At 41.1% G+C, this 121657-nt stretch overlaps 1 protein-coding gene across 1 annotated transcript; it reads right to left on the bottom strand.

The window, feature by feature from the left end:
* Positions 1 to 45617: 45617 nt before the first annotated feature.
* LOC105916972 (aryl hydrocarbon receptor nuclear translocator-like protein 2) lies at positions 45618 to 97220 on the bottom strand. Its single transcript, XM_021310092.2, has 18 exons — positions 97048 to 97220; positions 96539 to 96650; positions 61329 to 61425; positions 61133 to 61171; positions 61011 to 61052; positions 60741 to 60898; positions 60555 to 60637; positions 58713 to 58805; positions 55150 to 55267; positions 54907 to 55056; positions 51486 to 51723; positions 50957 to 51063; positions 50684 to 50834; positions 50549 to 50604; positions 50217 to 50328; positions 49288 to 49366; positions 49058 to 49157; positions 45618 to 46315 (listed from the first exon to the last, which is right to left on the bottom strand). The coding sequence occupies exons 2-18, from the start codon at positions 96579 to 96581 to the stop codon at positions 46167 to 46169; spliced, it is 1815 nt and encodes a 604-aa protein (XP_021165767.2). The 5' UTR covers positions 96582 to 96650; positions 97048 to 97220; the 3' UTR covers positions 45618 to 46166.
* Positions 97221 to 121657: the final 24437 nt, after the last annotated feature.

Genomic DNA, 121657 nt, shown 5'->3' with positions numbered 1-121657 from the left:
GATTACCCCGTATGTTCCTAACAGAGCACTTCGCTCTCAGACTGCAGGTCTGCTGGTGGTTCCTAGAGTCTCTAAAAGTAGAATGGGAGGCAGATCATTTAGCTATCAGGCTCCTCTCCTGTGGAAGCAACTCCCAGTTTTGGTCCGTGAGGCAGACACCCTGTCTACTTTTAAGACTAGGCTTAAAACTTTTCTTTTTGACAAAAATTATAACTAATGGCTCATGTTACTCTCAGCTACCTTTATAGTTTTACTGCTATAGGCTTAGGCTACTGGAGTATATCAGGATCTAATTTTCTCACTCTATTGAGTTCTACTGTTCTTCAATTATGCATTATGTGTTGTCATTTCTGCTTTAACTTTCTGTTCTCTCTCTTTTCTCTTCATAGTAGGTACACCTGGTCTGGCGTTCTGTTAACTGTGACATCATCCAGAGAAGACGGCTCACCCGCTACTACCATCTAATGTAGAACAGATTACTAGATCAATGTGTGCTTCTGTGCTTTTTTGTCTCTCTTGTTGTGTCTCTGTTCTGTCTTCTGTAACCCCCAGTCGGTCGAGGCAGATGACCGTTCATACTAAGCCCGGTTCTGCCGGAGGTTTTTCCTTCCCGCTAATGGGTGGTTTTTCTTCCCACTGTTGCTTCATGCTTGCTCAGTATGAGGGATTGCAGCAAAGCCATGTACAATGCAGATGACTCTTCCTGTGGCTCTACGCTTCCCCAGGAGTGAATGCTGCTTGTCGGGACTTTGATGCAATCAACTGGTTTCCTTATATAGGAAATTTTTGACCAATCTGTATAATCTGACCCAATCTGTATAATATGATTGAACTTGACTTTGTAAAGTGCCTTGAGATGACATGTTTCATGATTTGGCGCTATATAAATAAAATTGAATTGAATTGAATTGAAATTCTCAAAAATTATGTGTGATAGCATGTAGAATACTAGACATTTCCTTAATCCAGTAAACTATCATATTTTACATTACATAGGGATGTACTGGGAAGTCTACACTCTTGTGTTTTCAGGAAGTCTTAGGCTATTTCTAAATTCACGAGAACGCGCTCGCGTTCTCGTGAATTAAGAAACAGCCATTATGTTTGTGTCCTGCTATCAACCATCCCATCCTCCTCTACCAGCAATGTAAAATCATAAATACACACTACGTGCTGGAATAGTGTTTTATGGCTTACTTTTATTTGTCAGGTTAAAGTGACAAAAGTTGGAAAAAGACCGTTTATCTTGCCATTTAAAATAACACAAAACAGCGTAAGAACCCTCGTTTATTTATTTTTATTTTACAATTTTGTAAACAGCTGCCGATTAAACTGACTGTTACAACCTTGACATGATTATATGAGTTGTTTTACCGAGAAATCAACTAGAATCGCCGGGAAAACGGCTGCAAACCGCGTTCCCAACACAGGGGAAACAGATTTTCACGGGGGAACAGAATTGTGCACAACACCGGATAGGGCTGCTCACCGAGTACCCTGAACTGGCAACACGCGCAGTCAAGAAATTAATGCCATTCGCCACTACATATTTATGTGAGAGAGGATTTTCATGTCTGACCAGCCTGAAAACTAAATACCAACACAGACATGTGTGGAAGACGATTTAAGACTGAAACTGTCGCCGATTCGGCCAGACATACAGGGGTTATGCACGTCCTCTCAAGCACACCCCTCACATTAGAGTCACAAGGACTCCGTCACGCTCCGCAGTTTTGGCTGTATTCTGAACATTTTTCAGAATATAGTCTTTGTTCTTGTTTGTTACATGTTATTATGTTATGCCCTTTTATAATGCAGATGTATTTAGTATCTGCAGTCGAGTTAATAAAACTCTGATCCCTATATTGAATGTTTCTTTTTTTTGGGGGGTGGGGGGTACGCGGATGGAGATGAAATGCTCCAAGGGGTACGCGATGCAAAAAGTTTGGGAAGCACTGGTCTAAATCATTACAGTAAGTTCTGGCCATTACCAGACCCATCGCCAGACAAGTACGTTGTTTTTTTTTGTCCTCTCCTCTTTTTCTTCTTTTTTTTCCCACCATGAACCCGACACCGAGTTTGCGATCTGGACTTGAGATTATGATGTACACTTGGGCTTTGTCTGGGACAGAAGAGGATGTCAGGCGCTTACCTAAGGTCGTCTTGGGAGCCTCGTTTGAGGGTTCCAGGCTGGCAATTTGTCCCCCTGGTGTTGGTCCCAGACGCCACATCCAAGGGAGGAGCGCTCTGCCGCAGCCGTCCCTCCGCCGCAAACGCCGGCGAGCGGTTGCTCTGGCTGACGCCTCGGCTCCTGTCCCTGAGGGGTCGCCGCCAGCGAGCGACGTGAAGACTCAGGAGGGTCCACCCCCACTCGGCGACGAGGAGGGAGATTCGGAGGGTCCGCCTCCGCTCGAGTCCCGTGAGGGGGTCCTGGAGGACCCGCCCTCAATCTCAGTTCCGGTGCCTGCTCCCCGCAGCTCAAAGACTCAGTGTCCGGTGCCTGCTCCCCGCAGCTCAAAGACTCAGTGTCCGGTGCCTGCTCCTCGTAGCGTTAAAGCACTGTCTCCAGTGCCAGCTCCTCGTAGCTTTAGCGCACTGTCTCCAGTGCCAGCTCCTCGTAGCTTTAGCGCACTGTCTCCAGTGCCAGCTCTTCGTAGCTTTAGCGCACTGTCTCCAGTGCTAGCTCCTTGTAGCGTTAAAGCACTGTCTCCAGTGCTAGCTCCTCGTAGCTTTAGCGCACTGTCTCCAGTGCCAGCTCCTCGTAGCTTTAGCGCACTGTCTCCAGTGCTAGCTCCTCGTAGCGTTAAAGCACTGTCTCCAGTGCTAGCTCCTCGTAGCTTCAAAGCACTGTCGCCTGTAGCCTGTAGCCAGGCCCTGCCCGTAGCCTGTAGCCAGGCCCTGCCCGAAGCCTGTAGCCAGGCCCTGCCCGAAGCCTGTAGCCAGGCGCCGCCGGCCGTAGCCATTAGCCAGGCGCCGCCGCCCGTAGCCATTAGCCAGGCGCCGCCGCCCGTAGCCATTAGCCAGGCGCCGCCGCCCGTAGCTATTAGCCAGGCTCCCCCTTTAGTCGCCTGTAGCCAGGCTCCCCCCTCAGCCTTTAGTCCGGCGCCAGTTTCCGTTCTCTCTCTCTCCAGGCGTTGGCCTCCGAGGTGTAGTGATAAGTTAAAGAGTTGCAGTTTTACCTCCTGCCACCAGATGGCTACAGATGTGATGTACCCTCAGGATGTGTGTCTGTGTGTTGCAAGTCATCAGCAGAAGAAGAATATATGACGGTGTACCTGTAGCCTCCTGACTCGTTATACTAATAAATAAGTTCAGTTACGAACCCAAGTTTCTTCATTTGGATAAGAAACATCACATGGTACCAGGAGTGGTCCAACAGATGTCATGGAAAGTGTGAAACCGCCTGAACCTCTGAATTGGACGGGAAATGTGGACTGTGAATGGCGAACGTTCAAGCAACGTTTCAACTTGTACCTGCAAGCACTGGGACTGGACACAAAGCCAGATGCGCGGAAAATAGCACTTCTTCTCACCGTCGTGGGACCTCAGGCTGTGGAGGTATTTAATACGTTTGTGTTTGCTGAAAGGGATCACAAGGATCAGTTTGACAAAGTAGTGGAAAAGTTTGATGACCACTGTTCACCAAAGAGGAACGAGACCTTCGAACGGTATGTGTTTCGATCCCGCATGCAATCGCAATCGCCGTGCTTTTGTGACGGACTTGAAATTGAAAGCAAGAACATGTAACTTCGGAGAACTGAAAGACTCAATGATTCGTGACCAAATAGTGTTTGGAGTGCACGATAAAAAAGTGAGAGAGAGGTTACTGAGAGAGCCTGAATTAAAGTTGGCTGAGGCTATTAAAATTGGCAACGCCAGTGAGCTGGCTAAGCTGCATGCAAAAACATTTAGTGCACAGAAGGAACAGGAGAGTGCAACGGTGCCCGTGGCAGCAGTAAAGCAAATGCAGAAATCAAGAAAAACGAATAAACAACAAAATGTCACGGGGACATTTTCATGTAAAAGATGTGGCAATCAGCATGCACCAAAACAATGCCCTGCATTTGGAAAAACGTGTAGCAAATGTAAAGGGAAGAATCACTTTGCTAAGCAATGCTTTTCCAAAGGGAAACAGAGTGGCAGTGATCAAGTCCACACAGTGGAGGAAACGGAGCTTGCTGATTCGTTCTTTGTCGGGATGGTAGCACAAGCTGAAGATAGCATAGCAGCACAGCCAAAAGACATTGAACAGTGCACAAATGCAGCCTGTGCTAAAAAGGACAAGTGGATTGTGCCACTGGAGATAAACGGTGCAGTCATTCCGCTGAAGTTAGACACAGGGGCAAAGGCAAACTTAATCAGTGAGTGTGACATCAGAGCAATGAAGGTGAAACCACGCATCCACCCCAGCTCAGTGAAGCTTAAAGCCTACAATGGACATAACATTGACATAAAAGGCGCATGCAAACTGAAAGTGCAAGTTAAAGGAAAAGAGCACCACCTGATGTTTGTAGTTGTTCCGGATGGACATGACTCATTATTAGGTGACACTGCATGTGAAAATTTAGGCTTAGTGAAGAGGGTTTACTGTATTAACAATGTTAATAGCCAGACCAGCGTTGAGTCAATAGTGAACCAGTACCCAGACATCTTTAAGGGGTTTGGAGTTTTACCATTCACCTACAAGATACAGTTGAAGGATGATGCACAGCAAGTCGTCCATGCTCCCAGGCGCGTTCCAGCTCCCCTACGAGAAAAGCTGAAACAAGAACTGGATAGAATGATGTCACTGGGTGTGATAAAGAAAGTGGAAGAGCCCACTGAATGGGTCAATTCGATGGTGTGTGTCAGAAAATCGAATGGAGAATTACGTGTGTGCATGGACCCAAAAGATCTGAATAACAACATAAAAAGAGAACATTATCAAATACCTACCAGAGATGAGATAACAAGCGAGATGGCCGGTGCCAAATACTTCAGTAAATTGGACGCCTCTCTCGTTAAACTGCACGAGGACAGCACAAAGTACTGCACTTTCAATACACCGTATGGGCGCTACTGCTTCCAGAGAATGCCTTTTGGCATATGCTCCGCTCCAGAAGTATTCCACAGAACGATGGAGCACATCATAGAGGGCATTGAAGGTGTACGTGTATATGTTGATGTTCTGATTTTATGGGGATCCACACTTGAGCAACACAATGAAAGGCTCATCAAAGTACTCCAAAGAGTCCAAAAGTACCAGCTGAAGCTGAACAGATCCAAGTGTCAGTTTGGAGTGAAGGAAATCACCTTTCTGGGTGACAAGCTGTCACCAGCCGGTGTTGAACCAGACAAAAGCAAAATTAAAGCAATACTGGAAATGCCAAGACCTGAAGACAAAAAAGGTGTGCTGCGTGCATTAGGCATGATAAATTTCATTGGTAAATTCATTACAAATTTATCCTCCAAGACTGTGCACTTAAGAGAGCTACTGCGTGACAGGTGTGAGTTCGAGTGGACAGCTGAACATGAGGCAGAATGGTCCCGTCTGAAAACAACTCTCACAACAGAGCCAGTGTTGACGTTTTTTGATCCATCAAAAAGGATAAAGATATCCACCGACTCATCAAAGGATGGCATTGGAGCTGTTCTACTACAGGCATGTGGAGAAGACTGGAAGCCTGTCGCCTATGCGTCGAGAACGATGACAAGTGCAGAGTGCCGCTACGCTCAAATTGAAAAAGAGTGTTTGGGGCTGGTGTACGGGTTCCAGAAGTTCCATGGCTATGTGTATGGCCTGCCAAAGTTTGTAGCAGAGACAGACCACAAACCGCTAATAGCCATCATCAAGAAAAACCTCAGTGAAATGTCACCACACATTCAAAGGCTCATGAAGCTACAGCGCTATGATTTCGACCTGATTTATACACCTGGAAAGCACATAGTGGTAGCTGATGCTCTGTCTAGGGCAACCACACAGAGGGTGGAGCAGGCCGAGGTTTCCACGGAAAACGAAGTGAATCTTCACGTGAACCTGATCACTGAGACACTGCCCATGTCCGACATGAAATCCAAGCTCATCGCTGAGGAAACCAAGAAGGATGTCGTCCTGCAGAGAGTCATCCAGCTGATAAAAGAAGATTGGCCACGAGGTGAGTGTCAACAATACTACAACATTAGAGGAGAGCTGAGCTTTGTTAATGGACTGCTGCTGCGAAAGAACAGAGTAGTCATTCCTCAGTCTCTGAGACCAGACATGCTGAAAAGATTACATGAAGGACATCTAGGCATGGAAAAGTGCAAGAGAAGGGCTAGAACTGCAATCTATTGGCCAAGCATAAATGCGGATATAGACAAAATGGTGTCAAGATGTGCCACATGTCTAAGACATCAAGCAAAGCAGCCAAAAGAGCCCATGGTAATCACAGAAATACCAGACGAGCCCTGGCAAAAAGTTGGGACTGATTTGTTCTACTTGGATGGAAAGAATTACCTGCTTGTAATCGACTATCTATCCAACTATCCAGAGATTGCGTTGCTCCACAACATGTCAGCGGCCTGTGTGATTAAGCACATGAAATCTATCTTTGCCAGGCATGGGATTCCTCAAGTTGTGTACAGTGACAATGGCCCATCCTATGGCTGCAAAGAGTTTCAGGATTTTGCAAAAGAATATGACTTTCATCATGTGACTTCTAGTCCCCTGTGTGCTCAATCAAACGGAAAGGCAGAGAAAGGTGTGCACATAGTCAAGCAGCTGCTCAAGAAAGCACAAGAAAGTCATTCAGATCCATACTTAGCTCTGCTGAGTTATCGAGCTTCGCCTCTTGAGCATGGCCTGTCCCCTGCAGAAATTCTTATGGGACGCAAACTACGCACCACACTTCCATACACCTCTGAACAGAAACAGAAGGAAGTGAAACAAAAACAAAAACTTCTACAAAAGAGACAAAAAGCAAATTATGACAAGTCAACAAAGAGCTTAGTACCACTGGCTAGGCATGACACAGTAAGAGTACATGATTCCAACACCTGGAGCAAGAAAGCAACCGTTCTTGAGGAAGTGAGTCCAAGATCTTACAACGTTGAAACAGAAGATGGTCAAGTCCTCAGGAGAAATCGAAGGAGTCTACTCAAAACTCAAGACACCTGGCAAGAACAGGCTGATGAAGAGCCGCTGCGAGATCCAGGCTCCACCGCATCAGATGATCCACCGCTGGATGATCATCAGAGAGCTGTAGAGACTGACTTGCCAGTGTTGAGAAGGTCATCGCGAACTGTCAAAGCACCTGACAGGCTGAATCTATAAGGACTATGCGCTGTATCCTTTTCATTGGAATTTGAGTTAATGTTTATGTTGTTTAGGAGGTAAAGTTAAGTTGAAAAGAAGAGAAAAAAATAGTTCATAGTCATATATGAGTGCTAAAAGAAAATAATAATACACCGATACAAACTGCTCATAATAAGTATAAAGATTGCTAGATAAAATTGCTAGTTATATGATTGACGGCAAAATAGTGTCTGTGCAATGTTTTCATCTCTAGAAAAAGGGGGATGTAGTGATAAGTTAAAGAGTTGCAGTTTTACCTCCTGCCACCAGATGGCTACAGATGTGATGTACCCTCAGGATGTGTGTCTGTGTGTTGCAAGTCATCAGCAGAAGAAGAATATATGACGGTGTACCTGTAGCCTCCTGACTCGTTATACTAATAAATAAGTTCAGTTACGAACCCAAGTTTCTTCATTTGGATAAGAAACATCACACGAGGGTCTCGTTTCGCCGCCGATCTTCTGAAGTCCTGCGCCACCACCGGTCTCCTGTCTACTGTCTCCTGTCTCTGTTTTAGAGACTGATTTTGAAGTATTTCAGTTAGTAGTTAGTTCACCCTGTCTGGGTTGTTTTGTTTTAGGTTTTGGTAGAACTGTTTTCTTTCGCTCGCCCTGTCAGGGTTGTTTTGTTTTTGTAATATGTCTGTCCCTCCATCCTGGTACCCCCATCCACCCACCCGGTCTAGTCTGTCTTGTTTAGGCCGTCTGGAATCCGGCCTTAAGGAGGGGTTCTGTCATGATTTTAGGTTCTGTCTTACTTTTGGACTATGGAATAGTTTGGGTTTGATTTTGGTCTTTGTTTTATATTATTCTGTCAGGGTTCTGCAAGTTTAGTTCTGTCCTGTTCCCTGCCACTATTCCTGTCAGTCTTTCAGCCACTCCTTCTCCTTCTGATTACTTCCACCTGGTCTCTTTAATTGGCTCTCCCTCTCTCCTTTGTTCTCCTGCCTTTTTAAGTCTGTCTCTTTTGCTGCTTCCCTGCCAGAATGCCACATCTCTTGTCCCCATTTCTCATGCCGCACATGTTTACTCACCCGTTCTCCAGCCCCTGGGTAAGAGCTCTCCAGCATTCTGTATTTTTGTATCTGACCTGTTTGCTTTTTTGACTCTGCACAGTTCCTGTTAGTTTTTTGCTTGGATGTTCTGCTCTGTACCCAGCCTGGATTGTTTTTTGCCTGCCGGATCCACCCCCTCATCACTTCGAATTCAAATTTTGCCATCTTTTGTTCTCCAGGTTTTGCTGAGGCTCTTTTACATTTTTTACACACCCTTTTACACACACTTGCTAATTATTTTCCTGATAGCAGAATTTGCTTGTGGAATCCAAAACCTCTCAGCGTGTAATTTCTCCCACTGTGTCTTGTGGTATGGTACATGTACATAATGACCAATGTAGTTACATGATGATCTTTAGGAAGGATCATAGGATGTTTGCAATCTGATGACAGAGTGGACAGTTGCAGCCTACCTCCAACTCTCAAAATCCCTTCCTGCACAATGGGATCAAGTTTGACGATGTGACTTCTTTTCAGCTTTTCACCTTTCTCAAGTTCATCACTGAACCTTTGTCTTTCACAGAATTTGATAACTTCATTTTCTGCCGTTGCAACATCTGCTGGAGTGAGCAAGGTTCCCGTAATAGCTGATCTGAACTGAATCATTTGTTTTTTTTTCACCATTTCAGTTTGCTTTTCTTCACTCCAGTTCTCATTTGTGTGCAACAGCAGAAAGCGATGATGCTTGTTGAGCTTGAGCAGCAGAAACATGTTGCTTGACTTCAACATCATCTTTTGGCACCTGTTTTATATCTAGGAAAACTGGCCGGTGCTTCCAGTCCTGTGTCAAATATTCTGGTCCAGCAATCCAGTTTTGACTCTTGAGGGACACTTCTCAAGAGTCATTCTTCTTGACTTGTGGTCTGCAGGATTCGACTCTGATTTTACATACATCCACTGACTTGGATTTGTGTTGTCTCTGATTAATGACACTCTGTTTGCCGCAAATGTTTTGAGTCTGAGTTCTCACTGGTAATGTACAGTAGTACTGTCCGTCCAAAACACAGATTCTTCCAGAGTCATCTGTAGCTCCCTTCTCATAAGTCGATCCATTTTGACAGCCACTGCAGCTACTGTCAATTCCAAGTGTGAAATCGTTATTTGCTTTAGTGGTGCAACTCTAGACTTGCTGATAATTAAATAAACACAAGTTTCTTGGTTGTCATGCAGAGATAAGATACTAGTCCGTAGCCTCTCTCACTCGCATCAGAGAAGTGATGCAACTGTGCTGAGTTAACTTTTCCAAATCCATCAGGTTTCAAGCAGTCACTCACCCTGAAACCATCAAGTCTTTTGAAAGCCGAGAGCCACTTTTGGCAACTTTGCAACAGCTCTGAAGGAATGTCTTCATCCCAGAAAAGTTTCATCTTACACTGCTCTTGGAGGATATTTTTTCCAGGAAGAATAACAGGAGACAAAAACCCTAAAGGATTATATATTGCACTTACAACTGATAGGACACCACATCTAGTGTGTGGCGTAGGTTTTTCATTCAATCTGATCTTAAATGCATCCATTTCTGCACACCAGTTGACTCCTAAAACCTTTTCATCAGGCAATACATCTCTTTAACTTCCTTAGCTCTTTCTGCCTCAGAGATTGCAGCGTGAACAGCTGTGCTGTTGCTCATCCATTTGGTCAGACAAAATCCTCCACTGTTTCTTCAGATCTGTTACCACTGCACATGCCTGGGTTTCATCTGGCACAGACGTGAGACAATCATCTATGTAAAAATTGTTCAGAACTGCATTAACTGCAACTGGTGTCACTTCATCTTTTGCATCTTCAGCTGTCTTTCTCAGTGCAAAGTTTGCACAGCTAGGGGATGATGCTGCACCAAACAAATGTACAACCATCTTGTAGTCTTGCAAGTTTCCATCTGATCACCAGAGGAATTGCAGGAGGTTACTGTCCTCAGGAGGCAACCTCACATAGCCTCTATGTCTGACATCAAGGCGATCTGATCGTGTCTGAATTGTGTCAAGACACCAACCAAAGTATTTGTCAGATCAGAGTCTTTTAAAAGTTGTGAGTTTCGCGACACACCCTGATACGTTGATGCACAGTCGAACATAAATCTTGGCTTTCTCTTTTGTGGATGATATGTCGAATGATGAGGTATATACCAAACTCTGGCTGTGGAGCTTACAATCTTCAGTGGTCCCTTTTACTGCATAGCCTTTAGTTAACAGATCAGATATGAAGGCTTTGTACTTAGAAGGCTTAGCTGTTCTGCCCTTTGGCAAGGCAAGGCAAATTTATTTATATAGCACAATTCAGTACACAGATAATGCAAAGTGCTTTACATGATTAAAATACAGGAAATAAAGCAGAAACAAAGCAAGTAGGAAAAAGCAGTTGGATTATATATATAAATAAAAAATTAAAAATTGCATTTGACTAACTAGTGCAGTCAAATGCAATCCTAAACAAATGTGTTTTTAGTCTTGATTTAAAGGAACTTAGGCTTTCAGCATTTTTACAGTTTTCTGGAAGTTTGTTCCAGATAATTGGAGCATAGGAACTAAATGCTGCTTCTCCTTGTTTAGTTCTGGTTCTAGGTATGCAGAGCAGGCTGGAGCCAGAAGACCTTAGTGGTCTGGAGGGTTGATACACTGATAACAAGTCTGTGATGTATTTAGGTGCTAAGCCATTCAGGGATTTATAGACAAACAGAAGTATTTTAAAGTCTATTCTCTGAGATGCAGGGAGCCAGTGTAAGGACTTTAGAACTGGGGTGATGTGCTCTACTTTCTTAGTCTTAGTGAGGACGCAGGCAGCAGGTTCTGGATCAGCTGCAGCTGTCTGATCCACTTTTTAGGCAGACCTGTGAAAACACCGTTGCAGTAATCAATTCTACTAAAGATAAACGCATGGATTAGTTTTTCCAGATCCTTTTGAGACATTAGTCCTTTAATCCTGGAAATGTTCCTCAGGTGATAGAAAGCCGACCTTGTAACTGTCTTTAGATGCTTTTGAAGGTTCAGGTCTGAGTCCATCACTACACCCAGGTTTCGGGCCTGATCAGTGGTTTCTAGCTGAAGCGACTGAAGCTGTGTGCTAACTTTTGATCTCTCCTCTATTGGTCCAAATATTATTACTTCAGTTTTGTTTTTGTTCAATTGTAGAAAATTTTGGCACATCCATGCATTGATTTCTTCTAGGCATTTACTCAGTGCCTGAACTGGTCCATAGTCACCTGGTGACATGGTGATGTAGAGCTGTGTGTCGTCTGCATAGTTATGGTAGCTGATGTTGTTGTTTTTTATTATCTGAGCTAGAGGGAGCATGTAGATATTGAAAAGGAGGGGACCCAGGATGGACCCTTGGGGAACCCCACATGTGATTTTTGTCATCTCTGATGTAAAGTTACCTACTGATACAAAAAAGTCCCTGTCCTTTAAGTAGGATTTAAACCAGTGGAGAGCTGTACCAGAGAGGCCGACCCAGTTCTCCAGGCGTTCTAACAGGATGGAGTGATCGACAGTATCAAATGCTGCACTGAGGTCCAATAGAACCAGCACGGTGGTTCTTCCACAGTCTGTATTTATATGGATGTCATTAAACACCTTGATCAGGGTGGTCTCTGTACTGTGGTGAGCACGGAAGCCAGACTGGAAAACGTCAAAGCGGCTGGTCGTTGTTAAGAAGGTGTTTAATTGTTGAAACACAGCTTTTTCAATAATCTTACTGATAAAAGGGAGGTTTGAGATGGGCCTGTAGTTCTGGAGTAGAAGTTTGTCTAAATTGTTCTTTTTCAGCAGTGGTTTGATATTTGCTGTTTTTAGGGACTGGGGGAAAACACCTGACAGAAGGGACGTGTTTATTATCTGAGTCAAATCAGCCGCTATGACAGGTAAAACTTTTTTAAAGAAAACTGTGGGGAGAACATCAAGGCAGCTGGAGGAGGAACTTAGCTGCTGAATGATCTCCTCTAAGCTTTTGTGGTTTATTTGGCTGAATTGGGACATTTGGTCAGGATCAATTCTAGTTGAAGACAACTTTGGTACTGAACTTGGTATGGATGTACAAACTGATCCCCTAATCTTTTGGATTTTCTCAGTTAAGAAGTTAGCAAATTCATTGCAGGCCCTGGTGGAGTGGAGTTTGGAAGTCACGGACACAGGAGGCTTTGTTAACCTGTCGACTGTGGCAAATAAAACACGAGCATTATTAATGTTCTTGTTTATGATCTCAGAGAAGAAAGATTCTCTTGCATTTTTCAGTTGTAAGTTATATCTGTAAAGTCTCTCTATATAGATGTCATAAGTGAACCTGGAGTCTGTTCTTTCTCCACCTGGGTTCAGCTTTTCCACACTCCCTTTTTTCACTTCTAGCTGCTGGAGCATTTCTCCAAGGAGATTTTTTCTTCCCGGAAAAAAACTTCACTTTGACTGGAGCAATGCAGTTAATGATGTCTGAGACTTTAGAATGAAAGTTATCTACTAGCTCATCTACTGAGTTGCAGCCCAAGGTTGAAGTAGCAGAGTAAGCTTGAATAAAGGTTTCTGTGGCATTGTCCTTAAAGGTGCGTTTTCTTACGATGTCCCTTTGGCTAAATGAGTCACTGGTAATTATGCTTTCAAAGGTAACAGAAAAGTGATCAGATAGGGCAACATCAGTTACATTCACTTTGCTCAACTACGCAGCAGTAATTCGGCATCTGGAAGTCTTTGTTTCTCAAAGTAAGGCAAAAGACCTGACTTCCGGTAGTGAGAGTATGGTGGTGCGTTTTAGCTGCCGCTTCTTACTTCATGCAAAAAGTCAGATAAAACCAAACTACTCACTATTTCTGGACTGTGCTCTGCTTTGGTCGCCTCCTTATTATTTGTCTGTTGTCGCAGTGTTTCATTATCCTGCTGTGACTAATATCAAGCTAGCTTGCTGTGTTGCTGTCAGGTCAAGTTGCAGACTACAGTCTGGTTACTGGCTGACGTGTGCCCTGTAGTCCGTGGGCCAGAATCTGTAGGACGTCTTCTTAAGAAGTCTCGTATGAACTGTCAGGGGACAACTTTCTTGCACTTGGATAAGTTGCTACACAGCAGTGATCTCAAAACACCAATGTTCCCACGTTTTCACTTGCACATTAATAAGTTATAGCCAATAAAAAATCTAAACTGTGGCGCTCCGATCCAAGAGGTCACGTGATTCGATTTTTGCTGCTCAGCCAATCAGATCGCTGTATTGTCAGTTGAGCGAGTTCAACCACTTCATCATGGCTGCGCCCGTAAACATTTGTTTCCAGACAAAGAAAGCCCAATAATAGCATTTTCTGGCGCCAGTTGGCAAAGATCTTGATGGCAAGGAAAAAGAAATAGCCCAGTCCATCTATCATTCATTTTCTAACACGCTTATCCCCGCTGGGTTCGTGAGGGGTGCCGGTGTCTATCTCCAGCTGTCAATGGGCGAGAGGCGGGGTACAACCTGCTTATTAAGTAGTTTGGCCCAATTTACTATGATATCATCATAGTTTGGCCCAGTCGACAGGTGTTGTTGTGCCAAAGTCTGGGCTATTTCTGCCCTGCGATGGACTGGCGACCAGTCCTGGTTGGACCCCATTTCTCGCCCATTGACAGCTGGAGATCGGCACCGGCACCCCTCGCGAACCCAGCAGGGATAAGCGTGTTAGAAAATGAATGATGGATGATCTGGGCTATTTCTTTTTCCTCGCCATCAAGATCTTTGCCAACTGGCGCCAGAAAATGCTATTATTGGGCTTTCTTCGTCTGGAAACAGATGCATACAAACATCTTACAGGCGCAGCCATGATGAAGTGCTGAACTCGCACAGCTGACAATACAGCGATCTGATTGGCTGAGCAGCAAAAATTGAATCACGTGACCTCTTGGACCAGAGCGCCACAGTTTAGATTTTTTATCGGCTATAACTTATTAAAGTGAAAACGTGGGAACATTGGTGTTTTGAGATCACTGCCATGTGTAGCAACTTATCCAAGTGCAAGAAGGTTGCCCCCTGACAGTTCATACGAAAAGTCATCCTACAGATTCTGGCCCACGGCCTACTGAGACAGCCTGGCAGTAATGTGGCCGCTATCCGTGGCTTCTCGGATCACCTCTCTGCAGCCACTATCATCTCCGGCCCCAACCATGGCTCTTCTATACACCTCTGAAAAGTTCCTGGATCTCAACCACCATGTACTTCCCTCAGTGGACATCACAACAACTCTGAAACAGCTCTCTCTACTCCGTCGATGCCCCTACATCCACCGTGGCTCTGGACGTAAATTTCTCCACTGAAAACTCCTTTCTGTCATTCTGGACTGAACACAGCTCTCTCTCTTGGACACCGGCACAACAACATCTGCATGTGTCATCTGCGTACTCGTCACATGACTCAATCTAACCTCCTCTCTGTCATCACTTCGGCCACACTGACTTCACAACAAAAGCCCCTCAAGTCAGCACTCTTCAATACAAGGTCACTAAATAACAAAAGCAAAAGAAGGTGTGGTTTATTGTATCAAAAGCGGTGGAGTCGAGTCATTGAGTAGCAAGCAAAACCTTTTTTAGTTGGAAAGCGTCTTTGATTGTTCAAAAAAGTGCTATATAAGTTTGATGTATTATTATTATTATTATTAAATAGTATAACGCCCATCGATCTTTTTACATGTTTACATTCACAGAATAGACCCTTTTCACCGTGACGTCATGCAACTTCCATTCTGCGGTGAAGCAGGGTATTTTTATTTCCGCTTTCTCCGCGAGCAGTGTTTTTACATAGGGAATTCACACAGTCCCTCACCAATCTACCCAAATTTCGTGTGGGAGAAGTGCACAGACTGGCACAAAAGCTTTCGGCCCCACCAGCCTCCAAACTCGACAAAGACTACAGAAAACGTAATAATACTCTTTGAAAACAGACAAAAAATTCAATTGACAAACGTGAAGGACACAAGACATGTATTTATATTAGGGCTGTCAAATGATTAAAAATTTGAATTTGAATCAATTGATCACATAATGTCGATAGTTAACTCGAGATTAATTGCAAATTAATTGCATGTTTTATCCTTTTATTTCTGAAAGTGTAATAGCCTGTTTGGGCATTTTAATATGCAATTTTGCAATAAATGACACTAATAAAATACATGCTTGTACAAAAAATATTTTTATTTTGTTATTTTTCAAGCACTTTTGAGAATTGGAATGAAAACATCCTAGTGCCAAATGTTAAACTCTGGACTATGATGGCTAAATGACTAATCATGACGCCCTGATGTTTACACAATGTGTAAATAAATTTGTAAATAAATACCTATTTTCATGCCGATACATTTTTTTGCCTCTTAAACAAAGATAGACATGGTATTAGGCATATACATATAAATTAATAAAAATGTTACATTTCAATAAAGTAATAAGTTTTATTGTTCGTTTTTTCACTCTCTCTCTCACACATATAATTCTGAGCTTTCACACCAACAACAATAATTTCTTTGAATATTTTTGCTTGCTGTTTATATCCATATTCATACAGTTTAAGCCTGGAAAAAGGTTTTAAATTTCCAGGTCATTCCAGTCTTACACTTTGCTTGCAACTGGGCAGGAGCTTAATACCCTGAATGAGACAAATTAATAAGCATTAAAGTACAGTTTATGGGTTGGGTTTCTGCAATGTTCTCAGCATGTTAAAAACTCATCTTCAGAACCAATGTCTGCTCAAAATGGTGATCTGCACCAAGTAATCTACTTTCAGCAGTTATCACCGGTTATTGCACCGTAAACTGCAGAAAATACGTGCAGAGTTGCTCTGTCTGCCTTTACTACCGTCGGCGGAGGGATATTTCAGCTGGATACACTCAGTGTCTAGTGCAGGCAGGTCGCTTTTTCGTCACTTATTTAAGAGCCCAAATAAGCGATTTAACTTTCAGAAACGTGCCCAAAAAAACCGCAACCCGTGACTCAAGAATATTTACAAGCGCCTTTAGAAAAAAAAACAAGCCCAAAGTCGCATGAAATAAACAGTCTGTGCAACAGTGAGCGCAGGTCTGTGTTGCTACAGTCTCTAGCGCTCTTGAAACTACGGAAAGCGCCGAGGGTAAAAGAAACACAGTGCGGAGAGCACAGCGGGGGAAAACATTAGGGAACGGTGTGTGTGTTTTGACGCGCAATTAACGGCGACAAAAAAAATGTCGGCGTTGTGGTCTAACGTGTTAAAACTGACAGCCCTAATTTATATACATTTTCAAATTCAGACCAGAGGGGGGGGAATGTAACCCCCCCCAGGGATAAAACACAAATGATCAGAGGGGGGGGACGTCACAAGCAGAGGGGGGGTAAATCCCCCCCCCATCCCTCCCGGCAAATCCAGAAATCCATCATAACTCATAAACTGTTACCAATCAAATGACAAATAATTTAGTTGGGTTTTTTTTCATCAGAGAATCAATATTTTTCCATGTATCTTGGTGAATTGATTTGGCTCAATCAGTCTCCTTCAGCACTTTGCAATGACTCTACTCAGTGTATATATTTGTAAATCTGACTCTGATGACGTCAGTGTCTCACCAGCTATGAACCCTACCGCACGTCACTGACTTTGACCTATCTAGGCCGTCAAGTTGGTCAAGGTCAAGTTCGTCCAGTTTAGGCAAAAGTAGAAGCTATTACTTCAAGTCCAGTTCCAACCACTCGTAAAGCGTTGCACTCATTTCTCGGTCTGGCAGGTTACTACAGAGCTTTTTGTAGGAACTTCTCGTCTGTGGTCGAACCGTTAACCAGGTTGCTTAGCCCTAAAAGCGACTTTGTGTGGACCCCGGAATGTCAAATCGCATTCGATAGTGCTAAGTCTCTCCTCTGTCACGCTCCTGTCCTGGCTGCCCAAGACCTTTCCAATCCCTTTAAGCTGGAGGTGGATGCCAGTGCCGTAGGAGCTGGTGCCGTTCTTTTGCAGGAAGATGTAGAGGGTATAGACCATCCTGTATGTTACTTCTCAAAGAAGTATAACCGCCATCAGCTTAGCTATTTAACCATCGAAAAAGAAACCCTTGCGCTGTTGTTGGCCTTACAGCATTTTGAGGTCTATGTTGGTTCCAGTTCCTTGCCAGTGGTAGTTTACAGAGATCACAACCCACTTGTGTTTTTATCTCGAATGTATAACCATAATCAGAGGCTCATGAGGTGGGCGTTAATTGTACAAGAATACAATCTGCAGATGCATCGTAAGAAAGGTTCAGAAAACGTTATTGCAGATGCCTTATCTAGACTGCACTCATGAATAAAAAAAAAAGGGGTGGTTAAGTCTAGACTTTTCAATTTACGAACTGGGGAGTTTGTGTTTATGGGGGGAATGTCACGGATGTTGCCGTCATATTTTGTATCCCCTTTTTTATTTCTCACTTCTAAGTAGGCTGCATGTTCCTGTGGAAAGACCCGTCTACTTCCTGCTTTCTGGGGTGCTGACCTCAATCCCATCAATTGGTTCCCTCGGTTCCACCTCAACCAAGGGCTCGTCACCACCTACAATCACCTCCTGCTCATAAGGAGAGCCAACCCATTGATTGAGGCAGCTTGTCACAGCCAGTTGACTTGTGTGCCTCGTGTGAACCAGACATTGTTAGTTAGCAGCTGCATTCGTGCTTAGTGGAGTGGCTCGTTTCAGTTTATGGTTACCCATTTTGGTTTGTGTTTAGTAGCCTGTGCTAGTATCTTTTGTTGTGTTTGGTTGATGTGCATTTATTACCTTGAGGCCAAGAAGAGGGTGGAATTAGGGCCAGAGTCCTCACTGACTGCCACACTGAGTTTTCCTATGTTAGTTTCATTAAGTGTAGTGGGTGCTGTGCTCTCTGTGTTTTTTAGTAAGAATCACCTCTGTTTAAGTGTATAGTTAGGCACAATCCTCCTTTTGAGGATCTCTTTTATTTAACTTGGTTTGTTATTTTCACAGCACCCTCGCCCACCCTCCTTTTGTTTGTTTTTTGCTTGCACCTCTTGTTACCAAATAAATTATCATTTTATAAGAACTTACTGGTTTCTGCCTATATGTTTATGACCCCACTTCCCTAGACCAACAGGGGATCATAACACCTTGTTGAGGATTCATGTGCTGGCAACTTCTAACCAAGTCTTTGGGTCCACCTCTGGTATATTGCCCAAGATAAAAAACCCTATCACTGTCATTGTCTGTTTTGTTGAAGTCAGGCGCCCTTATGAAAGGTTTAAACTCAAGCGGATCCCGACCAAACACAGGAACATCTCTCTGAGGCAAATGTAATAGTCTTTGCTGCTTGACCAGCATGTCAGTGAGATTATTTTGTTTCAACATGACTTCACACAAATTCAGAGTGTAACGCTAATTGAGGCTAGGCGCCTGACTACGGCCAATTTTGTTAGTATGGCAATCAGAAAGGTTCGGCCGAGGAGCCCGTGTGTGAATAAACACCATGACAAAAAGTAAAGTTGAGTTATTGTATTTTAATGTATATTTATATATATATATATTTAGGAAAGTATTGAATAATAATAATAATATTTTCTTATAAATATAAACAATAAACACAACAAGGAACCAACAATAACAGACAAACAAATAAACCCGGATGAGACACAAGAGGTTTTCTTTCTCTCATTCAAGTCCGTGTTTTTCTCTTTTTTTCTTTTAAGGTGATTAATGAGTCACCAACAATAGTCCAACTGGTGTTAGTCCGTGATCCAAGGGGAAAGAAAAAAATAATTAAAGGTCCGGGAAGAAAAAAACTAAGTTGGTTCTACATCCTACCGCAAAGCTGCGGTGATCCGGTGGTAGCTCGCCATCCTGACTTGAAACCGTGGGGGGGGGGGGGGGGAAACCTGACCTAAACGAGGTCATAGATTAAATAACAATTAGCATTTAACCAGGGTTAAACTGCTATTCAAAAACATACATAACTAACCAAATAATATTAGTCAGGAATCATTTAAGTAAGTTTCCAAGTTAATCGCGTTAATATTACAGATCAAATAAAGTCAGACAAGATATCAAAATAAAGTCAGACAAGGTATCAAAGTAAAGTCAGACAAGGTATCAAAGTAAAGTGCACTTTTAAATTCTATGCAATTTTAATTGACAATAACATCAATTAAAATTAATTCACTTAAATACTGCTTCAATAAGCATCTAATTGGTCTCTAGTTTTGTTGCGCAACTTCGGAAACCAACCAGTACAAAGTTCCATTGGCCGTTCACAAATCAAATGAAAAATAATAAAAAGTGTCCCTAAAGAACGAAATCAAAAGGCTTATATAATATTTTAACGGCATATGGTTCAATCGGCCACATAATTAACAAAAGAAAATGGTTTATTTTATTTATTTATTTTTATCACAAAACCATTTAAAACGCCAATACACAACTCATAAGTGGGCGTGTCACCATAGAGTTTCTACTTTTCCAAAAAAACAAAAATGACAGGGAATTAGCAACTCACCGTCGAGTAGTGGTCACAACATGCTCAAAGTAATCCTTCGGCTACTTTAAGTTGAGTTGATGCTGCAATATGATTCAGCGATTTAGGGAAACGCCAACAGAAGCAGCTAGCCACAGTAACAGCAGCAACAGCAATGGAGGCCTTTGACCCGCCAAAATAAAATACAGGTAATTATTTTATGCGGGTTACAAGAGCAGTAATGGTAACATCATGTTGCTGTGTTTCTTTTTCACTATTCTCCAGCTGATTCCTGACTTCTGGCTGATGAACGTATTCATGTCTTACCTGTGACTCATCACGCCTATGCTCCTCATTTTCACGCTCTTCAAGAACCTTTATTTTGGCTGTGGAGGCAGCAATGGCTGTTTCCATTTGAAGTTGTTCCTTTTTTACTTTCAGTTTGCATTCCTCAATGTCCAAGGCTTGCCTCTTTTTCAATGAAGCTCCACGTGCAGGTAATGCTGCATGTTCTGCTTGTTCCTTTTTGCCGTAAAGATGAATAGATGAAGCTCTGAATGAAGTTCTTGATGATCGGCTGCTGACAGCAGTATTGCTGATTCAGGAAGCAGATTTTTTTTTTGCAGAAGCATTGGTGACAGAAATGCTATCAACTTGACTCACATCTTTGTTAACTTATTTTCTTGCAATAATCCAGTCTTCAGCTTCAGCCATTAATCTACAAATCTGATCCTTTTTTGGCTTGAACAACATTGTTTGATCCATTTCTGTTTCGTTTTGAGGCAGCCGCTCTAGAACTACTTCATTTGAGCCAATAAACTCACTTAATGATTTTGAGCAGTCTTTCAAATGTTCTTCAGCAATTTCTGGACTTTCATTTTTCTGCATTAACATAGAAATCGTATTTGTTTTTGCTATTAACTGTAATAACATTGATCTTCCAGCATTTATACATCTGGTAAGCTGTTCTTCCAGTCCTTTCTCTGTGGATCGTTGCACCCTCTTGTGGCCGTTCTTGCTACTGCAGCTCTGTGACCTCTGCCTGGAAACACTACACCCATCCCCATCCGTCATCTTGCTGTCTCAGTTATGAGTTTTGACCCACTACCTGCTCAACAAGTGCTCATGAAACGTCTTCTTTGACACAAAGCACAGCGTGCCTTCTCAATAAATGCCATCTTCAAACGATCAATTTACACTTGTGCTCTGAAAGTATTATTCTGAAGTTACTATGGCCTCACGCCACTCGGACATTTGAGCAAGGGCCTGCTGATTGCAAGACCAAATGGTGTGTAGCTACTGTGCAGGATAATGATTGTGTAGGATAGACTGTCTTTGTTTTGTCTCATGCCTAGGCCACTGTTGAGTATTAGGGAGAGCCGAAAGCGAGGAGGGGCAGAAACAGGGCAGACGCAGACTGCAGCGGGACCGTTGGGTGCAATTACTTTCCATCTATATGAACTCTGCTCTGTTTTCTCAATAAAAGTGCTGGAACTTCATCACTCCACCATTTCCTTATTCAATAACTCTAGGAAGCCATTTATTGTTTAGAATTCTTTCCACAACCTGTCATCTAATTGTTACAGGAAGTGGAGTTGTTACTGTCTTTTCTTATAAATTCATCAGGCAGCTTAACACAATGCAGTCTGAGGGCAAACAGGTACGGCCAATGATTAACACACATCAGGTGATGTCATCTTTGGAGCAGAATGTTGTTTTACTTAATGTTTGTACTATTTACCTTCATTCTCAATTTTTTCAAATGATAAGACGATGTCTTAAGTGTTGAAGAATGGCAGCGTTACAAAGGTGAAACAACCATGTGGCCCCGCTTCTTTATTAAAGGAACTTCCACCGTTGCATCACTTTCTTTCTGAACTATTGAAGCCACATTGGCTGCCAAAATAAAAGTCCTGCACAAAATACAGCATATACCTAAACTAAATCTTAACTAAACCAATATGAAATGGCCCTTACAATCTATATTTACGGACCTCCGCCAGAAGGAGCTCATTCGCTATGTTTTTTCACTCAGGACTGTTCGCATTGTTAGGAATTTTCCTAGGTACGTGAAGTGGAAACTTTTAGACATGTGGAGGGGCGTGGTAACCAAAATGATATAATATGGTCCCATGGACCTCACGGATGTGTCAAGCATAAACCAGGCTTTAAGATGACCTAAAATAAAGAGTGAAAATCCGTTTTTCTGATACTCATCATCTACCTGCATTGAACTTATAGAAAGCTCCTGTCAGGTACCGCTGGCCAACCACAAAAAAGGGTATAATTTTCATTAATATAATCCTCATTAGCTTATACAGCTAATGATTGTAGTAATCATCAACAGCCTTGCCACTTTATTATGTCACTCTTTACCTTATATTGGAAATATCCTCTACAGCAGGGGTGTCAAACTCATTTCTATATAGGGCCACTTTGGCGTCATGAAGTCATTACAAGGGCCGGTTGCACGTGTGTAGACGATACTTTTCATTTCATAATTTCATTCCAGTTCACATAGAAGTATAAAAAATGCACAGTAACATAAAAGTAGCAACCTTAGGCCGTTTATACAGTTGATCTGCAAAAAACGTTGATATTGGGGTGAGTTACACTTACAGGAGGCACAGATTTAGCCATTTTATACACTTTCAAAGGATATATGCCTCTACTTTATTATTTTTGGCTCTTGAGGGCCGGATTATTTACCTTGACGGGCCGGATTTGGCCCGCGGGCCTTGAGTTTGACACCTGTGCTCTACAGTTATATTTCGCTAGCTGTATGTGTGCGAGTGTTGCATCTGCAGAGAGATAAACAAGTAGAAGATCTTTGCATTTCAGTGTGAAGATCAATAGTAAACACCTGCTCATTTGTTTTGTGTCTGCTCAGTTCAAATGTGTTTGCATGCCATCAAGGCAGAACATTTTGCAGGAGTGCGAGCTGGCTGGTTAAATAGTGAGAAACCTTTTGGAGGTAAGAGATCTTTTATATGTAGTACTATTTTGGTTTTAACTTTACCAGCAAATAGAGTTGCATAGACACATATGGGTGCGATTTGCCGGGGGGGATGGGGGGGATTTACCCCCCTCTGGTCATTCATCTTTTATCCCTTGGGGGGGAGGGGGAGGGGGGACATCCGCCCCCCTCTGGTCTGAATTTAAAAATGTATATAAATTAGGGCTGTCAGTTTTAACGCGTAAGACCACTACGCCGACGTCTTTCTTTTACCCTCGGCGCTTTCCGTAGTTTCAAGAGAGCTAGAGACTGTAGCAACACAGACCCGCGCTTATTTCATGCGACTTTGGGCTTGTTTTTTTGTTCTAAAGGCGCTTGTAAATTTCATAAGTCACGGGTTGCGTTTTTTTTGGGCACGTTTTTTGGGCACGTTTGGGCAAGTTAAATCGCTTATTTGGGCTCTAAAATAAGTGACAAAACAACGGTTATTAAGAGACCTGCCTTCACTAGACACTTTGTATCCAGCTGAAATATCCCTCTGCCATAGGAGCCGACGGTAGTAAAGGCAGAGAGAGCAACTCTGCACGTATTTTCTGCAGTTTACGGTGCAATAACCGGTGATAACTGCTGAAAGTAGATTACTTGGTGCAGATCACCATTTTGAGCAGACATTGGTTCTGAAGATGAGTTTTTAACATGCTGATAACATTGCAGAAATCCAACCCATAAACCATACTTTAATGCTTATTAATTTGTCTCATTCAGGGTATTAAGCTCCTGTCCAGTTGCAAGCAAAGTGTAAGACTGGAATGACCTGGAAATTTAAAACCTTTTTCCAGGCTTAAACTGTATGAATATGGATATAAACAGCATACAAAAATATTCAAAGAAATTATTGTTGTTGGTGTGAAAGCTCAGAATTAGATGTGTGAGAGAGAGTGAAAAAAATGAACAATAAAACTTGTGACTTTATTGAAATGTAAAATGTTTATTAATTTATATGTATATGCCTAATACCATGTCTATCTTTGTTTAAGAGGCAAAAAAATATATCGGCATGAAAATAGGTATTTATTTACACATTTATTTACACATTGTGTAAACATCAGGGCGTCATGATTAGTCATTTAACCATTATAGTCCAGAGTTTAACATTTGGCACTAGGATGTCTTCATTCCAATTCTCAAAAGTGCTTGAAAAATAACAAAATAAAAATATTTTTTGTACAAGCATGTATTTTATTAGTGTCATTTATTGCAAAATTGCATATTAAAATGCCCAAACAGGCTATTACACTTTCAGAAAAAAAAGGATAAAACATGCAATTAATCTCGAGTTAACTTTCAACATTATGTGATTATATATATATATATATATATATATATATATATATATATATATACACATACATACATACATGTATGTATGTAAAATACTTCTGTTAGTCTATAAATCCCTAAATGGTTAAATTGGGTCATTTGTTTTTTTTCCCTAAATGGCTTAGCACCTGAATACATCACAGACTTGTTATCAGGGCATCAACCCTCCAGACCACTCAGGTCTCCCGGCTCCAGCCTGCTCTGCATACCAAGAACACGAACCAAACACGGAGAAGCAGCATTTAGTTCCTATGCTCCACTTATCTGGAACAAACTTCCAGAAAACTGTAAAAGTGCGGAAAGCCTGAGTTCTTTTAAATCAAGATTAAAAACACATTTGTTTAAAATTGCCTTTGAATGTTCAAGTTAAACTGTTTTACTGTTTTTAAATGTTCTTTTTTGTTTCTACATTCTATCCCTACTTGCTTTTATTCCTATATTTTAATCATGTAAAGCACTTTGCATTGTCTCTGTACTGAATTGTGCTATATAAACAAATTTGCCTTGCCTTGCCTTACCTAAAATTAAACTCTATGTCGGGCATAGACCCAGCACATCCCATCATCCCAAGCATACCATTCCTACAGTGAAACATGGTGGTGGCAGCATCATGCTGTGGGGAAGTTTTTCAACAGCAGGTACTGGGAAACTGGTCCGAGCTGAGTGAAAGATGGAATATCGGCAAAATTAGAAACATTCTGTCCAGGAGTGATGCTGAAAAACTAGTCCATGCATTTGTTACTTCAAGGCTGGACTATTGTAATTCTTTACTATCAGGAAGTCCACAAAATGTAGTTCAAAGTCTTTAGCTGATCCAAAATGCTGCAGCAAGAGTTCTGATGAAAATCAACAAGAGGGATCATATTTCTCCAATTTTAGCTTCCCTTCACTGGCTTCCTGTTAAATCAAGAATATAATTTAAAATTCTTCTTCTCACGTATAAAGCCCTTAATAATCAAGCTCCATCATATATCAGAGCTCTGATTACCCCGTATGTTCCTAACAGAGCACTTCGCTCTCAGACTGCAGGTCTGCTGGTGGTTCCTAGAGTCTCTAAAAGTAGAATGGGAGGCAGATCCTTTAGCTATCAGGCTCCTCTCCTGTGGAACCAACTCCCAGTTTTGGTCCGTGAGGCAGACACCCTGTCTACTTTTAAGAATAATCTTAAAACTTTCCCTTTTAATAAAGCTTATAGTTAGAGTGGCTCATGTTACAATAGTCCAGCCTTGAAGTAACAAATGCATGGACTAGTTTTTCAGCATCACCCCTGGACAGAATATTTCTAATTTTGGCGATATTCCAGAGGTGAAAAAAGGAAACTCTGGAAACCTGTAATGATTTGTGTAGAGATGAACCAAGACTTCCACCAGACGCAGTTGTTATCCTTTTTGTGGAGTTTATTAAAGGAATGAGTTTAACAGGCAAACAGACAGGTTCCAGGCTACTGATGCTTCCCATACCAAAAGCTGGGCAGATAAAAAAAACAAAGAACAGGTCAGACCAGAATTCAGGAGGGCTCTTACCATTAAAGTGGTCATGATGATAATGAAGTCCCGGCAACAAACAGAAAACAAAGAGGGGTTTAAATAGGCGGGCAGACACAGTAACAGGGAGGGACTAATTAACCAAAACCAGGTGGAAATAATTAAGGGAGCAAAACAGGACAAGTCTAAGGATAAAAATAAACCTTAACAGAACAAACTAAAAACAGAAGAACAGGCTAAGACTAAAAGTGATAACAACAACAGGGTAAACCAAAACATTACACCGACAAAACGAGGATCCAGACAAGACAGAAATCAAAACAGCAAGATAATCAAAGACAAGAGAAGAACAAAAACCAGAACTATAATCCGAATATTACAGAAACCTGTTTAATATGGGATTTAAATGACATGACCAAGTACTTTCTCAAGAATTTTAGAAAGAAAGATAATTTAAGATATACTTCTGAAATGTATTAAGTCGTCTTGATCAAGAGATGGTTTCTTAAGTAAAGGTTTAATAACAGCTACTTTAAAAGCCTGTGGTACATATCCATTTACTAAGGATAGATTAATCATATCTAAAATAGGGCCACTGATCAAAGGGAATACCTCCTTAAACAACTTGGTTGGGATTGGGTCTAACATACAGGTAGAAGGTTTAGATGAAGCTAAAATTTTAGATAGCTCAGAAAGCTCCACTGCTTTTAAACAGTTCAGACACTGCGCAGGTTCTAAGGATTCCTCCAATGCTGCCTCACTTACTGAGGATGAGGTAATCATGTTTGGGAGTGTTGAGGAAAATATCTTAGTCAGGCAGTCTGGTATGTCTCCTCTCTGTTGCTGGGTAGAATAACACATTAAGTTTTTATTGCAGGAGGGCGTAGGTCAGAAAAGGACAGTTTCTTTGTTCGAACAGATTCCCCCTCCTAAAAACATGGGAGGGGACTCAGCCTTTTAAAATGTGTTCAGACTTGTGAAAAAGCAGACAGAATCCTGCATCACCATGATTGCAGCTTATAATGAATACTACAAATGGTAATGTAATACTCTGTTTCCATATTTAATTCCTAATAAATTAAATATGCATATTACAATGTTTTACCTCTGATCAATGTATTCCTCATTTACTGCCAAATCTGGAACCAGGGTAAGATGGGCCTTCAATAGATAGGCAGGAGCAGGCCATGTTCTTATATCTAACAGGAGGATGCCAATTATTTTATTTTTAATGGAATCAATTTTATTTATGAAGAATCCTATAAAGTCATTACTTTATAGGATATAAAGTCAGGACTTTATATAGACTGTTTTTCCAGATTAGGATTCATCTAGATGTCTAGACCACCATTTTCTCTCCAATTTCCTAACATTGTGCTTCAAAGAACGCAGCGCTAAATTAAACCAGGGAGCCAGCTTCCTGTGAATAATCACCTATTTTTACAAGGGGGCTACATTGTCTAACAGCACGATGCTAGTTCTCCAGTTTATGCGGTACAATGCGATCAAAAATCTGTCAAAATGTGTAGGTGCGACTTCGATTAGCAGCAAAGCCACTCCACTCAGTTGATATATGGAGCATTACGGTACACTGTGTCACTACCTGATCAGCCCACTGATCTTTATTATACACTGGAGTGCTAATCACCCGCTGTGAAGCCACCAGCCGCCATATTGATACTCCCTATTTTCCCCTAGTAACTAGGGAATATCTGCGCTACAGCATCGAATAACAAGAATTTTCTCATGTTCAGAGGGGGCTTAAAACTTTTAAAATGTCAAATGCCATATACTTTTATGTTATGTTCTAAAACTGTCAAGTACTGAGAAAGTCATGTGCTGAAATATATTGCATTTTATATATATATATATATATATATATATATATATATATATATATATATATATATATATATATATATATATATATATATATATATATATATAATATATTTATTTAATATGAATAACACGTAAAATATTTCAGCACCTAATTTCCTAGTAGTTGATAGTGTTAGTACATCCACCGACTGTAGAATTACCTATTAAATGTTTTCATACAGCCAGAAAACTGCTTGTTGTTGCAACCAAATCCTATGAGATTCTGTGAGAGTAGGGAGTAGCAAGATGGCGTCCAGTGACTTCAGTTTTTTGGGCAAATTCAGCACTCCAGTGTATAATATAGCCCCATAGACATCATATACGCAGACGAGTCGTTGGGCGCAGGTTTGCACGTCAACGTCACCGCCATATTGTATGTGGCAGAAAAAAGTTAAGTTCTGTTGTAGTGAACGTGGATCAGAGACTATGCCTCATCCCTGTGCTGCATGGAAATGTATTCAGGCTGATTCACTACTTTTATCTGCCTTCTATAAATTAAGGCTGCACCATGTTGCAAAACTGGACACTCTAAAGCTGCAGAGTGGCAACACTAGAAAAAAGCTGTGCAAGACCATTCTTTTTCAAGGTTTTTAGCTTGCATACAGTACAGACTATTGTATTTAGACATAGATGTGCATATATGGATTTTCAAGTATTATAAGCCAAATAAATAGCTGTGTGATTTTATATATATATATATATATATATATATATATATATATATATATATATATATATATATATATTAGGGCTGGGCAACGATTAAAATATTTAATCGCGATTAATCGCATAATTTGCCTGATTAATCGCGATTAATCGCATTGTATTTACAAACTCCAAGAATGAATTCAAAAGTAGTGTAAAGAGCACTTTTATTTTAATGTTCTGCTGCCATATAAACAAAAGTGTTGTAACATTTGTAGCACTTATCAGTAACACATATTTAGTGTAAAGCTCAACTTAAATATGTAAAACAAAAAATAGCAATAATAATAAATTAAAGCTTATTGCCACTGACAGGGAATTCTCATTATGGGGAAAAAATCTACCAAAAACAGGCAATTTCTGAGGTAACAGCAGGGAGCAGCATTACCATTTTATGTTCAATACCAAAGTTTAACTTGGCAGTGGTTCCAACTAACTTGTTTCAGTCATATTCGATGCTGGAAGAACTTTAAACTGAAATGCTTGCTAACTCGATATGCTTGCGTTGCTTGCGTTTATTTGACGTTAACACGCGTTTTTTTGTTGTTGCTTTCTCGCGTGCATATAGTGAATGGCAGGCAAAAACAGGCAAAAACACATGGATACTTTGAAACGAGAAGCGACTTCACCGACGGCGTCGATGCAGACCTCACTCTGCACAAAACTTGTTCCGTTCGCCAACTCACCGCCTCGCCTAAGCAAATTCCTGCGGGAAACACCGCCTTCCGCATGTCGGCTTTGTTTTTTTCCGGCCAGCACCTTTCTTCCTCTTTGAATTCGAGGCTTGGCTGACAGCGAGGTGTGTGTGTGTGTGTGTGTGTGTGTGTGTGTGTGTGTGTGTGTGTGTGTGTGTGTGTGTGTGTGTGTGTGTGTGTGTGTGTGTGTGTGTGTTATGAATATAAGGATCAATTTGTTAAATCTAAACATTGTGGTCTTCATTATTTCATAAAACCGTGTCACATGTGAAACTTTAGGAACAGAAAGAAGAGAAAAAAGTCCTAGCACAATAAAGTAAAAAAAAAAGTAAAAAGTAAAAAACACAAAAGTGGTAATGTTATGAGAAAAACATCATATTATGAGAATTAAGAGGGAACATTTCCAGAATAGTCACAGTTTGCAGAATTATTTCACTCCTGGAGTAATAGGGCCAGGTTAGATTATTTTAAATATTTTTATTCTTTAGGAGAATAAATTCAGGAGAATGAAGCTAAAGGGATACGAAAATAAACTTGTAATATTACAAAAATAAAAATATTACGAATACAAAGTATATTCTGAGATTAAAATCCCTCTGATACTGTTTAAGTGACTGAGTAACTGCAGATTTGCCACATTTAAGATGGCGGACGCTCTGACGCATCGCAGCATAGGCAGAACCCGCCCAACGACGCGTCTACGTATATGTCTATGATCAGCCCCATAACAGGATCCCTGAGCAGTCTACAAGACTGCCTGACTGTAATGTCTTAATTGGAAGTGCATTCAAGTTAGACAACCCACACCCAGAGTATGTGCTAGCCACAATAAACCTAGTAAGTTAATTCAATATAAAAGTTAAGATTATTTTGCCCTAATGTTAGAAACAGGGCAGTGTAATCCAACTACTTTCTCCTCCTGGAAGAGACGGATAGCTCTCCCACTGAGATAGTATGTGTGTACACGGAGTGATATTACACACTTGGGTAGAATATTTAATACTCCTTATAGTCAGGTGCTCCTCATGGTCCGAAAAATACAGTAATAAAAATCTGGTGGGCTCTGCAAGAATTTTTCTTTCTGCAGAATAATAATGTGGTCAACACACCTCAGAAAGTATTCACAAGACTTAAAATCACCCATCTCAGTCCATAGACCTAAATCCCTTAGAAAACAGTGAGGTGAGGTACAAGATATGGTTAAAATGATGGTGCCTGTCTCTATCATCATATTCTGTCTCTTCCTCCTAATGCTTGCCTCCCTCAGGGGTGTGGTCTGATCACTATGGCAACAGAGTCCTACCCTAACCTCGTATGCAAAGCAAACCCCCATATGTCCCCCTTGAAGAGACGGGCAGTGGGTAACGTGCTGGCTGTGGTGGTGCCGTCGGTGATGTCTTACCTCCCTGTCCTGGTGATGTTTCCAGTTGTCCTCTATGCATATTACTGGAATAAAACAATGAATGATGTGATGTGTACTCTTTTTGAACTATCAAGCCTATTCCCCAAGTTTGGACTCCTCATAGGTCTTCTGTTCCATCTGTCCAAGGCAAGACAAATGTATGTCCTTTGTAGAAAGGAAGATAAGTTAGGTGAATGAACTGCCCCACCGTCAAGGATGAAGTGAGAACGTTTATATTGCTGTCTTTTTTTAGCAAATGCTAGATAAACTATCCCACAGTTTAGAAATGTCCTTTTGTTTTCATCATGTTGACCCAATCAACAGTTGGGTCACATTTACTGTTCTTTCTCCGTGCTGTTTCGCCTTGTTGCTAGAACACTAGAACACTTTATATGTTGCTAGAATAAACTTTATGCAAAGACTGAGATCCCTCTCACCGCCTTGGTGGGTTTTTCTGAAAGGACTCTTGTTGTTTCAGAAGCCTCTGAAACAACAATTAGGGTTAAAAAAAGGTTTAATGTAGCGATGATAATTTCTTGACAATTTGATCCTGCTGAGTTCCACCCCACTCTAGGTTCTAGGATGTCAGCTTCATGTTTGAAAGCCCATTGGTTCAACACATACTTGCATATCCTGGTTAGGGTATGGTGCAGAAAGCTTGTGTATTTGTATACCCTGGTTAGGGTATACAAGGAGTGAGTAGTGGGCTTCCTGACAAATCTAGATCCCAGCCCAGGAGAAGTATGGACACACCTCTAGACTGGGAAACCAAAAGATGATATTTATTTGAGAGGCTGTCAAAGCGAAGGTCTTAATAGTTTTTTAAACTTTAGACTTCAGAGCCTTAGTAAGATCAGCTCACAGTGAATAATTAAAAACAGATATTTGATTTTAAGTGCATGATTAATGCTGATTGCACTCTTTCAGATAGTATACTTAGACAGAACTGTAGCAAGTCAAACCTATTGCACAACATGGCACTTTTGGATGTGTGCAGTTTTCAGTAGACAAATATCCTCTCACCTGCATTCACTCAAGCTGGTGAAAAGCTGAAGTAAAAACTACTGGTGATTTCTTCTCCACAGTAAGGCAGAAACTAATGGTGCAGAAAGCTCATGTATTTGTTAAGTTTAGGCAAGGAGTGCAGCAACAACATAATTACCTTTAGACTGAGAGGTTTTTCATTTTCTTTCATCTAGCGAATTTTGAGTGGTCATGGAAGATAAATGGACAGACAGCAATCTTAGACTTATTTAAAAGGGCCTTAGCTACTGTATGGCCCTTTTATTCTAGTCACTCATTGGATCAATTAATAGAAAATAAGGGTTATAAAAAATACAATATCATAATTAATGGTGCTTTATTGATTTATTTAAAAAAATTTCTCCAATATTGTTATGTTGGGCAGAAAACACAAAAAAGCTGACAATTATTTTATTATTCCACAATGTCACTTGCATGTGGCAGCAAAGAGGATATCAAGCCAAATGAAGAAAAATGGCATATAGCTCTATATTTTCTAATAAATAATTCCCTTTTCCTCCAAGTCACACTTAATGCATTTTGTAAATTAATCACACAATGGATTTGTAGAATGTTTCATACTACTGGCTTAGAATGTATTTGCACTGCATAAAATGTATTTAAATATAATTGTTATGCAATGTAACAATTTTATTGAATTTTATTAATTTAATTAGTTTGACTTCAAGTGTCATCAAATAATATTTGGTGTGAAGATAAAACTGGAGTGAGTGAATCAAATAATTTGAAGAATACTCTTTTACTGCCCAAGTGTTCATTGTTACAACAGACAACAAATGTTTGAATATAAAGAATTTCATTCTTATTGACTTACAAGACAAGCGACTTCTTCAAGGCAAAGCAATAACATCCCTATTTACAACATTTGACCATCCAGTGCGTCATGATTGCCGTTTCTAGGCTGGATACAAGGTTTGACAAAAATACAAATTACACCATGCTCAAAAATGAGAAGTCCATATTACAGTCCAAGGATAATTTTGGAAATGTGGCCCGAAACGCCATATTATGTAAATAAGAACACTATTCAAGACACATAGAAACAGGCTGGGTTGTTGAAACTTGACATTTGTCTTTAAAAAACTGTTGAAACTACTCCAAACATAAGACTTATCAGTTGTATTGTGCCAAACTTTATGATAAAGCAATCCTTCAAAGTCCTATCATTAAATTTATTTGGCAAAGTGAACATGGTGCTCATTATGTTTTCTTTGTTTTAAAGCATCTGGTGCAGAGGTGAGGTAGTCCAGACTCCAAAAGTAAAAATAGAATAGTTCCAACCATTTGCACTTTCAGCTCCACAGCATAGACGGGAACTAATCACCTGGTTAAGCTAATAGGATGTAGGAAAACTAGGCAGGGTTTTTACTTTCTGATGCCTGGTTTACCCACCTCTGTCTGGATGTTTGAGCTCAATACTACCTGGGGAAAAACAAAAATGTTTTCTTTGTATGACAAGCTCTATGTAAACCTGTCAAATTTGTGAGCTATCATGGTTTACAGTCAATAGGGTGTTTTCACTGACGTCACTGGCCAGCTTCCGGTCCGCCATATTGGGTGGCACACTTCCTTATCTCTAGTTGTCTTACACGTATTATCGTATCGCGAATGGATAAGTACGCCAGCACGCTAGAGCGACCAGATAAGGACGTATATCTGAGGAAATGTTCCGTGATCGACCATATGGACCCGTATGCCCTCCACGGTGCCTTGTTTAGCCGTAATCCAGATGATTGGCCAAATGTAGAGCACGGCGACATAGTGCATTACCTGGTGTTCAGTGAAAACCCTCTGCACACTCTTGAGGAAATGAGAGCTTACAAGGATCTAGAGGCTCACAACCAGTTCACATCTGGTTATGTACATCAAGGAAATCGCCATCATACGTGGACGGGTGAGTTTTAATAAGATGGTAAAAATGTAAACAATCCGACGCAAATGTGTTGCACCGCCCGCCGGCGGCGGGCGGTGCGCGAAGGCGCTTGGCTGCAAGGCCGATCGACGCCGCTCGCGGCTTTAATTATTTAAGCAGAACAATGACCAGTGCAAAATTAAGTTGTATTTACCGTATTGGCGCCGGTAGGAGCTGCAGATCATAAAGCCAGCAAACAGTGGGAACACAGCAACTCGTTCAACGGTAAGCTGTGCTCAGACGGGCTGGCACATGCTAGTTTAGTAGCTGCTAACCGCCAGTGCTAACAACCACTCGCGCATGTAATGTACTTTTAACTTGCTGCTATGTGTTTCAAACGTTTAGAACACACTCTCATTGACATCGGGATACTGTGGAAAGTTATGTTCGGTCTTACAGCCGCGATCCAAGTGAGCCGACGATCTCTTTATCTCTGTAACTCGTTCAAAGGTAAGCTGCGCTCAGCCGGGCTCTGGCTCATGCTAACCGTTAGCGCTAACAACCACTCGCGCATGTAATGTACTTTTAACTTGCTGCTATGTGTTTCAAACGTTTAGAACACACTCTCATTGACATCGGGATACTGTGGAAAGTTATGTTCGGTCTTACAGCCGCGATCCAAGCGAGCCGACGATCTCTTTATCTCTGTAACTCGTTCAAAGGTAAGCTGCGCTCAGCCGGGCTCTGGCTCATGCTAACCGTTAGCGCTAACAACCACTCGCGCATGTAATGTACTTTTAACCTGCTGCTATGTGTTTCAAACGTTTAGAACACACTCTCATTGACATCGGGATACTGTGGAAAGTTATGATCGGTCGACTTACAGCCGCGATCCAAGCGAGCCGACGACTCTTTGTTATCGCTAACAGTTGTTCTCCGTGGTTGCGCCTCCAGGCAGGAAAGCGGTGGAAAATTAATCTGTTTCTATGTTTTTCCCATGGCGATCATGTGTTGCGCTGTTACAGCCCACAATACAGCAACGGTTTACCATGGTTGAAATCAAGTTAAGGTGAAATTAATCAAATTAAAACACGGCTGAGAGAGGGAGTACAGTATGCGGTAGTAATAGGCAGTAGAGGCGGCGGAGGCAGTCAACACGGCAGCCGCGGAAAGTAATAAGTCATAACGCCCAAGCCCTATTATTAATATATTCTTCTTATATGTTTTAAATACTTAACAGTTAATTACCTGTGACAAAGTGAGCACCGCAGACTCTGGCGTATTCCAGCTTAACACCGTCCAAATCGGACCTGGATATCCGTGTCAGCCATAGGTGACGGCGTTGTTCAGACAGCTGTTTTTTTTTTTTTTCACACTGATTCACTATTACGGCTGGTAGGCGATAGAAAGAGCGTTGATCTCCACCTCCACGGGCCGTGCAACCAACCATTAAACACGTTTTCCCCATTGTTCACTTCCAATACTGCCTAAGGCGTCATACAATGCAGGTCAACGGTGCGAAACGACTGCCACCCAATATGGCGGACGCGCTGAGTAGTCACGTGAGCGTGACGTCAGCTGAAAACCCCCTATTGGTATGTCATAGACCACGGTTTGTTGCGGCCGGCACAAATGTGCAGTTGGTAGCACTGTTGACTTGCAAGAAGGTCCAGGGTTTGAACCCCAAGGTCGACTTGCGGTTGTTCTGCATGGAGTTTGCATGTTCTCCCTAAGCATGCATGGGTTCTCTCCCGGTGCCCCGGCGTCCTCCCAATGTCCAAACTGATTGTCCAACAATAGGACTGTTAAGTGTCCTTAGGTGATTTTGTAACTCTGCACAGATACGGGGGTATAGAAAATGGATCGATGGAAAAGAAGAAAAATGAAAATATCATGAACATGTTAATTTCAAAATGTACCTTTATATAGTAGCTCAAAGCTAGAGGACAGATCTTAAATAAGGCAAACTTGGGAATAAAGCCTTGCAAAAAGAATAGGGTGAGGTTGTTTGCTCCATCCAAAAAAGAATGATTCAAAACACCTCACTCCAGGTGCCTTAAGTGCTACACACACACCTCAGTATGATAAGATGTGGGATGCAGTGACAAGCTCCATCCCAGCAGAAAATAGGAGTGCCTTGCAGTGGTAACTCCACCCCAATATAAAGTAGGAGGGGCCGTCAGTGACTAATTCCATCCCAGCAGAATGTAGCAGTGGCCTGACATGACAAACTCCACCCCAGCAAAAAGATGGGTGAACTGCAGTAAGTAACGCCACCTAAGTAAAGAAGCGTGGGTTAATCCTTAATTTAAAATTAAGGATTGGTGATTTCTCAGCTGACGCTGACGTGTGTGTCGCCGCTTCTCGCATCAGACCTTTTTATCTCTCCTTTTTATCTTTCCTGGCTGTTCAAACTACTAACATCATATTGGAATTCCTCTATTGTGGATGCTCCAACGTGGATGACCTGGTCCCATCTTGGCTGGCTGCTGTACCGCTTGGATAAAGTACAAACATCTCGCCGAAGGGCTACAGCCGCGGCTCGTTCCCGGCTTGTCAACTCGCCTGGAGCTAGTACCACGCCAAGCTAGGCTGCTAACAACCGAACATCTCACCACGTCTCGTTTCACTTACTTCGCAATGGAACTCAGGAACATCATCCCACACGCGCTCCCGGACTGCCTCGAGGTGATAAAATCTCTTCAGCTCCTGCGCCGTCCACCCTACGTGCATCGGGCTACCAGGCATAAGTTTGTTTACCTGGCTTCAACTACGGCTGTGCCGGCCATCAGGGCAAACTCACTTCGGCGACGTCATCGACCTGGGCCACGCCCACCACCTGTCCTTCTGAGCCCCCCGGTTAGTGTGGCTGCCAATACTGTGTCTGCTGTCATAGTGCCTTCATTTGCCTTTTTTATGATACTGAATGTTCGCTCACTCAATAACAAGGCCTTACTTCTCCACGAAATAATTCTGGATAAAACTTTGGACTTTCTCTACCTGACTGAAACATGGCAGAATCCCCATGAATTTATCACACTTAATCAAGCTACTCCCTCTGGATATTCCTACATCCATAAGCCTCGCAGCTGCGGTCGTGGCGGCGGCCTGGCTGTTATACACCGCACTGACATCCTGTTAAAAGAAATCCCAGTCACAACATCATCATTTGAGTGCCTCCACTTCACGCTGTCTGGTGCCACGCAGCTCCAGGTGGTTCTCGTCTATCGCCCCCCGAAAGCCTCCTCCTGCTTTCTACAGGAGTTCTCGGACCTGCTGGCCTCGGTCTGCCCCATGTCCCCAGCTACTATCATACTGGGTGACTTTAACATCCATGTAGACTCCAGCAGCTGTTCCTTTGCTGCGAATTTCCTCTCACTGTTGGACTGCTTTGACATTAAACAACATGTACAGGGCCCTACACAAGCCAAGGGGCACAACCTGGACCTGGTGTGCTGTGTTAGCTTAAGCCCCTCTCATCTCTGCTGCACGGACCTGGCTGTCTCCGACCACCAAGCCATCCTGTTCTCTGTCCCACTGTCCCTCCCAAAGCAGCCTACAAAAAGGTTTATCACATACAGGAACACAAAGCGTGTGTGTATACCTACGCTGGCTAACACCCTAGCTGCCAACCTTGCCATCCACCCCTCTAACCGCACTGCTGACGGCTTGGTGGAACACTATAACAGCGCCCTCGCCCTCAGCCTGGACTCTGTTGCTCCACTCGTCACCAAACTGGTTTCCTACAATCGCCCCGCTCCCTGGTTTACCCCAGAGCTGCAGAGGCTTAAGTCCATGGGGCGCCGGCTTGAGAGGCTTCACAAAAGATCCGGCCTCACTGTCCACCTCAAAGCCTACAGAGACCACATCAAGTGCTACAAAGAGGCTCTCACCCAGGCAAAAACACTCCATTACTCCACACTTATAAACAGCCAACAAAAGCACCCAAAAATGCTTTTCTCCATCATCAACCGCCTTCTTGACCCTCCCGACACTCCGCAACCCTCTGATGCCGCTGATCTCTGCTCCAGGTTCCTGGACTTTTTCCACCAGAAAGTGGCCACCATCCACCAGCAGCTCCAGGCATCTACACCCTCCCCGCCGGCCACAATACCTCGGCAGGACATGTACTATCCTTCTGCCTGCCCACCACAGCGCCGCCTCTCCACCTTCACCCTATTGAATGCTGATCAAGTCCTCGCCCTCTTGACCAAAGCCGGGACCTCATCCTGCAGCCCGGATCCACTACCCACGACCCTTGTGAAGGTCTGTCTCCCCACCATCTGTCCCCCGGTGGCTGACATCATCAACGCCTCACTTGGCTCTGGTGTGGTACCCTCCAGCTTTAAGTTGGCGGCCGTGACCCCAACACTCAAAAAGCCAGGCCTGGACCCAGATGACCCCAACAACTACCGTCCGATCTCTAACCTTCCGTTCCTAAGCAAGATCTTGGAAAGAGCAGTGGCTGCCCAGCTACTACATCACATGTCCCACCATGAGCTCTTTGAACCTTTCCAATCGGGCTTTAGACCCCATCACAGCCCTGAAACCGCCCTCATCAAAATAACAAACGACCTCCTGATTGCTGCAGACAATGGCCTTGTTTCCATCCTCATCCTCCTCGACCTCTCTGCTGCCTTCGACACCATTTCCCACTCCACCCTCCTCTCCCGTCTCTCTGACCTCATCGGCCTTACCGATACTACTCTCTCTTGGTTTCAGTCTTACCTCTCCAACCGTAAACAATACATCACTCTGCAAGGCTCCTACTCATCTACTGCAACAGTTAACCATGGCGTTCCTCAGGGATCTGTCCTTGGTTCCCTCCTCTTCACTATCTACTTGCTCCCCCTCGGTCAGATCATCCGCAACCATGGACTCGGTTTCCACTGTTATGCAGACGACACCCAACTTTATGTCAGCACTAAGCCCTCCTCACAACTCCCACAAATACAACTCAACAACTGTCTGCATGATATCAAAACCTGGATGACCAACAACCTTCTGAAACTCAACACCAACAAGACAGAGGTCATGGTGGTGGCCCCAGCACCACTGCTCAGGAAGGTTGGAGACCTCACCCTGGTCATCGACGGCTGTCCCACCTCCCCATCGCCCAAAGTGTGGAACCTGGGCGTCATTTTGGACTCCACACTCTCATTCAGTTTTCACATCCAGAGCATCACCAAATCTGCCTTCTTTCACCTCTGTAACATTTCAAGACTCCGGCCGTCACTTACCGACTCAGTCACCGAAACTCTCATTCATGCATTTGTCACCTCCCGCCTGGACTACTGCAATGGTGTCCTGTCTGGGCTGCCCAACAAAGCCTTAGACAGATTGCAGTATGTCCAGAACTCAGCCGCCAGGGTGTTAACCCACACCAAGCCCTGGCAGCACATCACCCCCATCCTCAAGAAACTCCACTGGCTGCCAATCAAACAACGCATCAGCTACAAAATCCTCCTCCTCACTTACAAATCACTTCACTCACTGGCACCCAAGTACATCACTGACCTCCTCCACCCGCTCACCCAGTCACGGTCCCTGCGCTCCACCAGCAAGGATTTACTCTCCATACCCAGCACCAGACTCAAGACCTTTGGTGACAGGGCTTTCTGTGTAATTGCCCCTACTCTTTGGAACACCCTGCCCCCTCCTATACGTTCCGCCACTTCCCTGACACAGTTCCAAAAGCACCTCAAAACACACCTTTTCTCTCTTGCCTATCCTCCCTAAACCCCCACCCTGTCCCTACCCCCACTCTTGTAAAGCGACCTTGGGTATCTTGAAAGGCTCTTTATAAATTGAAGTTATTATTATTATTATTATTATTATTAAAATAGTGCAGCTGGTCTGTATTCATGTGATGTTTTTACCAAAGTGCATCCTAGATAGCATCATTTAATTGCATTTAAGAAACCAGAGGGTTGGACGGAATCCAATTATTTCTTTTGCCATTTATCCTGGCAGCAACACCACAAACAACTCAATATTTAAGTATTTATTTTACAAAACACATTCTTCTAACAGAGCACTGAAGATCATTCCCTTGTAGTCTGACATTTATTCTACTCAACTAATGTTGAACAAAGCCAAGTAATGATACAAAACAATAACTTTAGTCCACAAACTTTCTGCACAGCGCATGTGATAATATGTGAATTCTAAACATAAAAAATTGTACAGAAGACATAAATTCTAGTGGTAGGATATATATGGGCTGCAAGTCAGCGTCAATATTAGACACTTTGCATTACTTGTCCAAGTCGCAAATTTTTAGCTCTACTCTATATCATCACCTACGTCATAAGAGAAAATGTTGCAACTTTAAATCTTGGCTGTGAATGAGGTTTTGAAACTAGTGTCTGATTCCAATCGGCCACAGCCATGTGAAATTTACATTTCATTGACATTTGAAGATATTTTATGTCTCTTGATTTATGTCTGGGCCACCATGGCACCTGATCCATATTCTTCAACCGGGACATTTTTTTGAAATCTGCTTCGGATCATTATCTTGTTGAGTAACTCGCTTTGTGCACAGCTTCAGCTGTCAGAAAGATAACCTTGCATTTGAGCTCATGATTGAGTCACTGACTGCCAGTTGCCTAGGTCCTCTAGCAAAAAAAATAATTTAAAAAAGCCCAAAATATCATTATGATTACCTTCTATACACAAAGTTGCAGTTTTGTGTTACTGTTTCGCTGCAGCCGGCTTCTACTGAGCCTTAAACTTCCACTCACAGAGAGGTATAAATGTTTCATAGAAACCCAGCACAATTTGGCTTTGTTACATGAATACATGACAGTACTTTGTGTCTTTGTTGATCTGCTTCAACAGCGCCGCCAGTACTTACTGGCACCCCTGGTAAAAATGTGTAAAATGCCATGAACTAAAATATTTTGTATGGTTATATAATCTCTAAAATATCATTTTTGAAGATCTTTTGAAGATCAATGCCAAGAAATAATTATTCTTGTCTAAATTAAAGGCACAGTTAATGAAACCCAGAATGATCCTTTGAAATAAATACAACTGAAGCTATTTTTTAAAATTCATACCTAAGCTGTTTGAATTAGATCAAAACTTACTTAGTAGACCATGACTCTTTGTTCCCCTGGGATATAAATATGACATGACACAAAATGCCTGTCTTTTAGCTACTGGCCATCTTGCATAACATCAAGATTGTTCTGAAATCCCAACTTGTTGTTTGGGACTCATGTCAGAAAAAATATTTTTTGCACTACCATCACAAATGTAACTAGAACTGCAAGCAGTTATTAACGGGTTCCAAGCCCACCCACGCCCCGCCACCTTGAACATGCTCCTGGACTTCAATTTAGCGTTCAACACCATCATCCTACACCACAGATTTTTTCTCATGGTCATTAATAATATAGTTTCACAGAAATAAAATATAAAACTTTATAGTCTTGTAAATTTCAATGTATTTTAAAGGTATACTATGCAACCGGGGTTAATTTTCCAGCGAGGCTCCCCCCAGAAGGCGAAAGTAAAAGTGCACTGTCGTAAATATGCTCAGCTGTTCTGGTTTCTCCATCAAGCCAGGCGCGGTTGTTTTGAGCTTAGCAGACAGGCGAACGCAACGAAAAGTGGAAAAAACGGCAGTACAAACAATGACTAACACAGTGAAGGTATGAACATCAAGCTCGCCAGTTTTATTATTATTATTTTTATTTATTTTTTATGTTGGCGAGACGCTACCGCCACCGCCTCGCCAAGCCGCAGCCGCCACCTCGCCGCGGTAGCGTCTCGCCAACATAAAAAAATTTAATAAATAATAATAATAATAATAATAATAATAATAATAATAATAATAATAATAATAATAAAACTCGATATGCTTGCATGTTTATTTGACGTTAACACGCGGTTCTTTGTTGTTGCTTTTGCGCGTGCATATAGTGAATGGCAGGGCGAAAACACAGTTCTCACCATAAAGCGAGACTTCTGTGTGTGCGGGCCGTAAGCTCTTGCAATTGCAAGTGCGGTATTTCCCCCACAGACCCCCAGGGCGGCCGAGAAAACCTTTGTTCGACCTGAAATGACTCATTTAATCATCCAAAACGGTATGGAACACATTAATTAACTGAAAAATGTTGCATAGTATGCCTTTAAATAGGTCAAAAACACCTGGATTTTGACCAAACTGAAATAAATTTTTAGTCTCCATCTGATCAACAAATTTCCATATTTTTATTGGCCTAGAACAATATTTGTGAAAAATACACTGATTTCTCCATTTTCCAAACTTTTAAAAAAATCAGAGTGAGCAACTTTCAAAAACTTCAATACATGCAGTGAGAGAATTGTTACAACTTATTCAAGGAATACATCCTGACAATCTGAGCTCATTACACCAAAACATTGATTTTAGGTGAATATTTCTAGTTTTCAAGGTTTTTTTCACACTTTTGGAAATAGGCCCCCGTCCACTTGTTTCAATCATTACCATATTTAATAATTTAGTTCATGGCTATGACTGGAAGGGGATGAAGAAGGTTTTATCTAATCAGCCATTCTTGCTTAGTAGATTTCTTGACATCACAGCTCCCCCTAGTGATGGACGATCCTCAAACGCGGGTCACATGTGCAAAATCTTATTTGGACTATCGGTTATGAAGGACATGTTAAAATCTGTTATGGTTTTAGAATAATCAGCAATTACATTTAGAGCTAGCTAGCTAACAATCACTTATTCTAGCATTATTTTTCGAAAAAGTCAAAATTAAAAAATCCACCGCGTTAACTTTATATATAAGCAAGTCATGGACAAATAAAAAAAGTTTTGCGTGGATTGCACAAAAAATGTAGGAGGAGTTTAACAAGAAAGGTTCAACCTTTGTAGCCATGTAGCGCGAAAACTAGCTAGTAAACAAGGGTGTGCAAATTATCTTGATGATGCAGAATCATCTAATAAACAAAGTGATGTGAAGTTTTTGAGTGTGGGACCAGTAGTTTGGTGGTTATAGGCCAAAACGCATTGTCCTTAGTTATAGTGCCATCTAGTTGTTGAAGGGTCTGAATTTTTGGATTTGAGTAGCAGTGCACGTTCTGTACTTATATACCTGGTTCAATCGTTTCGTTACAAGCCTGCATGGGCCGCACAACGCATTTTAGCGGAGAAGATTATTACAAGAATAATGACGGAAACACACAAAAAACCATAGTGTTCTCTGCTCACAGAGCAGACGAACAGCATAGCCGTTCGCCTGCGCTGCGGGCTTGGAACCCTAAATATGTGGCGTTTGCTGAAACTTTAACTGGAACTGTGTACTGTGATCAGATGAGAGCAACACTCACCACTTCAGGTGGGGGTCTGTTATAAAAGAAAGAATAAAGATCTGAAAGACCACCTCACTCAAACTGTTGATTTGGGTGGAGGATCTGGGAGGCTGTGGGACTGATTCTCTTCCAAAGGTCCTGGGAACGCTCTAAAACTGCTGTCACCCTGTACTCTGTTATCTAGGTGTGCATGGGGCATGTACACTACTTTTGATGTGCTTCTATTTATATTAGTCCATATCCACTGGGACTAATTATGTGGAGTTCACAATGCTCTGCTGTATCAGGATGGGCAGATTACTTTTGCCTTGACGTTATCTCATTTTCATGTTGTCTTTTTCACAATTAAAAGATCAACAGGCGAAATCTCTATTCTCTATGGGTGCTTTTGAATGTTTGGATAATTATCACAGATAAGTATTAGCTGAGACTTTCAGAAAGGTGGCTATGCCATCAATTTCACTTCCAGTTTCAAGTAGCAAGAAATCTGCATAGCATAGCATGTAATAGTTAATGTTATAATTCGGTCAATGTCATTAATATTTGAGTTACAGTTTCATCTCTTCTGTAGCATTGGTGCACGTGTGGGTTTTGGTAGCTGCATCGGTTGTGCTGCAACATTTTTTGACCCGTTCAAAAAAACTGTAGCAGCCTTGCTTATGTGGTAGTGAAACTGGGTATGCTACATTGTCAAAAGCATAGTAATGCAGTGCTAGATCATCATGTTCCTATAGGTTTGTCTTTCTACCCCACTGAATGAAAGACAGATGATCAGCAGTGTGAAGGATATTAAAATAATTGATTTTGTGAAGTCTTTTAAATCATTTGTCCTTTGGTCAGAAAATGTAAATTAGGCCATTCATTGGGACTTTCAGCAAGAGAACCTTGTAAAACATGTGGCTAAATAAACACAGAACCGTTTCAACAAACCTAGTTCCTTTCATTCACATCCATTTCACTCCCCCAGAACTAAATCCTATAGAAATACGTGCATAATGATTATACATCATTGGTATTGGTTCCAACATATGGGTCTGGCACTTAATTTAAAGGCCTTATAATAACCAGATTTTTTTGTTATACCTTGATACAGGGTGTTCTTTCTTTTTAACATGACTATATGTGCCCTAACTGATCAGAGAGAAAAAAGCTATTGCAAACAATCCAAAAAAGTGATAGATTTGTTTGTACAAGCAAGTTATCTACAAGATAACCCAAACCCTAATCGATTGGTTTTGTACATTAACAAGTGACTGCTGTGCCTATAATGTTGAGGTTTGTTTTGTTGCCTTACTGTTTGTAATATGCCTTTGTAAATAAAGTTTTGATTTTAGGTATAGTTAATAAGCCATATCTAATCCTCCTTGATAATTCTTTGCGATTTTGGTGGTTAAGACGCTGAACTTACCACACAACCAACAACATGAGGGATGTGTGGAGTGGGGTGAGAGCCATCACAGGGTTCCAGAAGTCCACTGGCATGGGGTTGGTCGCGTGGACCGGGCCAATGAACTGAACTTATTTTTCAATAGGTTTGAAACTGCGGACCATCCCCCACAACTCTCTGCTGCTGGCTTCCCTACAATGACCACTCCACCTCCCCCCACTCCTCCTCCTTACAGACCCCATGTCTGCTCCTCACCACCTCAATCCACATCCACCGACTCCACCCCTCCCCCCTGCTTCACATCATGCCCTCCACAACCTGAGGACCTCCCCCTACTGTTACCTCTACAGTGTCCTTCACTCCTGACCTGGTGAGAAGACAGCTAACCAGAATGCACTCCGGCAAAGCTGCAGGCCCCGATGGTGTTTTTTCCCAAGGTGCTCAAAGCTTGTGCCTACCAGCTGTGTGGAGTACTTAGCCTAGTCTTCAGCCTGAGCCTGCACCTCCAGAGAGTCCCCGTGCTGTGGAAGACGTCGTGCCTCGTTCCTGTGCCAAAGACGGCGTGTCCTAGCGGCCCTCAGGACTACAGATCGGTGGCACTAACGTCCCACATCATGAAGACCTTTGAGAGGCTGGTCCTGGAGCAGCTAAGGCCCATGGTCAGGCCCTTAACCGATCCACTACAGTTCGCCTACCAGCCCCACCTGGGAGTTGAGGACAGCATCATCTTCCTGCTGAACAGAGCCTACACTCATCTGGACAAGCCGGCGAGCACTGTGAGAATCATGTTCTTTGATTTCTCCAGTGCCTTCAACACCATCCGTCCGGCTCTAATGGGTGAGAAGATAACGCCGATGCATGTGGAGGCCCCCATGGTGTTCTGGATTGTTGATTACCTGACGGGCAGACCACAGTATGTACGCCTGCAGAACTGTGTGTCTGAAAGGGTGGTGAGCAACACTGGGGCCCCTCAGGGGACTGTCCTCTTCACCCTTTTCACCTCAGACTTCAACTATTGCACTGAGTCCTGTCACCTTCAGAAGTTTTCTGATGACTCAGCAATAGTTGGCTGCATGGAAGGGGGTGATGAAAGTGAATATAGGACTGTGGTGGGCAACTTTGTCACTTGGAGTGAGCTGAACCATCTGCAGCTCAACGTGACAAAGACTAAGGAGCTAATAGTGGATCTGAGGGGGACAAAAACACCTGTGACCCCTGTTTCCTTCCAGGGGGACCCTGTAGACACTGTGGAGGAGTATAAATACCTTGGAGTGTACTTTAACAATAAACTGGACTGGACTAGAAACACCGAGGCGGTCTACAAAAAGGGCCAAAGCTGACTCTGTTTCCTGAGGAGGCTGAGGTCCTTTAACATCTGTGGGACGTTGCTGAGGATGTTTTATGAGTCTGTTGTTGCCAGCACACACACACACATATATATATATATATATATATATATATATATATATATATATATATATATATATATATATATATATATATATATATATATATATATATATATACACACACACACACACATACATATATACATACATATATACACACACACACACACACACACACATTTATCATATTACCTTGAGTGGAATGTTGTAAATATATATATAAAAATGTGTGTATATCTGGAGCATGTAACGAAAGTTTTTTCCTCTGGGATTATTAAAGTATGTCTGATTCTGGGATGCCAGAAGGATAAATATGCTTATTTCAGCCATCGCCGAACATAAGTTTAGACAAAACACTACCTTTTAGAGAATTGTTTTACTTTTACTTAATAATTTTTGCAAATAGGTATTTAAAAAAAACACAAACACACAAAACCATCCATGTAATGAAAAAATATGACAATCTTCGCTGTGTACCAGTGGCTACACAGCTGTTCAAAGTCTGAGGTTTCTATAGCAGCAGTCTCGGCCTTTTTCATGCCTTGGTAGTTGATGGCAGCAGAGCAAACCCTTTTGTTTCTTGTGGAAAGAGTTGGTCTAGACCCTCTTGAGGTGCTATGGTCTCGCTGAGGAAGACTGACTCACCACTAACTGCAGAGGTATTTCAACCTCATTTTGCTTTAAGCAAGAACCAAGAGACCAAAACGTTGATCAGTTACTATACTTCTGAAGTTACTGTCCGGCAGTCCTCAAGTAAGACATGGTACAACCTTTAGGACAAGTCCAGTGCTTTTGGTTGTTTGAGAACAGGTAAGCCTTCAGATAATTGTTTCAATGGTTCACAGGTTCTTGGCATATGGCAAGAAAAGAGCAGAAGAACCTTAAAACAGGGACTGAGTCCAAGATCCTTTTAAAAAGGCCAGTGTAAATCCTCAAAGTCCCCTGATTGGCCCATGTTCACGTCAGAGTCCAGCAAGCTCATGATGACGGCCATGGCCGCCTCGTCGCTGCTGAAGCTGCTGAGCCCCGGGACATCCAAGTCCAGCTGGGATGACTCACCTGGGTGATAACAAACAGGAAAGAACTTTAGAAACTCTTGTATAAATCTTTCAGATATCATTAGTACTTTGTTTTCATATCAACTTATTGTCCCTTAGTCCAGCCTCTTTACTTGTACAGTACCCAATGCTATTGGCATTGGTCATTTTACACTTTAGCCATTAAATACCTCCATATTTGAGATTTTTACCATCACAACTTTTTTGGGTTTCTATCAGCTGGGGTTCACTCTTAATTTTTATGGTCTGATAATAGGGGTGATTATCTCTCATATATCATAACCTTTATAAAGCTCAAACAGGGATCAGAATCCTAACAGCCAAATCAAAACCCCATCTGGCTAACTCTGTATGGTGGCGAGATAAAATTGGGTTCCTTCATCTTCAGTTTTTTAAACATTTTAATTATTATCCAGACTGTAGATATGAACAAGTTTATGCAATTAAGGTCATGGAGCTTGATACATAATCTGTTAGCTGAAAGTATCTTCTTTGGTCTTTCCTATTTTGAAGAATGTCTAAGAGACGCAAACCTCTGTGTCCCATGATGTTTAGAATTTGGGAGAAAATGAAAGTCTATAGTAATTACTTGAAAGATCTTGGACACTGCTCACATAAAAGCATTAAAAGGTACATTTCGAAAAATGGGAATTTGTAAAAAAGAGTGCAATACTTTTTGTCACACTGCAAAAAGAGAACTAAAAGCAAGTAAAATTTTCTTGAAATAAGTATATTGATTTGAGCAGGTAAATAAGAAGATCTGCCAATGAAAGAAGATTTTTGCACTTAAAATAGGAACTGATCTCAATTATCTTATTTGAAGTGCATTATATCTAATTATCTTATTTTAGGGGTACAAACACTAATTCCATAGGCAGATCATCTTATTTACCTGCTGACATCAAGGAAAAATATACTCATTTCAAGAAATGCTTACTTACTTTCAGGTCCCTTTTTGCAGTGCACTTCAGAAAGTGACATCTCATGTATAGATTTATTCCATGTAGACCAAAATATTTCAAGCCATTTTTCTTGTGAATGTGTTAAATGGGACTTACAGATAATCGAAAACCCAAATTCAGAGTCTCAGAAATTTAGAATATAGTGAAAAAAATTATAGCTTATTTATAGAAAGTTGATTGGAAGGAAAAGGTGTGTTAGGGAAAGGTGCAACAGGGATAAACATAGCAAGAATTTGGAGGAGCTTCACAAGGAGTAGACTGAGGCTACAGTCAGCACATCAAGAGCCATCATTCAATCCTAACATTGATCATGTAAAATCACTACTGAACCAGAGTTGACATCAGAATTGTTAAAACAAGTATTGAGAGCTTAGAAATGAACTTACTTTTCAGAAACCTGACATGTCTGCTTAAAATATGCTTTTTTCAATGATCTTATGTAATATTCTAATTTTCCGAAGCACAGCATTTTGGGATTTCTATATTTGTGAGTCATAATCATCAAAATGACAAGAAATAAATGCTTGAGATATTTTACTTTGTGTGATGGATCTAGGACTAGCAACCTGTCCAGGATGTGCAAACCCGCCTATCAACAAATTACCGCTGGAGATAGACAACAGCCCCCAGAGACCCTGCAAGAATAAGCAGGTATAGACAATGGATGAGCGGATGTAATGAGTCTGTAAGTTTCACTTTCTGAAACGAGAAACAATTTTTTTTTATTTGCGTTGGACTTGCACAGACATGTTACATTTATCTTCTGCTTATTATTACTTGTTTGGGGTGCCAATATGTGTGCCACCAATACCTTTACTAAAAACAATTGTTTATTTATTTTTAACCACTGATTAAACATACTCTAAATTACCGATTTGATTTTTTTTTACATTTTTGGTGTGAAATGAAGATTTACTGGGATTTCTAAACTGAGGATCATTAGACATTTTTACAATGGATAATAAAGAATGATGTCTTCCACTTGCACTGAAACTAAGAATTTCCTAGTTTTAAATCCAAAACATGAATTTAAGTTTGATATCTGACTTGGAAAACCAGACGTTTCCTACTCTTCCTAACCACAAAATCCAATATGATAAATGGCTTGTACAGCGCTTTATCAAGTTTGACGACCCGAAAGCACTTTTCACTACCGTCAGTCTTTCACACGCTGACGGTGGTGAGCTATGTTAGTAGCCACAGCTGTTCTGGAGCAGACTGACTGAGATGAGGCTGCCATACAACGGCACCACCGCCAACAGGCAATGTGGGTGACGTGTCTTGCCCAAGAACACAACGACTGAGACAGTCAGCACAGGAGATCAAACCAGCAACCTGTCAATTACAGGACCACCTCCCTAACTCTTTGGCCACTGTCACCCTAATATGGCTCCCACTCATCTGAAACCAAACAATAGGTGCAGAAATCAACCCTTGATTTGTGCGTTTGATGGTTTGGATCTCTTTAAAGCAGCACCGTATAAGTTTTGACCCAAGTATCAGGTTAATTTGAAATAAATTAAATAATTTTTCAGGTCAATATACAGCACTTGGTGCCTATTGATGCTCTGAGCAGGCTGCCCTTCTCCAAACTACTCCGCATCAGCTTTATTGCTAGTCTATTAGTTACCAAGCTGGGTGTCTGAAATCTGTTTTTTCTTAATTGTTGAATATCTAGGTTTCCAACTGTCAGTGAAAGCATAATTTCATGTTTAGCCTTCGTCCTCGTCAGGATTTTGACCTGCAATTGTGTTTGAAGAGTGCTAAACAAATAAAACTACCTCGACACTCTGCCTCGCTGCTTCCAGAAGCTTCTTTACTGGAATCAGCCAGCGACTGGGAGTGTGAAGAGCTGCCGGCTTCCTCCTCTCTGCTGGAAGTCTGCAAGAGTCATATACACCTTAACACTCTGCAAAGGAAGCTGGCTTTCAATTTTTTTACGCAGACAAATGATTAATGCCTGGAAGAACACTATATGTTGATGGTGGTCAGTAAAAGTGAAGTAACTTACACTCCTGCTGGTCAGTGGACATTTCTCCTGGACAGAGCCAAATGGACTTGAAGCTTCACTTGATGGGGATGAGTTTGCCCTGTTAAGATTAGAAATAAACGCTTGCTAAAAATCCATATTCAGGCATTGGCAACATGTTCTTAAGGTATTTTTGCCTCATAAAAAGCATGTCAATTATAAACACCAGCAAAGGATATTCACTTCAGATCAAAGTCTTTAGATCAGGGAGGAAATTAAAGGTTTTTACAACCAGGCTGTGTGTACAGTTTCATAAAAGTCACGGCATTTAGTCCAACAGGCTGTTCATCAGCCGATCAAACATTGAGGGCCATAGCATTAAAATGTGATATGATTTTCTGACAGGTATTTACACTTCTTGACCCTCTGATGGTGAAGGCAAAAAAGGCCTTCTGTCTTTGTACACAATGGGATTGTTTAGCAGCACAACCAAGGCCTTTTGTATCAGGATCAGGACCCTGACTTTGGGGAAGCCACTCTGGATGGGTCTCCTTGATTAACAGCTGGTTCATTAGTACTGCTAGGTGTTGATGAGCAATCAGTTTTTACCTTGTATGAGTGGATAATGTCAGGACCTGATGGAGTCCAACCCCTCACATCTGCCACTATGTGTATGTGCGTACATGGGGCCTTGTTTTTTGGAGATTGCATGGTCAGGTTTCCAGTTCCTTTAATAATTTGGACTTAGGCTAAATAGTTTTCCATAATTCTGCCACAAACTCCGGCAGTGTGTTCATTTGCAGTTCTGAGTCAACTTATTCTTATGTTATTACCCTGTCCAAAGTATCTCGTTTACTGGTTTCACGTGTTTGGACATTTGTAAACGTCACTGCTCCAATTTTCTCCCATTTGTTTTAAAAATGTGTCTCCTGTTGAAAAGAAAAACATTATTTGATTCCAAAAGTGTTTACCTGTATGTGTCACCCAGTTCATTAGCAATTTGGGTCCCTATGCTGCCTGCGTAGATCATCATGCCCACACCAGTGGAGAGGCCAGGAATTTCCAGGATTTGCTTTGCCTCCTCTATTGAAGCAAAGTATTGCAACATTAAGTATTCATACCCCCCGGAACCTTTTCACATTCTCTCAACTGTAAACTTTAATAAACTGTAATTTTTTGTGCATAATTGGGGAGTGATGTGATCACGTTTATTTATTTAACAAATTAAAATCTGAAAAGTGTGGAATGCAAAGTCAAGAAAATATCATGAGTCCAGGTTTACAATGTTTTATGAACATCTCACCATGAGCCAATGTCGAGCTGCCAGCCTCGCTTTCATCTTTTGCGTTACCAGGCCCCCTGTTGGTGCAGAGGAGTGTTGCAGCTTGCAGCTCTAACATGAAAGAAGTGAATCTGAGGAGATGTGAAACACACTTACGAGACAACCTTGTTTGAAGAGACGATGAACTCGACTTCTTTGGTCCATGGATTTGTGAAACTAAACCACTGGCTTTGGAGCATAACGTAGGACCCGTGTTTTGTTTTGAACTTGTAGCACTGTGTCTCAACCTTCTCTTTGCTTCGAAGAACTGTGGAAGAGATAGAACTTCATTGCAAACAAAACAACTTCTAAAGGCTGTGTGAGACCTTCCAGATGTTAAATCTTGCATTTTCTAATATTTAGTGAGCAGCGTTGGCTTTGCTCCTTCACCTTGCCTGTGCTTCCCTGCCAAATGCTGCAGGTCATCCTGGTGGAAGTACTCATAACAGGATGTACCAAGAACTTCCTGCGGCAAATACCCAATGACTGTCGTAGCTCTGGGTAGAAAACAGAAGGAACAGAGTTTAGTTATTCAGGTTTCCTCTGTCTCTCCTACCACCTCCTAAGAGTGTGCACAATCAAACGCAGTCTACTTAAAGTTGTGCCTCAACATTTTACAATTGGCAGTAACACACGAGAAATTGGATTAACTGGGTCACTTTACATTATTTGTGTTGTGTATTTACTTCCCAAAAAGTGAGAAGAGATTTTCATGTGATGCCATCAAGATGCACAGCTTCTTCTGAGAAACAACGGCAAAGATAGAAAGGATTATCTCCACAGACAGATGAACTGACACCATGACAAGCCTCTGCCATTCCTTTCTCAGCTGAACCGTGGCTTCAGAGCCAACCCGTAACCGATGGGGGAGGACAAGATCAGTGGTACGGATGCAAGTAGTTAGAAAGTGGAAACTCACTGTTGATCTACAAAAGTGAACTTGCCGTCGATTGCACAGCGGGTTACGAACTCAGTGGCTTTGATGTTGACGTCTTTTGGGGGCTGGTGGGAAACGGGGGGGTGGAGGCGGCACACCGTCACCAGGCAGTTCAGGCTGGAGGTCTCCTTATCTGTGCAGTCGGCCTCAGGGTCAAGCTGGCTGCTCGGCCAGGTCCGCATGTATCCGATGCAGTGGAGGGTACAGTATCTGTAGGTTTCTGTGCGTAGAAGCAAAGAGACAGTGTATTTTATTGGGATTTATTTTTCAGATACCAAATAAATCCAGCTACTCAATATCAAAACAGCTTCTTGAAGACCAAGGAACACAGCAAACAGGTCTGAGATAATGTTTTTTTCCCCGAAGTTCGAAGACGTTTTGCTTCCCATTCCTTTTTTGGAATGACCATTACCTGGATGAGTATCTTCACCACGTTATTAAAACAACATCCAGAACTCTGGCCATCTCCCAGAACTCTGTTCAACCCATCATCTGATAATGGAAAGGGTATGGCTCAACTGCAAAACTACCAAGATGTGGCCATCCACATCTCACAAGGCGAGTATTGTAGAGAGGAGCAGTGAAAAGGCCTGTGGTAACCCTGAAGAAGCTGCAGAGACGCACAATTCGAGTGGGAGCATGTCTTGACAAAAAAAAAACTATTAGCAGAGAGCTCCGAAATTCTTGCTTGGAAAGAAGAAAGGTGTTCTTCAAAGAGAAGCCCAGTCAAATATTTGCCATAACCTTAGTGTGTGGTAGAAGGTGCTCTGCTCAGATGAGATCAGAACTGAACATTTTGGTTGGTGGGAAAAGTTCTATGTGAGGCAGAAAACTGACACTGTGCATCACCATGAGCACACCATCCCCAAGGTGAAAGATGGTGGTAGCAGTTTCATGCTACCACTAGGGATGTTTTCTTCAGCAGGGACATGGAAGCTGGTCATAGGTGATGAAGGGCAGGTTCACCTTCCAGAAGCACAACACCCCTAAACAACCCTTGTAAGCAGAGCTACAATGGAATGGTTTAGATCAACACAGATTAATATGTTAGAATGGTCTCGTCAAAGTCCAACGTTTAGCTTGAGGTTCTTTGCAAGAGTTCTAAGAATTGTCCCGATGGCTTTACCGAAGCTGGTAAAGATTTGCTCCCAAAAGGCACACAGGTGTACCTGCAGCGAAAGGTAATTCCAAAAAGTATAGAACCAAGGGGGCAGAATAGAAAGTGCACCACACATTTTAGCTGTCATGCAAACTGAAAGATCACCAACTCTCCAGTGTGATCAGGTTGTACCACAAGATGGCGTCAGACCTCGAGTTATTTCATATTAGGTAAGATGATCTTGGAGCATTTAACTTTTTTTTTAGCTATGCAAACAAATTCCACAGGCCTACTTTGTGTGCACAATAATGTGTTTTAATTTGTTTCATCTTATTTTTTGTGAAAATCAGACACTTTTTTTAATATAGTCACTCGCTAAAATTTAACAAAAAGGTCTTCACAGGCAGAAAATTGTAGCTTGTTTTTTCTTCTTTTATGAGCTAATGTATCTATTCAATAAACAATTGTAATGTAAATCCTCTTTATATGTAAATGAGTCAATCAGTTCAGTTCTTTCTGTGACTTATATTTAACATTTTCTTCCATTTTTTCTTAGCATTCAACCCAAATAGTAAATAACTGAATTGTGGGATCACAGTGCAGTACCACAGCCTTTGACCAACGGTTAGACACTGTTAAAGCAACCGCACCCTGTCGGCGGTGAAACACCCTTGGTTGCCCCAGATCTTTACCCCTCAGATGACCCCACTTTAAAGTGTTTTCAATTTACGACACATGAAACAGAAATCTGAACTTTAATTGGTTTCATCTAGCAAAGTCAGAGACATGTTTACAGACACATCAGCGCTGATGGGCTCTTGATCGAACACGGCGCAACGGAAATGAATGTGGCAAGAGCCCCAACTGATAATTTCTTAAGCCTTATAAAGAAGTCTAGGTACTCACCCATGCAAGGACTGTACGCTTCCTAACATGTCGTCAGTAAAATAATGTGTCACTACTTGGGTGCTATCTGGTGACCTTGTTTCCCAGTCTTGTGTCCCAGACTGCCTAGGTGTGCATGCCGCTCCCAGGACTGACGTTCCACTCATTCATCCCATTTCTACATTCTACTCATACGCCGCATTTCTAACACTAACCTCACCTCACTAACCTTCTACATTTTTCAGGTAAAAATCCCATTAATACTTGTATAACAGTTGGAAGGAAGGAAGGAAGGAAGGAAGGAAGGAAGGAAGGAAGGAAGGATGAAGCCTCTTATAAAGGGATTGATAGTGATGTTTGAAAATACAGAAATTATTTTATTTTTCCATAATTATACCAGAGCTGAAAAATACTGACTTTTCCAAGCCTCAAATAAAGCATAACAGCTGCATTTTTTAGGTCAATTTGCTTTACACAGCTTTCAATTTCAATTTTTCAATTAAATTTTATTTATATAGCGCCAATTCATGAAACATGTCATCTCGAGGCACTCTACAAAGTCAAAATCAATCATATTATACAGATTGGTCAAAAATGTCCTATATAAGGGAACCAGTTGATTGCTTCAAAGTCCCGACAAGCAGCATTCACTCCTGGAGAAGCATAGAGCTACAGGGAGAGTAGTCTGCATTGTACATGGCTTTGCTGCAATCCCTCATACTGAGCAAGCATGAAGCAACAGTGGAAAGAAAAACCACCCATTAGCGAGAAGGAAAAACTTCCAGCACAACCGGCTCAGTATGAATGCTCATCTGCCTCGACCGACTGGGGGTTACAGAAGACAGAGCAGAGACACAACAAGACAGACAAAAAAGCACAGAAGCACACATCGATCCAGTAATCTGTTGTACATTAGATGGTAATTTAATTACTTTCAGAAGTATTTCATCATTGTGGACCTTTTGCTTTTTCTACAACAACAAAACACACAATGTATTTTATTGGGAAATTATTATGACAGACCAAAACATAGTGCAAGTGGAAGGAAAATACATCTTCACTGCAGCATGTTTATCCCCAGGCTCTCTGAGATTATATACAATTGATTTCAAAATGCTTTCCGAGAAGAAAAATTATAGGTATCCTTTCATGAAATATTCAGTCTGTATCACGTTCTTTAGTGTGAACTCTCTAATAAACTCCAGCACCCTAAAGTCACATCACTGATGATCATGTGAGCCTCCCTCTGTGCAGACAAAACGTACTTGTATTAGCTGATAAGCATCAGCTGTTCCAGTCATGCTTGCTAATCACAGCCGTGCGGCCAGCAAGCCCATCTGCTGACTTGTCACGTGCGTTGCAGGTGTATGGCGGGGCCGTTTCAGAACCTGATAAACTGCAGCTCCGCTCAGCACCCACCTTTCTTCTTAGAAACGCCAGGCAGCGAGTGCTTGTCTTCGTGCTTCCCTGTGACCCGACTGTGCTTCATACGGCAGAAGAAGGATCGCCGAGCTCCAGTGGCCAAGTGAGATGGCCTGACGTGGGCATCCGCCTGGACCTGAACCCCAGCTGCACATATAAAATGACACATGCACTGACACAGAGCACCTGAGTTCATTCCTGTTAAATCAGTTTGTGTGTTTGTGTTGCCTGCACTCTTACTTGATGCGTCGACAAGGCGTTGCTGGGGGAGCATTTCTGAGGATGAAAGCTGCTCCTTCACCTTGTGGATATCTTTGGGGTGGATGAAATCGAACAAGCTCTGCCCGGTTAACTCCAGCTGCAAATGAAGTGCATCTGTTAATTATCTGGTCATAAAACACTCATGGTAGGCTGCACAGTGACATAGCGGGTAGCGTTGTTGCCTTGCAGCAAGAAGGTCCTGGGTTCGAGTCCTACCCTTGTCTTTCTGCATGGAGTTTGCATGTTCTCTCTGTGCCGGGCTCTCTCCGGGTACTCCAGCTTCCTCCCACAGTCCAAAAACATGACTGTTAGGTTAATTGGCCTCTCTAAATTCTCCTTAGGTGTGAGTGTGTGTGAGAACCTGTGTCCTGTTTGTCTCTGTGTTGCCCTGAGATGGACTGGTGACCTGTCCAGGGTGTACCCCGCCTCGTGCCCATTGACAGCTGGAGATGGGCACCAGCAACCCCTCGCGACCCCAATAGGAACAAGCATGTTGAAAAATGGATGAATGGATGAAAACACTCATGGTTAACTAAAGTGTAACTAATATTTTAGCATTTAATCAACACAAATTAAATTTAAAGCTGACGCTTTAGAGCACATGAGCACCCCTCGCGACCCCACATGGGATAGACGTGTTAGAAAATGAATGGATGGCTAAAACTGCACCTCCTAAAATATTGATTTTTTTTAACTGCGTAGTAACAGCATCCTGCCCATAGATGTCAGTTTTCCCCACATTAAGACAACCCAGAAATGTCCAAAAAGAGAAAAAATTATGTAGAATGATGAGTTTAAAGTGTAACTCACCCCAATATCAACTTTTTTGCAGATTAACTGTATAAACTAGGGCTAAGAGTGTTACCTTTATGTTACTGCGCATTTTTGTGAACTGAAATTAAATTCTGAAATAAAAAGTGTCATCTATACACGTGCAACCGGCCCATTTAATGACTTCATGATGCCAAAATGGCCTAATATAGAAATGAGTTTACCACCCCTGCTTTAGAGGGTTTGAACTGATGAGGGAATCTACATCCAAATTAAAGTTTTTTTAAAGGTGTACGACACATTGTAAAAGTTTCAATACTCCTTGAATAGTTTGACATTTTTAGACGCCTGCTAAGCACTGCCTCCCCCTGCATTTGCATGGAGGCACCTATTACTATGCACCTCAAAATGTTTTCGGAAATTAATGCGGCCCAAACCGTAGTGTGCATCCCAACAATATGGGTATCAAAACGGCCAGCTTGGTCGGGAATGGTGTGCCATTACTTTTATTGGGGTTTCAAGTTACCATGGCAACACAATTAGCGAAAAACCACTTCCATAGGAAATGAATGGCATCAGGTACAGAGAAAGCCTCAAAAAAGCCTCGAAATGACCATTTTCAACGCTGTACTGTATGGTCATGCTTTCACCTACGAAAACCTTTTAACTTCCAGTTTGTAGATACATCTTTGAACTACTCAGAAGTGAAAAAGGGATGTGGATTCTTTTATGGATTTCTTACAGCTATTCCTCAAAGCTCATGTCCAAAAATCAGCGGAATCATCGTTTATAATGAAAGTCAATGATGGAATTCTTCAACTGCCAGAGTGGCCCACTCTGGCGTTTTCAAAGATTTCACAACTCCGGACAACTTCACCCTACTCGCTCAATTTTCACTCTACATAGACTAATTATACATCAAAACGTAGGTATTTTTGTCTGGATTCAGGAAATGTAACCCTCATTGGAGTAGGATTTATAGATTTTACACAAATCCCCTCAGACCACCACAAACTCAAAACCCTCATAATTTTTTGCGCCTTTATTAAAATATTTCGAGCAAAAACTGATAGTTTGTCTTATTCCCCTATCCGTTACGAAATAAACACAGAAAAAATTACATATCCAGTGTTGTTCGAGGCAAAGTATTCCATTCTATTCCAATTAGACAGACTCTAACCCAAAGTGTCTGCATGCGTGCAGCAGAGGTGTGACTGAGTTTCCGTGACAACGGAGCTATGCTGGCCAGAGGTTACTACAGGTAAGGGACATGTGCCATTGGCATTGCATGGCAACTTTTGACGCCCACTGCAGTGGCTGTGATGAAAGTAGGAAGCTGAAATTCGTACAGTCACTTCCTCTTAACATTTTTAAATTTTCCAGTGATTATCTAACCTGACGAGCCAGATGAATTTCGTTCCGCCTAGCTCCACTCACATCCATCTGGGACCTCTTCCATAGAGAGTTATTTCTTCAACCAATTTTATTGTCCAGCCAATCAGGACGCAGGGCTGGAGTTTCATCATTGTGACGTAGTGGAGAAGGGACCGTGAGACTGTTTTGATTCAGACAACAATGGCGGCTCGCATCGAGGAAGCAAGTGTTAACATTGATGCTGCTATTTCTTCCGTGTTGTCCAATCTACCCAATATTGTTTCATTAAAAGAACATCAGAACGGCTCTGGAGGCTTTTGTTGGCTGTTCTGTTTTGTTTTTTCCTGCATCGCTCTCTTCAGTGTCACGGGTTGGCTTCGGTGTGAGTGGTTGAAATAGTACGTCGATAAAGATGACAGACAGGTGGCTTATCCAGTCATATGCAAGGATCTTTGATAAGGCCCCCCTTCTAAAACGCCATTCCTGTGGATCTGTTCCAGAAGGATGAGTGGAGCTAGGCGGAGCGAAATTCATTTGGCTAGGGTCAGGTTAGTGATTATCAGGCATGTGTCACTTTTCTGTTCCTTTTTGGATTTCACATGCTTTTCTATTGGGCCTCTGACTCCAACAGGACTTGGCAGAATGCCCAGACATGACCCCACCCCCGGCCGATACGGCACCACCCACCTGTGGGAAATGGCACTACACACCATTTTGGTCAAATGTTGAGTTCTGGGCCCAGATTTGGTGAGGCTGTATTGCTAAAAAAGGCCGATCTGACCCATGGTCTTTGCTGACCTTTGGTGACATTAAGTATTTGCACCCTTTTTGAGGCACTTTCCAGTACAGGATTTGGACCAAACTAACAGAGTACCATCATCCGGTGATGCTGAACACAACCATGTTAGCCGCTAACGGTTAGCATGTTGCTAACAGGAAGTAGCTCAAGGAAGTTCTTACCAACTTCTGCTTCAGAGAGTCAGTACTTCCGTTAGAGAGAAAGCTCCACAAGAAATTTGGGCTATGTCGCATAAAGCATCTCCAAGTTATGAGGGGTTACCATGTGCCTCTTGTCCACTTCTTTGATTAATGGCATGTCTTAGTAGTTTAACAGTTGTGCCATATTATGTTTTCAGAACATGGGGGGAATGCGTTTCAAATTGTATTTGCATATTTAAAAATATTAAAAACCATGTATCATTTTCCTGCCAGTTCAAATTTATGCACTACCTTACATTGATTTATCAGCTAAAAATACTTTTGCATGCTACTGCAGATTACAGCATTTTCAGGTGTTCATAAATTGTAATTAGCATCAGGCCTTGTTTTTTTCTTTGGGGTTTTTTTAGTCAAGCACAAGCAATGACAACAAGAAGCGTAGTAGAGGTTGAACAAACCTTGCTGAAGTTAAGGATCTTGGAGACAGACTCGGAGATGAACAGCATTTTCGCCCGGTCACACCTTACTACTAAGAGGAAGCCATCTGCAGCCTGGGGGGGAAAACATTTAAAGAATGGTCAATGAGAAACCGGCAAAATTTAAGCGGCTGAAAGATGAGGAGATGTTGTGGCACAGTGGAGGGATATGATTGGAGCCATAATCCCAAACTGGAAGACCGACTTTAGTAAATCCAGGCAATAACATTGGTGCTTCCTCTTCTGAAGATGTAACAAGCTTTTAGAGCTTAGAGGGGGTAACTGGCAGTGTTGTGAGATGGGAAAAAGGGTATGGTGCAAGTGGGGACAACCAATACAGTTGGGGTACACCCTACTGCACAGCCATTAAAATAATCTGGTTTCAACAAAGTCATAAAACTATATAACATGCCGCTGTCAGTGTAACAACTAAAAGTTATTTTGACATTTTAAAAATAAAAAGAATATGGAGAACTTTGCAAATTTAAGAGTCAGGTTGTCTTCATGATCATCAGCAAGTGCGACCACCTCTGTGACAGCAGGCACTTTGGAAGAGTGCTGTTCTGGACCAGACAGGATACCCCAAAGTCGACATAGAAAGGACACTCTTGAGGACCAAAATGTTTACGTTTTCGACAAAGAAGACAGATGGTTTGAAAGGGGTTGAGGGAAGCCATTTACGTTAAGAGAGAAAAAACAACTTTAAACAGAGGAGGAGCACTCAGGTTTCAACTTTCAAAAACTTACAACACAGCAATAGGTTTGATTCCTTCCAATTTTCACCTTAATACTCACCTCCATGCAGGTAATCACAACATTTACCCTGGAAACCAGGCCAACGATGACCCTAACGACTCCCCATTAAAAAGGGGTGGACCAGTTTTCTGATGATTCAGAAAAGACTAAATTGCAGATGTCTTAACATCATGGTGCATGATATTGGCACAAACTACTCATACCAACCATAAGGCACAATGCTGGAGGGTTGGTGACTTGGGTTTAATTGGACCTGGGTACCTTAGAGGCTTTCAGTTGAAAATGTTAAACTACAGACCTGTTCACAGTCTTCCCTGGTTCTTTTATCTGGTAATGTGGCGTTTCTATTGTAGACTTTTGTAGTAATAAATAGACTCTTCAAACTGTAACTATATTTTACCATATTTAATCTAAAAGGCGGAGGGAAGTTTACAGTTAGTACTGGGTTCTCATAACACCACAACGCAACCTCTACCTGAGAACCCCGCTTTTCCTCTCAGACAGACAAACACCAAGCATGCGTCCACCCATTTAGGGGCGGTCACAGTATGATATCAGCGTTCCGTTCATCACATGGTTGGGGAAGATCATGCAGTAATGCAGACATGTCCTTGCTGACACATATCACCCATAACAGTAATTCTGTCCAGTCTAAGTATGTCAGACACATTTTTCCTATAATGGTCATTCTGTCCAGTCTAAGTATATCAGACACTTTGCCTTTAGAGTCCATTTATCTGTAATTTCCATGGTAACCACCTTTGCAGTCCAGTCTCTGTAATTTCATAATCTCCAACAAAAATGAACTGCTTCAATTTCAAATATATTGTGGAATTAAGTGTAAGGCCATCTGTCCCGGCTTAAGTAGGGTCATTCATCAGGCAGCTGATCCTAAGCAGCAGGTAGTAGTTGAAATTGCCTATTATAAGAACTGGTAAGAAGCAGATGGCTTCATGTTTTGTCCTTGTAAATGAGACGTTAGAATTGTCCATGGGTGTATTTTCATTTGATCAAGACGTCTAAATGATCAAACTGATCTAGTCATGATTTTAGCTCTTAGAATTTTACCCTGAGCAGAAGGTGCCTAAGTTCGTCCTGAGGCAGGATGGAGGGCTTGTGCTTGGTGTCTGTAAAGGCGCCGCTTGCCCCAGCTGAAAACATACAAGATCCACATTTAGACTGAGCGTAGGGTGAAATGTGCTTAAAGTGTCTTTAAGCACATTTTCAACAGCTGTGTGCGTCTTTATGAGTTACCTTTAAGGGCTTTCAGGTGCTGCACAGCTTTCCGTAGAACAGTGAGCTTGTCGAGTTTTCGTGCCATGGGCTGACAGGCAGGAATCATGGCAGAAAGCTCGTCAATGAGGTTGTTCATTTTGTCTCTCCGCCGCTTTTCAATCTGCCGGTGAGGCTCCCTGAAGGTATACATTTTCATTGCAGTGAGGCTTCTCGAACTCAATAAAAAGCCAGTGATGTTGAAAACCTTTTTTATACACCAAAATGATGCAGGGATGCATTAAGATTCACCTGAAGCATTTCATTTTGACTTGCTGATCCTCCTCCTCAGATCTGCAGAGAAATTGATCAATATTAAATTGGATGTCGGCGTCTTCCATAATCCATATGTGAAGCCTGAAGGTTCTGTCTACCTGCAGAGGTCATCCTCCAAATTGAAGTTGAGGATTTGCCTGTGAGATCAGAGGCAATGTGAATCATTTAATACCCCACAAGGACATTGTGCTCCATGCACAGTGTCATGTTTATGAAAGTACATAAGAGTAAAAGGACACCATGGTTGTTTATCGCCACAACCTACACCCGCTCTAACTGTACATGGGGTCTGACCTCTCCTCCACCTCTCCTTTCCGTTTCCTTGGCAGCTCAACAGATGGCATCGCGGATCCTGCTTGGCTTGGCCCCTCCTCCTCCTCTGCAGCTTGATCTAATACATGAAACAAGCAGAACACAAATGGAGCAGACTGAGTGAACATTGTGGCCCAGAGGCCAATGCCACACAGGGCAGGGGTTGAGACATGGTATCAGCAGGATACAAAACGCAAATACAGGACAATTAGAGACTATGAGTGATGGATTTGTTTAAAAGCCTTGTGTCTTCACATTCATTTGGACAAAACACCAGTTTCAACATTGATGCATGCCACTGGCAGCAAGGTTCCCGGATGGCAGTCAGATCATAGAGCAGAATGAAGCCCCCTGCTAGCCTCCACCTTAAAATGTGTGGGATGTCAAGAAAAAATAAACTATAACCATGAGGTACAGCTTTTTACATGTTGTAGTCCCGCTTCTCAGTTGAGGTAGGGTATTGGAAAGGAGGCTGAGTAATTGTTCAATCTCAATTTTCAGAATTGGAATAAACCTTTTTTCAGCAATATTGAGGGTGCAAACAAGGAAATTGCCTAAACCAATGCTCGCATGGTGTCAAACATGCAGACAAGTAACAGTAAGCCGAAAAGCAACCAAAATCTACCACAATCTTTTTTTTCCCCACAGCAAAGTAGCTGGCTACCCTGACTATAAAGTGTTTATCAGAGTCACAACCTGGAGGTAGAAACTGGCTCTGTGTTGGCCATGAGTGTGTTGTAGCGCCGACCAGAGGGTAAAATTCTGAATAACCTGTGACTAGGATGAGCTGGGTCGAGAGCTATTTTAGCTGCCCTTTTACTGGCCCTGGACCTGTACAGGTCATGAATGGATAGGAGTTTTGTGGATGAACTAAACAACACAAGCTATGTTTACTTGCACAAAATTTCCCAATCTGAATGAAATGTAATACAAAAATAATCGGATTGTAACGTTTATATGGGCACACAATCAATTAATCCGATCGTAATGTGTATTTCTATGCACCTAGCTTTATTCAGAATAGAACCACTCTGACATGCACATTTCAAATTACCCTAAAAAAAATACAGAACTTCCATCTTTGCTGAACAAAAACAAACAGTAAACAAAGCAGTATTATACGTTCTTTTGTCTTCCGAGCTCCCAGTCTGGACTTGCACCAGGTTCTAATTACGGTTGAGTCACTACTGAATAAATAACAATTTTGAGCTCTTTTCATTTTTCGAATAGAAAGGTTACATCAGGAGCACACAGTTTCACTCAACGCATTTCTGCCTCTCAACAACATGAAAATACCTTGCGTTTACGTCAGGCGCACATGTACACTCAGGTCAGTTAGCCACATTTGGAATAACTTGTGCCTGACAAGCATTTACATGTATGTTGATCGGATTATCAATCGGCACAAACCATCCCTCTCATTTGGTAAAAATTTAATTTCAATTGAGCTTAATCCAATCACAGTATTATGATTGGTGTGTTTACATGACACATTTTTATTCTGATCTGCCCTTTATTCTGATTAGTTTTGTCCAGGTAAACATTGCTACAGAAATGGATGAGCACAAGGCATACTGAATGATGGCTGCGTAGAAGGTGATCAGTGCCTCCTGAGGAAGGTTGTACTGTTTGCGGTAAGGCGTATTGTATCACTTCCTGTTTTCACTGCATGAGCAACGGTTTGTTGCTCCAGATTCTCTCGCTTTTATCTTTAATCTCTTTGCTGTAACATCTGTTTCTAACACATAAGCACTTTTAAAACATTTTCTGTTGCTGCACATCACGCTTGGGAACTCCTCGTGTTTCACGGTTTGCTCTCTTGGCGTGGTAGAAGGGCGCTAGCCTAGCTTTAGCCTAGCCTAGCTTTAGCTCCACAATGGCTTCCTCTCCTACTATTACTTCAGCTTCTCCGTCTCTGACTAAGTCTCCCCTTATCTCCTGCTCTCTGTGCCAGATGTTTAGCTATTCCTCTGCCTCCTTTAGTGATAATGGTACTTGTAATAAATGTAGTGTTTTTGTAGCTTTGGAGGCGAGGGTGTCAGAATTAGAGTCCCGGCTCCGTGCTATGGAAAGACCAGCTGATAGCCGCCCCTCTGCTAGCGCGGAGCCACATAGACATAGCGTTAGTTCACTTAGTGGTCCTCCAGAAGCACCCGAGCAGCCGGGTAACCAGGCCGGCTGGGTGACAGTTCGTAGGAAGCATAGCTCTAGATTTCAGCCCCCAGGTCACCACCAACCCGTCTGCGTTTCAAACAAATTTTCCCCACTCAGCGACACACCCGCTGAGAAGCCGATCCTGGTTATTGGGAGCTCAATAGTCAGAAACGTGGCACTAGAGACACCAGGGACCATAGTTAAATGCCTGCCAGGGGCCAGAACGAGCGACATAGAATCTTACCTAAAACTGCTGGCTAAGGATAAGCGTAAATACAGTAAGATTGTTATTCACGCTGGCGGTAATGACACCCGATCACGCCGATCGGAGGTCACTAAAGTTGGTGTTGCTTCGGTGTGTGAGTTTGCTAAAGCAATGTCGGACTCCGTAATTTTCTCTGGTCCCCTGCCTGATTTGACCAGTGATGACATGTTTAGCCGCATGTCATCATTCAACCGCTGGTTGTCTAGGTGGTGTCCTGAAAACGACGTGGGCTACATTGATAACTGGAGAACTTTCTGGGGAAAACCTGGTCTGATCCGGAGAGACGGCATCCATCCTACTTTGGATGGTGCAGCTCTTCTTTCTAGAAATCTGGCCGGATTTATTAGTCCTCCTAAATGCTGACAACCCAGGGTCCAGACCAGGAAGCAGAGCCGTAGTTTAACACACCTCTCTGCAGCTTCTGTACTGTTACCCATCCATTATCCTATTGAGACGGTGTCTTTCCCAGAGCCAAAACTTAACAGATCAAAAACTTATCTAAAAGGAACAAATCATAAAAACCTAATAAAAATCTATACGGTTCACCTTGAACCTAAAAATAAAACAATTAAATGTGGTCTATTAAATATAAGGTCTCTCCCTCCAAAGACTTTGTTAGTTAACGAATTGATTTCTGATAAACAGATTGATTTGTTTTGTCTCACAGAAACCTGGCTACAAGAGGACTACGTTAGTATAAATGAGTCAACTGCCTCTAATTATTCAAATTTCCACATTCCCAGATCTGTGGGAAGAGGAGGAGGAGTGGCAACTATCTTTCAGTCTGATTTATTAATTAGTCCCAGGCCAATTAATAACTACAGTTCTTTTGAACATTTAACCCTCAGTTTCCCTCATCCAAACTGCAAAGCAATAAAACCTCTTCTGTTTGTTGTTTTGTATCGTCCACCAGGCCCTTACACTCAGTTTTTGGATGAGTTGTCAGATTTCTTATCTGATTTGGTGTTAAATACTGATAAGGCTATTATAGTGGGTGATTTTAACATCCATGTTGACACAGAATGTGATAACCTTAGTGTAGCCTTTAAAACTATCCTAGATTCAATTGGTTTTGCTCAAAATGTGCATAAACCGACGCACTCTTGGCTCCATACTTGGCTCCATACTTTAGACCTTGTGCTGGCATTGATTGTGAAGAATTAACAGTATTTCCTCACAACCCTGTCCTATCTGATCATTTTTTAATAACATTTGAGTTTAATCTAACTGAGTTCTCCACCCCCAAAAGAGGGTTCCATTATAGTAGATCTTTATCGGATAATGCTGTATCAAAACTTAAAGAGTCTGTCCCCTTTTTAATATCCTCCGTATTGCAGAAATGCCCTGTAGATGGCAGCAATGTTGTTTCTTCCAATTCACAAATAGATGTCTTTGTAAACGGTATGACTTCGTCATTGCGTTCTGCATTAGACAATGTAGCTCCCTTGAAAAAGAAGGTGATTATTCACAGGAAGCTGGCTCCTTGGTTTAATTCAGAGCTGCGTTCCTTGAAGCACAATGTTAGGAAATTGGAGAGAAAATGGCGCTCTACACACCAAGAGGAATCCTACTTAATCTGGAAGAACAGTCTATTGTTGTATAACAAAACCCTTCGCAGAGTTAGAACAGCATATTTTTCATCATTAATTGAGGAGAATAAGAATAATCCTAGATTTCTCTTCAGTACAGTTGCCAAACTTACCCAGAGCCACAGCTCTGTTGATCCATCCATTCCCTTAGCTCTTAGCAGTAATGATTTTATGGGATTCTTCATAAATAAAATTGATTCCATTAAAAATAAAATAATTGGCATCCTCCCAAACATGATTACCTCATCCTCAGTAAGTGAGGCAGCATTGGAGGAATCCTTAGAACCTGCACAGTGTCTGAACTGTTTAAAAGCAGTAGAGCTTTCTGAGCTATCTAAAATTTTAGCTTCATCTAAACCTTCTACCTGTATGTTAGACCCAATCCCAACCAAGTTGCTTAAGGAGGTATTCCCTCTGATCAGTGGTCCTATTTTAGACATGATTAATCTATCCTTGGTAAATGGATATGTACCACAGGCTTTTAAAGTAGCTGTTATTAAACCTTTACTTAAGAAACCATCTCTTGATCAAGATGAGTTAGTAAATTACAGACCTATATCTAATCTTCTTTTCTTATCTAAAATTCTTGAGAAAGTAGTTGCTAATCAACTATGTGAACATTTACAAAGTAATGACCTACTTGAGGAGTTTCAGTCAGGCTTCAGAGCTCATCATAGCACTGAAACAGCTCTGGTGAAGGTCACCAATGATATTCTCAAGGCCTCAGATAATGGACTTGTGTCTATACTTGTCCTGTTAGATCTCAGTGCTGCATTTGATACAGTTGATCACAATATTCTCCTACAAAGACTTGAGCATACTGTAGGGATTAAGGGAAAAGCATTAGGCTGGTTTAAATCTTATCTGTCGGACAGATTCCAGTTTGTTCATGTTAATAATAAATCTTCCTCAAACTCTAGGGTCACTTGTGGAGTACCACAGGGTTCAGTCCTTGGACCAATTCTATTTACTATATATATGCTTCCGATTGGCAAAATTATCACACAGCATGGGATTAATTTCCACTGTTATGCTGATGACACTCAGCTATATTTATCCATAAATCCTGATGAATCCAATCAGTTACTTCGACTGCAGTCATGTCTTGATGACATCAAAAGCTGGATGACTTTAAATTTCCTGCATTTAAATTCTGACAAGACAGAAGTTGTAATCTTTGGGCCAGAGTCTTCAAAAAATAAAGTTCTTAATCAATCCCTTAATCTGGATGGCATTAACTTGGCCTCTGGTAATAAAGTTAAAAATCTTGGTGTTGTTTTCGACCAAGACATGTCATTTAAATCCCATATTAAACAGGTTTCCAGAGTTTCCTTTTTTCACCTCCGGAATATCGCCAAAATTAGAAACATTCTGTCCAGGAGTGATGCTGAAAAACTAGTCCATGCATTTGTTACTTCAAGGCTGGACTATTGTAATTCTTTACTATCAGGAAGTCCACAAAATGCAGTTCGAAGTCTTCAGCTGATTCAAAATGCTGCGGCAAGAGTTCTGATGAAAATCAACAAGAGGGATCATATGTCTCCAATTTTAGCTTCCCTTCATTGGCTTCCTGTTAAATCAAGAATAGAATTTAAAATTCTCCTTCTAACGTATAAAGCCCTTAATAATCAAGCTCCATCATATATCAGAGCTCTGATTACCCCATATGTTCCTAACAGAGCACTTCGCTCTCAGACTGCAGGTCTGCTGGTGGTTCCTAGAGTCTCTAAAAGTAGAATGGGAGGCAGATCCTTTAGCTATCAGGCTCCTCTCCTGTGGAACCAACTCCCAGTTTTGGTCCGTGAGGCAGACACCCTATCTATTTTTAAGACTAATGTTAAAACTTTCCTCTTTGACAAAGCTTATAGTTAGAGTGGCTCATACCCTGAGCTATCTCTATGGTTGTGCTGTGATAGGCCTAGGCTGCTGGAGGACATCAGGGTCTAATTTTCTCACTCTACTGATTTCTACTGTTCTTCTGTCTACTGTTCTCCAGTTTTGCATTGTATTACATTGAAATGACTGTCGTCATTTCAGCTTTTAACTTTTTGCTCTCTCTCTTTTTCTTCATAGTAGGTATACCTGGTCTGGCGTTCTGTTAACTGTGACATCATCCAGAGAAGACGGCTCACCCGCTACTACCATCTAATGTAGAACAGATTACTAGATCAATGTGTGCTTCTGTGCTTTTTTGTTTCTCTTGTTGTGTCTCTGTTCTGTCTTCTGTAACCCCAGTCGGTCGAGGCAGATGACCGATCATACTGAGCCCGGTTCTGCCGGAGGTTTTTCCTTCCCGCTAATGGGTGGTTTTTCTTCCCACTGTCGCTTCATGCTTGCTCAGTATGAGGGATTGCAGCAAACCCATGTACAATGCAGATGACTCTTCCTGTGGCTCTACGCTTCCCCAGGAGTGAATGCTGCTTGTCGGGACTTTGATGCAATCAACTGGTTTCCTTATATAGGACATTTTTGACCAATCTGTATAATCTGACCCAATCTGTATAATATGATTGAACTTGACTTTGTGAAGTGCCTTGAGATGACATGTTTCATGATTTGGCGCTATACAAATAAAATTGAATTGAACTTCTTAAATTGCCACAGGAAGCAACCCACGGTACACACATGGTTGTTGAGGATGGGGGGGAGGGGTTGGGGAGCCAGACTGAGGTGTATCCACTTTCATCTCTACAGCCTTTAGAGGGTTTAGCTCCGAGCGGTTCTGGGCGCACGCGAACCGCCAGAATCCTGTCTGTATGCATCACACCAGTGACAGTGGTGACGTCTGCAAACTTCAGGGGTTTCACAGACAGGTCTGCAGTTGTGCAGTCATTAGTGTACGATTGTTGATGGTTCTTGGGTGGGAGAAGATGCTCCCCAGCCTCACCTGCTACTGCGGTTGGTCAGGAAGCTAGTTATCCATTGAAAAGTGGAGGGTGGCATTGTGTGCTGGGTAAGCTTCTGGTGAAGGATGTCTGGGTTGACTGTGTTAAAGGCCGAGCTGAAGTCTGCAAACAGGATCCTGGCATGTTCCTGGTTGGTCGACGTGGTGCAGGATGAAGTATAGATCCAGGTTGACAGTGTCCTCTGCCCACCTGTTTGCCCAGTAGGCAGAAGGTCCAGCAGGGGACCTATGATGTCTTTGAGACACTTTAGCACCAGAAGCCTAAAGGATTTTATGACTGTAACAGGTCTATGGTCTTTTAAACATGATCCCCCACACCGACTGTATCAATCCTTGTGTCCTTGGGCCCAAACTACCTGCTAGCGGTGGTCAGAGCTTTTCTTCTGGGTACTAACATAGCTCACCACCATCAGGGTGTGAATGTGTGGGTGAATGACTGGCTGTAGTGTAAAGTGCTTTGGGGTCATCAGACTTGATGAAGCTCTATAGAAGTACATGCCATTTACCATTCCAATGATTTCCTTCAATAGGCAACGATGAACTTTATAGCAAGGTATAAATCTGCCACTTGTCTAATGCAATAGATCTCAACTTGGAAAAGGTAGAATGCTCCCTCCAGGTCTCCTCCTTCAGAGGAGGAGTTCAAGCATGTTGATTCATGACCATGATCATTATATATGGATTATGTTGCAAGAAGAAGACCCTGAATACAAGTTGATATAACCAAATTCCTCCCAAGGGGGCAATGCTCTAACCTGACAAAAGCCAGATGCATGTCGCTCCGCCTAGCTCCACTCACATCCATCTGGGACACCGCCATAGGAATTGCCTTTACTGAAGGCTGGGCCTTATCAAAAATTCTTGCATATGATTGGATAAGCCACTTGTCTGTCATCTTTATCGACGTGCTATTTCAACCACTCACACCGAAGCTAACCCGTGACGCTGATGATAGCGACGCAGGAAAAAAAAAATGAATGTGTTTGCGGCTGTAAAGGCACGTGTTTTATTGACAGTAAGCTAACAGGAAGAGGGGGGAAGACAGGCGGCAAAGCACCGCGGGTCGGAGTCGATCCTGGGCCGACCGTGTTGAAGACTAAAGGCCTCCTAATATGGTTTGCGCTAACCGCTCCGGGGCGCGTCCGCGTCTGCAGCGGACGCGCCCCGGAAAACAAAACTTGCCAAATCCGGTCGGGAGAAGGGGGAATACATCGTTTCCACCAACAAAAGCCTTCAGAGGCGTTCTCTGATGTTCTTTTAATGAAACAATATTAGGTAGATTGGACAACATGGAAGAAATAGCAGCATCAATGTTAACGCTTGCTTCTTCGATGAGCCGCCATTGCTATCAAAACAGTCTCACGTCATGGTCGCGTCTCCACTACGTCACATCTATAAAATTCCAGCCCTGCGTCCTGATTGGCCAGACCATAAAATTGGTTGGAGAAATCACTTTCTACAGGTGATGTCCCAGATGTATGTGAGTGGAGCTAGGCGGAGCAACATACGTCTGGCTTTTGTCATGTTAGCAATGCTCTGCCTTAAAGGAATGTTTAGAAGTTCCGTCATTCAAGGCATGATTGGAGTTGCTGCTCCTCTGTACTGAATAAAGTCAGCTGAGCTGGTTCAGGTAACTTGATCAAGATAGCTCCTTTATGTCTGCTTTCAAAAGGAACTTATAAGAGGCCCCAAGACAAACCCCATACTTATTGGGGTACCTACATATCCCTTATGGCCTTTGTTGAGAATTAAAAATATATCTTAGTTGGGGTTACTGAGTAAAGCAGAGTGGGGCCTGTCCTTTCCTGCTCCAGCGTAAGATAAACATAGAGTTTTATTGTCCTGAGGGGGTGGTCAGCAGGAGAGGGGGTCAGTCATCCTCCCTCTGAGCCATGCAGGAGGAGTTTAAAGTTGATAAAAGGAATGTCTTGGTAAAACTTACTTCAGACAGACAGACAGATTTATCCACCGCGGGGAGAACAACATCTTGTAAATGGTATGTACTCTGTCTCCATATTTAATTTCTATGAATTAAATATGTATTTAAACCGTTCTACCTCTGATCAATGATTCCTTATTTTATTGTCAAATCTTAAACTGGGGTAAAAATGGGCCTTTAGTAGCGAAGCAGGATTAGGCCAAGAATAAAAATATCACAATTTGGTTAGCCGTGACCCGGATTTTGACATTAAAGTGGAGGAACCTTTTGAATTTGGGCACGAAGAAGTAATCACTTACAGCAAAACAGGGTCGACCCGAAAAAAAAGTAAGGAGATTTTGATTCTCCTATTGGCTAAAGATTAGATGTAGGCTAAATCAAGTGTTGCTGTAAATGAGAAGCTTTCTTCTCAAAATATCAGAGGCTGAACGGTATAACTAGGTTTGAATGGAATTTATGTTGAAACCGAGAAATGATTGAATGGGATTTATGTGTTTGTTTGCGTCAGAAAAACGTAAAATTAGATAGAAAATTAAATGGCAAGTAATCTTAGATGGTGAGGCTGTATGGGAAGGAAAATAGAAATAACAGCCAAGAAACTTAACTGTTGAGACTTTAAAGAATAACAATTGAGAAACTTAAATGTTGAGATTGCAAAAAACGTATTTAAAATCAAATAAAAAAGATAAAATACAAAGAATAAAAAGAGTCCCGAGATTTGGTCACCTCTGCACCATGACTGACAAGTCTGGTGAATTTAGGACTAAGATGGAGTGCTTTCTTTGGGGAAGGGGACACCCTAATGCAGCACAGCGATAGGACGGCCAAGAATACGTAACATCTTTAAGTTGAGGCTAAGAGCAGCAAGACCTTAAGAGTGAGCTGTTATAGAAGATAAGAGATTAAAAAAAAGGGATCCCAGGAAAGCAATAGAAGTTTGTTTTCTAGTTTTCGAAAAACGGGGTTTTTCGAGAACACGACGATTAGACGAGGAGATTTTAACATAAGGAAACGTTTCGTCGAGTGGAAGGGTATTAAAAGGAGAAGACCCTCTGCGCGCGCCAGGCTGTCTGTCTTAAATGTTATATTTGTTATGTCTTGTCTGATGTTTTGAATGTCTCGGTAATATGGGATCCATGGTTTTGAGAGAAGGAGAGATTGGTTGAACCCTGCAACTCAGCGGAGAGTGGGGGTGTGTGTGTATGTGTGTGTGTGTGTCTTCATGAGGGTGTGAATTTCTCCGCGTGCATGGGCCTCAAGATTAGAGCAGTGACTGGGGTGCAGTTTAATCTTGTTAAGTAAAAGTGATAAGTAAAAATATGGGTGAAAATAAAAACTAAAGGGGAATTTGGAAATCATTAGAAAAAAGGTCGATGCATTAATAATGTTTGTTGAAGTGCAGGAGAACTTTCAATGCAGTAAAGCGTTTGAGGTATTGGCTGCAAGCTGTATGTGTGAGTTGCATTGGAGAGCATGAACTGCTGCGTCTTGGTGAGTTTTGGAGAAAACTTTTTATTTTGAACTGTAGCCTAAAAGTTAGAAAGTGGTTAGAAGTTTGGAAAAGTTGTTGAAAATTTGGCTGAACATTGAACATCTGTTTGAGGCATTGTAAATTGGGAAAACACAAAAAAGGGAAAATGCCTTCTGTTAGAGTGTAATTTTAACTAGCATTATCTATTGCAAAATAGCATTTTAAAATGCCTAATGAATATATATACTTTCAGACATGAAATATAATTTGCGATTAAATAGTGATTAAATGGTTTTCATTGTTTGATAGCCCTAGTTATAATAGATAAATAAATAAATATAATCCGTCAGACTTCAATCTAGCTGTTTACTAGAGAGTAGTAAATCCTATCAGCTTTGCTCATTTGCAGGCCTGGGAAAACCACATTAAGCAGAACTAAACAGAGTTAAAAGTTGGGTTAAACTGTACCTTAATAGTGTGTGCAAACAAATATTGCGGTAATTTGACAGATTTTGTTGACACTGCATTTAGTCATGAGTCAGTTTTGAAGTTATCCTCAAAAGAAGCAGCTAAAATTGAGGAATTTATGACTAATGTTATTGGTTTGCATTGTTTTATTATAGATACTGATATTGCAGAGCGCAAAAACCTAGTAGAAATAGAAAATATTACGGGATCATCACAGGACGGTCCCCAAATTATTCATTATATGTAATCACATTTTCATGGTCCCACAAAATGCAGATGCCCTTGTTACACAGTAATTTAGAGCCCGAGGAATCTTTTTTCTTTGTTCATTTGGTAATGTGCAAATTCTGGTGAATAAACTTTTCAACATCAGTTGCTGGTGATTGTTTGTGGCCGGCAGTATTTGACTTAACAATTTACTAAACACAGGCGCATAACTGATTTTAGAGCTGTTTTAAAATGTACCTTTGGTGTTTTTTATATATTTTTTTCTCTCCTTGATAGATAGAGTGACACAGCATTTTCTTTATACACTTTAGCAGAAGGTTCCTGTGTTTGACTGGGACTCTTGATATCTTCTGAAAAAAATCAGTAGGCTGGATCTAACACACAGGTGTGGAATCCTAAATAAATCAGTCCAATTTAGGGGAATTATTTAGAGTAATAGTGTTACAACAACAAAAACAACGTGCCCTCTTCAATATCTCAGCTGATGAATTTCAATCTTGATACGCTCGCTCAGACAATATTTGATACACCATTTGCCTGTGACTCAAAGGAAGGGTGATACACAATGTTTGAGTTTGTTAATTACTACAAGTTGGTAAAATTACAGTTATTGGAAAACAATATAGGAAGGAGTGAGAGTAAGCAGCTGATTCCATTGAGAACTGTCTCTATTTTAATTTAAGGTGGGGAGCTCCCTCCCCCCTGTTTTTTTCTTTTTCTATCTTAATTTTGTTACAGGTCTGTTCGTTCTGGAGTATTGACACGTCTGACATGAGACGCAGATCAGTGCCGATTTGGGGTTGGAAGAATGAAACTGAGCATTTACAGCCGATATGTGTGTCGTGGGGCACCCATCACATCTGGGACAGTTGCTTACGCTGGACACTGGACCAGGGACTGTTTCACATCACTAAATCCTGGCAAGAAGTCCCAATACCACCTCACCTTCAAGAAGGTCAGTGCCCCAGAAAGGGGATAACGCTCCCATGAACAATGTTTCCTCACCCTGGAACAATGGCCAACGCCTATGAACAGCACAGATCCTAAGCTGTCAAGGGAAAATGACTGTCTGCATACACTGGAGTTGAATGTCTCATCCAGTTTCTGAGTCGTGGACCAGAACTTTGTCACTGAGGTGCATTGACAGTGAATCACTGCAACACGTGGGAGACGAAATGTGGAGTTCCATACATGGAAGCTGTGAGTGCGAAGTCTAAACTCCAATCTCTTTTCTGCCTGATCTGCTGTACATGTCAGTCCAGTCCATCTCGAGGACCACAGACTGATAACAGACTTTTTGTTAAGGTAATTCAGACTTCTATTTCTACCAATATACTTTTGACCAAATTTTATGGAATGTGATTTCTAATATTTTTTCTGTGTCTCCAACTTTGAGCTTCTAGGTAAATGGATTGGTGCAGGTAATAACTTCTTAAGGCAGCCGATTGAGCAGATATGAACACTACAGGTTTGCGGTTTTGAAAACTATACTACTGTCTCTTAAATTTTCTACTATATAACTGATATGTTCCTTTTAAACATGAGTTTTAATTCTATTATGTCCAGGACCGTATTGCTCATAATTGACAGCAGAAGGTGTATTTTACCATCACAATTATTAGCAGACAATCCACAGGGGTGGGAATACTTTTATGTGCTACACTTATACTTAAGTTTCTGTGAGTTCTAGATAACAACTGCATGTCATAAATTTCCACAAGGGGGGTTGCAACGTCCTGAGGGGACAGGTTTATTACATGGGCCTCTCGGTAAGCACAGATGTGTCCTGCTTGGGACATTCTGTTTCTAAACAACATAGGTTAAACGGATCTGTTAGGCTATCTCTTGATAACTCATACGTATTGAGATTTTTCTGTTGTACAATATAACCGTTGCATGCTAAAACTTATCAGATTTTCACCAGACTTTGCTGTTACCAGGTGTTTTATTCAGGTAAAACCCAATATTTTATCAGTATGTAAGTACCTTGGAACGTTCAGCATTCTCATACCATCAACTTGCTGTGAGCACATTAGAATAATCATTATTTCAATGGATACACTGGTCTTATACAACTTTTGATGGACTTCTTGTAGATCTGTGGGATTATGAAATTGCATTAAGTTTTGATCTGAATCCAGGATATAGGGCAGTGTTTTTCATACTTCAATTCAGATAATTATTTGCAGTTAATTGATTCCCTGTGGTGACTAATACTATTCTTTGTTAATGTTTTGTAACAAAATTAATTTTGTTCCAAGCAGAGGGATATGACAAACATTTATATGATAACACTATATTGTAAAGCTATTCAGATCTTAAACTTTATATCAACCCTTGGCACAAGTAATTCGGAGGAAGGATTCTTGTGCAGGACACCACGGAGGTATGTAACTGCGTTGTAAATCAGGTAACGGTTGTTTAAACAAAAAGAAACCCCCACAAAAGACCTTACCCATGGCTCTCTGGAATGTTTGTTAAGTGACTCCCAAAACAGAACCATACATTACATTTAATTAGCGGAGTGTCAGACACCACTATCTGCTACAGATAGATTATATGAGGGGGTTCTTGGATAAAGGCTTAAACAGTTTAGGCAGGACAATAAAGTGAATGTTAAATTAAACAGAAAAACTACATAAACTACAAAAAACTGGATAAAACAGAGATAAACAGAGGGTAACTTAATGCATATTTAGTTTACTTTAAAATCATTGGTTTGTCAGGTAGGTTTGTTAAGGATTCAAAGCCACGTATATCTGTTGCAGTAAACTGGATCAGGATTTGTAACAACTGGATAAAACAAAATGAGGGTTTGCTTTTCCTCTCAGATTAAAAATAGGAACTTTTTTACAGCATAGACATCTGAGGAAAAAGTACAGAAGTGAGGTGTGGTGACTGCTGAATGGTAATCTTTAATCTTTAATCCAGAGAACATTCTGACATTTTTACAGGAAAATGTACTTTGATTTCAAATTAAATTAACTAATTTTGGATTCCACAGACATGGCGATTCCCACCGGAGGTATAAAGTTTTTGTGCAGGCATTCTCTTGCAGGACAATCAGAGGCTCAGCGTCAGGAAAGAGGAATTGCGATAAAGTGTCTCATTAACTATTACATTTCTAAAATAGGTTTCTCATAGGCTGGAGGGGAAACAACAAGAAGGTTGGTTCAGATTAATGGGGAGAATTCTAAACACAATTGATTATAGTTCTGTGCACAGACGTAAATTGGAAATGGGGTGAAAAAGCTGTGAAGTGTTTTCTTGTGGGAGTGTTCAGTTAATTTCATTACAGGATATGATTCCATATGACTGAAAGGAGCTTTTCGGGACCAGAAGTCAACCTCCGGAATTACAGGTAGCACACGACATTTGATATTTAAACGATTGTCGTGTAAGTTTCAGGTTGTATTGGAGACATTACATTAGGAGAGTTCAGGAATGGGAGGGGGAGTTCAGTCACCCCCGACTTCGACGGAGTGCACGCTACGGTTATCGACAAGCAGATGTGGTGGGCCAGAGGTCAGGGGCCCATCAGACTCCAGGAGCCATGTGTACCAGCCACCAGAGGGTTCCAGGGAGACATCACCGGAACAACTTATCTCGCAGAGCCACCCACGGAGGGGCAGCTGGAATTTTATTTTGTTTTCGTTTTTTATTTTTAATAAAGATTAACATACAGTTCTGTGGAGACCGCGGTTGGAACACTGACTCTTTAAACCATCTTCTTTAAAGGCGAGAAGAAGACATCTCCGAGATGCAAGACATCATGACCACAATTGAATGCATTTTGTAAAAGAGAAAAAAGAAAATGAGACTTTTGTAACCACTGCATATGTCTTATACGTTCCATATTCATAAGGTGTTCAATATTAGTATCGTTAGAATCTTGGTTTTGCATTGCATGAAAATCTGTTTTTTATTCTGTGGTTTGATCTGAGTGAAGTGCTTTCATGGGTTATCATTATTTCTAAGAAGACATTTTGTTAATCTAGGTTAGGACTCTTAAAGTCATAGTTAGATCATATAATAGTTTTTGGTAGTTGCACATTTATCTTAGCTTTGCACCTCTCGGATACAGGTGCTTACTTTTCTTAATTCTAGTAGGTTAGAGATTCAGATAGGTTTAGTAGCTTTTTAGCTTATACTTGGGTTATTTTACATTTAAGGGGAACATTTGAACTTCATTTGATTTCATAAGTCGCCAACAGAGGGGACAGTGGGTTACAATATTACATCTTACTATTTACATTTTGTTTAAGGGTTTCAAGACATAGACTTAGTTTAGCCTAGTTATTGGTTTGATCCTTGAGGGATCAAAACAGAGGGGTTGTTGAGAATTAAAAATATATCTTAGTTGGGGTTACTGAGTAAAGCAGAGTGGGGCCTGTCCTTTCCTGCTCCAGCGTAAGATAAACATGGAGTTTTATTGCCCTGAGGGGGTGGTCAGCAGGAGAGGGGGTCAGTCATCCTCCCTCTGAGCCATGCAGGAGGAGTTTAAAGTTGATAAAAGGAATGTCTTGGTAAAACTTACTTCAGACAGACAGACAGATTTATCCACCGCGGTGAGAACAACATCTTGTAAATGGTATGTACTCTGTCTCCATATTTAATTTCTATGAATTAAATATGTATTTAAACCGTTCTACCTCTGATCAATGATTCCTTATTTTATTGTCAAATCTTAAACTGGGGTAAAAATGGGCCTTTAGTAGCGAAGTAGGATTAGGCCAAGAATAAAAATATCACACCTTCTAATGTCTGAAATCTTTGAATACTGTTTATCATTGCGCTTTAAGGTTCATAACTGGTAGTAGATGTTTGATACATCATTGTGATTTGTATGCAAAAGCTAATTGGCCTCCATTAAGTGTTCGGAGAAACAATCATTTGATGATCCTGATATATAAATCTCTACTTGGACTAACACCAATTTACTTAAGCTCTCTTTTGCATAGATCTAGTAGTTCACATTCTTTACGCTCAAATGTCTTTATCCTTCTACATGTTCCTTGCGTTCGAACTGATAAAGGAAAGAAAGCATTCAGTGTGTTGGCCCCTACAGCTTGGAATCAGCTCCAGTCTAAGCCCAAGATGTCGGAAACTATTTCATTGGACTTATTTCGAGCGGTTCTTAAAGATAGACAACAAGCTTCTATGAAACAGTGTCATTGCTTTTAAAATTGTTTTTATTGTTTTATATTTGTGCATATGTATTAATTGGTTTTATTTTTGTAACCAGGTTGTTGTGTTTTGCAGATTTCTGCCCAGGTCCCCCTTGAAAATGAGATCCAGATCTCAACGGGGTTTACCTGGTTAAATAAAGGAAATTTTAAAAAAAATGCCTTGGGGTTCCCCAAAAACACCATCATATGTTTACCACAGAGATGTCTGGGTTTCTTGTCTCTGACCTGTTACCTCCATGACCCAATCTTGTAAAATCAAATGACAGTGGAGGGATGAATGGAACATTCTTTTATATTTAATAAGCCACTTCTGCACATATTTTTCACAACTCAAATAAATCAACATTTCAAAATATGATCCTTAGACAAAAATGCTTAATTTTTATTTAAATCGAAGTCAGCTAAGTTGGTTCAGGCATGTGATCAAGATTCCTGCTTAGACCCTAAGCAGGAAAGTATGGATGGAAGGTCCTTTCTTATTTTTAACATAAAAGATAACACATACAGAAATAACCATAAATGGAGCAATGGAACACACAAACAACTATTGAACACAAAAAATATTGTGTTCAATAGTCATTAGTAACAAGCCAAGCAATCCACCCAAGCAAGGAAACAAAATGATTAAGTCCACTAATTAAACTGGGTGTAATAATTGTGGGTCCAGTTCCTCAGACGGTCGGACAATCAAATTACAAACTGAGAAATGGCAACGTTTGCAGAACCAACAATTTTGGAAGGTGTGAATTTCTCAAGAGCTTCATTGCAACATGCTTCAATCGAGAAGCACAGCGTCGAACAACTGAGATGTTGGTTGAAATGTAGAGGTCGGAAAGTTGGCTGAAAAAAAGCTGTATTAGCGAAAAGGTACGTTTTCTTTTGCTATAAGTATGGTTCGGCTGTGTGGTAGCTAACACGTTCCAGCATTATGTGAGCTAGGCCTAGCCAGGCCATTTGCAGTGTTCTCCAGAACAAATATAAACCAAAACATTCCACCGATAAACATTCCAACGTTAAACAGCTCCTTGGATTCACCGTGCTGATTCTCTGAATTATTCCTGCCAGAATCTGTGTTCGCTCCATCTCATTTCTGACCATCTACATGTGAAAATAGAGAGGTTTTATTTTTGTTAGCACCCAAAAACAAGAGGGTCATTGCATTGTCATTCAGTTAGATGGCATTTCTCTGAAATTTTCAGGGTTTAGGAAAGGGGATGAAAAAAACTCCTTTCATATTGTCACGATGGCCATATCAGAATCAGAATCCGAATCAAGTTTTATCGGCAAGTAGGTTTTCACTTACAAGGAATTTGACTTTGTGTTGACGGTGCAGACAAAAAATAAGAATACAGTAAAATAAAAAGAAAAAAGGATATATATATATACACAGAAGCAATATACACTCAGTAAACTGTGCATTAATGTAACGCAGAAGCTTGTAAGTCCTGGACCGGGGAGAGAGAGACAGTGTCCAGTTTCCAGTATCAAGAGTCACTCCGGCAGACACCGAAGCATCAGTGTTTCATTGTTACCAATATTCAGGACAAAGGTGTCTGCTTCACCACTCTACACAGAGATGACCACAAAATGGCTGCAACACAGACGGATTGCCTGTTCTAAATTTTGTAATTTGATGTAATTTGAGGAATGCCCCATAAAGCTGGGTGAACAGAGATTATGAGGTTCGCTTAACTTGGCAGACAAACAATAACCTCAAGATGTACCCTGTATGGAGAAACTAATTGCAGGTATTGCTAATGTGAAATCTTAAAGGTTTGGGGCACCTCTTTTATGCATTCTGACCTCCATTTCTTTCAATAGATTTTCAACCAGATCCAAGTCAGGTGACTGGACAGGTGGTTCTATCAGCCTCATTTTTCTTCCCTGAAACTGTTAAATCAATCAGCCGTCTTTCAAGAATAAGGAATCAAGAAGTTTTATTGTATTATGTGTTACCATAATGAAATTTATGGTGAGGCAGACACAGACTCAGTTATGTGTAAGCATAATACACATAACTGAGCATATTTTTTCGGGACCCTATTTGACCCAAGGTGTCAAATTTAACAACTGAGCTCTTTTCTCAATCAGCTAATTTGAAATGCCCAGTATTTGACACTCAGACTACTCAAGAGTACTACGTAATGCTACCTGGGCATTACTTTCAGAAGGAATGGAGAGAGTGGGATTTTATTTAATACTGAACAAAAGACTAGTCTAAGGCTTAGACCCTTGGAAATAAGAAAAGGTATGTGAAATGTGAGGGTGAAAGGGGATCACTTTAGGTCACAGTCAGGGTCCAATAACACTAGCTAGGGGACCTCTGTGTCTGTTTCTTTAGGAGAGACAGCTTATCCTAGAATTCCCGGACTGTCTCTCAATCCCTTCTGATATCCTTTATAGACGGTCCCCTCTGTCTCCAATGGAGACCTGGAGTGTGACTTCAGGAGGGAGTTAAACTGATCCACCTAAAAACCTCAGCATTGTTTACCCAGTCAGAAATCCGATTTAAAGGAAAGACCATTAACAAAAGAATAAGAAATCTCCCAGAGGCGAGTGTGTACATAGAAAATGTGCTCAAGAAAGAAAAACTTATTTTAAATCAGTAATTTTCTTTTCCAAAAAAATGTCACTAGAAGCCTTTGAATAAAGGTCTTAAAAAAAGACCTTGGTGAGGGACCCACCCAGGAGTGGTGTGGGCATCCTTTCCCTCTCTGAATTTTATTGCTTTGCGAAAACCCCAAAAGTTTTAAGACCTCCCTAACAGCAGTGTTCTAAGCATTTATGAGCAGATAAGCATGATTAATATACGGGCAGGGAACAAATACACCAATGGCGAAAAGGAGAGTTAAGGCCCTACAGTGAAGAGGACGTTTCTGGTGTCTTTTTAAACCAGAGACGTGCGGTAGGGTTCATAGCTGGTGAGGCACTGATGTCATCAGAGTCAGATTTACAAATATATGCACTTTACAGAGTAAACTCGCAAAGTGCTAAAGGAGACTGATTGAGCCAAATCAAATCACCAAGAGACCTGGAAAAGATATTGATTCTTCGATGAAAAAGAATAAAACTAAATTATTTGTCATTTGATTGGTAACAGTTTATGAGTTATGATGGATTTCTACATTTGTAACACATTCAAAAACTATAAGCCACATTACGCACATTTCATTACAAAAACAAAAGATGAATAATTATCGCTGTCTTACCTCTACTTATAAATTAAGTCCATGCGGCACTCTCTCTGAACAAAAATATTGGTCACTTTCCGGTAAAAGTTCTCTTCTTCAGATTTAAAAGTCTCTCAGTCTCAGTGGAGCTCACTGCCAGGGAGGAAAGCCTTCCTTCATCAGTCCTGTTCCAGCTGTATGTTTAGAGTCATTTTAGTGCTTTACTTGTTTAGCATAACTCGCTAATAAAACATCCATAACTTGCTGTCACTCTGCAGTTTTAGGATCATGAGCGGTGCCCCTTGAGCGCCCCCTGCCTAGAGGCCAAGGAACTGCCGGCCTCACCTACAATCAGTTCTTTGCCGTTTATGATCGCCCAGCAGCACGAAAACATGTTACCTGCACACAGTTTGATTAACAAAACACAATTTGTAATCCACATACGTTAAATTGTGGAAAATCAGTTCATAGCTGTTTAAACAATTGAATTTCTGATCTAGAGACAGGAAGATGCATTCACGGAATGGAAGTCAGCGCAGTTAACATGGGATTGCGCAATCAACCCCAGGGGAGGCCAAGCTCGCTGCGGCCTCACCGGCTTCGCTATCGAGCGCCACCAAGGATTTACATGAAAAATAGCAAAAAGTCTGCGATTTTAAAGAGAATATGATAAAAAAAGAAATTGGATAAAGAAAATACTTATTACAAATGACTTAGTGAATAACAATTTATATTATGTTATTATATATTTTCTTTCTTTCCATGATGACAAGCAGTGTTGGTGGTAACGCGTTATAAGAAACGCGTTAGAGTACTCTTATTAGTTTTTTTCAGTAACGAGTAATCTAACGCGTTAGTTTTGCAAATTCAGTAATCAGTAACTAACTTATTTTCCAAAATAAGCCCTCGTTACTCCGTTACTTTAAGAATTTCCCTCAATAAGGAAAGTGAAGTCCCTGCTTTTCTGCATTTAGTCAGATGCGGCTGCTTGCGTCTGTACCCTGCTCCTTGCCTCTGTGTGTGTGTGTGTGTGTGTGTGTGTGTGTGTGTGTGTGTGTGTGTGTGTGTGTGTGTGTACCTGTGTGTGTGTACCTGTGTGTGTAAGCTACTTGTGTTTGTACCCCGGCAAGATGGCCAAGAAGACAGCGTTTGATTCTTGGAGGTACGCACATTATTTTGAGTTAAACAGCGAAAAGGACAAGAACATGGGTCCGGCAACACCGATGCGTCGGCGCATGAGTCGAGCTCGTAGAGCAAAACCTGTGTCGATGCGCGTATGCGCTATGTGACCGATACAGGAACTGTTTCGAACTGACTGACGCGGCAAACTGTTTATGTTCCTTCTAAACTGCGTGCGTGTGCATTCGCGCACAGCATCTGGATTCAGCGCGCACAGCAAAGCTATGCTGCGCAGTAAATAAAATCCAAGCTGAACTGTGAACAAAATAATAATAAACAAAGTAAATAAATAAAGTTTTTTAAACCATTTTGCAACTCTGGTATGATGATGTACCACGGCTCGGCTCAGTGAGCGCCAGGTGCTGATCGGAGCGCACCGCTGATTGATGGGTTGGGCAGACGCCTTTATGGTTGGGCAGGTTGCGCTGTGCGTCTTTGTTCTGAGCCTCGTTTCAGAAAAAAACGGCTGATCTACACTGGGTAGATAGCTGCAACTCTGAGCAGCTCTTCCTCCCTTTGTCATTCTCCGCATGTCCGTTTTTAGAACAGATGATATTAGTCAGGTAACTAAACACAGCGCCCGACCGACCATTGAACGTGAGCATGAAAAAAATCCCGATCACTGGAACGCAAATAACGTCATTCACCATGGCAATGACAGGAAATAAGTTTGGAATTGCGCATGTCCTGCGAGTAGAATTAGAAATATTTAAAGAAGGCATATGGACAATATTAAACCATAAGAAACAATGCCGTTGCTGCTGAAAACCGCAAGAGAACATTGTTGAAAAAGTCAATGCATGCGCGATATGAAAGTTATGTGATGGAGAATTAAAGCTGCTTTCACCACACTTCACTGTTCAACACAAAAGGGGGAGTATGTGTGTGTGTGTGGGGGGGGGGGGGGGCATTGAATGGACATGGCAGCAAAGTGAGTGGGAGAAGTAACTAGTAACTATAACTAATTACTTTTCAAAGTAACGTGCCCAACACTGATGACAAATGAGGCCTGGCCTCACTTGCCTCCCCAGACTGAACGTCACTGTTTTAGACAGCAACCTGTGAGGGTGCTGTCCGTCAAGCTTATAAATGCTAATCTTAGCTGATGTTGTCCAGGAGACTTATAACTTTGCTGATGCATGTTTAAGAGCTTTAAACATTAAGTTTCATCTCTTATACTTTGGTGGTGGAGTTACTCCCATTCCCAATCGCTCCCACTGTTTAAAAATATCTGTAACTATGAAATTTTTAGGAGCAAGACATTTTCACAACTGAAGTGACTGCACAGGTTCCATACTGAAGGTGACCCATTAAAAAAAAAAAAAACTGTATACAAGCAACATATGGCTGAGTGATTGAAACACCTGAATTCAAGGATTTGAAGAAGTGCCCCAAAACTTCTGCCCTTTTAGTATATATTTTCTGAGAAAACATTTCACATGTTCAATACTCCTTTCCCCCTTTATACTTCACTTCAAAAGCTATTTTCAAAGCACTGTTACAAAGTTTTTTTTACCCTCTTTCATCCTTCCATTACCAAGCACGTTCCTTTCTCACAGACTTGCTCAAACTTTACTGCTTTGGCTCACTCTCACTCTGGAGTCATCTGTTTCCAGGCAAACTGGGACTCACAGGCTGGATTCTGCCACCAAACGGCACCAGACCTCAAGTTGTGCCAGTTTGAAGTTTTAAATGGCACGAGAGCGTAAATGGGGTTTGGGCTTTCTCTTACCTAATCCTTATATAACTGCTGAAACACTGACCTACTTATGACTCCCAGATGAACACTATTGTGCCATCCATTTATGAAAGGTAAAAAAACAGCACGTGAGGCTGTTTGAAGACTTTTCAGCATGACGACCAACCACGACTGACCCACATGCTCCAGAAAGAGAGAAATCAGTGCCTCGGTTGAATTAGGGTGACTACATTTTTCTCAGCTACTCGTAGTTTATCATGTGATTTATGAAAATTGTAGCATTTTTTACTTCAAGTAACCTTTTTAGGTCAGTAGTCTGAATAAAAATGGATTAAAATCTAAACTAAACATAAAATAAATTTGTTTAAGATGTCATGGTGACCCCTGACTCCAGTACAAACAAAGCTAGGTAATACACAGAAAGAAAGAAATCAGCAGTGGGCTATAGAATTTCATGTCATTGAAATTTTTCTTTTAAATTTTCCCAGTGGGGTTTAGTGGGTCAGTGCTAAAGCACAAGTGAAGACACCAGCTCTCTCTTCCATCCACTGCAGATCTCTGCAGCTGATCCTGTCCACACATCCCTCATCAAGCTTTTTACCCCATTTCACTGCCATTCAGGAAATGTTCTGTGGACACTTGTGTGACCCCTGCCGTGCCGGACATTGAGATAGCAGAGCTCAGAGCAAAAAAAATAAAAAAATTAAAAAAAAATAATTAAATAATTTATATATATATATATATATATATATATATATATATATATATATATATATATATATATATATATATATATATACACACACACACACACACAAGGCCTCCCCATGTGGTTAGTGAGCCCCAGCTGGAGCAGTGAGCCACCCATGGTGGCGACGTACATGGTGGGAGCCGCAGGCTGAAGCAAAGGCATGATTTTCTTTTCAATTCCACTTGAATACCTTTGGAGAATTTGTTGGCAGACAATGAACGGCCTGCTTGGGATTTAAATGATGCACAGGTGTCGATATTTTTCCCATCCATCCATCCGTCTTCCGCTTATTCGGGGTCGGGTCGCAAGGGTAGCAGCTTCAGTAGGGAGGCCCAGACGTCCCTCTCCCCGGCCACTTGGGCCAGCTCCTCCGGGGGAATCCCAAGGTGTTCCCAGGCCAGCCGGGAGACATAGTCCCTCCAGCGTGTCCTGGGTCTTCCACTGGGTCTCCTCCCGGTGGGACGTGCCTGGAACACCTCACCAGGGAGGCGTCCAGGAGGCATCCTGACCAGATGCCCGAGCCACCTCAAGTGGCTTCTCTGGACGTGGAGGAGCAGCGGCTCTACTCTGAGTCCTCCCCGGATGACTGAGCTCCTCACCCTATCTCTAAGGGAGAGCCCAGACACACTACGGAGAAAACTCATTTCAGCCGCTTGTATCCGGGATCTGGTTCTTTCGGTCACGACCCAAAGCTCGTGACCATAGATGAGGGTAGGAACGTAGATTGACCGGTAAATCGAGAGCTTTGCCTTTTGGCTCAGTTCTCTCTTCACCACAACGGATCGGTACAGCGCCCGCTTCACAGCAGACGCTGCACCAATCCGCCTGTCGATCTACCGCTCCATCTTCCCCTCATTCGTGAACAAGACCCCAAGACACTTGAACTCCTCCACTAGGGGTAGCACATCCTCCCCAACCCGGAGGAGGCACTCTACCCTTTTGCGGTTCAAGACCATGGTCTCGGATTTGGAGGCACTGATTTTCATCTCGGCCGCTTCGCACTCGGCTGTGAACCGCTCCAGTGAGAGCTGTAGATCACGCCCTGATGAAGCCAATAGGACCACGTCATCCCCAAATAGCAGAGACACAATCCTAAGGCCACCAAAACGGATCCCCTCAAAACGTTGGCTGCGCCTAGAAATTCTGTCCATAAAAGTTATGAACAGAATCGGTGATCGGTGAGTCCGACTCACTGCTGGCTATGCGGAGCAGACTCTGACACCGGTCATGAAGAGACCTAACAGCCCTTATTAAAGGGCCCGGTACTCCATACTCCTGGAGTAACCCCCCCCCCCCCCCCACAGTACCCCCCGGGGGACACGGTCGAATGCCTTCTCCAGCTCCACAAAGCACATGTAGACTGGTTGGGCAAACTCCCATGCCCCCTCCAGGATCCTGCTGAGGGTGTAGAGCTGATCCAGTGTTCAGAGGCCAGGCCTCACTTGTCATCATGGAAAGAAAGAAAATATATAATAACATAATATACATTTTTATTCACTCAGTCATTTGTAATAAGTAATTTTTTATCTAATTTCCTCATTTTTGATCATATTCTCTTTAAAATCGCAGACTTTTCGCTATTTTTCATGTAAATCCTTTGTGGTGCTTGATAGCGAAGACGGTGAGGCCGCAGCGAGCTTGGCCTCCCCTGGGATTGCGCAATCCCATATGTTAACTGCGCTGGCTTCCGTTCTGTGAATGCATCTTCCTGTCTCTCAGACCCGGCTGCAGAAACAAATTACATGGGGGGCATTCAATTTTTTTAGAGGGGCACACTTTCAAAGGAAAAAAAAATAAAAAAAAATAAATTTATAGATAGATAGATAGATAGATAGATAGATAGATAGATAGATAGATAGATAGATAGATAGATAGATAGATCAACAGGCGGATTGGTGCGGCGTCTGCTGTGAAGCGGGTGCTGTACCGATCCGTTGTGGTGAAGAGAGAGCTGAGCCAAAAGGAGAAGCTCTCGATTTACCGGTCGATCTACGTTCCTACCCTCATCTATGTCATGAGCTTTGGGTCATGACCGAAAGAACGAGATATATCCTCCTGAGAACCAAAGTGTCTTACAATTTCTTTTTTTGTGTGATTTCCCATGTATTTGGACCTAAAAAAAACACATTACAATTTAATTTTTTTAAATATATCTTTAATTTTAATTTTATAGCATGTCCACTGTGGAGGACAACAGGACGATTTGCATGGGAAAATAGAACAGTTTTTAGAAAATAAAAAAAATTAAAAAAGATTGTCTTGAAAGTGATATTTACCTAAGAACTTTGACATTTGATAAAAACAAATAAAATTCTGTAACTTTGTTCTGTTGTTTGATGCTTGCAACAGCAAAAATAGATGTATTTAGTTCAACAATAAACTATAAGACATAGAACTAAGCAGTTCTGCATTTCATCTTCCTCTGGATATTTTAGCTGTGATAATCCTGTCTGACTGGACAACGGCCTGTGAATGGGATGATTTGCTCATCAATGCACACTTTGTCACACTTTGGAAGGCTGAGACAACCTTGCCTCACACGGTCAAGCAATGGTCTGACTCTCCGAAGAAAGTCTGACTTTTTTGTCTCTTCAGTCACGTCCAGGTCATTGACAATCTTAAGTGAGCTTCTTAGCTTGTAGAACCTGTCCCTTGTCATCTTCTTGCTAATGACTGATACTTTGTTTTTTTTAGCCCAAAACATTTTCACTCTGGGATAGCCATGGCAGGCCATGTGGACTGATATGCCAAAGAAAAATTAGATTTCTTAGGCAGTCAAATTTGGGCAGTAAAATTTTTGAGTTCTTGGGGGAGAGTGGTGGCATAGTGGTTAGTGCAGCGCGCTTACACTCAGAGAAGGATGCAAGTACCCGGTTCGATCCCCAGCGCCTGCAATCTGGGTCCCTGAGCATGACCCTTAACCCCAGATTGCTCCCCGGGCGCCGCACATGGCAACCCACTGCTCCCCTAGGGTGATGGGTTAAAAACAAATTGTTGTAATGTATGTTTCAATGACAATAAAGATGATATTACTATTGCTAGTAGTATTCAGAGACACTCCTGTAATTTACAGCTGTCTGATTTGTAAAAGCTGCCAGATCTTTAAAGATTTTGTCATCAATGTACTGTGAAAAGTACTGGATTGGACTCCAGTATTCACAGATTTTAGGGTCACTGTGATAGGCAGGAAGCCCAGGTAGCACAGGTGTTAATCTATTATAATGGGATGGGATGAGGGAAAAAAATAAAGTTAACAAGTTAATAAAAAACCTAAATTTTTTACACATCAATTTTGATTAATGCCATAATTTCAGTGTCATGGGTATAATATTGACCAATCTCACGAGCATTTCTTTAGGCAACGTGCATACATTTAACATCTGTTATTCAGACTACAAACTCTACATTAATCTACAGTAACATGATAATAAAATTTAAAACATTAGCTTGAAACCAAGTAAAACATACAAGTTTGTCCAGGCCCACAGAGGACGACGACTTTCCCGCTCCCTCTCTGGCTCTGACTCTGTCTCATCAGATTCTCCTGCATTTTCTTCCTCTCCTTCTTCGTCACTATCTTCCCCTATCACAGGCTGATACTCATTGTCATCCTTTTTCTCATCTGACAGCTACAAATCTGAATCTCCCTCTATTATCTGGTATAGAATCCTCTCTGCTTCGCTTCTGTCTCCTATAACAATGTGCAGTCATTAAATACATTAAAATGGTCCCAGTGTCCACTACAGTTGACATTCATTAAATGACTGTTATTTCAAAACAAATAATTAAAGTGTTTTCAGATGTAGTAATATTGTTGATGACACATTAATAAACAAGAATATATATAATTATCATGGTAAAAATAGCAATAGATAAAGAATATTTGACTTACCTTTCCTCTTTCCATAAAATGTGGTTGTTAGTATGGCCACCATCTTGTGAGAGAAAAAAAGTAAAGTTCCCAGCTTGCAAACCTATCACATGATACATCACTGGAAAGCCCAGGATGTCCTCTACAGAACACTATAGGGCTTGATAGGGTAACTCCAGATACAGGTGGACAAAATGTCCACTATAATGGACCGGGTCTCAGGAGGATAATATATATATATATATATATATATATATATATATATATATATATATATATATATATATATATATATATATATATATATATATATATATACACACATACATACATGCACACACACACACACTTCAGGCTAAACAGTGGCTTTGTGATTACTGTAACAAACAAATAGCAATAGTGTAGTCAGTGTTGCCATATTAGGCAGGTTTCCAACCAATTAGGCTTTTGAACACATTGAGCTGGGAAAAAAATAGCTTATGGGTAGATTGTAAAAAATTTTGGAAGCTTTTCATAACATTTGTTGGGCTTTTAGAAAGAAATACTAACAAAATATATCAAAATAGTCATTTATTTTGTAAATAAGTTGGATCTGTCGATCTGACATCATCAATGAATAATAGTTATAATGAATAATATTGATTGTTATAATAAAACAAGAAAAGAATAATGGTTAATGAAGTGTTTGGTCAGTGTGAATGCCCAAGAGGGGTTGAGTCCGTACTCGCGTTCTCATCAAGTCTGTTCTCGGTAAGAACATAGGAAGATCGGACTTGACGAGAATTTGCGAGCATGCAGCACGTATTGTGCATTGGAACAGAAGCATACTCATGTACTCATGACGTCATCACACCCACAGCTCTTTAGCATTTCTTTAACGTTCAAAACTATTTATACACTACACCATCATATCTTATTGAAAACTTTTTTTCTAATTAATTTCTATCTAAAAAAAATTACAGAACTGTGGGTATAAAACCAGCAATAGCGTGAATTTCTTTGTTGGGAGTTGTAATTGTTGTAGTTGCAGAGGCGACTGAATCTTCTTTAAAAATCAGCACTTTGTAGAAGCAAAATGAGCAATACAAGCAATATTGCTGTTGCTTCGGTCGTTGGTCAGCTTTACCAACAGGCTGAAGAGGAGGTGATGCAGTTGAGGAGGAAAATCCGAGCAAGGAGAAGATTGATGCAGCAGAGGAGGCTCAGAAGGCAGGCTTTGCTCACCCATCTATTGCCAACTGGTAGGCATTTTAAGATTGACAGCCTATTTCCTACTTTTATCTCTAAAAAAAACATTGAGGATGGTAATAAAAACGTGATCAGGTTGCAATTGTTACTATTTTTCTATAATTAATTAAAATGAGGAGCCAATTTTAACATTAGAAACAGTAGGGTTAAGCTACTGTATTGCACCTCCTGACCTTCACAGCATTGATCATTAAAGAAAAAAAAAACATATTTTTATGTCTGCCCACCTTTACAGTGATTAATCTATAAATTATGTGCAGTTAGTTCAGCCCATTTTTTCAGTGAAATGGTAAAAATACCAGAGAAGGGAAGCCATTTGTTACATTTACTATACATTTTACCTTTCTTTCTTGAGAACTAAAATAATCTGCATGTTAAGCAGGTATAGTTTTATACTGTGAAAAGGTGACAATTGAAAAAAACAATTATGGTAACATTTGGCATTTTTTATTTACATGAAGAAACACAAACAAAATATGTGAGGATAAACACCTCTGTGCCAATCCTCCAAATATTTTTTAATGAAGGGGACCTGAAACCAGCCTTCTAGCTAAACAGGGCCACCATCGTCCTCCTTCAGCTGCTGTCCATCCAGAAGGTCCATGGATGGCCACAGGAGATAGAGGTGCTGGTGACCCTCTGCTGGCTGGCCTGCGGTGCATCCTATAGGGAAACAGCTTGCCAGTAAGATCTCTTACCTTCTTGTCCTTAAATAGAGCCAACAATGACACACAATTGATATATAGATTATATTAATTGGATAGAAGATTAAGACATATCAGCATATTACCTAAATTACAAGTTAATTTTATATTTGGTACAGGTCAAGTGGAGACACGCTACAACAGACACCACGCCAAGGCGAGAAGCATCATTGGGTGTGTCTTTGGTGGTCTGAAGACACGGTGGCGTTTCATCATCTTAAGGGCACTGGAGGTCCGCCCGACGTTTTCCCCAAAAGTAATCACCGCCTGCTGCATCCTCCACAGTATTTGTATAGAGGCAGGGGACCAGCTAGACGTGGAGGACGAGGAGGTTGACCCAGAAGAGGACGGCCATCCGGCGGCTGAAGACAGGGAGCTGCTCCAGCTGGCTGCATGTTTAAGTGAACATGACTACACCTGACCTAATGTAGATCAGTTGGAGTCATGTTCACATGCTGTTTCATTTAATTTTTTTCACCGCCTGTGAAAATACATTAAATAAATCAGTAAATTAATTTCTATTCCAACTATTTTTAATTGTAAGTTTATAGGCATTGTCTATTTGTATAAGATCTTAATAGGAGTTATTTCTTTGTTTTAAACCATGTTAGCAACTGTTAATAAATTGTTGAATATATTACACCTTCATTCTGTTCCAAAGATTAAACATTTGTATAAAATAAATAGTTATTTTCATATACTATTATTACTATTGTTTTCTTTCCCTCTTTCTCCTCTCAATTATTCGTGTCCTGACTCGGAAAAACATTTGTAGATTTTATTTATTTATTAATTTTATATGCTGCTGTTGTCCTTGGGAGACATTTACAATTTATTCCAGCAAGTATTGAGTTAATAAAGCAACACACGTCAGTCAAATAAACACTAAACAAATAAATCATAACCAGCGGTACTATGCACACTACTTGGCCGACAGAAGTGTACTAAAGACGGACTAACATCAGCCTTGGCTGCGGTTACCCTCGGAGGTCTGCGGGTCACTCCGTTCCGCTCAACGTCTGACTTTTTTTTTTAATTACGCACTAACTCTGTAAACAGGCCACATAAGGAAGCTTAAAAGTATAATGTTCTCGCCTCAAATGATCTGAAAACGTACTTTTGAAGAACAAGAGCAGCAGAGAAGGGGATTTTTCACTTACCGCTGTGAGCTCTGTTTGCGCTGTCTCGAATCAAGCTGCGGCCACGGTGCATTCTGGGCAAGCGGTCAGTCTGAAGAACGCACAAGTCTGCTCTGATGCATGCTCGATAAAGAGGGCAGGGCGAGAACAACATCCGGGGATTCGGCGCGTTCTCGGCAATGGGGTACCGCGCGCGAGCTATTTTTAGAAACACAACGTCACGATGACGTCACATCACGTGGTACGCAGTGGGGCAAACTCCGGAAACCCGCCGCTGTTTCGCTGTAAAAGAGACGTGCGTTAGCCTAGGTTTTACTCGTTAAAACGACTGCTTTTTCCAAATCTAAGACCATGGTTTTTAAACATTGTTGCTATGGAACGTGCAACAGCGACTCGAGTTACGCTGATCGGCCGCATATGAAGGATGTTTTCTTCAAGACTGCCAAGGAGAAATGTGTGCGCTGGGACCGGTGCGGTCAGCCTACACAACAGTTCAACCCGGAAAAAGTTACCAAATTCAAGTACATATGTAGCAAGCATTTTGTCGGAGGAAAGGGCCCAACCGAAGAACATCCTGACCCAATTCCAGCGACATCAAGTCAAGGTAAGAGTATTTTGGTGGCCGACATGTTAATAAAGTAGCGCCTGCTACCATGACAGCATATAGGCTATCATGGTAGCAGGCACTAACATGATGCTACCAGGATAGCTTACTCAAAAACATTTCAAATGAGACAAACATTAAACATATACCCATTCCTGGACGGTGATTGCAAACAACAACAAAAAAACGGCCGACACTGCCATGATCGCCGCGCAGGAAAAAAAAAACAAAGCTTACCGTTCATCAACTCGGCCAGTTTTCCAGTCTTTTTAAGCCCTCGAACCTCAAGCCATCGTTTGATCTGAAGGTTGGTGTGTTCTTCGACAGTGCGACCAGTAAACCGTGTGCCTGGGACATCGTCTTGGGAAAGTTTAACGGCTGTAAAGTCGGTCAAATCGCTGGTTCTGTTGCGCTTGTAATAGCTGGGTTATCCGTGCTTTCTCTCCTGTATGCCCTACCTAAGCGGCAAAAGGGGCGTTGCTCTTGAGACGGTGACGTCACGTGCGCGGTACCCCATTGGAACAGTGCTCGGTCTGAGGCTGATGACGTGTCACAAACACACGTGACGAGACCGCTGAAGAATATGTATTGAGAAACGGTCAAGGCTATGACTCTAAGTCCCGCCCCACTCCAGCTGTGATTGGCTGGCATGTTGCCGTCAGTTGTTGATTTGATTGGTTAAATTGTATGATTGACACATCAAAGATAGTACTAAAAGGACGATGGCCACTCCGAGGTAAAATATAAATAAAATAAAAATAAAGACAGCTTCCAGTCCAGGGCGGGCACAGCTGGCTCACAGGGTGGGCAGGGCCCCCCAATGCCCACCCATGCCGCCAGGTCTGCTGTCTCTAGATCAGAAATTCAATTGTTCAAACAGTTATGAACTGATTTTCCACAATTTAATGTATGTGGATTACGAATTGTGTTTTATGCATCAAACTGTGTGCAGATAACATGTTTTTGTGCTGCTCGGCGATCATAAACGGCAAAGAACTGATTGTAGGTGAGGCTGGCAGTTCCTTGGCCGCTAGGCAGGGGGCGCTCAAGGGGCACCGCTTCTGATCCCAAAACTGTAGAGTGACAGCAAGTTATGGATGTTTTATTAGCGAGTTATGCTAAACAAGTAAAGCACTAAAAAGACTCAAAACATACAGCTGGAACAGGACTGATGAAGGAAGGCTTTCCTCCCTGGCAGTGAGCTCCACTGAGACTGAGAGACTTTTAAAACTGAAGAAGATAAACAGAACTTTTACCAGAAAGTGACCGATATTTTTGTTCAGAAAGAGCGGACTTAATTTATAAGTAGAGGCAAGACAGCAATAATTATTCATGTTTTGTTTTCGTAATGAAATGTGCGTAATCTGGGTTATAGTTTTTAAATGTGTTACTAATGCAGAAATCCACCATAACTCATAAACTGTTACTAATCAAATGACAATTTATCTTTTTTTTTTTCCATCAGAGAATCAATATTTTTTCCATGTCTCTTGGTGATTTGATTTGGCTCAATCAGTCTCCTTCAGCACTTTGCAATGAGTCTACTCTGTAGAGTATATATATTTGTAAATCTGACTCTGATGACGTCAGTGCCTCACCAGCTATGAACCCTACCGCACGTCACTGCTGCAGCATGATGCTGCACTGTAGAGAATGTGTGTCCAGGCTATTGGGCAGTGTTAGCTTCCACATGTACCATTTTGCATGTGGGCCAAAAACTTTGCTCCACGTGTTTGCTGAAAACAGAACACTCTGCACTTTTCAGACTTCTCCACAATTATGTACAACTTTGTGGGTTTTTTTTTTTCTTTTTTTTCTTATAAAATCCGAATAAAGTACATTTAAATGGATGTGACGTGAAAGTTTTATCAGTTCCTTACTTACTTACTTGGTTTGATTGATGGTTTGAGAAAAACAGTAAACTAAGAGTGGGTCTTGTTTCTCTGCTGTTAGATAACGTGCATCTGTTTGTTTCCCTTTTATGGGTCAAACCGGTTTGATCTGCCAGTATTCAAGTCCGCCTTGTGAGGCAGTTTGTTTTTCTGTTAGACAGTCTGAGGTCATGTTGCGTTGCTGTTAGGGCTTCAGTTTAGTTCTGATCAGCTTAGAGATCATTTGATCTCTTTTAGGGGCCCTGTGTTAGTTAATCTTTGGATATTTTGGCATTTGGAAAAAATAAAACAGACCTGAAATCATTACCACCTCCTGACCTGCTCAATCCTTCAGATTGATTATTCCTGAACAAATCTTCGCTCAAAGCTAATTGCTTAACCAACTTACAATTTATGACACAGTTAAGGAACAAGTACTGGAAATGAAATGAATGGCGAAGGCAGCTAAAGTTGAACGGATAACTTTGGAGAAAAAAAATGTTGATCAAAACCACTAAAAAAACAAAAAAAAACAGAAAAGCTTGACATCTTGGAAGTAAAAAAAAAAAGATCTGGCTCAAGGCTCATGCGCTAAACTTCTAAACTTTAGCTGGCTTTTTACGCTTGCTCTTGTGAAGCGAAAAACAAGGTTTTTACTCTTTCCCTAATGTCCAATGTATTAAAATGTGAATTTTCAAGCTTTTCCCCTCACCTATTGTGGAGAATTGAAAAAAAAGAATCATCACATCATTTGTCAAAACAACGATACATGAAATCGGTTGTCATGGAACAGATATATATGAAACAAATGATTTTCCACCTGAAGTAGGCAAAAAAAATAAAAAAAAATAATAATAATAATAATCACACCACCTTCAACCCTACAGCCTCACACAGGTGCACTAAACCAGCAGCTTATTGGTCTAGTATCACTCCTGCTCCATTGGTTAACCTTATTTTTCTCTCTTCCAGCACACGGGACTCTGACTATTGGTAAAAGCTGCATCTTTTTCATCCGTACACACCAATCAGTTTTCTGTTGTTATTTCCAGGCTATGAAAAGTAAATGTTTGAGGTATTCTTAGAACTGCTTTGCAGGAACTGAGACAATAGTTCCAGAGGCAAGGTTGGCTTAAGGTCGCTATGAACCTGCTGCAAGAGTTGGATTAGTTATTTTTTAGCCCAGGTTGAAGTCATTATTTCATATATTCTTGCTGCCTGGAGCAGCTCTGAAAGACAGTCCCACTTTTCCAGAGCTGATTGTAACTGCTCTCTCACGGGAAGGTAAACACAAGATTTGTGTTTTTGATGGATGCATTTACGGTTGCTGAAAGTCCTGATTCCAGTGAATCGGCTTTATAGGGACTCATTGGATTATACAGCTAAAGTATAACTTTAGCCACAAAGTCTAAGGGGTATGAAAATGTTGACAATACAGTATATCTCATAATTTCATGCATGTTTAAATATGGATGTATGGGAGGAATGTAGTTGGGAGTTTACAATGATCATGTGTAGTTTACTTTCCTTCATTAAAAAATATTTCTAGGTTAAAACACAGGACAAAGAAACGAGTTATATTTGTTAATTTATTTTATTTATTTATTTATTTTGCTTCTATTTATGTCTATTTGAGCCTTAATTTGTTGAATCTCTGTTGTTCCAACATAAATGAAGGGTAGGGAGAATAAGCCAAAGACTGAGCCTGAACTTCTTCAGTCAGGGTTGGTTGAACCAAACTTTTCAGTCCGGAATAGTACGCCTGAAACAACCAAAACTCAACTAAAGTAGGTTTTTGGAACTGCTCACTTAGAAATACATTAGGCTAAATATATACATGTATGTTGTGGAAAACGGTGAAACTCCCAATATGCTTTTTAACTTTAACTGCACTAAACACTAGTGTTTGAGTGTATGACTTTACATTCTTTAGCTGACTTTTGCTTTGCAGGAGCGTCACGCAGAACCCATTCAATCAGAACCGTGTTTTCCAGGGACATTCCTACGTCCACCAAGTGTTGTCTCTCAAGCCAAGCAGAGTCTTTTCATGCTTGACATTCCTGCACCCTTCATAGCCTGATTTAGCTGCTCTCTGCCTCCCTCTGCTGGCCGGTAAGACGGCGGCGCTGCTCTACTGATCTACTGACCCACTTTTGGGAGGAAGCCTGGACGGGAAACTTGCCTTGTGGAAACACGTGACGCAGGGTTGCTAAGCTCCAGGTCGGGGCAGTTTCACGGCGACGGTATGGGAAACATACAGAAAGGCTCTCGCAAGCCGAAGAAATGATGGCGAGAGAAATGTGTCTAATTTCAATTTAAAGGTGGTTCGTCACAGCTGCGGCGACGTGGTTGCTGCCGTAGCGTTGCCTAGCGAAAAGGCAGCAAATTGGCTTCGTGCGCGTGCTTGCCAGAGACGAGCGAGACGTCAATGAAACAAACTGCAGCGCGAGAGCGCGACTACGAGTCAGCTCCACGGCATTCCTCGATTTAACACGGAGACGGAGCGTGGCTGGCTGGAGCCTGTCACTAGCCACCAAATCTCTCTGACGAGCAGCTGAATAACTACACATCTGATATGAACATTAACTGTGTCGAAACAGACTTAAAACCCCGAAACACCTGTATTTGAAGATGTTCATAGACAGAATTAGCTAAAAGTAGGCATGTTAGGAAATCAACAAAAAGCCGTAGTATCAAACAAAAGTAAAGTCCAGCCGATATTAACCAGAGTTACCATAAGGGGCTTACCTGCCGGTCTGTCCGCCGTGCCGTCGGAGCCCCCGGCCGACATGCCTGCGGACTTGGAACAGGTGCTCCCGGGGAAGGCTACGGAGAGCCGCCGCGCACGTCAAGCCACCAGCTGTTGTAGTTTAACGCATGGAAGAGGCGGTGAGGAGGAGGGCGCTTCAGATAGCCGGGATGTTGTATAATTGACTTCATTTTTTTCTCAAACACAAGTAGCGCACCCCCCGTAGCTATTTTTTCTTTACAAAGAAGGAGGGGGGGGGGGGGTGAAACGTGAGGGACGCGTGAGAGAGGAACACCCATTTTCAGGACGAGGAAAGGAGAGAGTCCTTCGTTGCCTCTGGTTCATTCATGCCTGCATTGGAGAAAGCTGCTACGAGCTGAGGAAATATGTTGTCAAATGTAATTTACTATTTACAGTCAATAATCAATACCTCCAAATGCCCCGAGAAAAATATCTCCCTGCTTGCAGCTATTGTTTTTTTATATAGTTAAGTTGAACAAAATCTTACTTAAAGTTTTTTCGCTGTAACCATATAGCAATCCCTTTGAGGGGGCGAATGGACTGGCAGGATGCGTGCAATGAAACAAACGTCGGCGTCGATCAATTAATTTTTCATTCATGCCGAACAGAGCCAGGTCACTCTCGACGGTGAGGAGGAGAACGTTTTGGTGACCTCAATAAGAGCCCCGGGCACGTCACCCATGTGACGTTGCTGCAAGCTTTCTCGCTTTCTTTTCCTGTCAGAGAGACTCGAGAAGCGATGTCTCACTCTCTTTGTTTTTCAAAATCCATTTTCATCTGAATATATGACCGGTTTTCCTCACATTTTTTCAGTTAAACTAAAACATTAACAAAATTATTTATTTCGCTAAATGCCAGATCAACAACAGGAATCATTTTTTCTTCACAAAGATCACAAGTTTCGATTTCTGAACCTGTATGGCAGGCCGTTTTAACATTTATTAGCTTGACACTGTTCAAACAACAAAGTGTGTACGTTGTCTGGTTTGAAATGTGCGACTCAATCTCAGAATAAAGGAGGGATAAAAAACCTTGTCAAAGCGCTTGTTGAAGCTGATAAGGGGCTGTCATTGTCCACTGTGTGAAAAGCCAATCACAGAGGAATTGGCTCCCCCTCCCCCCCCATTACGCAGAATCACCTATGCTAGAAGATTATTCACACAAATGTCACACTATGATGTTATAGCGAATATTATAAACGAATACAGTGAGATTATGTGTTAATACAAAATAAACGATACTTAAAGGAGAAGTCCGGTCAAAATCAGAATTCAAACTGCTGAAAGTACTTTAAATATAAAACTACTACATACTGTGCAATAAATTATACATTTTTTAAATTAGGAATAATTTTCATTTAATCATGTTTATGTGGAGGACTCCATCTTGGTCAAGAATAGTACTGTCACCTCCCATTTTGTGACATCATTCAGTGGACCCGCTGTTGAGCAACAACGCACTATTTTCCAACATGGTGACGAATGGTGCTCTGTACGAAGCAGAGAGTGATGAAGTACTTAGTGTCAGTGATGAGAGTTCCGTGGAGCTATCATCATCTGATAGCGATATGGATTTTTTTTAGAAGAGTTTCTTGACAGAAACCGGACTTTTGACGGAATCCAGCCGTACTTATTTCTAGTGCAAACTCACTCGGGCCCCCCAAGATATATAAATACACGCGTGTGTGCGTGTGCGCGCGCGGCTCCGCCGCAGCACAGCTTTACCGGCGCTGCAGCGGAGGAGAGATGGCGCTGAAGTGACTTGAGTTATATTTGCCCCCTAGTAAATAGGGCAGGTGGTCATTATTGTATAAATATTAAAATATAAAAGCGTTCCAGCACATGCTGGGGCGGAGGGATACCACATCACATGTGGTATCCCTCCGCCCCTCTGGTCGGTAACCATCCCCGCAAATTCTGAATTAAAAATTAAAAAATAACTTACCGAAAATCCTCGCTCTCATGTCATGTTCAAAACATTCTTCTTCAAAATGGTCACTGCATATGACGTGTTTTCTCTCTGGCCAGAAGTTAGATGGCAAATCCGTTCTCTTCAAGTTGGCAATCCAGCAACGTGCCCGGTGGCTCATGAATCAGAAAGTTGAAATAAGCGATGTTTTTTCCACTTTTACCAGTTGTGTTGGAACATCCAATGGCCATGCACGTGAGCATTGTTGCTGTAACAATAGCTCTTGCGAATGTCAATGGTGAAGTCCTCTCAAAATCCGAAAAAATTGTTGATGATCGCAGCTATGTAGAACGGCTCCTATTGACTTTGCATGGAAAGAGCGGAGAAATGCTGTCGCCGCTCCGCTTTTCCACGTCACAGGATGTGATGTCAAACGCCCCTTACTGCCCAAATATGGGCAGTAATGTCAGCCCCCATACACAGTGATCCAGACGACAATTTATGTTTTTATTTTCTTATTGATTAAAGATAAGTTCATTAAATAACCACAAACGTATTAGTTTTAGTTTGAGCTAATTGTTCCCTGATTTTTACCTGTTGACCGGACTTCCCCTTTAAAATACTTCACTCTTTTATTAAAACGTCTGAATACAAACTGTTACAAAACATATTAAATAAATTATTTCATCATTCATTCATGGTGATGATGCCGCTTAGTTTGCTTTTGTCTCGGGCCTCCCCTGATTACTTGAAAAACTACGTGTGGCAAATCCACTGAAAGACAGATCAAATCTGGGGGTTCACTTGTACCACCATTCTTGTTGACAACCAGGAGGATGGAAGCATTGTCCTGTGTGGGTGGGTTTGTATTCATCTAGTTATGTCACATTCCTGTGTTGTCTCAGTTAGTCTTTTGTAGAAGCAGCGATTGGTCTGCACATTTTTTTGTTTTTTTATATTTGCTTATAGTGTCTATACTCCCATGTTTTATTTTGTTTCTACATTTTATTCCAACTTGCTTTTATTCTGTTTTATTTTCCTATATTTTGCACTTTGTATGGTCTTTGAACTGAAATGTGCTATATAAATAAATTTGCCTTGCCCTAAACTACTGTGCCTTTGCAGCTTAAAGGAGCATAGCGCAAGTTCCAGCATTTTTGCAGTCTACCCCCTCTGGCAACAACTTGAAATGCCACCACCTTTGCGCACGTGCATGGAAGAAGAGGAAAAGCTTCTGCCGCTGCAACTGCATGGGTCCTTTGTTTCGAGGCATAATATCTTCTGAGTTAGGAAAGCTCTAACTATTGAAGTTAGCCAGTGTTTTCTTGCTAATGTGTCAATGGCAGTGGGGACTGAAGATAGTATCCAGGTTAATGAGAGCGTGCAGTGTATCACACCCAGAGGATTTGGCTGAAATCACTTTTTCAGGAACTGACTAATCCAACCTATAGAGGCAACGGCGACAACTCTTTTTACCAATTTAATACTGTAGCTTTAAATGTTTTCATACAAGGAAGTAATAAGCGTGACCTGCTACATCTTCCTGTCTCGTTCACGGTGGCCTGCCTCCCCCGGTACAGAGATTTGCTAGAAAAGGAAGAAACAATTATCAGAGAAAAACACTTAAAGTATACATGTAATTATTAACATTGGAATTCCAAGGGAAACAAAACACTTACACCATTACAATGACGCTTCATTTAGTATATTACCTGACATCCTATCCCATGGTGCTGCAAGCGATTTGTCTGCTTGAACACTACCCAAACACATCTTTAATAGACTGACCAGCACCTTACGGAATGTCAAGGGAGGGGGGAATCCTGGACAGTCTCCAGACGCCCATCTGCCCAAAAACAAAGAAAGTCTGTTTTCCCCTTTTCGGTTCACGAACCAAGACAATCAACAGCCCAGGTGTGTCTTCGGGAGTTGACCATAAAAAGCTTGGTTTTTATGGTTTATGGAAATTGACAGATGGAGATAGGCACCAGCACCCCTCGCAACCCCACAGGGATAAGCGTGTCGGAAAATGGATGGATGGATGGATGTTTCTGGACTACAGTTTTTACTAGAAGGGGCCTCCGGGTGAATTTTTCCAACCTGAAGTCCATAATTCTGACTTCATATGCAAATGCACTATAACAGTTAGCTAATACAGCTGGGTTTTCAACACACAACTGGTGCATGTAAATTAGAAGTAATGCCTGTCCTAGATCAGAGCTCTATTGTCTGCAGGGAATCAAATGCAACATTTACATACCCAAAGTTACGAAAGGCCACAACATAGGGTGAATTGAACTTGTGCTGTTAGTCAATACTTGTCACACTTAAAGAACACGATCATAATATTCACACCAAGAACAAACCAACTTTCAAGTAGGAAAAGCTGTTCCTTGCTACCTCTGGCACAGAACGTTTTATCTATAACAAAAAAGGATGAAATTACACAGGAACTTAATGTATTGACACGGGTTTAACGTGGAGACTTTACGTCTTTAAATGGGAAAGTGGACAAAAGAACATTCACATTAACAAAAAACAAAGGTTTAAAAGTAAAGCATGGTCTGATTTCATCCCTTCAGCAGTGAAATCTGAACTAGATGAAAATAGAAACAGTTAAAAGGACTTCACATGAGAATTTCCCTCAATGAAATAAATGACTATAAAACACACCTTTTGAACTACAAGGAACATTTCGAAATTGCCTTGGTTAGCAAAGGCTCTGGGAGAAAATAAGGGTATGAATATTTTTTTCAAATCAATTGATTTAATTAGTGCTTTTACAGTAAGCCTGGAAAGCTTTAAGCCACTTTGATGGAATATCCAGATGATTTCTTTTGAAATAATACAAATACTTGAAAATGAATGATAAAAACTCTACTTTGCCAAACTCTATACTGGTGTGAACAATAGTACATGTGGGGGGGGGGGGGGGGGTAGAAGGAGGCTATTATCTTTAATGAAGCAAAAACGTTTATTTTGGGTTTTAGGGATCAGGAATACACGTTCAGAGTGATAGGTCGCCTCTAACATTGACGATCTTTGGCGCTCACCTACATAGTGTTATTCGAGACCTTTGCACGAGACTTTACATAAGAAAGAAGGCTGCACGTGCCAGCGAGAAACGTGCTGACCTATATATTATATAACGGGAGGGTCACGTGGCGACGGGCGGTATTTTAACCCATTTACAAAGCGTAGAAAGTGCGGCGTTTCCAGCCCACTCCAGCTGACCATGAGAACATCCCCACGACCAGGAAACACCTAAACACAGAGATTACTCCTGATGTTGTTATTAAAAAGTAGCTTCAACGTGTTACTGGGCCACCCGTGTGTTAAAGCCCTCCGATAAAACTCTCTAACATTCCTTTTAGGGTTCTTATATTTTCAAGCACCGGACAATTTGATGCCTACCTTTGATTTACAGCGATCTTGTGTGTGTGTGTGTGTGTGTGTGTGTGTGTGTGTGTGTGTGTGTGTGTGTGTGTGTGTGTGTGTGTGTGTGTGTGTGTGTGTGTGTGTGTGTGTGTTTGTTTTGTTTCCTTTTCCACATGTAATAAAATAAATAACACATTTTTTTCAGGATAGTCATTTAAGAACTGGTGAAGAAATTCCCAAGTCAACATTTAAATGTTTATTTAAAGATAACTTCAACGCCTTGAAGTGTTCTTCATGTTTGACATTTGATGGTGCCCAGGAAACCTTAACCTGGTGGGAACGTTTAGGGAATGTTTCCTAAAAGTTATTGAAAGACTATTTTTCAATACGATTCAATTTTATTTATATAGCGCCGATTCATGGTACATGTTATCTCAAGGCACTTTCCAAAGTAAAATCAGATTATACAGATTGGTCAAAAAGTTTCCTATCTAAATAAACCCAGTAGATTGCATCAAGCCTTGACAAGCTGCATTCACTCCTCCTGAAAGAGCGTAGAGCCACAGGGAGAGTCGTCTGCATTGTCCATGGCTTTGCAGCAATCCCTCATACTGAGCAAGCATGAAGCGACAGTGGAGAGGAAAACTCCCCTTTAACAGGAAGGAAAAATCTCAAGCAGAACCGGGCTCAGTGTGAACGGTCATCTGCCTCGACCGACTGGGGTTACAGAAGACAGAGCAGAGACACAACAAGAGAGACAAAAAGCACAGAAGCACACATTGATCTAGTAATCTGTTCTACATTAGATGGTAATAGCGGGTGAGCTGTCTTCTCTGGATGATGTCACAGTTAACAGAACGCCAGACCAGGTGTACCTACTATGAAGAGAAAAATGACAGAGAACAGAAAGTTAAAAGCTGAAATAACAACAAACAATGCAGATTGGAGAGCAGTAGGAGAACTCAGCAGAGAGAGAGAAATATACCCTGATGTCCTCCAGTAGCCTAAGCCTATAGCAGCATAACTATAGATGTAGCTGAGGGTAACATGAGCCACTCTGACTATAAGCTTTGTCAAAAAGGAATGTTTTAAGCCAAGTCTTAAAAGTAGACAGGGTGTCTGCCTCACGGACCAAAACTGGGAGTTGGTTCCACAGGAGAGGAGCCTGATAGCTAAAGGATCTGCCTCCCATTCTTCTTTTAGAGACTCTAGGAACCACCAGCAGACCTGCAGTCTGAGAGCGAAGTGCTCTGTTAGGAACATACGGGGTAATCAGAGCTCTGATATATGATGGAGCTTGATTATTAAGGGCTTTATACGTTAGAAGGAGAATTTTAAATTCTATTCTTGATTTAACAGGAAGCCAATGAGGGGAAGCTAAATTTGGAGAAATATGATCCCTCTGGTTGATTTTCATCAGAACTCTTGCTGCAGCATTTTGGATCAGCTGAAGGCTTTGAACTGCATTTTGTGGAATTCCTGATAGTAAAGAATTACAATAGTCCAGCCTTGAAGTAACAAATACATGGACTAGTTTTTCAGCATCAACCCTGGCCTGGACAGAATATTTCTAATTTTGGCAATATTCCACGAGTGCAAAAAGGAATCCCTGGAAACCTGTTTAATATCGGATTTAAATGACATGTTTTGGTCAAAAATAACACCAAGACTTTTTACTTTATAACCAGAAGTCAATTTAATGCCATCCAGATTAAGTGATTGATTAAGAAGTGTATTTTTTGATGACTCTGGCCCAAAGATTACAACTTCTGTTTTGTCAGAATTTAAAAGCAGGAAATTTAAAGTCATCCAGCTTTTGATGTCATCAAGACATGACTGTAGTTGAAGTAATTGATTGGATTCATCAGTATTTATGGATAAATATAGCTGAGTGTCATCAGCATAACAGTATAAATTAATCCCATGTTGTCAGAAGCTCATATATATATATATATATATATAGATAGATAGATAGATAGATAGATAGATAGATAGATAGATAGATAGATATATAGATAGATAGATAGATAGATAGATAGATAGATAGATAGATAGATAGATAGATAGATAGATAGATAGATAGATAGATAGATAGATAGATAGATATTAAAGAGAATTGGCCCAAGGACTGAACCTTGTGGTACTCCACAAGTGACCCTAGACAGGGGCGGATCCAGGATTTTTCAAAAGGGGGTGTGCACCTAAGAGTCATGTCAAGACAATGTAAGGCTAAATGACCAAAGAATGCCATCTTTGCTCTTTCACACTATCCTTATTATTCATCTAAGGGTATTTGAATCAATAATCATTTTATTAGATGAACATAAGTAGAATTAGCATGATTACATTATTGTAATTGAAAAAGGATTTTTAAGTCAAAATTTCTTGGTTTTTATAGCATGCACAAGGTTAAAAAGTAGTTTGAAGAAAAAAATATCCTTTATCAACAATTAATCAAACAAAGATTTTCTTTATTTCCAAAAAATTATATTTATCTAGTAAAATGAAATAAAAAGACCCAAGGACTTAATAATAGTTTGGTATGGTTCAAGTGATAAAGGAGTTTTGAATATACATGTATTTTAACAATATATTTCATCCAGATAAACTATATTAAGAAAAAAAGGACTTAAAAAGACCCAAGGACTTAGAACAGTTTGTTATGGTTCAAGTGATAAATGAGTTTTTAATATATTTTAACAAGATAAACTATGTTGAGAGAAAAAAAAACTTTAAAATAAGTTAAACTTTTCAATTCAATTCAATTTTATTTATATAGCGCCAAATCATGAAACATGTCATCTCAAGGCACTTTACAAAGTCAAGTTCAATCATATTATACAGATTGGGTCAGATTATACAGATTGGTCAAAAATGTCCTATATAAGGAAACCAGTTGATTGCATCAAAGTCCCAACAAGCAGCATTCACTCCTGGGGAACCGTAGAGCCACAGGAAGAGTCATCTGCATTGTACATGGCTTTGCTGCAATCCCTCATACTGAGCAAGCATGAAGCGACAGTGGAAAGAAAAACTCCTCATTAACGGGAAGGAAAACCTCCGGCAGAACCAGGCTCAGTATGAACGGTCATCTTCCTCGACCGACTGGGGGTTACAGAAGACAGAGCAGAGACACAACAAGAGAGACAAAAAAGCACAGAAGCACACATTGATCTAGTAATCTGTTCTACATTAGATGGTAGTAGCGGGTGAACCGTCTTCTCTGGATGATGTCACAGTTAACAGAACGCCAGACCAGGTGTACCTACTATGAAGAGAAAAGAGAGAGAACAGAAAGTTAAAGCAGAAATGACAACACATAATGCATAATTGAAGAACAGTAGAACTCAATAGAGTGAGAAAATTAGATCCTGATATACTCCAGTAACCTAAGCCTATAGCAGTAAAACTATAAAGGTAGCTGAGAGTAACATGAGCCACTAGTTATAATTTTTGTCAAAAAGAAAAGTTTTAAGCCTAGTCTTAAAAGTAGACAGGGTGTCTGCCTCACGGACCAAAACTGGGAGTTGGTTCCACAGGAGAGGAGCCTGATAGCTAAAGGATCTGCCTCCCATTCTAGTTTTAGAGACTCTAGGAACCACCAGCAGACCTGCAGTCTGAGAGCGAAGTGCTCTGTTAGGAACATACGGGGTAATCAGAGCTCTGATATATGATGGAGTTTGATTATTAAGGGCTTTATACGTTAGAAGAAGAATTTTAAATTCTATTCTTGATTTAACAGGAAGCCAATGAAGGAAAGCTAAAATTGGAGAAATATGATCCCTCTTGTTGATTTTCATCAGAACTCTTGCTGCAGCATTTTGGATCAGCTGAAGACTTTGAACTGCATTTTGTGGAGTTCCTGATAGTAAAGAATTACAATAGTCCAGCCTTGAAGTAACAAATGCATGGACCAATGAACATGTATGGTGAAGTTAAGCCATAAGCCTATAATAAAACAGTAAGACTTGACAAAGAATATTGTTCTCTTCTACAACACCTTCAACTTTATGATGACGATGATAATGGGTTTATGAATGTCAACCCTCCAGGATGCTTCTGGGCAAATATGTCTATGATTTTGTTGATGTCTAAATGAATGTCCTTGTGGACATACATAAGTAGCAAAGCCACAAACCTTTCTTGTTCCATAGTCGACCATAGCAAAGTTTTCACTGCTTTAAGGCCTGAGTTAGCACGTTCCACAGAAGCACTCATAATACGTATAACTGAAATGTTTGGGTAGCACTTCATATTTGTTATCCTTAGAATTTCAGGGAGAGAGCTGGGTTCTTCCACTGATGATGACCACTTTGTGTGCCACAACTTCACCTCCTGTTTGAATGTTGATCATGATGGTAGATCATCTTTATATAATGTAAAGATCTCTTTCTCACTCTCATCATTCATCATATGCAAGTTGCTTGGAAATAGTTTTAATCGTGTCACGTTGCAATAGCGCGAGATCTGAGCTGTGAGCAATTCAAATTCATGCTTGGACAGACCTGGCTGCAGAAACAAATTACAGGGGGCAATACATTTTTCAGGGAGGCACAAAAAAAAAAGCATTTTACATGCTTCAGGCTGAACAGTGCCTCTGTGACAACTCCTACAGTGCTAAGAAACAAACTCTCAATAAAATCCCAAAATCTAAAAAAATCTAACAAAAAGAAATAGTGTATTCAGTGTTACCAAATTAGGCAGGTTTCCAGCCAATTAGGCTTCTTTGAACACAATGAGCTGGAACTAAAATAGCTTATGGGCAGGTTTTAAAAATTTGGAAAGCTTTTCACATTTGTTGGGATTTTAGAAATATTCACTAACAAAATATATATCAAAATAGTTGTTGTCTGGAAGAAAACAAAACCCTTTTAATAAAATGCCATCTCATTGAACTCATTTTACTGGTCAATTTTTTAAATGAGTCGAATCTGACATCATCAGTGAATAATAGTTATAATGAATAATATTGATTCTTATAATAAAACAAGAAAAGAATAATGGTTAATAAAGTGTCACTATGAAATTGTATTGGTCAATGTAAACGCCCCAACAGGTGTTGAGTTCTACTAATCAACTTAAAAATATTTCATGGCTGTGTGAAAGAGAAATGTTTGATTGAGCTATATTCTGTAACAGAAGTTACGTTTATATTAAGGTAGATTTATTACTCATGTTGGGAAGCTATTGATAAAAGTTTTTTTTTTTCCCGGTTGATATATAATGTTTGTTAAAGTGATCTTGTGTGTTCTTTGGTTGACTGGTTGTACATTTTGTGTACATTGTGGCATGTTCTCATGTGTTTAATACTTCTGTGCTTTTAACATAAGAGAGCTTGATATTTGGGCTTGTTTTTTTCTTTTTAGTTGGGCAGGTTTTATGCTGGGTTTGGAAACGAAACTAACAGTGAGATACAGCAACCTGTAGAGCTATGTATTGACTCAAAAGTCAAGCATTAGCATACATAAACATGAGCAATTGTGTCAGGCTGAACACTGACTGAAATAAAAATTACAGCAGCTGGGGCAGCAGAGTTCCCTTCTACCTGAAGTAACCCAAGTTTCTTCAATTTGGCTGTGTTTTACACAAAGGAACAGACATAGTTAATGTAGTTAACTTAAAGCCTTATTTTGGAGTTCGGCCTCCATTGCCTCCGGCTGTGGGGGGGGGGGGGGGATTCTAACATAACCGCTATGTTGTTGTTTTTTCTATAAATACATTAAAGTGTAAAGGTAACAAACTGTTTGGTAGGACAGTTGTTATTTCATTGTTAAAATTATTTCTAATCTCCCCACTGGTTAAAACTGATTGTTTTTTTTTTAGGTGTGGTAGAAATTAGTAAATAAAAAGGCGCGGGGCGGCTCGATGGGAGAGGAAGACACACACTGTCAGATCTGTGCAGCGGGAGATTTGATTTGATTTGATTAAAACTGTCACAATTTGTCTTCGATGAACCCAGAACCACACACGGGACTAAGATTGAGAGTTTTTATTGAAAGGTTGATGGGATGGTGAATGATGTAACTAGAGAGGCAGAACTGCACGGGAACAGAGGTGCAGATAAGAACATGAGCTGACGGCCCAGAGAGAGAGTTCATGGATACCAGAGAATGGCAGCAGGTTCTTCAGCACGGCAGGGGGGGAACCAGAGGCCGGCAGTAGAATCAGCAGCATGGCAGAGAACGAGCCAGAGCACGGCAGCAGAGTCCTCAGCAGGGCAGATAATCCACAGCTCGGCAATGAGGGAACCTAGCTGGTCAGAGCCACAACCAGATAAAAATAGCTAGGTAAGGTGAATACTTGCAGATAAAGTCTTAACAGGATAGTTGCACCGATGAGACTCAAATAATCCATGGCAAGCTGAGGTAAAAGAGAAGCAGTGGTGGCAGGGTTCCAGCACCAAGCAGAGAACACTCAGGTAGACAGGCAAGGAGTAGGTGTTGCATGATGACGAACCGGCAGAGGAGTGACAGCAGAGGGAGGCTAAAATAGGGAGGCTGGCAGGTGAAATGAGTCTGACTGTTTAATGAGTAACAGGTGGGACTGACTGCAGAGGGAGTGAAGAGTGTGGAATGTATTAACTTTGAACCGTTTTTTTTATTACACATTTATGAAGGTTTAACATGCTTTTAATATGCAATTTATTTGCTTTAAGGCCGCATCTGTTGATCAGAAGAAGAGAATGTGAATAGATTCTGTGTACGAGCAAAAGTATTAGGAGAACGTTTCAAGGCCAGTCCTAGGCAGTGGGAAAGAACAGAAACTCCGGTTTACATGCAGCTGGAGGAAACAACAAGAGAAGATAGTTATTAGGGAGTAAGATAGCAATAAGATGTGTGCGTCATTCATTGTGTGACCTTGTATAATCTATGTTCTAACTAAAACTAGCCTGAGTGGGAGAGAGGTGAGAGTTGTTGCCCGGAGTCGGCAGGTGTATCATCTGTCCCCTTTGCAAAGGTGAAACTGAAATTCTGCGTCCAGGCTGAGTTATTTTTTAAGTCCTGCACAACGAATTAACGAGCCCGGGGAAGCAGACGGCTTCAACAAGAAAAAGCTAAGTGAGGGGAAGGAGGGGCTGAAAACTAACAGAAAATAAAGTCAAATCATATCTAAAACCCTAACAAGGAGGAAAAACTGAAAACAAATTGTAAACAAAAGTCAAGTCAAAACTAAACCCTGACAAAAACTAGTTAAAACTCAAAAGGAAAGAGATAAAACAGTAATCAAAGTTTGGCCCAGCGCTGCAGATCGAGCATTTAGGAACCTGATCGGAATTTTGCACCAAGAGGACGCCACCCGATGCAAGAAGACGCTACCTAGGGGAAAGAAAGACGCTTCTTTTTTGGGATTTTTGGTGGTGCCACTCTTTTTTCTTATCTTTTTTGCAGGGGGTTTTGACGTTTGAATTTTTCATTTTGGAACGGGACCTTGGACATAAACAGAAAAACATTTCCAGGACTTTGTTTTGGTTTTAAAAACAAAGTGATTTGAATCAAACATAATTAGTTTTGAAGGATTTTTGGTTATTGATCTATTTATCCAAATAACTATTGTTATTTCGAAATATTGTGCTGTTCTTTTTAAAAAATCGTTGTTGCTAAAAATCAACAAATTTCTTATTGGGTGGTTGGATAGTTATTTTCTTAAGAAATTAATGGTTTAGCTAGGGCTGGGCAACGATTAAAATATTTAATCGCGATTAATCGCATAATTTGCCTGATTAATCGCGATTAATCGCATTGTATTTACAAACTCCAAGAATGAATTCAAAAGTAGTGTAAAGAGCACTTTTATTTTAATGTTCTGCTGCCATATGAACAAAAGTGTTGTAACATTTGTAGCACTTATCAGTAACACATATTTAGTGTAAAGCTCAACTTAAACATGTAAAACAAAAAATAGCAATAATAATAAATTAAAGCTTATTGCCACTGACAGGGAATTCTCTTTATGGGGAAAAATCTACCAAAAACAGGCAATTTCTGAGGTAACAGCAGGGAGCAGCATTACCATTTTATGTTCAATACCATGGCAGTGGTTACAACTAACTTGTTTCAGTCATATTCGATGCTGGAAGAACTTTAAACTGAAATGCTTGCTAACTCGATATGCTTGCGTTGCTTGCGTTTATTTGATGTTAACACGCGGTTTTTTGTTGTTGCTTTCTCGCGTGCATATAGTGAATGGCAGGCAAAAACAGGCAAAAACACATGGATACTTTGAAACGAGAAGCGACTTCACCGACGGCGTCGATGCAGACCTCACTCTGCACAAAACTTGTTCCGTTCGCCAACTCACCGCCTCGCCTAAGCAAATTCCTGCGGGAAACACCGCCTTCCGCATGTCGGCTTTGTTTTTTTCCGGTGTAGGTACCAGATTGACTCGGGTCCTGCCCCTTCTGATGACGTCACTATACATAGTTGGTTTAACGTTTGCTCAATTGCGCAAAATATTGAAATTGGTCTGGACAACTTACTAAAGTAATTATAGCGGGGTGTAGGTTTTATTCGAGAGCGGGATTGCGTTTGTAAATGGACAATTTTATGAAGAAATTCGCCATTGTCCATGCGCCTCCCGATGACGTCACCTTATGGCAACGCCAGTCAAACAAACTACATTGAGCCCGCGGTCTGCATTTGTAACGAATCGATTTTGTTAAGTTAATTTAGCAGTTTCTTTTTTCTCAAAAGCTTGAACAATGTACCAAATACCACAATAAAAAAATAATCAAATTCATCACAATCTCATCTGGAATAATAAAAAAAACGTGATCAGAAAGAACAACATCAGTACAAAAAGGAGGAATGAACGTTTTGATTTTAAAGTGATGAATGCCGTGATAAAATTTAATTTGGCTGCTGACTTTTATTAAAAATGAAATGAGTTTATGGTTTAGTTTCCCTTCACAACTTAAAAAAAATTGGAGGAATGAAATCTCTCTAAGGTTGTAACTTTGATCCTGCAAAATTACATTGCAAAATGATGTTAAAAGTTTTCATGCCTTGACTAATTTACTGGAAAATAAATAACCATAAATTAACAAAATAAAATTGATTTGTAAATGGAGACTGCGGGCGCAATGTAGTGTGTTTGAGATGAGTTGCCATATGTTGACGTCTTCGAGAAGCGCAGACCCCGCCCCGAGTCGATCTGGCAGCCCGAGACGATCTGGTACCTACACCCATAGACATAATATAAGAGTAGACGCGTTATTGGGCGGGTTCTGCCTATGCTGCGATGCGTCAGAGCGTCCGCCATCTTAAATGTGGCAAATCTGCAGTTACTCAGTCACTTAAACAGTATCAGAGGGACTTTAGTCTCTGAATATACTTTGTATTCGTAGTATTTTTTTTGTAATATTACAAGTTTATTTTCGTATCCCTTTAGCTTAATTCTCCTGAATTTATTCTCGTAAAGAATAAAAATATTTAAAATAATCTAACCTGGCCCTATTACTCCAGGAGTGAAATAATTCTGCAAACTGTGACTATTCTGGAAATGTTCCCCCTTAATTCTCATAATATGATGTTTTTATCATAACATTATCACTTTTGTGTTTGTTTGTTTATTTTTACTTTATTCACCTAGGACTTTTTTTCCTCATGTTATTCATTTTACCTCTTTAATACTCACCCAAAAAGTCTGTTCCTAAAGGTTCACATGTGAAACGGTTTTATGAAATAATGAAGACCACAATGTTAGATTTAGCAAATTGATCCTTATATTCATAACACATACACACAAATATATATATATATATATATATATATATATATATATATATATATATATATATATATACATATGTGTGTGTGTGTGTGTGTGTTTGTGTGTGTGTGTGTGTGTGTGTATTTATTGCAGCACAGGAATGAGGCATCTTCTCTGATCCACGTTCACAATAACAGAACTCAACTTTTTTCTGCCACATACAATATGGCGGTGACGTTGACGTGCGAACCTGCGCCCCATGACGCGTCTACGTATATATGTCTGTGCCTACACCGGCCAGCACCATTCTTCCTCTTTGAATCCGAGGTTTGGCTGACAGCGAGGTTATTGGCGTATTATCGCCACCTACTGTTCTGATTCAAACCCCTACACCGCAGCAACAGACCTTCACAAAATAAAAGCATGTGAGCAACATGCGTTAATGCGCGTTAAAGAAAATATCGCCGTTAATAGTCTAATGAGTTAACGCGAAATTAACGCGTTAACTTGCCCAGCCCTAGGTTTAGCATAATTTACCTGATTCCTGTGACAGATCCCCCTTGAGTATATTGTGAGTATCGCTTTTAATCAAGCTAAATGTTACAAACTGAAAGATGGTTGCTACTCTTCTTCCTCTTCCTATAGTTCTGGGAATGTGAAAATTTAAATAATTGGAGGGAGTTGACTCATTTATACTAACGTAGTCCTCTTGTAGCCAGATTTCCGAGACAAAATAAATCAGATATTCAGAAATCAATTCATTAATTAACAAAGTCTTTTGCGGGAGAGACATATTTAACAAACCACATTTAATTGTTTTATTTTTTGGTAATATTGATTTTAATCAGATTTTTATGATTTGTGTAGCCCAGGCTTCATAAGCTGTTAGAAGTAAAAGCCTGTTGTTTAGTTTGTATGAATGTGTGAGAGAAATAGTTGGCATTTAAGGGGTTAACTCCACCGTACAGCGCATAGAGAGAGAGATGCGTTGCAGTATTGCGGCTGCACAAAGCGCTCTGGGAAATAGTTGGAAGGAGGACACACCGTCCGGTTGCACAAGGGGCTCTCTGCTTTGGGAAAAAAAAGTTGATACGCAAACTTAGAGAAATGTTTGAAAAAACATTGTGAGCAAATTCCAGAATCCACATTGGATGTTGCCTACTCGGCGGTGAGTTTAATGTGCAGCTTGAGCGATGTAACATCGAATAAAAGTGTGCTAGCGTCAGCGCTAATAAGCCGCTAACTGCTAATTTGATACCACATGCGTTAGCTGTTAGTGTAGCAGCCAGGGTGAACTAGCATTGAACTCAGCTAACAGAGCTGACGAATTAGCTAATTGCTAATACTTCGGGGTGATTCAGATAAATTGCTAGGCTATTGTGTGTGAATATCGTGTATCGAAAGTAGTGTGTATTGTATGGAAGGAAAGGGTAATTTGAGTATTTTATTTCATTTTTACTGTTGAAGTAAGACTGAAATCAAGAATAGAATTTAAAATTCTTCTTCTAACTTATAAAGCCCTTAATAATCAAGCTCCATCATACATCAGAGCTCTGATTACCCCGTATGTTCCTAACACAGCACTTCGCTCTCAGACTGCAGGTCTGCTGGTGGTTCCTAGAGTCTCTAAAAGTAGAATGGGAGGCAGATCCTTTAGCTATCAGGCTCCTCTCCTGTGGAACCAACTCCCAGTTTTGGTCCGTGAGGCAGACACCCCGTCTACTTTTAAGACTAATCTTAAAACTTTCCTTTTTGACAAAGCTTGTAACTAGAGTGGCTCATGTTACTCTGAGCTATCGCTATAGTTATGCTGCTATAGGCTTGGGCTACTGGAAGACATCAGGATCTAACTTTCTCACTCTATAGAGTTCTACTGTTCTTCAATTATGCATTACGTGTTGTCATTTCTGCTTTTAACTTTCTGTTCTCTCTCTTTTATCTTCATAGTAGGTACACCTGGTCTGGCGTTCTGTTAACTGTGACATCATCCAGAGAAGACAGCTCACCCGCTATTACCATCTAATGTAGAACAGATTAGTAGATCAATGTGTGCTTCTGTGCTTTTTTGTCTCTCTTGTTGTGTCTCTGCTCTGTCTTCTGTAACCCCAGTCGGTCGAGGCAGATGACCGTTCATACTGAGCCCGGTTCTGCCGGAGGTTTTCCTTCCCGTTAATGGGGAGTTTTTCTTCCCACTGTTGCTTCATGCTTGCTCAGTATGAGGGATTGCAGCAAAGCCATGGACAATGCAGACGACTCTCCCTGTAGCTCTATGCTTCTCCAGGAGTGAATGCTGCTTGTCGGGACTTTGATGCAATCAACTGGTTTCCTTATATAGGACATTTTTGACCAATCTGTATAATCTGACCCAATCTGTATAATATGATTGAACTTGACTTTGTAAAGTGCCTTGAGATGACATGTTTCATGAATTGGCGCTATATAAATAAAATTGAATTGAATTGAATTGAATTGAGAATTAACTATTTTTGTTAATTCATTTAAATTGATATATTGGTCATAATTGTGTTATTTATTTTAATTAAGGAATCTATGCTTCCTGCATATTGTCACCCAGCTGACTGGTTACCTGGCTCTTCGGGTGATGCTGGAGAACCGCTACATGAAGCTAATCTGTGTGGCTCCGCGCTAGCTAAGGGGTGACTCTCTGCAGGTTTTTCAACAGCACGGAGCCGGGTCTCCAATTCTGACACCCTTGCCTCCAAAGCTACAAAAACACTACATTTATTAGATGTACCATTATCACTAAAAGAGGCAGAGGAATCACTAAACATCAGACACAGAGAGCAAGAGAGAGGGGGAGATTTAGACAGAGACAGTGAAGCTGATGGAAGCCATTGTGAGGCTAAAGCAAGGCTAGGCTAAAGCTAAGCTAACGACCTCTTACCACGGCGAGAAAAGCAAACCGTGTAAAACACAAGGAATTTCCAAACGTGAAGTGCAGCGATAGAGAATGTGTTTTAAATGTGTTTATGTGTTAGAAACAGATGTCATAGCAAAGAGATTAAGGACAAAAACAAGAGAGTCTGGAAGACCAAACCCCAATTCACACCGCAGCAACAGAAAACAGGAAGTGACACAATACGCCTTACCACAAACAGGAAGTTGTCGCCATCATCAGAAAACTCACATCTCCCCTGACCTCTCCAGGGGCCCGTTCTTTGTACGTCGCTAACTCAATTAACTGGATTTGATTGTTGATAATTTGGCATGATCTTGGTTTGTTTGGTTCGACACTCACCCTGGACTTGTTGTCAGAGCAGGCTTATTTCATGTAAAAAGGATTAGATCACAGCTTTATACGCGGAGGAGATAGGGAAGTCTGTCGTATCCATGTCGTCCATTTTCACAACTGCAACCTGTTGCGGAAGGTACGAGAATAATTTCAGAGGTTCTCGAATTAATCGTGTATTGCGCAATAGACAGGATCCTTTAGCGCAGCGCAACAGTGTAATTGCAGAGAAATTTTTCTTGGTGGCTGTTATAAACAGACAAACACATCATTTAACAGTGGCTTTTAAAGAGGAAAAAGTTGTGTTAGAGCCATAAATAGAAAATATTTAAGTTATTTGTATGATGGTTTGCTTTTTATTTTTATCACATTCAGTAAGAAGATTTGTTCAGGCTATTTTATTGTGAAGTTTAGTTTTACTTTGAAAGGCTTGATTCCTTGTCGAGCCGTATATTGTATTAGAAAAATCTATGGATGAATTAGATACAGAGCAATACAGTTTTTGACCATGTAAACTGTGAAAAGGAAAAACTTTTCACAGTTTAAGATTTTTTTGTTAAAATTCCCAGTTTGCAGGCGTTCTTTACTTCCAGTGTCTAAGGAATGACACCGATATTGGATCTGTTGCCATAACAAGTGGCTTTTTAAAATAAAGTATAATAATTAAAGGCTATAATAATTAAAGACCATTTTGTAGAATATTCTTGTATTTCACTTTTACTTGTCCCCATGTTCTAGTGGGTCCCGTGAAGGCTCTGACATAAAGGAACAAAGTAAATATGAAATTTTTAACAAGCAAAAATACATACTGTAGAAAGTGATAGAGACATCTACCATGGATAGTTCTTACGCATTTAATTTGTCTGGTACTTTTTGCCAGCCCTCTCTCCTGGCTTTAGCAGACTTTGAGGTGTTACCTTTCGTTTTAATTAATGACTCAAATTCAGCATAACCTTCCATTAAAAGCTCATGTTCTGCTTGGGAGAAAAACTGTGCGCGTTCTTTGGCCATGATGAACAGCCAATTGCAGCGTTGCTGATCATTGTTTCTACTATCGACACATTTCCCCTTTTAAAGTGACGCATGAACAAGCAGTTATCTCAGATAACTCAATCCAGCCATACTAATCATAAACAACAGGTGTGTTCGAAGAACCCAATTAGCCGGATCATGATTAGCCGGATGAAGTCATCTTGGATGTGTCATTTGATCTCGGATATTATAAGCAATGTATGAAGAATAGTCTGTAAACAATTGGACAACACGGAGAAACCTTCATGGTCCATTTTTGAATAGAGGTTCCCTAAAGGATAGATTTAACAATTACAATGTGACCTTTAGGGAATCTTCCAATTAACGTTCCCTGAATGTTCGTTGCAACGTTCATGGTGTTTCGAAAACATGAACCTTCTATGACCATACTCCAAAGGTTCCATGAACATTAGCTTCAACATTCGCAGTGTGACCTTTTGGGGACCCTCAGAGAACATTGTCTAAAGTTTCTTTGAGGGGTAATGGCAACGTTCACACCAGGCATAACTTTCAGAGAAGATTTCCTAAGGTTCCCTAAAGATTAGGTTCCACATTTACAATCGGAATGTGACTTTGGCTACGTTTACACTGCAGGTCTTGATGTTCAATTCCGATTTTTTGCTGGAATCAATTTTTTTAGGTGGCCATTCATACTACTATAAAGTGCAGCCGTCATCAAACTTCTGTCTGAACAGTTCAAGACCACAAAGCAAACCGCATGCGCAGCTAACAGATGGAGACGTCACAGAGAAGCACACTGTTTGTGGAAGTAATGGTAAATGTAATTGTTTCTAGAAGTGTTCAATAAAGTTCTGTTTTAAAAAAGAAATCGAATTAGAAAAAAAACACAGACACTCGCCACCATCTCTCCTTGATATTATTAGAAAGCTGTTGAGCAATGACAGCCAACAATATTAAGACCACATCAAAGCAAGATGAAGTAAGGTAAGAAGAAAGCATCACAGATATTAACAATGGTCTTTTATGGAGCGCTAACTGCTATTGCTGTGTGGGGATGTGCAATGAGAGCCAGCAGAGTGACATGAAAGACAGATGAAATGCAATATGATCGTTCGGACTGATACGTATCTGAATTACTAGCACATATGAAAGTGGCACAGATCGGATTTTTTGGAGGGTGAAAAGATCAGAAGTGGGCCGTTCACATTGCCGTGAAAAAGAATGTCGCATATGGGCAATAACATCGGATTTGGGTCACATTTCCCAAGTCAGTCAGTGTGAACATAGACTTTGAGATTCTGTATTGAGGGATTTCTAGTTGTGTTTTGAGGTTCTATGAGATCAAATGTCATATTTTGTTATATTGTGACCTTCAATTTGACCCTTCAGGAAGTTTTGGATAATATTCCATAAGGTTCCCCAAAGGTCACTACTACATTCAGAATGTTCCCGTTTAGGAAGTTTCGGGTAGCGTTCCATTGAGGTTCCCTGAAGATCAACTACTATTCACAATGTGACCCTTTGAGAACCTTGGGGAATATTTTGTGAAGTCCAGCTTTAAACATTCACAGTGGGTGGAATGCGCTGATGGTGTAGGGGTAGTGAGCACAACCCATATATGGAGGCCTTGGTCCTCAACGTGGCTGACTTGGGTTCAACTCAGGCCTGATGTACTTTGCCACATGTCTTCCCCCCCTCTCTCAAGTCTGCTTGGGAGCAGACTTGACCATTGTCAAGTATGAAAAACGAGCCACTAGTGCCATAAAACCCAGAAAAAGCGTTTAAAAACATTCACAGGCAAGGCAAGGCAAACTTATTTATATAGCACAATTCAGTAAAGAGACATTGCAAAGTGCTTTACATGATTAAAATATAAGAATAAAAGCAATTAAGGATAGAATGTAGAAACAAAAAAGAACATTAAAAACAGTAAAACAGTTTAACTAAAACATTCAAAGGCAATTTTAAACAAATGTGTTTTTAATATTGATTTAAAAGAACTCAGGCTTTCCACACTTTTACAGTTTTCTGGAAGTTTGTTCCAGATAAGTGGAACATAGGAACTAAATGCTGCTTCTCCGTGTTTGGTTTGTGTTCTAGGTATGCAGAGTAGGCTGGAGCCAGAAGACCTTAGTGGTCTGGAGGGTTGATACACTGATAACAAGTCTGTGATGTATTCAGGTGCTAAGCCGTTTAGGGATTTATAGACTAACAGGAGTATTTTAAAGTCTATTTTCTGAGATACAGGGAGCCAGTGTAAGGACTTTAGAACTGGGGTGATGTGCTCTACTTTCTTAGTCTTAGTGAGGACGCGGGCAGCAGCGTTCTGGATCAGCTGTAGCTGTCTGATCCACTTTTTAGGCAGACCTGTGAAAACACCGTTGCAGTAATCAATTCTACTAAATATAAATGCATAGATTAGCTTTTCCAGATCCTGCTGAGACATTAGTCCTTTAATCCTGGAAATGTTCCTCAGGTGATAGAAAGCCGACCTTGTAACTGTCTTTAGCTGATAAACGTGTGGCCAGGGCCCGATCTGTATCACAGCGAAGTAATTTGGAGTTCCTCAGTACCAGAATGTTCAGTGACACGTAGAGGAGGAGGATCTGAGGCCTTTGGAAAATGCTTGTTTAGTCACAGCAGAATGGCTATGTGGAGAGGATGTCATCTGTAGGCCAATCCTAAATACTTTGTTCATGTGAGAAAAATCCAGAAAAGGAACTTCTGGGCTTTGTGGAGAAGAAGGGCAGGCGGATCCAGTCTGGACCGGTGTTTGTGACGATGGAGGTTCTTGGTCCTCTCTTTGTCCTGCTGAGATCTGGGATGAATCCTCCTGTAGCTCTGACATAGCCTCTTTCTGTGTCATCTTTCTGGCCATCTTTATCTTGGCTTGTTCGGGCTGCACTGGGTTTATCATTTGTTTTGGCACTGGTTGAGCTTTGTTTTGGAACAAAGCTGATGGTGCATGGTTCACAGAATAGAAGATGTTTCAAATCAGCCGTTTTGCACCTGACCTATTTAGATGGAAACCATTGTCGCTGAACAGATGTCTCCTCTCCCAAAAGATGTTAAAGTTGTCTATGAAGGTTACAGTTGTTTGTTTGCATGTTTTTTCCAGCCATTTGCACCCAGAGTGGTCTAGGGATTCTCATTTTCCTCAGGGAACTGTTTGTTCGCTGAGTCGCTGGGCTGGTGGTCACTGTTCGGAATCACAGGCAGGGTTGTTTCATTTCCATGCGCGGCGTTTACATCATAATTCACTTCGAGTCAACAGATTTTCAGTTCCATAACAGCTATCTTCTGTAAAAGCTTGTCAAAGTCCATTGTGGTGAAGGTAGGCATCTTTTCAAAATCAAAATCAAAAAATAAGTAAAGAAATTAACTAAATCCAACTTTCTGTGGTTTTGGTTAAGAGATAAAAAGGAGATAAAAAAGTAAAAGGCAGGAAAATGCAAGCAAGCAGGGAGCAGAGAAAAAAGCGTCCAAACAGGCAGAGAGGCGGAGAGTGCAACTCCTTTCTGGGAACTTTGCCCGGAGCTTCTGGAAGGCAACAATGACACAAACAAACAATGACACAAACAAACAAATCTGGGTACCTCCAGGGAACATGTAAAGGTTCCATGAGGTCTGTTGTCCACTTTCCTACTTTTCACAGTCTCGCATTTAAAGGAACATCAGGGAACTTTCTTTCAAGTGTCCCTGGAGATTAGATCTAACACCCCAGCATGACCCACGGGAACTAGGTTCTGCGAGGTCTAATGCCAACTTTAAGACCTTTCACAAATTGGCCTTAAGAAAATCTACAGGGAATGTTCCCTAAGGATCACATCCATCTTCATATGCTCAGTGTTCTCCACAAACTGCTAAACTAGACGTTCCAGTATAGTTCCTGTATATTATTGTACGTTATATAGGCTACATGTACATTGTCCAGGTAAGTACACTTCAGCAGCAGGTAAAACACTGTAGAGAATATGCTATTTACAGAGAGACCAGTAGTGGGTGATAATGAGGTAGCATAATTAAAACTGGGAACTACAGAACAAGCTACGACCGTGCTTTGGTAACCAGGGGGTCATGCCATGATGAGGCTGTCCCTTCTTCCATCAGGTGAGTTCCTGTCCGCGTAAGCTGCCAGGCTTTCTGCTGTAACCTGATTTTGTGGTATAGACCAGAAACCCGGTTTCTTTAATGGGGGTGAGGGGATTAAGAGAAACCCGGTTAACTAGAAGTCAGTTTGTGTGTTCTGGTGCATGTGTGTGTTCAGGGGAGTGGGGGTGGGTGGGGGAGGGGGGGGGTATAGGACAGCGTGAAGTCTTAACCACATACAGCTGAACAGTGAGTTCTGAAGATTTCACAGTGGAGAGGGGAGTGTGGGGGGAAGATGGAAGCACCTGTGAAGTTTTCACAACAGGCATAATAATGACTCACATGGAGGTTTTCTGTTTCCTCAGAACTCTATTGTTTTACTACATCTGATGACCTTGGGCTCAATGGCTTTTAAAGGACAAGCATTTTGTTTGGACAAATGTTTTTTTTAAACTACCGTCTACAAACGATGTAAACATTATTCGTAAGATACGTAATATTGAAAAATACTTTGTAACTATGACTGGCATAATTTGATTTTGTAAGCAAATCTCTCTGCTATGGCTGGGTCTCATGCACTTATTCACTCAGAAGGTCTAGACCAGGGGTTTGACTGCAACATGAGGCCCCAGAACCACAAGTGGCTCTTTGGACGTTGCACAATGACTGTTAATAACTTTGGCTAAAAGTTACAAAGAACAAACAAATGTTTTTAAATACAATAAATTATTTTTTCCCATGAAATAATTGCTTTGAACCTCTATATCAGAAGGATACTAAAAGCACAAGCAATATCTTTTTAGCTGTATTCGTCTTGTAATCAGGTTGGAAACTATGTTTTTATTTTCATAATTTTGAAGAAATATTGTAATCTTATGGAGGACAGTGTGTCCATCCTCTTTTTGCATATATTTGATGTTTTTCTTTATTTTTAAGGTTAAAGGTTCTCACAATTCTCACAAAAGGTCAGGTAACATTTGTAGCTTTAAAGAAGGTTAATTTAGCTGGACTGAGGGTGAAAAAATGTCCCTTTGGGTTGTAAAAGTTGCAGACCCCTGGTCTTGAGCAACAACTAATAAACAAAAAGCTTGCCAAGAGCTCCCTCTTGTGACAGATCAAGAGCAAAGCAAAGCGTTTTGGCTCTACAATACGAAAATGACCTCTGGTGGAGATTACAGCCTCCTTTTTGTTTTTGTCTTTTGCACCCTGTTTCTGTTTTTTGTCACTGCCTAGGAGGTAGAACGTGTTCAAACTAGGTTCCAAGTAATTACATTAGGATGTACCTGGTAGTGCCTCTCAGAGACAACATAAGGAAACATTTTAAAGTTGACAACACTAAGCTGAACCATGCCACAGTGTTGATCCTTGACTAGAATGAAATGCACCTGTTTTTCCTGTTCACCCCATACCATAAGCAGAGAAGCAAAGGTCAGATAACAGATTTTTTCTTACAGCAAGCTTTTGGTTTTTTTAATATATATTATATATATATATATATATATATATATATATATATATATATATATATATATATACACACATATACACACACACATTCAAATGCCTGTTACACAAGGCTTCATGCTAGGACTACTGCTATTTTGCGTAAATGTTTAAGAGGTAGGTGAAAGATGATGTTTAGTACAAAATATATGCAAATAATGTTCTCATGTGCAGAGACCAGCGGCAAAATCAACCTGAGATGGCTGTGTTTTTATGTCAGACATAAATTAGACTTAGACAAACTTTATTGTCATTTTGTATGTACAGA

This window comes from Fundulus heteroclitus, unplaced genomic scaffold, assembly GCF_011125445.2.
Source record: "Fundulus heteroclitus isolate FHET01 unplaced genomic scaffold, MU-UCD_Fhet_4.1 scaffold_50, whole genome shotgun sequence".
Lineage (NCBI taxonomy): Eukaryota > Metazoa > Chordata > Actinopteri > Cyprinodontiformes > Fundulidae > Fundulus > Fundulus heteroclitus.
The sequence above is the reverse complement of the archived record's forward strand: the minus strand, read 5'-3'. Positions and strand labels throughout refer to the sequence as shown.

Bases quoted from the DNA above. Each gene is read 5' to 3' on its own strand.
- LOC105916972 (XM_021310092.2), bottom strand. From the start codon at position 96,581: ATGTCGGCCGGGGGCTCCGACGGCACGGCGGACAGACCGGCAG. The intron at 61,426-96,538 runs GTAAGCCCCTTA...TTCATGTATTAG, and splicing joins CACGGCGGACAGACCGGCAG to ATCAAGCTGCAGAGGAGGAG. The intron at 46,316-49,057 runs GTAGTTTTATTT...GTTATCACCCAG, and splicing joins CAGCGAGGCAGAGTGTCGAG to GTGAGTCATCCCAGCTGGAC.